We start from the raw sequence: 129,063 nt of genomic DNA on the forward strand, positions 1-129,063 counted from the left end.
ACATCCTCTTCCGAGGAGCGTTCGACCAGCTGAGGATGGGAGCCGAGCACCTGGCCCCCGCACCCTACCCGGTGTCTGGGTTCAACGGCTCTTCCTCGTATCCTGACGGGAAGATTACACTTCCTGTCACCATCGGCGAAGGCCGAGCAGCTAGGAATATCATGGCCGAATTTTTGGTCGTAGATGCTCCATCTGCATACAACGTGATCATGGGGAGACCCCTCATTCACGGCATTCAAGGAGTCGTCTCCACGTATCATCAAATCATGATATACGTTTCAGACGAGGGACGCTCCGAGAAAATAAAGGGCAGTCAAAAAGAAGCCCGCCGATGCAATCACCTCAAGCCATCCACGTCTCGCCGAGGCGACCGTGGCGATGGGGAGGAAAAGCACCGGGACCGAAACGCCAAAAAGCCGAGAGGCTCAGACGTTTCGGCTAATGAAGCCCCAGACAACGAGAAATCTGATGGGGGCCAAAAGGCTGACTCCGCCTCAGAGCCGAACGACTCTGATGGCCAGCCGCGGTCAGGAAAGTCTGCTAATATTGATAGCAGGCCGGAATTCGAGGAATCCAACTCTAAGAGCATGGAGACGGATGACCTGACCGAGTCAATAGAACTGACCGTAGGAGATCCGAACAGATGTGTTAGCATCGGGTCGTCACTGGAGCCAAACACCCGTGCGGCACTCGTCCAACTCCTACGGGCCAGTGGAGACGTGTTCGCCTTCTCAGCCGCAGAAATGCCCGGGATTGATCCGGACTTCGTCTCCCATAGGCTTAATGTCGACCCCTCCAGTCGACCCATTAAGCAGAAAAAGCGGAACTACTCCGCCGAAAAGAACCAGAACATCGCAGCTGAGGTCGATAAGCTCCTAGAGGCTGGGTTCATTGAACCCTGTCAGTATCCGGAGTGGCTGGCCAATGTTGTAATGGTTCAGAAGGCAAATGGTAACTGGAGGATGTGCGTTGACTTCACGGACCTGAATAGGGCATGTCCCAAGGACTCCTATCCGCTGCCGAGGATCGACCAACTGGTCGACTCGACAAGCGGGCATGCTCTGCTCAGTTTCATGGACGCATTCTCGGGATACCATCAGATCTTCATGCACCCCGAGGACCGAGCTAAAACAGCGTTCATAACAAGTTCCGGGTTGTACAATTACAGAATGATGCCCTTCGGATTGAAAAATGCGGGGGCAACATATCAGAGGTTGGTTGATCAGGTTTTCGCCGAGCAAAAAGGCCGAAACATGGAGGTTTATGTTGACGACTCAATCGTCAAAAGCATAAAAGAAAAAGATCATGTCACGGACCTAGCCGAAACCTTCGCCACCCTCAGAAAATACAAAATGAAGCTGAATCCGAAGAAATGTGTCTTCGGCGTGAAGTCAGGCAAGTTCCTCGGCTTCATGGTCAGCAAGAGGGGGATTGATGCAAACCCCGCCAAAGTACAAGCTGCTTTAGACCTCCCCGAGCCGAAGACAAAAAGGGATATTCAGCGTCTAGCCGGGAGAATGGCTGCCTTGTCCAGGTTCATCTCACGAGCCTCAGACAAAGGGCTCCCTTTCTTCAAGGCGCTGAAGCTCCAAAATTCAAAAGGCATTGAATGGGGAGACGAACAAAAGTCAGCCTTTCAGCAGCTCCGTGAACACCTGGCTCAACTCCCAACACTGGCAAGGCCAGTCGTAGGAGACATCCTATACTTATACGTGGCGGTCAGTCCAGCCACGGTAAGCGCGGTGCTGCTAAGGGAAGAAGAAAAAGTTCAACAGCCGATCTATTTCGTCAGCTACACCCTGACAGATGCCGAGACGCGCTACCCATTGTTAGAAAAAGTGGCTTATGCAGTGGTGGTGGCTGCTCGGAAGTTGCGACCCTATTTTGATTCTCATCAAATAGCGGTTCTAACTGATCAGCCGTTAGAGAAAGTCCTCGGCAAGGTTGAAAAATCCGGTAGACTAGCAAAGTGGGCTTTCGAGCTCACCGAGTTCAGTATCGGTTATCAGCCGAGAACAGCCATCAAGGCGCAAGCCTTGGCAGACTTCTTGGCCGAGTGCTCCTATCAGGAGACTCTGGATGCAAGGAGGAAAATCTGGACCGTCTTCACGGATGGGTCCTCCACCGTGAACGGTTCGGGGGCAGGGGTCGTCATCACCTCTCCCGAAGGCAAAACCTTCGAGTATGCACTAAAATTTTCATTCAAAGCCTCTAACAACGAGGCCGAATATGAAGCAGCCATTGCTGGCTTAGACCTGTGCATATCGTTGGAAGCCGAGCATGTCTACCTCAAGACAGATTCTCAGCTGGTCGCCAATCAGATCCGGGGGGAGTATGAGGCTAAAGAGCCTTCAATGGCAGCTTACCTCACAAGGATCAAATCGACAATTGCGAAGCTGAGATCTTTCGAAGTAGAGCTGATCCCAAGGGGTCAAAATGCTCAAGCAGACGCACTCTCCAAACTTGCAAGCTCAACTCTGACTGAGTTAAGCCGTTCTGTCTATGTGGAGGTGCGCCGAGAAAAGAGTGTAGCCGAAGCAATATCAATCTGCTGCGCTGCACTCGAGCCGAGCTGGATGGATGACATCCTGGCTTATAAACTCAGGGACGAGCTCCCCGAGGATAGGAATTCGGCCTCCAAGATAAAGCGGATCAGTTCACGATTCCTCGTCTTCGGCGGCCAACTCCTCAGAAAATCCTTCTCCGCTCCATTATTGAAATGCGTGGGTCCAACGGATGCCGACTATATTCTCCGAGAGATTCACCTCGGCATCTGCGGAAACCACATAGGAGGGAGAACCTTAGCCCACAAAGCTCTCAGGGCAGGGTATTTTTGGCCTACAATGATCTCGGATGCAAAGAACATGGTCAGAAAATGCGAGAAATGCCAAAAATTTGCACCGGTAATCCATCGGCCATGCCTAGATCTCCAGCCAATTCTTAATCCTCTTCCATTTGCACAATGGGGGTTGGATATTCTGGGACCCTTTCCCGAGGCCCCATACAAAAGAAAGTGGCTGATAGTCGGAATCGACTATTTCAGCAAATGGATTGAAGCGGAAGCTGCTTCAAGCATATCTGAGCAAACTGTCAGACAGTTCATCTGGCAGAACATAATAACTCGGTTCGGCATCCCAAAAGTTTTTGTGTTCGACCACGGCAGACAGTTTGACAACCTGCCCTTGCGCCGATACACTGATCAGTTCGGGATAAAATTGGCTTACTCCGCGGTTTGCCACCCTCAGAGTAATGGCCAAGCCGAAGCCGCAAATAAACAGATCCTTAACGCTCTCAGAAAAAGAGTAGAGGATCAAAAGTCCAAGTGGGTAGAGGAACTTCCGGGAACCCTCTGGTCACTCCGGACAACCGAGAAGGAGGCAACGGGGCATTCACCTTTTCAGCTGGTGTATGGATCCGAAGCAGTGCTTCCAGTGGAAGTGGGCTCAGAAAGCCTACGAGTGAATCTCTTCTCAGCCGAGGAAAATGAGCAGCTCATGAAAGAGTCCCTCGACTTCCTTGACGAGATTAGAGATCTAGCCCGAGAAAGGATGGCTGCACACAAGCTCAGAATGAGCAAGTCCTACAACCGAAGAGTCTATCAACGACCTCTCAGAGTTGGGGATTTAGTTTTGAGGAATGCTGCAGCTGTTCAAAAAAGTCGCATTCATGGCAAACTCTCAGCATCTTGGGAGGGACCTTATGAAATTTATCAAGAGCTTCAGCCCGGTACCTTCAGACTCAAACAAATGGATGGCACCGAGCTGAAAAACCATTGGAATGCCGATGTGCTCAAAAAATACTATGTGTAAATCCTTCGGATAGTACAATCCATGTAAGTACACTGATTTTGTTTGTAAAAAGGCCATCGAGCCAGTATTCATTCAGATTGCGTGTATTCTTTAGGTCTTTATGCTTTCTACGGTTTTTCAAAAATTCAAGGTTTCATTCGGCGCTGTCCGGGGTATTGCATAATGATGCCTTGTACCTCGGCAAGCCGTAAAACCTGCCAAAAAAGGATACAAGCCCGAAGTATTGCATAGTGATGCCTTGTACTTCGGAGAATCTGTTCCTTTGGGCAAAAAGGCCATAGACTTATCCGAAACATAGCCTAAAAAATAGGAACTGATAAAGCCCCGAAGTATTGCATAGTGATGCCTTGTACTTCGGATGAATCAGTTCCGGGTGGTAGTTGCAACTCTGAAGTATTGCATGATGATGCCTCGTACTTCAGATAAACTGCTGCCCCGGCATGGTGTTTCGGATAGTTGTTCCCTTGGATGAATTGAAGAAAGTGTCACAAGAGTACCATCTCTAGAGTGAAAACTCTCAGGTGGGAAATCAGTACTTTAAAAACAGATGTAGAAAATAAAGCAAAGTGTTCAAAGATCCTCGGCTTAGCCGAGAAAAATTATCAGCCATTCCAGAATTCAGAAGACCTCATCTTCAGATTTCTGGGGGGGCAGAGGGAAATAGAGAAATGGCACAACTGATCTAATACCCTTCAGCTCAGCCGAAGTTTGATACTTATGTCAGTTTTTTCACAAGTTGAAAACATCCGAGTACAAACGGCAAAAAGAAGTCTCAGCAGAAATGATTCTCGCTAGCCGAAGTTCTGCACTTAGCAAATATTTGAAAGATCATTCAAAGAAAGCAGTAAAGTGCGAAGACTGGTAAAGCGAAGGAAAAAATACACAAGAAAGCTGAGAAAGTGAACTTCTTTGAAATAAAAATGTTGAATTACAAAAATAGTCGGCAGCCGCCCACAAGCGGAAAGTAACAGCTGCCGAAATACGTACAGGCAAAATAAAAATATAATAAGCTGTTGTACGATAAGGCAAGCTGAAGCAAAAAAAAACAAAAGGCAAAAATTCAGAAAGCGGCAAGTCTAAAGTTGAGCGCATGATGAACCGCAAGATTCTGAAGACGACTGCCCGAGTTCCTATGCTTCAGCCTGAGGATCAGACTGGTCAGCTTCATTGGGCCCAATGGCGGTCTCAGCTCCAGCAGCAGAAGAAGCAGGCTTTGCACTCTGCCGAGCCTCCCTTTCCCTCTGCTCAGCCTCCAACTCCATCCTCTCAGCTTCTTCCTCGGCTTCCTCAGCCTTAAGGATTTCAGCTTCGATTGGAGTGGCATACTTCATGTGAGGGTCTTCGGGATCTTGGACCCATTCAGCACATTTGGACCAGTCCAGCTTCGGCTCAGCATGAAGGCAGACCCTTCGGCACACTCTGAACCCGTTTCTAAAACCCATTTCATACTCTTCTTGGGTATAGATACGGACTTTGAGTAGAGCCTCAGCATCGGCCAACTTCTTCTTCGTCTCCTCCAAGTCTTCCTCGGATCTCTTCAGCTCATCGACGAGCTTGGAGGAGGAGCCTTTCAGCTCGGTAAACTCTTGCTGAACCTGGGAAGCCTCGGCCTGAACTTGGACCATTTCTTCCTTCTTGGCAGTGAGCTGATCCTCAGCCTCTTGTAGCTTAGCTCTTTGAGCTTCAGCAGCAGCAGCAGCCCTTGAGAGTTGGACATCCCTAGCTTGGAGCATCTCTTCAGCAGCCATTCTGCTGGCTTCAAGAGATTCTAGCTGATGCTGCACCTCAGCCTGTGCAGCAGCTCCTTGGATTCGGCTCTCGATAGCAGCCTTGAACTTGGAGATGTCCACCCCCAGGTGCTCTTGGAGGAATTTTTCCCCTTCCATCAGTGGGGGAAAAACCTCCATCTCCATAGCATCACAGAAGGTTTTCAGAGCTTCGGCAGCTTTTTTACCGTACTCCTCAACCTCCTGCTGCTTCTCTTCAGCTGCTGCCTGCTTCAGCTTAGCAAGCTTTAGCTCTTCCTCGGCTACCCTTTGATCGTGCTCGGCAGCGTCCACCCTATCTTGTAGGGAATCTATCAGCTCTACAGTGAGAGTCTGATTGTGCACGAACTGAAAACAGGGGCACAAGTTAAAAAAGTAAAAAATAATAGCTGAAAGGTTGAGTTCAGAAAGAAATCAAGGCAAGGAAAATTACCTGCATCATCAGCAGTTGGTTAGACCTGGCTGGGTCAGGAACTGATCTACTGGATTCGCCCATCCCAGCAGTGGCCTTCAGCGACCAGATCCTTGCCCTGTCTACTTCGGACATGCCAGCAAAATTGCCGAAGTAGGCTGCAGCTCCTTCTCGGTTTTGACCCCATATGAGGTCCCAGATGTGATCTGGGATTGGAATTCGGGGGGCCGAGAAACCCATTTCTCCAGAATGCAGAGTCTGGAAAGAAGGGAAGGACGACGATGGAGCTTGATTAGCTTTGGTTGTCTCAGCATCGTCCTTCTCAGAGGAGTCAAGTACTATGACCTCCTCTTCTTCAGGGGTGAGGACGAAAGCCTCAACCTCTCTTGCGATATCTGCCGTGAAGCCTTCAGCACTTGACATCACGGCATCTTTATTTCCGTGCTCAGCAGCACTCTCCTTGATTTCTTCTTGGACCCCTCCCTTAGGTCCGGGAGTTCTCTGATCCACCTCCATCTCAGGAGGTGGTGGAGGGGTCTTTTGAGGAGATTGGGGTGTTGGCTGGGGAACCCTCGGCGATCCATTGCCTTCCTCAGGTTCCCTTATTGCGACGCCGATGGTCATCGGCCTCTGCTGAAAATCATGAGGGCCGATGATGGCCATCCTTCGGCGCCTTTTCAGAAGGGGCTGCTCGTCCATATCTGAATCTGAAGACTCTTGTATTTGATCTTCGGGACGAACAGGAGCTTTGCCTTCTCTGTGTCTGTTACTCTCTTCAGACTGTAACAGACAGGGGGGGAAGAAGAGTGTGAGTAAAAAAAAAAAAAAAAAAAGAAAAGAAAAGAAAAAAGTTGTCTAAAAACTCACCGAGGTCTTCAGCAAAGCCTCGTCTTCTTCAGCTGCTCTAGCTGCAGCTTCGGCTTCAGCAGCTCTGGAGGACCCTTCTCCTCCTTCACAAGCCTCAAGTACCCGTGCAACCTCTTCGGCTGTGCGGGCAGCTTCAGCTTCTTCTTCCAGCAGCTGAAACAAGGGATCCCTCTTCTTCCACCAAGGCTTCTGCCTCTGATACAGAGCAACAACCTCAATTTGGAAGTGGGAAGAGTCTAGGTGAACCTCTCGGCGCCTTGGTTCAGTGATAGGGGGAGCCCGATCAGTTACGACTCGTTCTCGGCTGACGCCAAGGCGAGCGTAATCAATGCCGACGTTGGTCTCGTCCCGTTCTGAAAAAGAAAAGGGGAGAAGTCAATTCAGTTAGTTCGGCACATCACAAGAAAGCAAAATGAAAGAAGAAAAGAGATAATTAAAAGGCCTCGGCCCCAGCCGAAGAAGATTACCATCCCTAAACTTTCGGCTGAGGCCGACAGCTGCCAGCATATTCTCTTGGAAAACATAGTGCGTATCGGGGAGCCAAGTCTCCGGGATATGCTGCATTCGGCCGCTGCCTCCCCGGTTCGGCAGCTTGCCGAAGATGTTCTGCTGATTTAGGTTCGGGTCTGGCCCGCTATCTTCGGGAGGACCTAAACTTCCCATATCAGGATCCGGCTCGGCAAGATACCGGGGAGCGCTGAAAACATAAGGATGGCTCGGCTCCGTGGGCGCCCTAACCCAAATCCATTGACCTCTCCAGTCCTTGTCTGAAGAGTCGTTCGGCCACATGGTTAGGAACGGGGGCCGAGACTCAATCCGATACCACCCAGAACCATGGCTTCCGTGCCCACTCTGAATATTTGGCACTAGCCGATGGAGCTTTCTGAAGCAGTGCAGGTTCGGCACGTATCTGAAGAATTTGCAGACCCATAAGTACGTCATTACCCTTCGGATGCTGGTGGGGGTCAGCTGGCACAGGGAAATGTTGTAATGGATCAGCAAGTCTCGAACGAATACGTCCAAAGGGAACCTCAGCCCATACTGAAGCTGTCTCGTGTACACCCCCACATACCCCGGGGGTGGACGATGGATTCTATCGGATGCTGAGGGCATTCGGCACCAATATCCATCAGCTTCAAAAATGCCATAGTGCAACTCAATTTGCTCAGCAAATCGATATTGATCGGCGTTCTCTACCCACCATGAGTAGGGACGGTTCTTTATCATGGCCGAAGCTACTTCGGCATCCTCCCACTCTGAAAACCCTGGGAGGATATCCCAAAGGACAGCGGGAACTTCATCATCCCGTCCTGAAGCTCTCACCCCCTCAGCCCTCTGAGGAGGAGCCGAAGAAATGGGAGTCGCCCTAACCCCTTCAGCAGGGTCAGACTCTGTCCTTCGTCCATTCCAGGTCCCAATCCTGTCCCTGGGATCGGGGATTAGCCTTGCTCTTCTTGGAGCACGGGCTCCACCTCTAACTCCCCTCACCATCGACGAATTTCGAAGGAAAAAGTCGAAAAAGGGGAAAGAGTGCAAAGTCGAGGAAAAATGAAATAAAATCAAAGGAATTTACCTTGATCTGAAGCAAAAGCCGCCGATTTACGAATTGGTAGTGACAGGTCTCAGCTTCTAAGCTTAATGCTCGGGGAATTTGCGAAGTTTTGATGCGGGCTCTTGAGCGTTCTTGAGAATTCTGGGTTTGTGTTGATGAGTGAGTGGGGAGAGAAGACGCGCCTCTATTTATATCTCCAGAAATGGGAATTCAAGGAGTCTGCGTTTCAATTTCTCTCAAGCACCCCACTAAGTAGCCGTTAAACACACGACCTTGCAGTTAAATCGCCCACTACCCGTCCAACTTCCGCAATTATCCACATTAACTGTTGTTATCTCATTAATCATGGGTTAATTACGGTTTAAATTCACATTTTTGGATCAACAAATCATTCACTTCCCTCCTTTTCTGATTAAATCAAACCCGACCCGTCATCCTTCCAAATCGGGTCTGGGGGGCAAGTTGTTTGGGTCCAATTTAGTCTAATTGGGCCTGGTCACTGAATGATCCAATTAAAAGCCCAAGGCTAAGGTTCAACTCTCCAAATATGCTAAAGTCAAAAATCAACATCCTCAAAGCCATGTCAAGGTCAGTCAACGGCCCAATCAGCTTGGCCCAGCCCAACTGACTTCCGGGCCCAATCCGCCTCCTTCATTAGCCAAGGTATAAAAGCCAACAATTTGGTCAATTCTTGGTAAGACAAAAAAAAGCCTCAAGCAACTAAACTCTTGCACAGCTTTCTCTCTCTAATATACTGACTTAAGCATCGGAGGGGCCTTCCTCGGCGTCCCCCCCGAGGCTAGTTTACGTGTATTTGTTGTGCAGGAAACCCTCGGCTCCTGCGTCGTTCGGACCGAGATCAAGTTCCCTCAAGATAAAAGGATCTTCCGGGATCCGATTGTTTTCATCCGAAACACTACTTACTACTAGTCTACTACAAATTTGTCCTGTGATACTGTACTGGACTTGTTATAGTTTTTCATTGGTAAATATAAATTTATTTAGGAGTACTCTTGTTATCTGGTTAAATACCATAAACTTTTTATAAAAAAAAACCATAAACTTACAAACTTATCATGTACTTTTTCCGTTTTCTTATATAGAGTAGTTAAAACACTTTTATAAAATGAAAATGTCACAATAACATACGATAAAAGAAAGGTTTTTATGGTGAAAATTATACTATTACCTTTATTTAATTAAACCTCATGACTCACTTGAAATACTCCTAATAATCTCTTAACCCCATTTTAAGTGTACTATATCATATAAGGCCTATTTTTCTTAAATATCAATCATGATAAAGTGTGTGTTGCAATTATAAAGAACGGATGAATTATGGTTACCTTTTGTTTTAAAAAAACTGCACCATTGACAAATATAAATTCTTTATATTATGCATATCATGGTGGGAAGTTTCTTAGGAAATGCGTAAGTAATACAAGGATATATATTATGCTATTGATTGATAAGATATATTTCGAATCACATGAGAAAATAGGGAAATTTGATTATTTATCAAGAGCTTTTAGGGCCATATATACTAAAATCCCCTCTTCTAATAGTATTTGACCCATGCATGTGTTGCATGCTTTAGCTTATAGCGTTGGTTATTATTTATTGTCTTATTCCAAGTGTTTTCATGTTTTTGGTTGGTAGACTAAACAATGTATCCTTAATATTGGAGGACAACCAAATTGTGTAAGTAAATTACTTAATGTATCCTTAATATTGGAGGACAACCAAATTGTGGTGTAACTAAATTACCTAGTGTTGTATGTAACGGAGGTCTTTGTGGACGACAAAGTTAAGATGAACTTGTAGACTTGTTCTAAAGAGAGGTGGTTAAGCAATATTTAATGGTTTTGGTGCATGGTGGATGTAACAAAGATACGAGGTCGATAATATAACATTTATCGTACATTTGAATTTAAATTGTCTTTGATAGATCAGAATATATGTATATAATACTTCGTATCATATTATGTTTGCTATAAAAAACAGAAAATTTTCGTTCGTTATCGTATTATGAAATTACTCTGACATTCAATTAATTAGAGTTGGTAGATAAGACGATAACAATACCATAAGGAAGCTATATAACAACTAAACAAGATTGATATCATAATATGAACAATTTCATTAGCCTATTAATATTAATTAATAAAATCTGACCTTAGTTGATCAATTAATAGTACATATATTAAAAACAAAATAATAGTCCAACTAAAAAACAAAATAAAAAACAAAATGCCTCAAATTTGGGTATTGCCTCATTTTATAATATGCCAAACATATTTTTTTTATACTAAGTACTAAAATTAGCTCCTCTGACAATCCCCTGTATTTACAATCATTTGTGGGATTAGAGTCATAAACCACCACCCTTATATATTTCTTTTTTTTCCTCTCTATTTTTTTATAAAAATAAAAAAAGACAAGAAATAAATTAAAAAAAAAAGAAAAAAAGACTAATTCCTCATCATCCTAAGGGCCAATTCTTGAAGCTCACCCATGTCATTATGGGATCTTTTCTTTCCAATAATACCCTCGGATTTCGCCGAAATTACACCACCATAGTCTTGCATTGCCATTATCATCATTCCTTGATGATCATGACCAACATTTTGTTGGTCAATTGAGTCTAATGAACTTTTTGGTGATATTGGATTATTGTTATTATTACTAGTACTATTATTATTATTCATATAACTATAATTATTGTTAATATCATTGTTGTCAACTCTTGTTGTTGTTGTTATTGTTGGGCAGCTTTGTGTTTGAAAAACTGATGTTTGAATTGTTGGATAATTGTGACAGTTATTCCCTTGTATTGCTGTTGTTGCTGTTGCTGTTGTCCATTGGTTTTCCATGTTGTTGTTTCTGTTATCTACTAAATTGTTGGCTAGTTGTGCCTTCACTTGTACAAGTTGTGCTTGTAAATATGCAACCTATTATTCCCAAAAAAACAATGAGATTCAATACATGATTACATGAATGTATATATAAAACTAAAATCCTCAAAAATTTTAACTGCGAGTATACTCATACATAACTTGGGTTTTCGAATTTCAAATCTAGTTCGTTATAGTGGTTGAGTTAGATCTTCATGTTAATTATAGTGTGACCATTATGATATTTTCATACACAAATTTATATTATATATTGAAATTACGGAGTAATTTTTTTATGTAAAATGCATGTGTAATTTTGTAGAATTATGATCAAATTTTTAGACAAAGAAATTTATTATGTAAGACTAGGGAATATGAAGGGAATTTGTTTACATATTCTGAAAATGCATTACTTTCTGAGGAAGCCCCAATTAATCAATTTGATAAACAAAATTTGTTTATCAAATGACAAAATGGTAAATAAAACAACATAAATATCAAGTCATACCAACAGTAGGACCCATATTTAATAAAAAGTTGTTGATTTATTATTTACAACTTTGTCATTTGATAAACAAATTTTGATAATCATATTGATAAACTTGTATTTTCTCTTACTTTCTACGATTATTTTAGAAATTAATACCAAAATAGATATAAGAAAACTCTAATTTCTCTTTCAAAATGTTGAATTAACATGATTATTATCAATAATTAATCATTTACTTACAAGATCTTTATTTTAAAAAAAAAAACCATATTTATATTACATTGCTACTAATAGAGATATTGTGAGAAGGAAAAAAAAAACCCATAAATTTTGGACATAAAAGAAGGAAAACAAAGTGAGAAGTTTTATACTTTACTCAAGAAAAAGAAACTAAGTATTTGTGGGTGGTATATGATGATAAACATAAATTCTTAGCTTATTATTTACCTGTTGTTGCAAAGCAAAGATGTGAGCAACACAACCGTAAACCGGGTCACGGATCCGGGCTTGGGCTTCATAAGCAATGGTAACAACAGCCTCACAACGGTCATGCACTGGGAGATGCAAAAGGAGTTTAGACACATTGCTAGCTCCAAACACTTTATGTATGGCAGCGAAACGAGCCGGTCCTTGCTCGGAACAAAAATACGGGGCGAAAATGCAATCGGATGCGCATTTTCGCCTTAAGAACTTGCATGCTCCACAAGGAGATCCTGCCCCTGCTGCCATACTCACTTGAGGAGAAGAAGAAGAAAAAGAAGCAATTTTTAAGTAAGGAAAAAAGAGAGTTTTCTAAGAAGATTTTATTTTTGAAGAGGGTTTTAAGCACACGGGTGTACTAGGAAATGGTGCAAAGATAAGGGGGTTTGGTGTGATTATGTATGAACTAGTACTACAACTACTAATTAGTAGCTTAAGAAGTGGGGTTGGGTCATAATAAGAGGGGGATATATATTAAGAAAAAGTATGGTATTACACTATTATTAGAGGGTCCCTGAATGTAGAGTTCTATGGAAACATTTGGTAATGGTTTTGTATAAATTATAATTTGTGAAACTATAGTTTTTTTTCTAAATCTTTATATCACTTTAAAAGGTTTCGTCTTAGATCAGGTTTGGTTTGAATGTGTACATCTTTTCTTATGAGACAGGATCTGGTGGGTATTTTTGAGACGTAATGTAACGATTGTCTATTATTTTATATCAGTCTTTTGAATACTGGTATTTTGAACAAACTGACAAATAATCATCGAGTTATTGATTTATGAAGTATGGTATTAATAAAACAAAGAGATAATAATATGAAGCGAGTGGAGTAATAATTAAGTAATGCATAAAATATAAAAAATGGGGTTGGACTGAGTGAGTGAGTGATTGACCGTTGAGTATACTTTGTAATAGCAAGTAGTACAATTAGTAGTATTATTAATGTGAGATAATGATGTAAGATTGGATTAATTAAATAATGGTGGTGTAGTTTAGTTTAAGGGCATGATATGGGTAGTGAATATAAAAATAGAAGTGTACTAAGTTTGATTTAGAGGCTGTTTAGTTCACCTGATTTTAGCTAATCTGATTTGATCTGATCTAAACTTATTTTTTCTGATCTGATCTGATCTGAACTTATTTTTTCTGATCTGATCTGATCTAAACTTATTTTTCCTGATCTGATCTGATCTGAACTTATTTTTTCTGATCTGATCTGATCTGAACTTATTTTTTCTGATCTGATCTGATCTGAACTTATTTTTTCTGAAATAAGTAAAAATAAGGTGAACTAAACAGGGCCTTAGAGGTCTTCTTTCACTTCAATTTTCCGCCGAACGCCGCACCTGGGAAACTGCTGTCATTTGTTTGTTTTCTGGCTATCTTCCACTTACACGTGTCACTATATCATTTTTTACCATGGTGTTTTTATTTTTATTTTTTTTATTTTTATTTTCCAATAGTAAAATAAAACTAATTGAAAAAAAAAACCCAAGTACTACTCTTTAGTTAATAATCTTTTTTTTTAAATAAGTTAATAATCTTAATATGGAGTATTTTGTAGTACATTATTTTTACTTAACTAAAATCTCAATTTAAATCTTAAATTGTACATAGATGAAAATATTATCCCAGTGTTATTTCAAAATCTTGATTAACTATTAATTTTTGTAAGAAAAGTATCATGATAAATTAGGGCTTTCTCATTTTTTAGTATGACAACTCTTGTTTGTAGGAGATTTTCAAAGTTGCATAAGTGTTTGTTTGCGCGAGTTCAGTAATGCATGTTATTGATTAATTATTACATTATATAGTAAAAGGATAAGTTATCAAAGAAATTCGAGTATGAGTCACATATAAATATATTGGATGGGGGTTTATTTCATTTCTTAGTGTTGATTACTTGAAGAACACAATTTATAATTATTGTTAGTGATGTAGTCTAAGCTGGTCCTTCAAACTTCAACAATCAAAAGAAAATTTGTGAATCTTTTGACCTTGGAATGAAGCATGTATTGGTGAAACAACTATTTATAAATTGAAAAGTTTGTGATTAAGTGCTTTGATTTCTTTCCGCTTTCTGCCCATTTCTTTTAAGCCAAAGTGGGTCATTAGTCACTAAGATTATAAAGTTACTAATTAAAATTATTAGATGTATAATGTACTCCATATTAGCAAGCTAAGAAACATTGAAATAAATAAGGAAAGTTGTCCGTAAAATAAATTACATTGGAAATAAGTGTTGCTTTTGAGCACTCACTTAAATTTGTAACCTCATTAAGCCTCATCGTCCCAATGTCTGGGAGTCAGCTACTGCTCGATGGAATTTTGAGCACCTATTTATTGCTACCATGGTTTTCCTTTATTATGCAATTACTACCACTTTACTAGACAATCAAATTAATCATCAACTCATATTCCAACTTGTTAACCAACAAGAATTAGCTCAAGTGGTAAGCAACTTGATGTCTTAAGGGAGGTCTCGAGTTTGAGCCTCACCGAATGTAGAAAACTCTTGTTGGTAGACTCATCCATCATAAGCCAAGGTGTGCAACTCGGGTCGGATCCAAGTGTAGTCGGATCAGTTGTCATGTGATCTGACATCGCAGGTGTACTGTATAAAATTTATATAATAATGTTCAGTAAAAATAATTTCAGTTCAGCAAAAATAAGATGAAGTGAACGGGGCCTTATATTCGAATCATGTGGATTGTCCTACATGAAATAACAAAAGTAAGATGACTACCATATATCAAAATCCTACTAGGTTTCCACTTGAATTTGTGTGTGATTGACATCCTAATTAACCCCATCTCAAGTCGAGAAATTTTACCCGGAAACTTAGTTGAAAATTTGTTTCTTCTATACAAAATTAGTAAACTAATTACGAAGTCATGTATAGGTCCGTTACAGAGTGCGTAAGTGTAATCTTACTTTCAACAAAAAAAAAAAAAAAAAAAGAAAAGAAAAAGAAGTGTGTTTTCTTGCCAATTAATTGTTGTTGACTAACATGGTCTCGATTTTGTTGCCTAAACAATTTGTTGTTCATAAAATACAAACTTCAATGCTAGATTTTTAGAGAACAGAAATTACATATCGTGATCTTTACTTCAGTTTCTACTAACCTCCTTATAAAGTTCGACTCTATTACTTAGAATTAAATACAGCCAAAATTTTAATTGCAACCGTCATATATTAAATACAGAATGGATGTTAACTAGTTTAATTAGAATTAAATAGTGAAGATAGTACTTAAACTCTGAGATCAAATGTCATTTACAAGTACATTATTTGTCTTTTATGACTCTCTCAACAGTAAAAATTGCCCAAAGAGTATATTGCCATTTGGCGTAATAAAAACATGTTGTTGTATATAATATACCCGTTGCACTTAAGAATTAAGATCGATCTAGTAGTAGGAATTTATGGCTTATCACATTTATTGACAAGGGATCAAGCCATATGCTACATAGTTGCCTGTCTCCAAGACCAAAAGATAGGAGAAGAAAGAACAAAAGCCAGAGTCAAAGATCTATGAAGAGAAAAGGTCCAAGTTATAGTAACACATGAATTGCACTTAATAATTATTTCGTCATCTTTAACCAAGGAATATGGCAGGAAGTATTCATGCATTAAAAACTCTAACTTCTAAAGAGTACATCATAACAAAAACTAGCACTATATATTCATATTACTAATAGATATTGTGTCATCATCTACAAGATATAAAGAATAAAGAATATAAGGTCAATAGCTCTTATTAACAACGGTACAGAACTTTCATGACGTGTTCAAACATATATTCAATTCAATACAATCAAATCTCGTCATTTACTCACATGGCACACATAAGAAACTGAATTTTAGAAAGATTTTTCATATATTGAACATACATCAACACCATAAGAAATAAACTCACAACATATACTTAAAAAAGATTAAGTATAGCTAGATTCGATTTTATGACACAACAATGCGTAAAGTTTACTGAATTGAAACTATAATTATAACAAATTTCAACCTAGCAACATCAATCAATTAATTTGAAAATATGCACATGTGTTATGCATCCTTCTCATCAATCAACGATGACATCAAGTATCATTATAGATAGAGGTGTGGCAAATTGATCATTTCAATTGGGATGTATTGATTACCTAGCTAGGGTGATAGGTCATTTGCATGGTCAAGTTTTGGGTCTTGTTTGAGTATATAGCAACTTAATTAATTATTTGAAATCGATCAGGATTGAATTTATTTAGGTAAGATTACCGTTTCTAACCTTGAATGTATTAGTAAATAATCGGATTCAAATTAGTTCTATAAGGTATCATATTAATTAGATAAAAGCCCGAAAAGATAAATTAACAATAATAATAAATAATAAAACTTTGTCATATGATCAAAGATGCATGCACTCCTACTTAGAAAAATCTAATTACAAACAACAAAAGAAACACAAGAAGTGTACGTTCAAATATAAATTAAAAGATTTGAACAACAAACATGAGTGGCCGCTTAAGCTGTAGTTAAGGGCTAATTTTTTGTATTATTATTAATATTAATATAATGCTAATAAGGAATCTTATAATCTTGGTATATTAAATAATGAAGGCTTTTTATGTGCAATAATTGGTCCAAAAACATTTGCATTAGGTTAAGGAAACATCAATGCTTGACAGTACAAATCGTAGAACAATTATGTTTATGTGAATATATTAGTGTATACTTCGAATCATATTATCAATTTTGCTTAAAATTACCCTGTTATTAACTTAACACGTGCCACACGCATGGCTCGTAGTAGATACATTTATTAAAAAAAAACATTTAAGAATGAAAAAAAAAAGTAGATTCATGGATCAACATCTCATGTAAAAAGACCAGAAACATTTTATGCTTACAAATAAGTTCATGTGATAATAATTTACAAACAAGTTTAAAGTATGTCTAAATATTTAAGAGTTCCATTTTTGGGACGGAAAGCAAGTACTAGGGAAAAATATTTTGGCCCAAAAATGTGCAAATTCTACTTTGGATAACAATGCTACACACATAAAATGAAGAAAATTGCGTATTTGACTCATTAATTAAGGTCATTGGTATACCAAAATGCATGTTACTTATACTTCCTCTGTTTTTTTTTTAATTAACACCTTTCTATTATCACGTTTGCCAACGCGTGTTTTTAATGATTAATATCTCTAATTATCAACATTGTAAAATTATAAAAAGTAGATATTAATACATTGTAACGATTCGAATAAGATCCCACATGAATATAGTTTTATCTAGAGCTGTCAATTCGGGTAAACGGGTCGGGTAATAGTGGGTCGGGTCAACTCAGCTAGGTCGGGTCAATTCGGATTAATTTCATAACCTATGCAGGTTGGGTTTGGGTTAGGTCATGCTTGAGTCGGGTCACGTCGGGTCATACTTCTTATTGGGTTTGGGTCGGGTTTAGGTTGGGTTACATTCGGGTCGGGTGAACAATAAGTCGAATTTAATTCGGGTTTTCACGGGTTAGAATTCTCGAGTTCGAGTCGGGTTCGGTTCAAGTCAATAATTTGCGGGTTAGAATCAGGTCGGGTCATTCTTGGATTTGATTCGGGTTCGTTTCAAGTCAATAATTTGCGGAGTATAATAAAGTTGGGTTATTTTTAAGTCAGGTCATTCTCGGGTTCAAGTCGGGTTTGGTTCAAGTCAATAATTTGCGGGTTATAATCAGGTTGGGTCATTTCCAAGCCGGGTCATTCTCGGATTCAAGTCGGGTTATTTTCAAGTCAATAATTTGCAGGTTACAATCAAGTCGGGTCATTTCCAAGTCAGGTCATATTCGGGTTTAACTAACTATAAATAGATAATTATCATTTTTATCAAGCTAATTATTTACTTAGACTATAATATATATGACAATAATAGGGAAATATATATATTATATAATTTAGGAAGATAATTATCTCCTTTGACCATACAACAATTATAGCCTAGACCGACATGGTCTCCTTAGACAAAATGCTTTGATCAACAATAATAAGGTGGTCTAAATTACATATAAGGTGATTTGAAATCGGGTCAGGAACAATTTGGGTTGAATTTAGGTCAGGTCAATAACAAGTCTTGTTCATTTCGAGTCGAATTAGTAATAGATCGGGTTGAATTTTTGGGTCGGGTAAGCAACAGGTACATTAAAATTAGGGTAGGGTCAATAATAAGCCGGGTTGAATTTGGGTCACGTCAATAATAAGTCGGGTTGATTTCAAGTCGGGTTTGTATGTAATAGGTTGGGTCAATTTCGGGTCGGGTCAAGAACAGGTCGGGCTGAATTCAAGTTAGGTTAGTAACAAGTCGGGTTACATTCGGGTTTCGACGGGTTAAAATGGGTTAGGGTCAATTTCGGTTCAAGTCGCGTGCGGTGCAAGTTAAATAAATTGGCTGTTGTAAACCGGTAAATCGATGCAAGTTGTAAACCGGTAAATAGGTCGTTTAACAACAAATTGGATGGCTCCACACATCCAATTGGACTCCCGTCAAGTATTAAGGACCACGGTAAAAATTTCGGCAATTTTTGTTTCCGGGCAAAAAAAAAGTCAAAAAATTCCAAAATTGAAGGCTAATATCCACGCTTTTGAGAAATTTTGGAGGTTTCGGGGCCTGGTGTTGAAAAGTCTTGAAATTCTATGGGATACATCTCAGGGTCGTATAATGCCATTTGGGACCATATATGATCATTATTTGTTGTCATAAATGTTCGTGGTAGGCTTGAATTAATGAAATCGGTACAAGTTGTACTGTAACCGGTAAATTGGTCGTTTAACAGTAAATTGGATGGTTCCACACACACAATTGGACTCCCATCGGATATTAAGGACTATGGTAAAAATTTTGGCAATTTTTATTTCCGGGCAAAAAAAAAAGTTAAAAAATTCCAAAATTGAAGGCTTATTCACGCATTTTGAGAAATTTTGGAGGTTACAGGGCCTGGTGTCGAAAAGTTTTGAAATTTTATGGGATACATCTTGGGGTCATATAATGACGTTTGGAACCATAAAAGATCATTATTTGTTGTCATAAATGTTTGTGATAAGCTTGAATTAATGAAATCGGTGCAAGTTGTATCCGGTAGATTGGCCGTTTAACAGCAAATTAGATGGTTCCACGCACCCAATTGGACTCTCGGAATGTATTAGGGGAAATGGGAAACTTTTTTTGGCATTTTTATTTCTGAGCGAAAAAAGTCAAAATATTCCAAAACTAAAGGCTAATATTCACGTTTTTTGAAAATTTTGGAGGTTTCGGGTGACTAGTGTAGAAAAGTCTTGATATTTTAGGGATACATCTAGGGGTCATATAATGCCGTTTGGAATCATATATTATCATTATATGTTGTCATAACTGTTCGTAGTATGCTTGAGTTAATGAAATCCGTGTTAGTTGTAAAACGGTAAATTGGTCGTTTAAAGGCAAATTGGATTGTTCCACCAACCCAATTGGACTCTGGGAGAATATTAGGAACCATGGTAAAAATTTCTGCAATTTTTATTTCCAGGCGAAAAAGTCAAAAAAACTACAAAATTGAAGACTAACATCTACACTTTTTGATAAATTTTGGAGGTTTCGGGGCCCAGTGTCGAAAAGTCTTGAAATTCTAGGGGATACATCTCGGGGTCATACAATGCCGTTTGGAACCATATATGATAATTATTTGTTGTCATAAATGTTCATGGTAGGCTTGAGTTAATGAAATCGGTGCAAGTTGTAAACCGGTAAATTGGTGGTTTAAAGCCAAATTGGATGGTTCCACCCACCCAATGGGACTCCCGGACGGTATTAGGCATCATGGTAAACATTTCGCCAATTTTTATTTACGGGCGAAAAAAGTCAAAAAATTACAAAATTAAAGACTAATATCCACGTTTTTTGAGAAATTTTGGAGGATTCGGGGCCCAGGATAGTGTCGAAAACTGTTGAAATTCTAGGTGATATATCTCAGGTCATCTAATGCCGTTTAGAGCCATTTTTTATCATTATAACTTGTAATAAATAAATGTACATGGTAGGCTTGATTTAATAAAATTGGTGCAAATTGTAAACCGGTAAATTGGTCGTTTAAAGGCAAATTGGATAGTTCAACCCACCCAATTGGACTTCCGGAGGGTATTAGGGACCATGGTGAAAATTTCTGCAATTTTTATTTTCGGGCCAAAAAAAGTCAAAAAATTCCAAAATTGAAGGCTTATATCCACGCTTTTAGAGAAATTTTGGAAGTTTCGATGCACGATGTCGATAAGCCTTAAGATTTTAGGGAATACATCTCGGGGTCATATAATGATGTTTGGAACCATATATGACCATTATATGTTGTCAGAAATGTTCGTTGTAGGCTTGAGTTAATGAAATCGGTGCAAGTTGTGAACCGGTAAATTGGCCGTTTAAATGCAAATTGGAAGGTTCCACCCACCCAATTGGAATACCGGAGGGTATTAGAGACCATAGTAAATATTTCGGCAATTTTTATTTACGGGCCAAAAAAAGTCAAAAAATTCATAAATTGAAGGCTATATGCACGCTATTTGTGAATTTTTGGAGTATTCGGGGCCCGGTGTCGAAAATTCTTGAAATTCTTGGGGATATATCTCGGGGTCATATAATATCATTAGGAACCATATATGATCATTATTTTTTGTAATAAATGTTCGTGGTAGGCTTGAATTAATGAAATCGGTGCAAGTTGCAAACCGATAAATTGGTCGTTTAAAGGCAAATTGGATGGTTCCACCCACCCAATTGGATTCCCGGAAGGTATTAGGGACCATGATAAACATTTTGAAATTTTTTATTTCCAGGCGAAAAGAGTAAAAAAATTCCAAATTGAAGGCTAATATCCACGCTTTTTGAGAAATTTTGAATGTTTCGGAGCCCGGTGTCGAAAAGCATTAAGATTTTAGGGGATACATTTCGGGGTAATATATAATGCCATTTGAAACCATATATGATCATTATATGTTGTCATAAATGTTCGTGGTAGGCTTGAGTTAATGAAATCGGTGCAAGTTGTAAACTGGTAAATTGGTCGTTTAAAGGCAGATTGAATGGTTCCACCCAGTCAATTGGACTCCCGGAGGGTATTAGGGATCATGGTAAATATTTCGAAAATTTTTATTTCCGGGTGAAAAAAAAGTCAAAAAATTCCAAAATTGAAGACTAATATCCACGTCTTTTGAGACATTTTGGAGGTTTCGGGTAGAGCTGTCAATTCAGGTAAACGGGTCGGGTTTGGGTCGGTAAGAATTGGTCGGGTCAACTCGGGTCGGGTCAATTCAGATTAATTCCATAACCTATGCAGGTCGGGTCAATTCGGATTAATTCCATAATCTATGCGGGCCGGGTTTGGGTTGTGTCATGCTTTAGTCGGGTAACGTCGAGACATACTTTTTATCGGGTTTGGGCCGAGTTATTAAATGGTTGGGTTACATTCGGATCGGGTGAGTAATAGGTCAGGTTTAATTCGGGTTTTCACGGGTTAAATCGGGTTAGGGTAATTCTCGGGTTCGAGTCGAGTTCGGTTCAAGTCAATAATTTGCGGGTTATAATCAGGTCGGGTCATCCTCGGGTTTTAGTCGGGTTTGGTGCAAGTCAATAATTTGTGGGTTATAATCAGGTCGGGTCATTTTCAAGTCGGGTCATTCTCAGGTTCAAGTCGGGTTCGGTTCAAGTCAATAATTTGCGGGTTATAATCAGGTCAGGTCATTTTCAATTCGGGTCATTCTCGGGTTCAGTTCAAGTCAATATTTTGCGGGTTATAATCTGGTCGGGTCATTTTCAAGTCGGGTCATTCTCGGGTTCAAGTCGGGTTCGGTTCAAGTCAATAATTTGCGGGTTATAATCAGGTTGAGTCATTTTCAAGTCGGGTCATTCTCGGATTCAAGTCGAGTTATGTTCAAATCAATAACTTGCAGGTTACAATCAGGTCGGGTCATTTCCAACTGAGGTCATATTCGGGTTCAACTAAATATAAATTGATAATTATCATTTTTATCAAGCTAATTATTTCCTTTGAGTATAATATATATGACAATATATTAGGGAACTATAGTCTATAATTTAGGAAGATAATTATCTCCTTTGACCATACAATAAATATATACTATATTTAACTCTTAAATTTGAGGATGATGCTCATTTCTTTTGCTGGCCTGTACCGACTTGGTCTCCCTAGACAAAATGCTTTGATCAACAATAATAATGTGGTCTAAATTGAATTTAAGGTGATTTGAAATTGGGTCAGGAACAATTTGGGTTGAATTTAGGTCGGGTCAATAACAAGTCGTGTTGATTTCGAGTCGGGTTAGTAACAGATCGGGTTGAATTTTTGGGTCGGGTTAGTATTAGGTCTGGTAAAATTCGGGTCAAGTCAATAACAAGTCGGGTTGATTTCGGGTTGGGTTTGTAACAGATTGGGTTAAATTCGGGTCGGGTTAACTTCAAGCCAGGTTAGTAACAAGTCGAGTTAAATTCGGGTTTTGACGGGTTAAAAAGGGTTTGGTTCAATTTTAGTTCAAATCGGGATTAGTTCAGGTCAATAATTTACGGGTTACATTCGGGTCGGGTCATCTCCAGGTCAGTTCTGGTTCAGGTCTTACAGACTCGGGTCAACTCTGGTGTAGGATTGGTTTCAGGTTGGGTCAGGTCGGGTTTAGGTCACCATTTTTTCGGGTTCAGATGAGTCGGTTAATAATTGGGTTTGAGTCGGTATTTCGAGTTGGGTGAACTTTTGACAACTCTAGTTTTATCGTATCGAAAAACTACAAAAGCGTGTCAAAGCGTATTGTGTGCATAATGTAAAAGCCAAACGGTGTCAACTAAAAAAACGAAGGAAGTATTTCATATGTCACCCTTTTTTTTGGAGTCAAAAGGACTATAGAATGAGTCACAAAGGGTGTCGGGGGATTTGATTATATAACTTATCGTTCACAGACCCTCAATCTTAACTATAAAGATAACAACACCTCATGTTACTTAAAACTAATTTTGAGAAAAATTAGATCTAATAAGTGTTATGCAATCAAGTTTGATCCATAGTGAAGTTGAGATAAGGAGTAATAAAGGTTTTCATGTAAAATGGGATAACCAAATGACGTTAGTTGATGGTTGATCTTCTCTCTGTTAGTGCAAATCTTTGGTTGATTGATAATTAATTAGATTAATCTTACCATACCTTGGGTTGCATTGGTAGCCTTTGGGCTGAAATATTGTAGAGGCCTATATAATTTGCTTGTTTTAAGAGGCCCATTCCACTAACAGGCCTGATTTAGTTAGCAATCTTAGCATTTGGGATGATTAATTTTTTTTAAACACTATTTGGGCTGATTGACCTTAATTCATGGGCTCTATACTAGTTTCAATATTGAAACTTAGATTTTTTTTTAAACACTATTTAGTTAGTAATGAGAATCGACCCCAACATCTCTTAGAAACGAGAGGGTAGCTCTAACCACTTGAACTATCTCCCACTCTCTGAAAACTTAGAAGTTAATTGCTCTTCAGCTATATTCTTATTACCTTATTAAAAATTAGTTCTATTGAACTGAACTTATTTTACAAATTATTATTATTTTAAGGTGAAGAAAATTTAGATCAGACCATGTTCTTTTGAGCTTCTAGGAAGAGCAGAACAAAGATTTACAGAGCAGATTTCAGCAGAGCAGAACAGAGTACATTACAGAGCTTAGCAGAGTTGAGCATGGAAGATTTGTTACTATGTGTATTCATTGCAATTGTTTTCTTAGGTTATTTATGGTTAACGTTCTATTAGACTATCACTTTGAATTTCTACACTATTTCCGTTACTTTAATTTAACTATAAGATGGCGACAACATCTGTTTCAAACATTGGTATTGTTTAGGGTAAAATTACCCATGACAAATGGACCAATCCGGACCTGCCACGTGTCAACCACGTGGGCCAATCAGCGTCCACCACTTGTCACCCTAAGAGGTCCAACATGGACTAATCAGGCCACGCCACGTGGCCTCCCATATGCTAAATAGGCAAAAATGGCCACCAAGGCCCAAAGTCCGAGAGAAGCCCAATTTGCCCTGGTTAACCTAAACCTAGGATTGGCACGCTTCTCAAGACTATAAATACTTAATTAATCCTCATTAAAGGGGATTCAGCAATTGATGACTCTCACCTAGAGAAGTCTAAACACATTGATCACTCCTCCCCTAGAGGAACCAGATCTCCCACCTTTACTTTCCGCATTTATCACTCCTCAAACAAGTACTAACTTGATCGTCGGAGGCGGAGCTCCTACCACAAGGAGTCTCTGTTTGTTTTGCAGGTACAGGCGCACGGATCCAGTCTCGGAATTGCAACTCTCCCGCAGGACATCAGAAAACCCCGAAACATTTTGGCACCGTCTGTGGGGAGAGTACTTCTGAGATGGCATCCACGTCTGTACCGACTCCTGAAGAGAGGCGTCCCCTAGATGACCCTCAAGTTCAGTCGGACCATGATACTGAGGAAGAATTTAAAGTTGAAGCTCACACAGCTTCAGACGGGACCCTAAGGGCCCGGCGCACCCGTCCTACCGAAAGGAGGGAACGAGAGGCTGGTCCCAGTCGGCCAGCCGGCCCACCGCCTGAGACTCAGCAGGCGGCCGAAGGATCTGCTCCTATTACTAGGACAGAACTCATGACTCTCATGAGTACTTTCAAGGGAAAGATCCAAGAGCTTGTCAATAAAAAGGCGACTGCTCCACCAAAGGAACAGTCGGCCAGATCAAACAACTCCCAGTTGAAGTTACATGCGCCTCGCATGAAACTACTGGGTACAACCGGCAATATACCAGCCTCCGAGCATCCGGCCAGGCGGCCAACTACTACAGGCGTCATACGGCCGAATGCAAAGAGTCTGACAGTCAAGCTTGTAAGCTATTTATTATTATCATATCATTATTATGATGGTAAAAAAAAAAATTTCATTATTATCAAATCATTATCATACGACCACATGCGCCTAACTTACTGATTTTGTATGGCAAAGCTCCACCTAAGAGCCTTAGGTGGCAACCTGCTACAAAGTTAATCTTAGCATTTGATATTATCAATTGTCATAAGTAGTGTCATAACTACCAGCCCACATCGCTATATACATAGCCGGCTCCCATGATGCTTGTCACGAACAGCTTCCTCGATCGGTTGTTCTACATGTCTAGGAAGCCTGCTGTTTTTCCTTTGATAAAGGCCCGACTGTGAGTGCAGTAGTGGCATGCCGACGTCGAGCCTTTGAGCTTTTAGGCGGCAACCATAAGAGCAGCCCTCATTCTCGCATAAACAGCCGACTCTATATGATGTTTTATCAAGGTACAGTCGCAAGGTTTTTGCTCAAAATATAATGCCAAGTATACTTGATACAAATGAGTTTGGTTCCAGCTTGTTCTTCCAAAAGAAAACAGCCAAAATACTCGCACATATAAAAATCTCTCGGCCTGCCGAGAGGAGTAGCGCTTGGCTCGTAGTAATATAATTGGCCATGAGAGTGAATGCTTTAACTTGTTCATGTGCTAGTCTCTTATTGTGAAAGCTGGGCATTGGCGTCTCGCCCAAGGAAGCAGGCGGCCAAATGACAGCCGGCCTAGTCCTAGCCACGAAGCATGACAAATCAGCTAGCCATGCTAATGTAGGCGACACCTAAACAGCCAGCCCAATCCGAGCCACCAAACAGCCGGATTGATCACTTCAAGAACAAGCAACTCAAAAGGCCGAGACGAATGAGTTCGTGTGTATGTAAAAAATAGGCAGCTAGGCAGCTGTATTTATGTATGGGAAGCATTGAAACCGGCTGTTTAGCCATCAAGTAAATCCAACAAACCACTTGTCTTTCATGAAAGCAGGCGGCATCCACAGCGAACGCATCAAGCAATGCGTGAGGTGATATGGCTCTTCATGTTTTATAATGAGGGCCGAGTCTTGAATCACTTTGGTCTAAATAATGCCCAACACGATCAAAACATAATTAAAACAAGCGGCAAGATGATCATACGGCATCATGTGGCCGAATAAAATTTGTAAAGTTAGCTCCATTGAGAAGAGCAGCTCGGCATCCTTACCAAAGCACCATGTAAGCTCAAAATGAGTGCCTTTTGAAATTTCATAGTATCATGGGTAAACATCAAGAATCAAACGACACATTGCTATTGTTTGTAAAGAAACAACCACCATGTGTATGCACGCAACAGCAAGTCCCTTGTTTGTCTATAGACAGCCGGCCTAGTCCTAGCAACACAGCAAGGAGGCGGCTCTAAAACACATCCGGCTTGGCTGAGTTCAGATGGTCGAAGCATTCGAGAGCAGGCGGCATCTAGGTGTCGTAGCTCAAGCTAGCAGGGGGCACTTGCAACCAAAGAAGCTAGCCATAGTAAAACATGCGGCACATGAAACACAATTATCGTGCTAAGTTCAAATATCATGCTGAGATTTGACGTTGATGCTGGGTACGAGTACATGCCAAGTAGATGCTAAGCTATCCATTCGTCCAACCAAGTGTGTATCCATGTGATTGAAGAGCCGCATGAAGTGATCATCCAAGCCAAATTTATGAGCCCAAGAGTATATAACTCAACTTGCTAAGTTAGGGAATCCTCATTGCTCTTATTTCAGCCGGCATTCTGTGCTCAGACGCTCAATAAAATCAAATAGTCGGCCACCCTTGTTAATGAAAACAGGCGGCCACAAGTGCTCTTCAAGACTCAAGCCCAGTCCCAGCTAGACTCACCTTAAACAACCGACACTTGGTTGAAAGGGCATGAGCAAAAGTGGGTCTTCATACTTTTTAAATAGGGGCCGAGTCTTATGATCATTTTTGTCTAAATAATGCCAAGCACGTAAATAGCATGCAACCGGCATCATGCGCTAGTCACCTAGCTTCAGCCGGCATTTACATTATGGCTTATTGTATTGTGATGCAATGAACAAAGTCATGATTAAACGACACCTTTGTTCACATGTAAACAGGCGGTAAGGTGGTTAACCTTCGAACTTGGCTAAGCAAGGAAAGCAAGAAAGCCACTAACCGGCAATGGAGCTAGCAATGTTACAAAGCAAGTGGCACATGCTCACTTAAAAGTCAGTGGTTAACTAAAGTGGGCAGCCCTTATTGGTTGGATATGAGAAAAACAGAGCAACCTTCGTATTTTGTTAGACAAGCCATAATAAGCATGGATGGCCGAGATCATCAAGCAAATCATCATGAAAACAACCGACAATTTCTTGCTAAGTCAGAACCTTTATTGCTCTTATTTTAGTGAACAGATGCGCAATAAAATCTAGCAACTTCTCGTGGACGCTTCAGCTTGGGTAGCCGGCACTTCGATGGCACCTTCATTGGTCCTCACAAATAGGCTAGCATGCGGCAGCTCAAACTCCAACCAGCACATCACGGCAGAACCAACCGACCTTTGAAATCATTGACAAAGTACAAGGTGGAGCATGGGCACCTATGATTAAAGCATCCGGCAGTAGCACAAGCAAGGGGCGAAAGCCGTATGTTTGATAGACTCCTTGCTGAGTAGAAAACTGAAGATGAATTAGAAACACAAGCGGCATAATAAGCCACCTGTGAATATGCAAGCTATATACAAGTGGCTCGGCCATCGACATCATACAACAGGCGGCATGCCAAATGATTATTGAAAACACCCCCTCGTATCTTGGTGCTATGAGAGAGCCAGCTCTTAATCAACCACCAAAGGAGACCGACACCATGCTTGGCCGGATGTGAAGCTTGAGCAGGCGGCATGTAAAGCGTCGTAGCTCAAGCAGCCGGCCTCAAAACCCAAAGAGTAGTCGATTGCTTGTTCATTGCAAGCATGTGTGGGGCTTGGCGCCTTGCATATCGTATAAAACCTGCCGCATGATTATTCAGGAAGTCTCATCTTATGTGTGAGTTGTCACCATAAGCACATTATCATTATTATGATTGCAAGTAAAAAAAAAAAAGGAAAAAATTGCCTAAGGTTAGTAAAACCGGCTGTTTAGGCGGCACCCTATTGAAGACCGTCTCCCTTCTGTTTAGGCGGCACCTTAATGAAGACCGTCCTCCACTTATTTGTGTGACAATCTATCAAGCAAGAGAGGCGGCATGAATAGTAGCCGACCCCCTATACAATGAAGTCTCGTAGCTATGAAAGCAGCCGACTCTCATTAATAACACCATCCATCCTTTATGGAAGGGAACTAGGTGATCCATCTGCTCTAACACTTGAAATGATATCAATACTTGATACTGATTCAAAGGGGCATGCCACTTGTACCTTTACAGTTGGCTACTCTCCATTGAGTATTTTACTCTTATCTACAGAGGGGCATGCCGCCTGTGCCTTTACAGTCGGCTACTCTCCATTGAGTATTTTACTTTTTATCTTCAAAGGGGCATGCCGCCTGTACCTTTATGGTCGGCTACTCTCCATTGGTTATTTTACTCCACCAGAGGGGCATGCCGTCTGGACATACAGTCGGCCACTCTCCATAGAAGAGGGACGACTGTTTCCAAAACAGACAACCACCCCCTTATACTTAGCTAAAAAAGATTAGGGCCTGGCCGACCCTGTGCCTAAACAGGCGGCTACCCTCCTCTTACTTAGCACCTACGTTCACCAAGAACTAACCAAGGCCACAAGCCGAATGATCAGTCCAGGCGCCAAGCCAACTGATCCAATCTTTAAACTAATACGACCTGTCCCAACATCATAGCAGGCGTCCGGCGGCATCCCTCCGGATGAAATTCGTCGCAGAGAGTAGCTCCCTTTTGGGTGGAACATTGCTCTATAAACTAATTACACGGCACCTATACGACTGTCCCCAAGGGAAACCACGTAGCCATTTTTGAGACAAGGATAACTCTATCACTAACCAAACCAGTGGTAGCAGTTGACATCTGAGTCAGATGACCGCCTGTATTACTTGGGATAAATGCAGGGGGTACCTCTTGAGTTAATAGCCAACAAACATTGGCGAATCAAAAGGTTCAGCCGGCCTCCGCCGCCTGGTACCTTTACTACTCAAGCAGGAGTGACGGCGACTGAGTAACACCAAAGTCAACTCATAGGCACTCCCTCAAACTTGGTATGGAACCTAAAAGGTTTGAGTAGACCGCCTGATTTTTGGCAAACAGGGGCACTCAAACCCCTATTCCTACTAGGTAACCACTCCTTGGGTTAATAGCCAACAAACATTGGCGAATCAAGGGGATCAGCCGGCCTCCGCCGCCTGGTACCTCTACTACTCAAGCTAGAGAGTGCGGAGACTGAGTAACTCCCATGTTAACTCATAGTCACTCTCTCAAACTTAGTATGGAGCCTAAAAGGTATGAGTCGCCCGCCTGTTTTTAGCAAACAGGGGCTCTCAACCACTACTCCTGCTAGGTTAACAACCTTTGAGTTAATAGCCAAGAAAAACTTGGCGAATCAAGGGGACTATCCGGCCCCCGCCGCCTGGTTTCCCTACCACTCAAACAAAATAGGCAGTGATTGACTAACCGCAAGGTTAACCAGTCGCCCTCCTTAGTACGGAACCTAAAAGGTATGAGGAGTCCGCCTGTTTTTTTGGTAAATAGAGGTACTCGACCACTATTCTTACTAGGTTGGCTATACTTAAAGCTTCCGTCTGTAACCCAACAGACGTAGCTACTTTGGTTGGACGTCCTGTCTGACGCCTGCTTCTATGCAGCCACCAAAGCAGACGACCAGCCATCCCCCAACGAAATAAACTAAGTACCGAACTTAGTATATTGAATCAAAAGAGGCCAATGGCCGAATAATGCTAAAACGCTTACCCCTTGTGCAATAGTTGACAGTCCACCTGATCAGGGGCTATCTGCATAGTAGGGCAAAGAATCGGCATCTGTCTAGTTCGGCGGCAATCATTATTATGATTGATTAACTTTGAAAATGTCATACCGCCCAAGGTATCAAAATTTTCTAAGTTAATCAAGTCCATCTCCCATTAGAACTAGACAAGATGTCGACCTAGCAAAGCTTCGAGGGTCTAACTTTCGAAAGGAGCAATCCCTCCTGGAAAGAGAAATAACTCCTTCCGAGGGGCAAATGTTTAGGGTAAAATTACCCATGACAAATGGACCAATCCGGACCTGCCACGTGTCCACCACGTGGGCCAATCAACGTCCACCACTTGTCACCCTAAGAGGTCCAACATGGACTAATCAGGCCACGCCACGTGGCCTCCCATATGCTAAATAGGCAAAAATGGCCACCAAGGCCCAAAGTCCGAGAGAAGCCCAATTTGCCCTGGTTAACCTAAACCTAGGATTGGCACGCTTCTCAAGACTATAAATACTTAATTAATCCTCATTAAAGGGGATTCAGCAATTGATGACTCTCACCTAGAGAAGTCTAAACACATTGATCACTCCTCCCCTAGAGGAACCAGATCTCCCACCTTTACTTTCCGCATTTATCACTCCTCAAACAAGTACTAACTTGATCGTCGGAGGCGGAGCTCCTACCACAAGGAGTCTCCATTTGTTTTGCAGGTACAGGCGCACGGATCCAGTCTCGGAATTGTAACTCTCCCGCAGGACATCAGAAAACCCCGAAACAGGTATGATTTAAATATTCCGTTTGGTTCACCGTTTGGACTAGCTAATCTAGATTTGGAGCTCATTTCTAAATGGTTAGATTCTAATTCAGGTATGGATATGATGAATATACACAATATTACAAAAGTATTATTATCTCATATAGTTATGTCATAAAGATATGTTAAATTAACGCGCTAATTAAGTCATTACCGACCTATTAATTATGTACTCTATTTAATTAATGTTTGCAGCAGTTTCATATAACATAATTTTGGAGGAGCATTATTATTGAGTATAGTATATCATACTATTCTATACGAAAGATCTTGGCCTAAAGAAGGAGCAGCTAAATGCATGGGGAAGTTCCCATGTGCCATGCATGTGCAGCCATACATGATTGGAGTTGGACAAGCATATGCATGCTTGCCTGTCGTACGTTGCAACATGTTTTATTATTGCGTAATTGATGAGGTGCTTGAGAGGATATTGACGGTGAGAATTGAATGGGTAATTTTTATTATACATATGGGTGTATATTATCATCCGTATCGTAGTATATATGTATTTTATTATCTACCATGTTTGTGTATTGTCCTAATATGATTGCTAATTCCGATCTATTTATCATTATTCAGATTGTGTAGGACATGAGACTCAGGGTTTGTAGAAGCGAATTAATTAGTTCTTGAACAAAAGAATTGAAAGTACGTTATGTATGTACCAAATTATGATATATACATATATAGTTTTTGCTTTTCAAAAAAAAAAAAAAAAAAAATAGTAAAGTGCGTTTTATTTAAATTTTTTTGGTAGTAGTTTATACTTCATATTAAAGTGTACTTTCAATTATACGAGTACAAATACATGTAGAGACCTTCATTTTTTGAAGTGAGAATTAGTCCATTAATTTTGTTTAAGCTGCAATTTAAATAAAATTATTTTATAAATTAAGGAATATCAAGTGGTATAAAGGAATAATATGCAACTAACAATGTCAAATGTGGTTATCCTTTGACTCTAAATGCTACAAAATCAGCCACTATATTATAGACAGATTGTTTTTATCTTGACCTAGGACTAAATGCTTTCACACATATACGTTATACAATATGGAATGGCTAGGCCACATTATATAAAAAATAACTATAATAAAGACGAAAATTACTACTTTTTCTCAAACTCTCAATAATAATTGATAGCTAAATCAAACATAGACATACAAAATTGAATACCAATTGTTATTTTCTTGCTATGTAAAATGCGGAATCTAATCACATGACAGTCCAATTTATGTATTTTTAATAAATAGTCCTACGTTTGTCTTTGGGACAACTATTATACAACCCAGCCACTAATTTAATTTGATCGAGCAATTATTTAATAGAGTACTAAAGTACTTAATTAAGAAATTATCAACATTATTTTGCCACGTCTATCTCTAAGTCCTTGATTACAAAATTATACTGTAATAAAGTGTAAAAAATAAACCTCTTCAATATAAAATTAAGAATTTCCATACAAATTTGGTCAACTTCAACTAAGTATATTAGTCGTCGATCTTGAATCTCAGTGATGAAATATTTGCCAGGTACTAAAATGTTATAAATATAAATATATATCTATGTATTTTCCTTTAAAAATGTTAGTACAAACCCGAATTATCTTTGATTTAGATTTAAGAGTTGATAATATTATAATTGAAGTTATATATATAATTGGTTTCCTACTCTTTCAATATCATTTCATCCAAACATTCAATCTTATACATCATCATTCAACACAAATTAAAGCTTAGCTTGATTATCTGCTATCTTCTACTTCATACCTAGCTACTTTGGTAAGCTCTTTCTTCTCTTTGTTAATTGTAAAAAATTTACATGGTCGAAACCTATTATATTATGTTCGTCTAAATTCAATTGTCATGTTGACAGTGTAATTATTTGAACCAACAATGATGTAACAATTTAGCTAAACTCAAGACGGAAATAATTGTTAGAGTCTAAATATAATTATATTTTAAATTCGCAATATTTTAGTTGTTTGATATCAATGTTTTTTCTTCTCTATCTAAGATAAGATAAACAAAGTACCAAGATTCCAAGAATACAATGGATCAGATAGATCAAGAGGCAAACAACAATTCTTCAAGTGATGGCAACACCTCATTCTTTAAGACGTTATTCAATGGCCTCAATGCAATTATAGGTAATTTAATTTAACTCTCATACAATTTATCATCATATATACAACAACATTGTTTATATTCACATACTCCAAATTAATTTGGTCTTATTTCCTAAGGTCATAGCTATGTTCTGCTATGTTAAAACCCATTGTAATCCCACTTGTAAATATCTTACTATTACTGATTGGTTTTAGTAAGAAAACTCTTGAGCTTTGTTTGTGGACGAATTTTTTGCATTATTTTACGTTTATCCTATGCTAATAAACGTTGTTCTTATGATGAGTTCATTCTATATATATTGTAGGAGTGGGACTATTGTCAATGCCATATGCCCTAGCATCAGGAGGTTGGTTGAGCTTAATCTTACTACTAGCCATCTCCGGCGCAGCAGGCTATGCAGGTGTATTAACAAAACGATGTATGGACGCGAATCCTAAGATCAAAACATACGCTGATATCGGAGAGGCAGCATTTGGAAAACTCGGAAAAACAATTGTATCAATTGTTCTATATGTAGACCTTTATTTAGTCCTAACAGGTTACTTAATCTTAGAAGGAGATAATCTACACAATCTTTTCCCTAATATGAATATTCATATGAAAGGGATTAGTATTGGTGGAAAACAAAGTTTTGTGATCATAATCGCGGTAGCCCTTCTTCCAACGGTTTGGCTAGACAATCTAAGCATTCTTGCGTACATTTCTGCTACCGGTGTTGTATCTGCTCTTTTGATTCTTGGATCAGTCTTATCAGTTGGAGTTTTCGATGGCGTCGGGTTTCACAACAAAGGTGAACTCCTAAATTGGAAAGGCGTTCCAATGGCTATGAGCTTGTACATGTTCTCTTATAGTGCTAATCCTGTTTTTCCGACCCTATACACTTCCATGAAAAAGAAACACCATTTCTCTAAGGTACATGTTCCTAAGTTATTTTATTTTAACCTTTTTTAATTTCTTAATTTTTTGTTATTAAGAAATTAATGGTTAGACATACAATAATACTCCACCTTGACAATTTTTTAGTGATTTTTATTTCACACAAAAAAACAAACATAATCATGTAATATGAGATCATGTTACATTTTCCACAACATATAATCTCATAATTAAATTGTATATTATGGGAAAAAAAATTAATGTACTTTTTTTTTTTACAAAAATTAATATTAATGGTTGAAGACATGTAATTGAAAGCATGAAATAATTCAAAACGTTGCAACAAATAAAAATTGGAGGAAGTACTAATATTTATATAATTCAAGATGCAAATAAATTTTGTATAAATGTGCTAATCATGTTGTTTAACATTTGTGTTAGGTCTTAATCATTGGATTCGCATGTGCTACTATATGTTACACTTCAATGGCAATACTTGGTTATCTAATGTTTGGTTCAGCATTACAATCACAAATAACATTGAACCTTCCAACACATACAATAAGTTCAAAAATCGCGATATATACAGCATGGATTAGTCCGTTATCAAAATATGCATTGATGATGGAGCCTGTTGCAGCTACAACTGAAAGTTGGTTCCCAAAATATCAAAAGAACAAGGGGTTCAAAATTTTATTGAGAACTATTTTGGTTGCTACACAAGTTGTTGTAGCTGTTACCATTCCTTTCTTTGGAAGTCTCATGTCACTAGTTGGAGCCTTACTAAGCGCGACAGCTTCAATCACAATTCCATGCTTATGCTACTTGAAGATTTCGAAAAAAAGTGGGAGATCGATCGAGCATATGTTCATCATGCTACTTATACTTCTAAGTTTAGTGATTGTAGCACTTGGTACTTATACATCATTGCGGAGTATAATTAAGGAAGCCATTAAACATCATAGTCACTAGGTTTTAGTACATATCCTAGGAAAAATATAGGCAATGTTTGGTTTCATTGAAGTTTCATCATAGCATCATGATACTTTATACTTGTAATTTAATTAGTGTTACAATGAAAGTAATTTATATATAGTACTAAGGGTTACATATATCATTACCCTTGAGTCAATTAGGAAATGAAATTTAGAAAGGTTGAAAGAAATAATTGAATTTTTAGAAATAAATTAAGCGGATTCATCTAGGCAAATACTGAATATACGAAGCCAATTTCAAGGCTAAAATTTTAGAAATAAATTTGCTTAGTTGTAAGTAGATAAGACGACACAATTATTATCATATCCTTAGCTTGCTACGTAAATCTAGCAACACAGCTAGCATTAAATTACAAGCACAATGTGGCACTTCTACTAACCACACTCTCATCTCAACATAATCTCTACTACCTCTAGCTAGCTAATTTAAGATATGAGCGGCACAATAACTGCCGTATATCTCTACCGACTTGCGATCATAGGCGGATCTAGGGGGTACCCGAGCCTTCGCCCCCCTATGCCCAGATTTTGATACATATAAATAAAAAATCTTGTGTAAAATATATAAGTTTTGTAGTTGGTTAGTTACTTGATGTATAGATGTGGAAAGGTTAAGGGTTCAATTTCCCTTGTTTGCACATTTCTTTTTTTATTTTTTGTGTGAATTTCTTATACTCATATTTCTTTATGTCTTTATTAATTGAAATACTTTATAACTTTGGCCCGTTCTATAATTAAGTTCTGGATCCACCCTTGCTTGCGATAAGGAAATACTAGAGCAACACACAATTAATATATTGGCAATAAACTAGTATGTATGTACTAGCTACCGACTCACGTATACCATCTAGCTAAGGTATGAGTGGCACAATTACCATCTCAACCAACTTGCATATTATCTTGGCAATTAATACGTACTACTATTACTCACGTTTTTATTTTTGTGTCTAATATTTATTTTTAAGTATTTTCAATCACACACTTGAAAAGTTGAAATAGATATTGGCTTGCACTATACTGTGCATGGCTTTAAAATAAGGCCCTAAGCTCTTTTTTTAGGACACAATAAATCAAATAAAAATCCAAGTTTAGTTGAAATATAATCAATTGAATATGAATAACAAGTTGTGTGCTAGTTTAATTCTCCTTGCCTTTGTGGTGGTGGGTGAATCAATTCCCCTCTCAAACATCATGGAGTATGATGAGCTTGCAAAAGTACTCATTGAAGGTGGTGGTAGTGGCCACGACACGGTTGGCAATCGCCTCGGTGGCCGTGTTTGCAAAAAAAAACTGCAAAGACGAAGGTGAATCTTGTGGATTTCGCGAGGGGCCTTGTTGCTCGGACACAAACTGCATTAAAGGTGTTTGCAAAAAAAACTGCAAAGACGAAGGCGATTCTTGTGGATTTGGCGATAGGCCTTGTTGCTCAGACTTAAACTGCATTAAAGGTGCTTGCAAAAGAAAATGTAACAACGAAGGCGATTCTTGTGGATTTCGCGATGGGCCTTGTTGCTCAGACTTAAAATGCATTAAAGGTGCTTGCAAAAAATACTGCAACGACGAAGGCGATTCTTGTGGATTTCGCGACGGGCCTTGTTGCTCAGGTAAGAAAAATGTTGCAAGGTAAAAAGTAAGCAAGCTACTTGCGATGCCTATAAGATATGTATGTATTGTTTGTGAACGTATATGTAATGTTCATGCCTTCTAAACATAACAGTGTTTCCATGTGTATGCATTATATTATTATTGTTGCTATCTACATGGGCCATATAGCCAATATGGGTCGTACGTACATGATTTCTAAATAAACTGAAATCTATTGTTGTGTAAGTAGGTGTACTGTTTTACTCGATAGTATTTTATTAGTGGTCTCATTTCGTATTTAGTAACGTGTCAAATATATACACTAGTAACACTACTATATTTTCTATCAAATGCAACGACCAAAATACAGCTAACGCATTGGTCAGATAAAATACCGTTACAATAGTTGAATCTAATGCGACGACTACTTCATAGCAAATGTAATAACATATTCTAACACAACGGCTACACCCTAATGCCACGCCCCTATTCACAGCCGTTGTTAGGGTTCATTATCGTGGCATTAGGGTGGTCAATGGTTATATACCACTCCAGTCAAATGCATATATATATATATATATATATATATATATATATATATATATATATATATATATATATATATATATATATATGAGGAATCCGGTGAGAATAGGTTCATATGTGAGAATTCATACTTATATGACAACTGATTTAAAATTTAGAACATGTGACTCAAATAAAATTTTTGAAAATATGAGTAATAATTTATAACATTTCTGTGAGTAATATGTTTAGAACATCTTGGATGGTTCCACCAATCCAATTGGACTCTCGGAGGGTATTAGGGACCATGGTACACATCTCAACGATTTTTATTTCTGGGGGAAAAAATGTCAAAAAATTACAAAATTGAAGTCTATAATTAACACCTTTTTAGGAAATTTTGAGGTTTCGGGGCCCAGTGGCGAAAATCCCTGAGACCCTAAGGGATACATCTCGGGGTCATATAATTCCGTTTGAAACCATATATGATCATTATATGTTGTCATAAACGTCCGTGGTAGTCTTGAGTTTAAGAAATCACTTAAGTTGTGAACGGGTAAAATGACTGTTTAAGGGCACATTAGATGATTCCACCGACCCAATTGGAATACCGGAGGATATTATGGACCATGGTAAAAATTTCGGCAATTTTTATTTTTGGGGAAAAAAAGGTCAAAAAATTACAAAATTGAAGGCTTTTATCAACAGTTTTTGAGGAAATTTTGAGGTTTCGGGGACTGGTGGCGAAAATCCTTGAGACCCTAATGGATACATCTCGGGGTCATATAATGCTGTTTGAAACCATATATGATCATTATATGTTGTCATAAACATACGTGGTAGGCTTGAGTTTACGAAATCACTGCAAATTGTGAACGGGTAAAATGACAGTTTAAGGGCATATTGGACGAATCCACCGACCCAATTTTACTCCCGGAGGATATTGGAGACCATGGTAAACATCTCGGCAATTTTTATTTCCGGGCGAAAGTAGGTAAAAAAATTACAAAATTGAAGGCTATAATCCACGATTTTTAAGGAATTTTTGATGTTTTGGGGCCTGGTGGCGAAAAGATTTGAGATCCTAGGGGATATATCTCAGGGTCTTATAATTCCATTTGAAACCATATAGATCATTATATGTTGTCATAAACGTCCGTGGTAGGCTTGAGATAACGAAATCAGTGCAAGTTGTAAACGGGTAAAATGGCCGTCTAAAGACATATTGGATGGTTCCACTAACCCAATTGGACACCCAAAGGGTATTAGGGATGGTAAACATCTTGACAATTTTTATTTTCGGGCGAAAAAAAGTCAAAAAATTACAAAATTGAAGACTGTAATCCACGCTTTTTGAGGAAATTTTGAAGTTTTAAGGCCCGGTGGCGAAAAGCCTTGAGATCTTAAGGGATTTATCTCGATGTCATAATGCTGTTTGAAACCATATATGATCATTATATGTTGTCATAAACTTCCGTGGTAGGCTTGAGTTTACGAAATCAATTCAAGTTGTGAACGGGTAAAATGATCGTTTAAGAGCATATTGGATGGTTCCACCGACCCAGTTGGACTCCCGGAGGATATTAGGGACCATGGTAAACATCTTGGCAATTTTTAATTTCGGGGGAAAAAAAGGTCAAAAAATTACAAAATTGAAGTCATCCACACTTTTTGAGGAAATTTCGAGGTTTCGGGGACCGGTGGCGAAAAGCCTTGAGACCCTAAGGGATACATCTCGGGGTCATATAATTCCGTTTGAAACCATATATGATCATTATATGTTGTCATAAACGTTCATGGTAGTCTTGAGTTTACGAAATCACTGAAGTTGTAAACGGGTAAAATGACTATTTAAGGGCATATATATTGGATGATTCCACCAACCCAATTGGAATCCCAGAGGATATTATGGACCATGGTAAACATTTCAACTATTTTTATTTTCGGGCAAAAAAAGGTCAAAAAATTACAAATGAAGGCTATAATCAACGGTTTTTAAGGAAATTTTGAGGTTTCGGGGCCTAGTGGAGAAAAGCCTTGAGACCCTAATGGATATATCTCGGGGTCATGTAATGCTGTTTGAAACCATATATGATCATTATATGTTGTCATAAACATACGTGGTAGGCTTGAGTTTACGAAATTACTACAAGTTGTGAACAGGTAAATGACCGTTTAAGGGCATATTGGACGGTTCCACCGACCCAATTTGACTCCGGAGGATATTGGAGACCATGGTAAACATCTTGGCAATTTTTATTTTCAGGGGAAAAAAGGTAAAAAAAAATTACAAAATTGAAGGCCAGTGCGTTTCTGGTGCGGCTGGCCGCACGGTGCGGCAGGGTGCCGTATAAGTAACCCTTAAAGTAACTCACCAAGTAACTCCACTTAAGTAACCCCTCTAGTAATCCCCAAAGTAACTCCCCAAGTAACCCTCAAAGTAACCTCCTAAGTAACCCCACTTTAGTAACCCCTCTAGTAACCCCCAAAGTAACCCTTTACCATACCAAGTAACCCCTGACCGGACTTAGAAACCCCCCAAGTAACCCCCAAAGTAACCCTTGACCGGACCTAGTAACCCCCCTAGTAACCTCTAACCAAGTAAGTAACCCCTAATCCTACACCACCTCAAAGCCTTAAACTCCACTACACCACCACCACCTGTCGTACTCACTACCCCACGTCACCAGCCCCAACGCCACAAAAACAATCATACAATTAACATTGACTACTATGGAAAGATATCTGCACAAAGATCTACACTTTAGAGTTCCATTTCAACAACAGAAGCTGTCAAAAAAGCCACCAGGTAGCACTATTTTAAGAAACAATCGTTAAAGTTAGGGTACATACAAGTCTTAGAGGAAGGCCTGACTCGTTGAGTGCACTATTTACATTTACTTTTTTGACCAGCAACCCACACCTAGCCCAACAACCCACACCACGCCCAGTAACTCACCACCTCCCGTACCTTTTGCCACCAACTCCGCTACCACAAACCAACCGAAATCCAACCAAAACACAACCAAACCGGAAAATAAAAAAAAAAATTAAATCTAACAAATAACTTAATTATTAATATTGGGTTCAAATTTCACTTCAAATAGGCTAAAAAGGCCAAATTTGACCATGAAAACACTAGATCTAGAGTTTTCATGGCTGAATTTGGCCTTAAAAACCTCTAAATTGTTTTCCGGCGACGGAGTACGAGGAGCTTCATGACGACCACGAGCTAGGTTGGAGCTTCAAGGAAGTCGACGTCGATCTAGGTTGGAGAAGGAAGTCAACGACGATCGTTGGAGCAGAAATATGGTGCTTCAAGGATGAGAAAATGGAGGAGAGGAGAGAGAAGAGAGGAGAGAGAGAAAAAAAAAATTTGTGGCTGGCCGTACGGTGCGGCCAACCGCATATAAACTTTGTGTTGAAGGCTATAATCCATTATTTTTAAGGAATTTTTGAGGTTTTGGGGCCTGCTGGCGAAAAGATTTGAGATCCTAGGGGATATATCTCAGGGTCTTATAGTGCCGTTTGAAACCATATAGATCATTATATGTTGTCATAAACGTCCGTGGTAGGCTTGAGATAACGAAATCAGTGCAAGTTGTAAACGGGTAAAATGCCCGTTTAAAGACATATTAGATGGTTCCACTGACCCAATTGGACACCCGCAAGGTATTAGGGACCATGGTAAACATCTCGACAATTTTTTATTTTCGAGCGAAAAAAGTCAAAAAATTACAAAATTGAAGGCTTTAATCCACGTTTTTTGAGGAAATTTTGAGGTTTTAAGGCCTAGTGGCGAAAAGCCTTGAGATCCTAAGGGATAAATTTCTAGGTCATATAATGTTGTTTGAAACCATATATGATCATTATATGTTGTCATAAACGTCCGTGGTAGGCTTGAGTTTACGTAATCGGTGCAAGTTGCGAACGGGTAAAGTGACCGTTTCAGGACATAATGGATGGTTCCACCGGCCCAATTGAACTCCCGGAGGGTATTAGAGACCATGGTAAACATTAGGCAATTTTTATTTCCGGGAAAAAAAAGGTCAAAAAAATACAAAATTGAAGGCTATTATCAACGCTTTTTGAGGAAATCTTGAGGTTTTGGGGCCGGTGGCGAAAAGCCTTGAGATCTTAAGGGATTTATCTTGGGATTTGTTAAACGTCGCCCGCAAATCTCCACATAAAGCCCACAAATATTTTTACTTTGACTCTTTTGCCCTTTTTCTAATTTTTACCGAAACCGTAATTCACTCTCACGAAGAATGTGGAGCGGGAGTGGATCGCCGAGGGACACCGAAGAGCCGTCATCGTCGCCGGAAAGCGAGATAATCCGGGGGAAAAATTACGAAAAGTAGGGGTGGCGTCTGGTCAGGACGCTGCCACCATGGCTTTGGCGTCCTGGCCAGACGCCGCCACCATGGTAGTGGCGTCCTGGCCAGACGCCGCCACCATGGCAGTGGCGTCCTGGCCAGACGCCGCCACCATGGTAGTGGCGTCCTGGCCAGACGCCGCCACCATGGTAGTGGCGTCCTGGCCAGACGCCGCCACCATGGTAGGGGCGTCCTGGCCAGACGCCGCCACCATGGTAGTGGCGTCCTGGCCAGACGCCGCCACCATGGCTGTGACGTCCTGGCCAGACGCCGCCACCATGGCTGCGGCGTCCTTGCCAGACGCCGCCACCATGGCTGTGGCGTCCTGGCCAGACGCCACCCCTACTTTTTGTAATTTTTTTTTTTTTTTTTTTTTTGTAATTTGTTATTTATTTATTTATTTTTTTTTTTTTGTAATTTTATTTAAACTTTTTGTAATTTTTTTTAAATTTTATTTAAAGTTTTTGTTTTTTTTAATTAAACATTAACACAAAAAATTATGATTTAAAAAAAAATATATACATTAGAAATAAAAACATTAACACATAAAAAAAAATATTAAATATTAACAAAAGAATTCTAATTTTCCAAAAAAAAAAAAATATTAGACAAACAAAAAAAAAAAAAAAGTGGTAGGGCGCCTGGCCAGGACGCCCAGCCCCTGGTGGTGGCGTCTGCTCCGGCCGCCGGGACCAGGGGGCTGGCGTCTGACCTGGACGCCCAGCCACGGCGGTGGCGCCTCTGGAAAACGCCACAACCGTGGCTAGGCGTCCAGGTTAGACGCCAGCCCCCTGGTTCCGGCGGCCGGAGCAGACGCCACCACCAGGGGCTGGGCGTCCTGGCCAGGCGCCCCACCTCTTCTGGTTTTTTTTTAAATTTTTTTTTTAAAAAAAAACCCTGCCACAGTGAGCCGTCCTTCCCTCCGCCGCTGTGGCCGCCAAGTCCTTGCCTTGCCGCCTCAACATTGCCGTATTTTCGGGTGATTAGAGTGTGGGTATGGGTTAGATTTTTTTATTTTAGGTTTAGGGCAATAAGGTAAATTCAATATAGATTTGTGGGCTTTATGTGGAGATTTGCGGGCGATGTTTAGCAATCCACTTTATCTTGGGGTCATATAATGCTGTTTGAAACCATATATGATCATTATATGTTGTCATAAACGTCCGTGGTAGGCTTGAGTTTACGAAATCAATTTAAGTTGTGAACGGGTAAAATGATCGTTTAAGAGCATATTGGATGGTTCCACCGACCCAATTGGACTCCCGGAGGATATTAGGGACCATGGTAAATGTTTCGGGGTTTTCTGATGTCCTGCGGGAGAGTTACAATTCCGAGACTGGAACCGGACGCCTGTACCTGCAAAACAAACGGATGCTCCGGATGATTGGAGATCCGCCTCCGACAGTCAAGTTAGTGCTTGATTAAGGAGTAATTAATGCGGAAATTAAAGTGATTGGGTCTCTCTAGGTGAGAGTGTTTAATGTGTGTAATCTGCGTAATCTCCCTTAATGAGGATTAAGGGAGGTATTTATAACCTCGGGAAACGTGCCAATCTAGGTTTAGGTTAACCTTGGGCTGATTGGGCTTCCCTCGGAAGTTGGGCCTAGGTGACCGGCTTCTCCATTAGGCATGGAGTATGCCACGTGTCATGACATAATAAGTCCAGGGTGGACGAATAAGCGTGTGCCACGTGGCAAGCCCTGAGAGGTCTAACCGGGGGACACTTGGCAGGACCTGATTGGCCCACGTGGCGCATTCCGATTGGTGGGAGCAAAATCCCCTAATCATTTGCCCCTCACAGGTGGCACGTGACTGGTCACGTGTTACCTGTGATAGGTGTCGCCCTGTAACAGGCGACGGCCTGCTACAGGTGTCACTCGGCGAGAGGCCGAGAGATTCTCCCGCCAAAATTTTGAATTCTGGAAGTGGCCCTTCGCCTTCTCACTTCACCTATATAAAGGAGTGTTGACTTCGGTCATTTTCACACTTGAAAACTTTGTGAGAGAACATTCGGACCCCTGAACTTGCTCTGACATTTTGGACCCTTTCTGCCTACCGCTTGCTCTGACAAGCCGACTGCAATGGATTTTCAGAACTTCATCAATCGTCACTCGTTCAGGTAACCGTCGGTTCTCTTACTCTTAATTTTCTCTTTACTTTATTCTTTTTTGAAATGGCATCACTGAAACACACGACACGACCTAGGTTAGTGATCAGCCGGTCACCGGGGACGGCTGAATCTAGGACTAGGAGTGTCGCCTGCCCTTTTCTAGACCCATCTTTGCCCTTTATACAAAGTCCGAATGTATCTGTGTCTATGCAGAGGATGATGGCCAGAACAAAAAAGACTGCCAGGATCTCAAACTCAGACGGCTCCTCCCACAGGGTGCCGATTAGTGAAACATCTGACCAGGCGCCAGATGTGGAAGTGAAACAAAGCGGCTTGAAAGCCGACAGTTCTGAGGGAGGAGTCAAAGTGACCCCTTCCCATTTTACAGTTGACAATTCTACATTCTCTCCTGCTCCTTTTAAAGGAGAGGAGGCGGGCCCCTCCGGGAGAGGGGAGGAGTCATCCTCTTCGGACTCGTCAGAGGACGATTCCGAGTCTAGCTCTTCTGGCCATGCTTCTCTGGACACAGAAGAGAAAAACAGTCGCCTACAAGAGGCGAAGCTTTCTCACGCAGTTGAGAAGGGGGACGATTGGGCGGAGCCATCCGCCTCTCACTGAGAGCAAAATACCCCCTACTACTGCACGGTACCTCGGGGCCGGATCATGGCCATGCAAGAGAAAGTGGAGAGCTTTATCGCAAACCACACAATGGACCCCGACTTTTTAGTGTTCGTGCCGGATCCAGAAGACACAGTCGTCTGGCCGGCTGGTACCAGTTATGATGGCGCCTGCTTTGGCTGCTACGAGGCGGCCATCAAGGCTGGGCTGCGCTTCCCACTACATCCGGCTGTTCAGCGGATCTTGGATGGGTATGAGTTGGGGTTATGGCAGTTAGCCCCGAACTCCTAGGTCAACGTACTCGGCTATGTGGCCGGGTGCGAACTGCACGGGGTGGAGCCAAACTTCGAGGCTTTCGCCCACATGAACTACCTCAGTCGGACCCCTAAGGCAGGCGGTACCGTCTGGTATCAATTGACGAGCTACAGGGGCTACCTCATGACGAGAGGTAAAGCAAACAAATGGAAGGACTGGCGCAACACCTTCCTTATCATTGAGAGTTCAGACACAGAGCTGAACAAGTGCTTCAACAGGTGGAACAGGAATCCTCCCCTTCTTGCAGGCGGCCGCAGCATGCCGCCTGTTCCCCCCAAGGCTAAGAAAGTAGAGTCGAAGGTGAACTCTACTTCAGGGGTACGAGAGCAAGTACCCCTGCACTGCGTCCCGAGCTTCAAATGGCTCTACGACAAGTACTTTTTGGCCGCCTGTGGCCTCAGAAATCGGTGCTCAAGAGGTAGCCGGCCTGTCGAATACTCTGTTGTTCCGTGCATTTCTTGTTATGACTTTTATTAACTTTGCTATTTATTTTTGCAGCGGACGCCATGAGCAAAATTACCGCCTCCAAGACTGCGGCGGCCATGTTGCGGGCCTCCATCATGCAACAGTCTTCAGCCGACTCCCCCAACAAGGGGGCACCCTTGGTGGGCTTCGAACCTTTCACCCTCTTTTTGGAGTTGGTTTATGCATATACTGACTCTTTTCTTCTTTTTTTAGACGGGCGCTCCAAGAGCTTCTTCTTCCCAACAGCCGGACCCCAAGGCCTGGAGGACGACTGTTGCGAGCTCTCCTGGTTCTGCCAGGAAACATGCGGCGGCTGAGAAACAGCCGGCCACTTCTTCTAAAACTCCAGCTGGGCCACCTAGAAGTATGAAATTGTCCTTGTAAATTTTAGACTTGCTCCCTCCTTTACTAGGTCTAATCCGTTTGTTTATGCTTGATGCAGCCGGCCCTCAAGAGCCTGACTTGGTCGAAGTGGCCAAGTCTATGATCAAGGTCGTACGTCCAGCTGAAAGGGAGGCGGTCAGGGGTGTCGGCACCCTTGACCTAGACGGGATTGCAGGGGTCCTTGCTGAGGTATACTTAGCATATTTTTGAGTATTTGAATTCCAGGACGCTTGTTTTCTTTTTTGTTTGGAAACTGACGCCTGTTCCCCTTTTTACTTAGGCCCTGCTCCGAGTGAACGGCCTTTGCAAGCCGCTTGACCAGAAGAACAAAGAGGTAAAGGCTGCAAAAGCTATGGCCGCCTCTGACTGTGATAAAGCAATGTTTCAAATTGCCCAAAATGAAGTTCTGACAATTGATATTCTTTATTATCAGGCGCAGGCTACCGCCGCTATCCGGGCTCAGTTAGAGGCGGCCTAGAAGAGGAATAGCGAGCTGGAGGCGACCATCAACAACCTCAAGACCGAGCAGAGACCTCTTCGCCAAAAGATGTCCTCATACAAAACCTTGGAGAAATCCTTGGCGAGCGTAAAGGAACGCCTGGTGACCCAGGAGAAGAGTCTTACTCAGGAGCTCTCGGAAAAGGCCGAGCAAGAAAAGAAAGAGCTGGTCCGGGAGATGATGGAAGACTCTGCTCAAATCCAGCGCATGACTTGGGGCCGCCTCTTCCCCAATGCCGACTTTGCCTCCTGGGAAAAAACGTACCGCCAGTGTTCTGATAGATATAATCAAGAGATCCTGGCGGCTGCTGAGGAAGAGGCGTTGGAGGAGGAGGAGCAGCCGGTAGTGGCGCTTGTGCCTCTTGGGGGTAATGCATCGAAGAAGGATGCAGCTGAAGCCGAGTCCAGCAAAAAGAGTGCTGACCAGGCGGCAGCTGCTAATATTGAAGATCTGCCCCCTTCATAAGCTTTATGTCTTCTTTCCCCGGCCTGCGTGCCGTTTGTTTGTATTTACCCAGCCAGGGGGCCGGGGCTCTGAATATTTTGCCGGTCTTTAATGACCGGCTTCCTTTTAATGAATATTTTTGTTTTGCTTCAAATTTGTTTAAGTATTGAATATTCTGATATCCAATTGTACACTATACCGACTGTTTTACATGGCCGATAGTTGCAGACAAGTACAGATAGTTAGTCACGCCGCTTATGCCCCTGGACGACTGGTTGTCTGTTTCCAGGCTAGACGATCAGTCGGCCATTTATCCAATCGGTATTCGAACCATTTTAAAGACTGGATCCCCTTTAGGCAGGCGGTCCTGTCATTTGTAAAATTAACCAAGTAGGAAAGTGATTTCCTACTTGTCATGTTTTTAGGCTAGAGACTTTAGGCCGTCTAGGCCGACTGTTCCCCGCCATATTTAATCTAGTGTGAACAGGTGCTGTATGAACACCTTTTTAGTTTCATACTAAATTTTTAAGGAGTGACCAAGTAAACATGATTGTTACCTAGTCGCCAAGTAACTGAGTAGTAGAGGTATCAAGCGGTGGGTACCGGTTGTTCCCCTTTATTCGCCAATGTTTGTTGGCTTTTCACTTTATTGATTGCCGCCGAAATAGAAAGATGCCGATTCTTTGCCCCACTATGCAGATAGCCCCTGATCAGGTGGACTGTCAACTATTGCACAAGGGTAAGCATTTAGCATTATTCGGCCGTTGGCCTCTTTTGATTCAATATACTAAGTTCGGTACTTAGTTTATTTCGTTGGGGGATGGCTGGTCGTCTGCTTTGGTGGCTGCATAGAAGCAGGCGTCAAACAGGACGTCCAACCAAAGTAGCTACGTCTGTTGGGTTACAGACGGCAGCTTTAAGTATAGCCAACCTAGTAAGAATAGTGGTTGAGTACCTCTGTTTACCAAAAAACAGGCGGACTCCTCATACCTTTTAGGTTCCGTACTAAGGAGGGCGACTGGTTAACCTTGAGGTTAGTCAATCACTGCCTATTTTGTTTGAGTGGTAGGGAAACCAGGCGGCGGGGGCCGGATAGTCCCCTTGATTCGCCAAGTTTTTCTTGGCTATTAACTCAAAGGTTGTTAACCTAGCAGGAGTAGTGGTTGAGAGCCCCTGTTTGCTAAAAACAGGCGGGCGACTCATACTTTTTAGGCTCCATACTAAGTTTGAGAGAGTGACTATGAGTTAACATGGGAGTTACTCAGTCTCCGCACTCTCTAGCTTGAGTAGTAGAGGTACCAGGCGGCGGAGGCCGGCTGATCCCCTTGATTCGCCAATGTTTGTTGGCTATTAACCCAAGGAGTGGTTACCTAGTAGGAATAGGGGTTTGAGTGCCCCTGTTTGCCAAAAATCAGGCGGTCTACTCAAACCTTTTAGGTTCCATACCAAGTTTGAGGGAGTGCCTATGAGTTGACTTTGGTGTTACTCAGTCGTCGTCACTCCTGCTTGAGTAGTAAAGGTACCAGGCGGCGGAGGCCGGCTGAACCTTTTGATTCGCCAATGTTTGTTGGCTATTAACTCAAGAGGTACCCCCTGCATTTATCCCAAGTAATACAGGCGGTCATCTGACTCAGATGTCAACTGCTACCACTGGTTTGGTCAGTGATAGAGTTATCCTTGTCTCAAAAATGGCTACGTGGTTTCCCTTGGGGACAGTCGTATAGGTGCCGTGTAATTAGTTTATAGAGCAATGTTCCACCCAAAAGGGAGCTACTCTCTGCGACGAATTTCATCCGGAGGGATGCCGCCGGACGCCTGCTATGATGTTGGGACAGGTCGTATTAGTTTAAAGATTGGATCAGTTGGCTTGGCGCCTGGACTGATCATTCGGCTTGTGGCCTTGGTTAGTTCTTGGTGAACGTAGGTGCTAAGTAAGAGGAGGGTAGCCGCCTGTTTAGGCATAGGGTCGGCCAGTCCCTGATCATTTTTAGCTAAGTATAAGGGGGTGGTTGTGTGCTTTGGAACCAGTCGGCCCTCTTCTATGGAGAGTAGCCGACTATATGTCCAGATGGCATGCCCCTCTAGTGATAGAGTAAAATAATCAAAGCAGAGAGTAGCCGACTATAGAGGTACCGCTGCTATACTCAATGGAGAGTAGCCGACTGTAAAGGTACATCGGCATGCCCCTCTGATGATATAGTGATATAATCAATGGAGAGTAGCCGACTGTAAAGGTACAGGCGGCCTGCCCCTCTGATAATAGAGTAAAATACTAAATGGAGAGTAGGCGCCTGTAAATGTATAGGCGGCCTGCCCCTCTGAATCAATATCAAGTATTGAAATAATTTCAAGTGTTGGAGTAGATAGATCACTAAGCTCCCTTCCATGGAGGATTGGTGACTCTACTTTCTTCGAATGGGGACAGGTGGTCGTGCTAAACTTGTTTTAATGTGGTTTGCGACCTTGCTGTTCGGCCCACACATTTTCCGCCAGTCTTTAGCCCCTTAGTGAAATTAATGAGGGTCGACTGCTTTCATAGCTTCGAGACTTCGCCGTATAGGGGGCCGACTACTATTCATGCCGCCTCTCTTGCTTGATAGATTGTCACACAAATAAGTGGAGGACGGTCTTCAGTAAGGTGCCGCCTAAACATAAGGGAGACGGTCTTCAATAGGGTGTCGCCTAAACAGCCGGTTTTACTAACCTTAGGCAAATTTTATTTATTTATTTATTTTTTTTTTTAACTTGCAATCATAATAATGATAATGTGCTTATGGTGACAACTCACACATAAGATGAGACTTCCTGAACAATCATGCGGCAGGTTTTATACGATATGCAAGGCGTCAAGCCCCACACATGCTTGCAATGAACAAGCAATCGACTACTCTTTGGGTTTTGAGGCCGGCTGCTTGAGCTACGACGCTTTACATGCCGCCTGCTCAAGCTTCACATCCGGCCAAGGATGGTGCCGGTCTCCTTTGGTGGTTGATCAAAGAGAGCTGGCTCTCTCATGGCACCAAGATACGAGGGGGTGTTTTCAATAATCATTTGGCATGCCGCCTGTTGTATGATGTCGATTGCCGAGCCACTTGTATATAGCTTGCATATTCACAGGTGGCTTATTATGCCGCTTGTGTTTCTAATTCATCTTCAGTTTTCCACTCAGCAAGGAGTCTATCAAACATACGGCTTTCGCCCCTTGCTTGTGCTACTGCCGGATGCTTTAATCATAGGTGCCCATGCTCTACCTTGTACTTTGTCAATGATTTCAAAGGCCGGCTGGTTCTGCCGTCCTTCTCTTTTGTCGGACCTTTTCTCGTCTGACTGTTTTACCGTACTACAAAGATCAGTCGCTTGTATATAGGCTTCCGCTTCAATCAAGGCCTCTTGAAGAGTCGCCACCCTCTTTCGGACCAAATCAAATTTGAAGGTCGACCCGTCTTTGAGACCTCTGAAAAAGTCAGTATAGGCTACTTCATCCGGTAACCCTTGAATCTGTATTCTCATCAGGTTAAATCGCCTGATGTAAGAACGAAGCCCCTCCTTCTCGCCCTGCTGAATTGTTCCTAAATCAAGGGTCGTCTTCTTCGCAGGGATGTTCATGGCGAAGTTGGAGGTGAATAAGTAAGCAAGCGTCTTGAAGTTATTTACACAACCAGTCGGCAGGTTGCCGAACCATTGTTGTGCGATTCCTTTGAGATTCGCTGGGAAACACTTGCACCAAGTGGGATCATCCAACCCTTGAAGGTACATCAGGTTGGTGAATGCCATCAGATGGTCTTCTGGGTTAGTAGTGCCGTCATAGGCGCCTACTAATACATTTTTCACTTTGGCCGGCTGAGCGGCTTCAGTAATTTCCTTGGAGAAGGCCGACGGCTGTTCACCAAGTCTAAGCAACCGTAGCTGCCAGTCCATAGGTTGGACATTTTTTGCTGCATGTCCACCAAACGGAGGTGGCTGTAAAAAATACTGTTGTTGCGGTACAAACGGTAAGTTTGTTACCGCTTGGTCGCTATGAAAGCCGGACTGACGGGAGATGCCGCCTGACTGACTCTCATGATACGACTGAGTATGCCTCATCGAGGTATTTCGCAGACTGTCTTGGAAGTTTGAAGTAGAGGTCGACTCTGACAATCGGTCACTCTTCTTCTGCTCTAGCAGTAGCCGAGCGTCTGTGTATGTTTTCCTCGACCCGTCCGCCTGAATATGACGAACAGGTTTCCTATTTCTTGGAGTAGGAAAACGGTATTTTGTGAAATCAAGGGCAGGTGGCTCCCACTTCCTAGATTTAGGATGAGGGGTCGCCTCTCGCCCTTGAACTGGCTTCCTCTTCCGTGAAGTGGAGGGTTTCTTAGCCGACTGCTCCTTGTCTAGAGCAGGCGGCTTCTTGTTGATCAACTCTTGAATTTCTCCCTTGAAGTCCCTCATGAAGGTCATGAGTTCGTTCCTTGTGATGGGAGCAGACCCATCAGTCGGCTGCTGCCGAACAGGCGGTGCGCCTGCTGGCTCGCTTCCAGTTTGAAGATGTTCCCGTTCCCTCCTTTCGGTATGATGGGTACGTCGGGCCCTTAGGGTCCCGTCTGAAGCCGTGTGAGCTTCAACTTCAAATTCATTCTCAGTATCGTGGTCCGACTGAACTAGAGGATCGTCCAGGGGACGTCTCTCTTCAGGAGCCGGTACAAACGTGGGTGCCATCTCAGAAGTACTCTCCCCACAGACGGCGCCAAAATGTTTCGGGATTTTTTGATGTCCTGCGGGAGAGTTACAATTCCGAGACTGGAACCGGACGCCTGTACCTGCAAAACAAACGGATGCTCCGGATGATTGGAGATCCGCCTCCGACGGTCAAGTTAGTACTTGATTAAGGAGTAATTAATGCGGAAATTAAAGTGATTGGGTCTCTCTAGGTGAGAGTGTTTAATGTGTGTAATCTGCGTAATCTCCCTTAATGAGGATTAAGGGAGGTATTTATAACCTCGGGAAACGTGCCAATCTAGGTTTAGGTTAACCTTGGGCTGATTGGGCTTCCCTCGGAAGTTGGGCCTAGGTGACCGGCTTCTCCATTAGGCATGGAGTATGCCACGTGTCATGACATAATAAGTCCAGGGTGGACGAATAAGCGTGTGCCACGTGGCAAGCCCTGAGAGGTCCAACCGGGGGACACTTGGCAGGACCTGACTGGCCCACGTGGCGCATTCCGATTGGTGGGAGCAAAATCCCCTAATCAATAAACATCTTGGCAATTTTTATTTCCGGGAGAAAAAAGGTCAAATAAAAAATTACAAAATTGAAGTCTAATCCACACTTTTTGAGGAAATTTTGAGGCTTCGGGGCATAGTGGCGAAAAGCCTTGAGACCCTAAGGGATACATCTGAGGGAAATATAATTCCGTTTGAAACCATATGTGATGATTATATATTGTCATAAACGTCCGTGGTAGTCTTGAGTTTACAAAATCACTTAAGTTGTGAGCGGGTAAAATGACTGTTTAAGGGAATATTGGATGGTTCGACCGACCCAATTGGACCCTCGGAGAGTATTAGGGACCATGGTAAACATCTCGGCAATTTTTATTTCCAGGCTAAAAAAGGTCAAAAAATTATAAAATTGAAGGCTATAATTCACGCTTTTTAAGGAGCTTTTGAGGTTTTGGGGACCGGTGATGAAAAGCCTTGAGATCGTAAGGGATAAATCTTTAGGTCATATAATGCTCTTTGAAACCATATATGATCATTATATGTTTTCATAAACGTCTGTGGTAGGTTTGAGTTTACGAAATCGGTGCAAGTTGCGAACGGGTAAAATGACCGTTTCATGACATTTTGTGTTAGGTCTTAATCATTGGATTCACATGTGCTACTATATGTTACACTTCAATGGCAATACTTACTGGTTATCTAATGTTTGGTTCAGCATTACAATCCCAAATAACTTTGAACCTTCCAACACATACCGTAAGTTCAAAAATCACGATATATACAGCATGGATAAGTCCGTTATCAAAATATGCATTGATGATGGAGCCTGTTGCAGCTACAACTGAAAGTTGGTTTCCAAAATATCAAAAGAACAAGGGGTTCAAAATTTTATTGAGAACTATTTTGGTTGCTACACAAGTTGTTGTAGATGTTACCATTCCTTTCTTTGGAAATCTTATGTCACTAGTTGGAGCCTTATTAATTACTAAGCGCGACAGCTTCAATCACAATTCCATGCTTATGCTACTTGAAGATTTCGAAAAAAATAGTGGGAGATCGATCGAGCACATGTTCATCATGCTACTTATACTTCTAAGTTTACTTATACATCATTGCGGAGTATAATTAAGGAAGCCACTAAACATCATCGTCACTAGGTTTTAGTATATATCCTTGGATAAATATAGACAATATTTGATTAATAGCATCATGATACTTGTAATTTATTTAGTGTCACAATGAAAGTAATAATTTGAATTAAATTGTTTGACAATAAACTAGAAAAATGATAATTACTTCATACCTTTATATCGTTTGTATTCTATACTACAAAAGTTTGAACTGGTTGTATAATATTTCATCGACATTACTAACTTTCATCTAAACTTATTTTTGTCAAAATCATTGGAAAAAGAGTGAACAGATTCAATTGGGTTTTAGATTTACAGTATCCTTGATATGCGAAAAATTAAAGGTAATGATTTTGCCTTTTGATTTGTTCTGCGGGGAGGTGTCAACAACAGACCTGACCCGACCCAATCCGAAAACCGACCCAAAAAATATCCGATTCAGATTTGGACTCGCGTGACCATAATAATTTAGTAGGATTTAACTTTAAAAATTGACCGATCTGACCTCATCACACCCGATCCGATCATCCAAATTGACACCTCTATTCTGCGTAAATCATGTGTTTTCGATTTCTAGCATCTTCCTTTCAATTCAATTGAGAAAGAAATCACACACTTATATAAATTAGATACATAATTATTACTCCGTACCTCATTCTATAATTGTGGTAAGGTATACAAAAATTGATCTTTTTTTTACGTCTTTTTATTTATAATTTCAATCATTAATACATTTTAATAATCAATTAAGAAAATGAGTAGTATTTTAATAAAAAATCGAGATAAATACAACAATTTTAGATGTCACACATCAATAATCTTATATTCATTTTTTTAATAAACTATTAACTCCTCATATCCACTTTACTTTAACACAAATGTTTATTAACTCAATTCCCAAAGAAGATAAAAAAACCTCAACATACATCACTTACATTTTCTTTTTTGAAAACACATATTTTATTATATTTAAGTCAATTAAACTACTTAGAACTATGTTAACATTGTGCTAGGGAAGTGTTTAGCTCTCCATCAGTTCCTCCCTCAGAGCTTGCCTGACTAAGAACTACTTAGAACTACAATACCAAAAACTTCCCTAGCTAAGCCTCAAGCAATTGCCACCTACTTGGGAGTAAATGCTAGGAAGAAAAGTTAAGGTTTTCAATAAAATAAAACCTAATCTTTCCCAACCAACTTGATTAGACTACTACTCACTTCGTTTTAATTGTGTATCTAATATATGTGTCTCTAATATTATAATTATTTTCAATCACACACTTGTAAATATATTCTATCACACGTACACTTGTAATTAAGTTGTAATATAGATATTATTGGCTTGTGCATGGCTATAAAATCAGGCCCTAAACTCTTTTACGACACAATAACCAAACACAATAAATCAAACATCTATCCAAGTTTAATATAGTTGCGTTGAAATCAATTGAATATGAATAACAAGTTTTGTGCTTGTTTGATTCTCCTTGCCTTTGTGGTTGTGAGTGAATCAGCTCCCCTCTCAAACATCATGGAGTTTGATGAGCTTGCAAAAATACTCATTGAAGGTGGTGCTAGTGGCCGCGACACAGTTGATGATGATGGCAATCGCCTTAATGCTACTTATACTTCTAAGTTTAGTGATTGTAGCACTTGGTACTTATACATCATTGCGGAGTATAAGTAAGGAAGCCATTATATTAAACATCACCGTCACTAGGTTTTAGTATATATTTACTAGGAAAAAATATAGTCAAAATGGTTTCATTGAAGGTTCATCATAGATTCATAGCATCATGATATTTTATACTTAAAATTTATTTAGTGTGTCACAATGAGAGTAATTTGAATTAAATTGTTTAACAATAAACTTGAACAATGATAATTACTCTATACCTTTACTGCTTTACATTGTTTGCATTCTAAACTAACAAAGGTAGAGTGTGCTGTTAGACATCAATTTCATTTGATCATTTTGATCTAATTAAGCTAACTAAAAATTTTATTAACAACGTTAGGTTGGAAGACTCAAATTAAAAGTGGCTCTGTTGAATTCAAATAGTTAGTGAATTGAGATTATATTAACTTGGACCTTTTGTGAAAAACTAGCTTATATACATCAAATTTTGTAAAAAACTACCTTATAAAAAAATTGTTGTAAGAAACTACCTTATAAAACTAAATGTTGTAAGTTGCTACCATTTGATTAATTTAACAATGAAAGAGAATGGGAATTAGGGGTTATAAGAGGGCTATGGAGAAATTGGGTGAAAAAAAAATAATTGAAAAGGGATCATTAAACGTCCCTTATTCAATACAATAATCTGGTAAAAGGTAGCTTTTCACAACATTAATTATTTAATATGGTAGTTTTTTACGACATATATTGTTAATAAGTTAGTTTCTTGCAATATGTTTTTAATAACGTGGTTTTTTTTACAAAAACGGACTTGTATATGGTATTTCTTCACAAAAAGTCCTTTTTACTTAAATTCAAGGAAAGGCTAAAGAGATCGTCGGATGGGGACGTCCACTTGGTGATGGTCATTGCTTCACAAATCACAAGTTCACATTTCCAAATTTTGTACTAGTATTTGATTTGATAATGATAACCATCAGAAACAATCAATTAACTTCCTTATCAGTACTTTACCATCAGCAATAAAAATTAATGCTCAAGCAATAGTCGTTATTAGGTCACAAAAGGCTATTTGAAACCACATACACTCATTAATTGGTCACATAAATACTCGTGGTAGCCTAAGCTAGGTCAATAAGAGTATAAGACGCACATGTTTTACTAATAAATTGATAATTAAGAGACAAAGTGAATGATACCAATCATCTAACTGACCTCCCTAATGAGTCTCGTGTGGTCTATGGAAAGCAACCCATCCTTTTTTATTTTCGGGCCAAAATGTCCAAAATTCTGCAAAACTTAAAGCTATAATCTACTCGTTTGAACCAATTATTTCGGGAAAATTTTCCAACTTTAAAGGGAATGTGAGGGTTGTTTTTTATTCAATTTGGCGTTGTTCTATGGTATTTTCACTTATCAACGTAAGATTTATGAACATTATATGCTATCTTATTGTATATCCTATCCTAGAGAATAGGATATCTTAGAGCGATTCTTAGGTTATTTGTGATTCTATTAGACTATCACGTTAAAAATCGTTGTAAAAAGGGTGAACAGTACAGAATACATAGGGCTTTAGATCGATTTACATGTTCCTTGAAATGCTAAAAATTAAAGGTAATGATTTTGATATGTTCTGCGTGAATCATGTGTTTTCAATTTCTAGCATCTTCCTTCATTTAGTTGAGAAATAAATCACACACTAATGACTTATCTTGATTAGACACACAGTGATTTTCATGTTCTATTGTGGGTAGGTATCAATTAATCTTTTTTTTTTTCTTAGATTTTTTTTTATGTTGGTCTTTAAATGTATGATTTCAGTCACTAATATATTTAATCATTAATAAATAAGAATTGATAAAAAAAAATCTTGATAAGAGTAGTATTATCCTATTCCTATCTTTTTTTTTCTCCTTTTAAAAACTTTAAAATTACTCTAATGAATAGTATTTGGATATTTATACCTTTAAAATGTATTTACGTATTTGTCCTAATTAATATTAATTGTTTTTTCATTATTATATTAAAAAATAATGTGCGGACATTTATACCCATAAAAAAATTTTATTTACATATATTTCCATCGTTAATGCTGCCAACAATTAAATTTGTGACATAAGGTCAAACTGAAAGAGCTCTTCGGACATGGTAAGCTATGACACGCGAGTTCACTGGCCTAATCTTATAAAAAGTTTAACAAAACTCTTATGAATGGCGCATGAACATTTATATCCCTATAAACAAAACTTACATATTATTCTTTACTATAGTTTTCAAAATAGTAAACTATTAACCACACAATCTTTTATCATCTTATATTATTACATCTTATTATAATAAAGTTAACTAAATCACCAAAATCATGTGCCATTCAAAGTGTAACACATAAAACACAGAGGGAGTATCGATCGACTTATCGTGGGCAGCCACACATTTATATAATTGAAGTTAATAATTGGAAAGAACTGTAGAAGTATTGAATTCTTGGCTTAGGCATGGCTATAAAATTAGGCCCAACTTTCGCCTTATACAACACATTATTCAAACACACTTCTCAGATCACATATATATCTAAGCTCTAGCTAGTTAAAATCAACTCAATATGGATAAGAAGTTATGTGCTAGTTTAGTTCTACTAGTCATTATTGCCTTTGTGATGGTGGGTGAATCATCACCACTTCCTCTCTCAGACATCGTCGAGCTTGAGCTAGAGCTTGACCAAGTTCTTAAAGGTAATAGCCATGGGGCGGTTGATGATGGTGGCAATAATAACCTCAAATGCGCGGCTGGTGGGGAGCCTTGCGGTTGGGGAACCTTCTGTTGCAAGAATTACGGGTGTTTGGGAGGTGTTTGTACACAAACTTGCAACTTCAAGGGTGAAACGTGTGGATTCGGTAAGGGTTTTTGCTGTGGTGCAGCTGTGCACTGTGTTGGCGGTGTTTGTACTTGAAAATGTACGAGTTGCAACAACGATTTCCTATCTACCTGCATTAGTAGCAGTGAATGTCGTTTTAACAAATTATAACGTTTGATGATCTTCATATCTATACCTATATATATCTATATGTATTGTTGTAGATTGGAGACGTGATTTCTATATAAAATAAAATGTATTCCGTACTTCATATTAGTCTGTGGGTACAGTGTTTTGATTCCAAAGTGTTCCTAGTATGAACATATACTACACCGGTATCAAAAGTTGTGAGCAATTTTTAAAATCTATATTAATTACTCCTAAAATTCGACTCACTTGGTTTTATCATGATCTCCAAAACACAATATAATTATAATCATTAAAATTTTCACTTATGAATAACCAAATAAATTAGCTAAAATTTTCACTTAACCAATTAGCTAATGATATAAAATGTTGTTCAACCATTTTTTCATCTTAACTACACTACGTATAATTTATGCAACTAAAGGCTATATACATATATACTTTGTAGGGAGTATTATTTTTAATCCAATCATTGGTCTCGTCTTATGATAGTTACTCCATACCTATATTCATTCATGTTGATGGGTTAAATTTTTGTGTTAGGTCTTAATCATCAGATTCGCTTATTGTGCTACAATATGTGACACTTAAACGGCGATACTTAGTTACGGAGTATCTAATGTTTGGTTCAGCATTACAATCTCAAATAACATTGAACCTTAGCTTCCAAGTTCCAACACACACTATAAGTTCAAAATTCGCGATATATACAGCATGTATAAGTCCGTTATCAAAATATGTATTGATGAAGGAGCTTGTTGCTTTCTATTATATTAAAGCCAATTAAATTACTTAATATCGGTCAAGTGTAACACTTTAGAAATTCGGCGGGAGATTGACCTACTTACATTTTTAGAAATAAATTTTATAACAATTATTGGGCCGTTGTGAGGGTGCCCCATATTCTCATGGTGAGAAACAAATTTTGTTTCTCACATGCATTTTCGTAAATAAATCAACAATTTTATTCAACTGTGAAGCCTACAATAATGAAAAAGTTGTTGATTTATTCAAGAAAATGCCCTCATGAGAAACAGGGATCCCGTTGTGCATGTCTATAAAATTAGGCCCTAAACCCTTTTACGACACAATAAATCAAACACTGAAATCAATTCAATTTGAATAAAATTAAGTTGTGTGCTAGTTTAATAATTCTCCTTGCCTTTGTAATGGTGGGTGAATCGGTTCCGCTCTCAAACATCATGGAGTTTGATGAGCTTGCAAAAGTACTGATTGAAGGTGGTGGTGTAGAAACTATAAAGAGAGAGATGAGAAATACATATTTGATTAATCTGATTGCAATTTTAACACACTTGAACAAAACATCACTGCCTTGCCTTCTATAGGCCAATATCACGTACAAACAAAGCTGAAAAATATGCCAACTAATTACTTAATAATAGGAGCATGACTCCACTAACAAACCCACTATATCTCCTAATATTTCTCATGCAATTGACTAATAAACAAATTGACCCACTAACATACTCCTAAAGCCTTTAGGCATGACCAAGTACACGTAACTACTACTCCTAATAATAAGGCATAACTATTTTGAAGCAATACACCAACAGTAGTGGCCGTGACACAATTGATGAAGAAGGCAATCGCCTCAGTGGCTATGTTTGCAAAAAAATCTTGCAGAGCCCTTGGTGAATCTTGTGGGTTTGGCATAGGGTTCTGTTCCTCGGACTCAAGCTGCTATGATGTACTTGCACAAGATTTTGCAAAGCCATAGGTGAAGCTTGTGGGTTTGGCACAGGGTTCTGTTGCTCAGGCGTACATTGCGTTGATGGTGCTTGCAAAAAAACGTGCATAGACGAAGGTCAACCTTGTGGATTTGGCGTTAGCGTAGGGATATGTTGCTCAGGCACATCTTGTGCCTGACCAATCTGTTGCAAGACTCAAGATTCAAGCTATATATATATATATATATATATATATATATATATATATATATATATATATATATTAGCAATGCGATGGGTATTGGGTAATGTATGTTCAACAAAACCTTTTATCTCACTACATATCTTTTTTCTTTTTTTTTTTTTTTTTTTTGACGGGAAGCACAGGCAATATTATTAAACATCAATTTGGCTTAAATCAGCCAAAACTAGTTCAGATACATCATGAGGATATTCCTCCAACCAAACTGTAAAATCAAAATAAGTAGTACATAACTTGGCTAAGCTATGTGCCACCTTATTGCCTGAGCGCTTCACAAAAGAGAAAGAACATGCCTGGCACGAGCGAGCTAACATAAGAATATCATTGACAATCCTCCCAAAAGCGTTGGTGGTGACTGTTGCCTTCGACAGGTGAGAGTAGAGTTTGAAGCAATCTGTCTCCAAACAAACACTCGAGAAACCCGACTCCATCGTGACTTGCAATGCGTGCCTCATAGCCATTGCTTCAATGACATCAACCTCAAAACGTCCTTCCATCTTCATACACATAGCAACAACAACATCACCCATATGGTCACCCATCACCCCACCAAACCCCACAGCAGCAGGAGGAATAATGGCAGCGTCAGTGTTCACCTTGATGACCCCAGTTGAAGGGGGTTTCCAGGTGGTTTCAAGGATCGTGCGAAGGAAGTCAGTAATTTCAGCCCTCATGCTATCTCACTACATATTTATATGCATGTATTGTTGTGAACGTACTAATAGAGAATATCCATAAAATATTCTCATATATTTTGTATAAGATTATCTTTGATATCTGTACATATCTTATAGTTACCTAATATGTTATGTTCATGACTTCTAAATAAATTAGTGTTTCTATGTGTATGCATTATTGTACTATTGTTATATGGCCAATATATATGGATCCGTATATATATGATTTCTAAATAAAATAAAATCTATAGTTGTGTAAATCTCTAAGTGGGTGTTTTACATACTATTATCGGGTGTGTTAATTTATTATGGTAAATGAACATCTCTCATGAACTCTACCGTTGCCCTCAATTTCTATAATTATGTACTACTTCTCCGTAGCTTCCAACACTACTGAAATTCGGTCAAATTGCGACCGTTTTTCTACTACCGTCTTGAATGCAGTCGTAAAATTGCGACCATTTTTGCCGGTTTAAACCGTTGCAAGGTTATTTCAACATTTTAAAAATAATTCGAAATTTAAAAAATCTTTTGGACCAGTTGGCAGTCGCAAAAGCGTTTTTTTTTTTTTTAAAAAAATCCTGCATAAAAGGTCACTCAATTCACCCTAACCCTAAATTACTCACGCCGCGCTCTCTTTCTTCTCTCTCCTCTCTTCTTTTTCCTTTCTCTTTCCTCCTCCATCTTTACCGCCTCTCCGATCTCCTCCCTTTATTCTCTTTTAGTTCATCATTCTTTCTATGTTCTTGTTCGGATTATCGCAAAAAATCAGACAAAGTTTAAAAATTAGATAAAAAATCGCACGCGAAGAATCTATAGGAAATTCGATCACCGACACCAACCTTCAACCGTCACAACCATGACCTCCATGGTCATACGCATAAGTCCACTGCCACGATCTCCGCCGTCACAAGCTCATGGTTGAACAAGTTAATAGTTTTAAGGTCAAATTCGGCCGTAAAATTTGAAGTCAATTTGGGGTTTGAGGTATGTTATTGTGTTTATACATTTTTTGTTTGATTTTTTCTTGGAATTTGGTTTGATTTTTAGTTCGAATTTGGTTTGATTTTTTGTTCAAATTCCATGTTCGGATGTTGATTTTTTTTTGTTTGATTTTTGTTCATTTTGGGTTAGATTTTTGTTTTGATTATTTTGTTGATTTTGTTAATTTTGGGTTTAATTTTTGTGGCTAATTTTGTGGTGTAATTAATAGGTTATATTTTTTGTGGTTTAAAAACGGGGGTTTAATTTCTGTGGGTAATTTTGTGGATTTTTTTATTTTATTTTATTTTGTGGTGTAATTTCTAGGTTATATTTTTTGTGGTTTAAAAACGGGTTAGGCTTTTTATGGTTTAATTTATGGGTTATATTTGTGGGTTTTTGTTTTTTGTTAATTTTGTGGGGTTTTTTTCGGAGTGGCCTCGAGCGAAGCGGGAGACCCAAACAAAAGTACTGAGAGCGGGACAATCTATTCCGAAGTTTTTTTGTTAGTTTTCTGGTTTTTTGGGTTAAGGTTGGTGGTGGTGGTGGGTAGAGGTGGTTTAGGGTAGGAGGTTGGTGGAAGTGTGTAATCCCCCGTATTTTTAAATAATTTATAAATGAAATTTAATTTTATTTATAATAATTATTTGTATTTTTCCGGAATTTAATTTCAAAAATTTCAAATTATTAATTTTGGTTGAATATTATTATAGGACAAACTATTTTATGAACCTATATTCTACAATTTATACCAATACAAATTAAGCCTACTCCATTTCATTCATTTGGCCCATTATTTTATGACGCCCAATCTTCCTACTTATCATACAACTCTCTCTCCTATAAATACCCCATTAATCCCTAAAATTTTTCCCACACAAAATTTTAGTATTTTTTTCTTTCTCCTTTATTTTATTTCTTTTCCTTTTCATTTTTTTCCTTTCTTTTTCTTTCTTTCCTTTTTCCTCCTTCCTACGTGAGCAAAGCTCACTGCCGCCCAGCCACCTCCGTCGCACCACCTGCCTTAATTTGGGGCTTTTGTTCCTATTGGATTTCTATTGTTTAATCAAGCATTAAAAACATATTTTAAAGGAAGTTTTAAGGAGTTTTAATCTAATTATATTGCTGGAAATTTGTCTAAGTATTAATCCTCTTCTTCTGAATCTGTATCTCCCCAAGCAGCTAGCATGGCTTTCTTCACATTGTCCTTGGTGAAGTAAGGCTTATAGACTTTTGACTCTTTGGATTGCTCTTTGCCTTTTGTCTTTCCTTTCTCTCCATCCTGTACAGGGCAATCCTTAATGAAGTGATCTTTTGACCCACACCTGAAGCACATTGTGTTTCTGGAACTTATGAACTTCTTGTTCCTGTCGAACTTCTTATTATTCATCATCTTTTTAAATTTCCTCACTAGCATAGCCATCTCTTCCTCATCAACTTCCGATTCTTCTGAATCTAAAGCCTTAAGTGCAAGGCTTTTACTTCTGGAACTTTCAGTATTGGAACTCAGATGAAGTTCATGTGTCGTCAATGATCCAGCTAGTTGTTCCATATTAAACTTGGTGAAATCCTTAGCTTCCTGCATAGCAGTAACCTTGGATCTCTAGCGTTCATCTTGTGGTAGACTTCTTAGGATCTTCCTTGCCTGTTCATCAATAGGAATATGCCTGCCAAGGGAGTTTAGTTCATTAATAATATCATTGAATCTGGTAAACATCTCTTCTATGGTTTCTTTAGATTGCATTTCATACCTAGACATCAATAAATCTATTTTAGAACGTTTTACCTCATTAGTACCTTCATGATACGGTTATGTTCATGGGGTCCAAGTCCACAGTGCAAATACTTTATTGCTAAAGCATTCAGTTCAAGTTTCTGATAATCTTCTTTGTCATAATCAGAAATAGATTTAGAAACTACCTCATGTTTGTCATTAGTTGCAGTTATTTCAAAATCACTAGTTTAAATAACACGCCAAACCTGGTAATTTTCAGCCTTGATAAAGATCTCCATCCTGTTCTTCCAGTAGGCATAGAACTTACCATTGAATATAGGTGGACGTTGGGTTGAGTACCCTTCTTCAAGTTTCTCCTTGTAATTCATCTCTCCAGGAACTTACTCAGCAAAGTTATCTGCTTGCAAATGAGAACCTTGCTCTGATACCAATTGTTAGTTGAGACAAACACTACAAGAGGGGGGTGAATTTTAGGTGAGTTCCTAGTGACTACTTTTTCAAATATAACATAGAATAAAATAGGAACTTGCAATGCACACAGGATTTTACGAAGAAACCTTCTAGTGCCCAACTAGAAGTAAAACCTCGACCCTACCTTAGGGATTTCGAACACAAACAATTTCACTATAATAGGGCAAACACCAAGTTACAACCTATTATAATCAAAACTCTACTCACAAGTTCCTGACAGAACTTGCTACAGAATAGGATTCTATTCTACCCAGTCTAAGTCCCATACTTAGAATCTCTCTCGTACTCCCTAAGCACAGATCTTCCCAACTTCTCAACAGAAGCTCTCTCTCTCTGTATGCAATGATAACAAAAACACTCTCATCCAAATAACCCAAACCAATTACAAGTAAAGACACCTAGTATATGATAGGAAAGCTATGCATGAAACCCGAAACTAATATGACAAGATGATAAGCTTGGCAAACTTACACAATTAAAGCTCTGTAAATTCTTCACGCATAAAACTCACAAAAAACCTAAACTCCTTTTTCCTCTACTATTTATACAAGTATCACTTGTATAGCAAGTAGGTTTTCTTAAAGATAAATAAGTTAAACTTAACTTATCTTTATACACGGTTTTTATGTAAATCATTAGAAGAAAATCTTTTCCGAAAAATAAGATAGAAAGATTGAGTTAAAAAGCATAATATCTTTTTAACAAACTGATTTTAAGAAATAAACAATTAAAGAAAATCTTTTTCGAATTCTATCTTTTATCTTTTCCGATTTTAATTTATTTGTCAAGCTAACTTGCCACGCTTCTAATAGACTGCATGCATATCCTACTTAACATATTTAACAATGAATCTAGAAGATAAAATCTTAACTAAGTCATTGTTGCGCTGTGCTCCTGTACATGTAGGTTTACTTGAGCTCCACGCTTACTAAGGTCCTCCAAAGATCTTAGCCAGCCATCTTCAAGTTCCTGTATAGGAACGTTCCTGTTAGGGAACTCAGTTCCTGTGAGGGAACACTTTTTCTGTTTCGAATAACCTTGTGATTATTGGTTGTTTTCTAGGAGGTGATTATTCCCTAGTAGACTTTTAAGTGGTTAAAAGTGACACGGGGATTGTTTATATGAGGTACGTACATGTCTACTTCGTTATAAGTAGTATCATGTTTAGGTACCAAAAGGAATGAACTTAGTTTTTTGTTTAGGGAACTCTTGAATGGAAATTGTTTGGTTATACATTTAATTAATTCATGTGCTTATATTTATGAGGCATGTTTTGGTGAATTAATTATGTTTGTATGAAATTTTGGTTGCAAACATGTTGAATTATATTGGATTAATTGTTTGTATGGAATGTTGATACAAGCAAATTTTTATTGGATTGGTTTGTTAACCACATTTGGATTATTAAATGATTGAAATTTAATGGTTTAAGTGGAATGAATTTATTAATTATTCCATAAGGATATTATTTATTTGTTTATTTATTCATTACTTAATCGTGATTTGTTAGTATGTTGAGTAAAGGTGGATTAAGCCGAAATGGCTAGGTGAGTTGGCTATGTTCAACAATTTTGGATAATTTGGAAGTTTAATGGAATTAAAGGTCAATTTATTATGTGATCACCATTGTCCTAAATAAGATTAAAAGTGAATTGATGTATGATTGTTATGTATGGTATACTTGAATGAGTTGGCTATTAATTAAAATTGTACGATTATTGTGGGAAAATTACTTTGCAACTCCGCCGGTGTGGGAGGACGGGGATTTTTGTGAATTTGGGTTTTATGATAGTCGAGGGGGGGTGCGACAACCAAGACAATCCGCACCACAGCCCAGCCACATCCAGGCCGTGGCACGGCCTGCCCAACAGTCCTCCACCCACCGAGCTCCTACTGCCAGGCCGGTGGAATTTTCAACACAGGCCACTGCCTGGCCCGCTGGAATTTCAGCGGCAGCTGGCCACAGCAAGGGTAGGCAGTAGCAGGCCAGCACGCTGGAAATCCAGTTGTCGCTGCAAGGACAGCAGTCAACAGGGCTGCTCGAGCCAGCCAGCGCTAGACAGTCAGCGTCCCAGCTTGGCTTGGCTGGGCAGCACATGCTGGCCATCGGTGCAGATCAGCCCCCACCTCAGTCAACGGTGGTCTGGCAGCCGGTGGCGGCCGATGATAATTTTTTTTCAAAATTCCGGTAATTTGAATGATTCCGAGCTTCTGCTACTTTTGTTGAACATGAAACTACCGACGAAAATATTTTTATTGCGCCGAATTATTTGAGGGGGAGTTCGACGGAAAATTTGGTTCGTGGTCATCGTGAAAAACGACCTCCTTCGTGGCATCGGAACTATGTTACTCATACTCTCATAACTGAAAATATAGACCCCGCTACATCAGTTGACGACCCTACTCGATCACATTCCTCCCCTTTCCCTATAGCTTGTCATATTGAATATAATCGTTTTTCTATGAGACACAGGTGTTTTTTGGCTACGATGATTACTAAGGGAAAGGAGTCGTCTTCATTCAAAGAGGCGGTTAAATACGTCGGTTGGCGTAAAGCTATGCAAGATGAGATTGATGCTCTCGAATGCAATGTCACATGGACCGTTGAGGATCTTCCTCCCGGCAAAAGAGAAATTGGTAGTGGCTGGGTTTACAAAATTAAGTACACCGACAGATCAAAGGTGGAACGTCTCAAGGCTCGTTTGGTTGTTCATGGCAACCGTCAAGTGGAAGGTGTTAATTATAATGAGACGTTCGCTCCTGTTGCAAAGATGGGTACGGAACGTATTCTATTAGTTGTTGCTGTGTCATTAAATTAGGAGTTACATCAGATGGATGTTCATAATGCTTTTCTTCATGGTGATTTTGATGAAGAAGTATTTATGCAGTTCCCTCCAGGGTACGGTACTCCGTCACCTGGCAAAGTTTGCAGGTTGCGAAAATCTTTATATGGCTTGAAACAAGCCCCGAAATAGTGGTTTTCCAAGTTGTCCAGTGCTCTGCGAGATTTTGGGTTTAAAAACTCATACGCTGATTACTCTTTGTTTAGCTATGTGCAAGGCAGTGTATCTTTGCATGTTCTTGTCTATGTCGATGATTTGATTATTGCAGGATCTTCTCATGATGCTATTGTTCGGTTTAACTCCTATTTGTGAAAATGCATCTATATGAAGGATTTGGGTTTGCTTAAGTATTTCTTAGGCATTGAGGTTGCTCGGAGTCCGGAGGGTATCTTTCTTTCTCAACGAAAGTATGCTCTGGATATTTTGACTGAGGCAGGAATGTTGGTTTGTAAACCCATTGATACTCCGATGGAGCAGAATCATCGTCTTGCACATGCTTCCGGTGACCTGTTTGCTCAACCGAAACAGTATCGTCGTTTGGTTGGTCATTTGGTTTATTTGTTAGTTACTCGACAAGAGTTGAGTTATTCAATGCATGTGTTGGCTCAGTTTTTGAGCATTCCATATGTTTCCCATTGGGATGTGGCTATTCGTGTCTTGCGCTACCTTAAGGGTAGTCCAGGACAAGGTATTTTGTTGCGAACTATGCAGGATTTATGCTTGATGGCGTTTTGTGATGTGATTGGGCAGCCTGTCCGTTGACTCGGCGTTCATTGTCTGGTTATTTTGTTTTCTTAAGTCGTTCTCCTGTTTCTTAAAAGACTAAGAAACAACCTATTGTAGCCACATCCTCGTCTGAAGCCGAATACAGATATATGGCTCTCACTACTCGTGAGTTGAAATGGTTGAAATAGTTGTTGTTTGTTCTTGGTGTTAAGCATTCAAAGCCTATGCAGTTGTTTTGTGATAATCAGTCGGCTTTGCATATAACTAAGAATCCGGTATTTCATGAACGTACGAAGTATATTGAGGTAGATTATCACTTTGTTCGTGATGAGTTGATAAACGGTAATAAATTTACCTCCTATGTTTCGACAGGTCATCTGTTGGCAGATATTTTGGCCAAGGTTCTTGGATGAGTACAGTTTGGTTTTCTATTACACAAGTTGGGCATTCACGATTTGCATGCTCCAACTTGAGGGGGAGTATTAGACTTGGTTTGGTTTATTTGATATATTTATATTAATATTGTATTTATGTTAAGTTTATCTTTTAGGAGTTTTAGGCTAATTAGGTTTCCTAATGTGTTGTGTATATATATGTGATTAATATGAATACAAAAGCTAAGCCGTTTTCTCCACATTATTCTTGAGTTTCACAAAAGTCAATTAAACTACTTAGAACTATGTTAATAATGTGCTAGGGAAGTGTTTGGCTCTCCATTTATCAGTTCCTCCCTCAGAGCTTGCCTGACTAAGAAATACAATATATACCAAAAAATTCCTTAGCTAATCCTCAAGCAATCGCCACCCACTATATACTTGGGAGTAAATGCTAGGAATTGAAGCAAAGTTAAGGTTTTCAATAAAACCTTATCTTTCCCAACCAACTTGATTGGACTACTACTCACTACGTTTTAAATGTGTAACGAATATATGTGTGTCTAATATTATGAGTATATTCAATCACACTTGTAAATATTTTCAATCACACGTACACTTGTAATAAAGTTGTACGTAGATATTATTGGGTTGTGCATGGCTATAAAATTAGGCCCTAAACTCTTTTACGACACAATAAATCAAATATCCAAGTTGAAATCAATTCAATATGAATAACAAGTTGTGTGCTAGTTTAATTATTCTCCTTGCCTTTGTGATGGTGAGTGAATCACTTCCCATCTCAAACATCGTGGAGTTTGATGAGCTTGCAAAAGTTCTTATTAAAGGCGATGGCAATCGCCTCAGTGACAGTGTTTGCAAAAAATTGTGCAAAGACGAAGGTGAATCTTGTTGGTTTGGCAGGGGGGCTTGTTGCTCAGACAAACACTGCATTGATGGTGTTTGCGTAAAATATTGCAAAGACGAAGGTGAATCTTGTGGGTTTGGCAAGGGGGGATGTTGCTCGGACTTACATTGCATTGATGGTGCTTGCATAAAATACTGCAAAGACGAAGGTGAATCTTGTTGGTTTGGCAAGGGGGGCTGTTGCTCGGACTTACATTGCATTAATGGTGCTTGCATAAAATACTGCAGAGCCGAATATGATTCTTGTGGGTTTGGCAAGGGGGCATGTTGCTCAGACTTAAACTGTGTTTAACTAAAATGTATCAACAATCGATCTCTTGCAAGACTGAAGGTAAAACAAGCTAGTTGCGATGCCTGTATATCTATATGATATGTATGCATGTATTGTTGTGAACGTATATGTAATGTTCGTGACTTCTAAATAAAACAGTGTTTCTATGTGTATGCATTATATTGTTGCTATATATGTGGCCAATATGGGTCGTATGTGATTTCTAAATAAAATAAAATATGTTGTTGTGTAGGTAAATGTACTTTTACTCCAGTGTGTTAATTTATTATGGTTAATGAACATCTCTCAATTGTAAGACATGTGACACGTTTGAGCATATGATCCCCTTTAGTGAACTATTCATGGCCTTTGATTAGTAAACTCTTTCGGTATTTATTATACATATTTTTATCTATATCAACCAGTTTTGTATAGAGCCACACCACATGACCACCTGTACAAAAAAAAAAAAAAAAAAAAAAAAAAAAAAAAACCTGTATTATGATGACCAAATAGCATATATAACGTTGATCGAGTAACCCCCATAACATTAATGAAGTAACACCAATGATGGCTCCATCCCCAACATCCCCTTTTTTTAAAAAAAAATATTAAAAAAATTAAGAAATTAAAGATTAGGGCTTTGTAATAGAAGCTAGATTTATTCATTATGTGCTATCTTATGATAGATCCTTTCCTAGATAGAGAACAGGTTATCATATAGAACGATTTTTTTCTCTCTTTGAGTGTTTGTCGTCAAAAGAAAAAAAAATCTTTATTTGGAGTCTCTCGAGTCGGATTGAATATGTGTGATATATTTTCCGTATTGATCTTACTAATATCTTTAACATAAATAAATATAAATATATTATTCTCCTAATTTAATAAGATCAATACGGAAAATATATCACACATATATTTTCCGATGTGTGTGGCCGGTCACACGGTGTGGCCAGCTAACACACACGTAACCCCCTGATTAAGTAACCCTTGACTGACTTAGTGTCACAGTCACTTTTGGGTCAACCTAGGCAAGGTCGTCGACCACCCCGCATAGGCGCGTAAGGCCTTCGGGTTTTCACTTGCTCACACGAGCAAGTGTGCGCTCGATTCGGGAAAAACGAGCCAAGTGAGGCCAGAGTAGCTCACTACCATGTCTAAGGCATGTGAGGTTATCAGGGATGACCTCCGAGTGCTTAGACCATGGTGCTAGCAGAGCATTGGTTAGCTAGGCCTTGGGCTTAAGGCTAGCACGCGCACGCGCGCACTAAAAAGATCCTCGGAGTGTGGATGAGCAAAACTCCATAACAACCTTTGATACTTATTGAGGGGACTTATTAAGGACCCTAATAGATCATACATGGCCGTAAGGCCAAGGTTGGGTTCAAGGATCGGGCTTGAGAGCCCATTATTGTGTTACTGTTAGTTGGGTGTTCACTAGTATTTCATGGACATATCAAAATAAAGCTCTTTAGGGGGCGAATGCTCACTCAAGGGTCAGGGGCTGACTCAAGGGTGGCCTTAGGGATAGGGGCCTTGGGCATCGTCTTGGACATAGGATGGCCTATGGGGACTATAGCACACTTGGATGGCTATGGTGGACACTCGATAGGACAAGCCGAATCGGTGGTCCCGACGACTAGGGCAGGTGCGGGGAGACTAACAAGGGCTTGGGACTTAGTACGGGCATACTAGCTAATGATGCGTGGTTTGGCTAAGGGATGCTCTTGGGATCATGTAAAGGTGTCTCAATGGTCCACTACTATGGTAGAGACCATAGTGGCTCCAGCATGGATGAACAAGTGCGGTCCGTGCTGACGATGACCATGGGTCCTTCGAGGGAACCATGGGCTTGCATGTCCAGGTGCTGGATGTTGAGGAAAGGTCCTAACTTGATAATTGGTATAACCAAAGCCTTCCTTTGTGGGTTATTTATAGTAGGGACTCCTTGACGGTTATGCTTAGCTATCGTGGTGGCATGCGGTTGCCTTGAATATAGGGATTGGCTGAGTAGTGGGGCTAGGGTAGCGGTTGAAGTAACCACCCACGTTGCATTACTCTCCCTAAATTGCCGGGGAGATTATCACTACTAGAAAACAGCTCATTTCCGACGAAAAATTTAATTTCCATCGGAAACACCCTAAAATCCGTTGGAAAATGGGTTTCCGACATAATTCCGTCGGAAGTGGTTGTCGGAAAATGGTTGGTAAGAAAAAAAGACTCTTTCGACGAAAAATTCCGTCGAAAACATTGTTCCGACGAAATTTCCGACGGAATATATTCGTCGGAAAAAAAATTCCGGCACCGACACTTTTCGTCGTAAATCTCCGAAATTTGCGAGGGAAATTCCGTCGAAAAATAATTTAAAAAAAGCCTCCCACCTCCCATCCACCCCCCACAACCAGCCAAGACCACCAGTTACCATCCCCCACCACCATCCCCGACCACTGGCCCCCCTAACCCACGCCACCAGCCCACACCTAAAGGCACTACAACAAAATAAAGCAAAGGTAACAGTGAAAAACCATTGCCTAATATAAAAAAAGTGTTGCCTTATAGCAAAGGCAACAAATATGAGGCGTAGTATATGCCCCCGTTGTCTATTCATAAGACAACACATTTTTATTCAAATGCAACAATTTTGAAAACCAAGGTAAAATGATACATAAGGCAACACTTTTACAAAGACAACAAATGAAAAATGTTGCCATCTAAGGAGACTATTCAAAAATGTTTCTAAATGTTGCCACTCCCAAGCATTTAGTAGGTTGTAGGGCTCGAACTTGTGACTTTGTGACTTCACCACCAACTCCACCAAACTTATATATATATTCTTGAATCCACCCTTTAATCCATATTCTTTTTTATGGCTTTTAATCAGGCTAAATTGAGGTTTAAAAAAGAATTCGAATAATAACTGTTCATTAGATAATGGCAATTGCCAAGTTCCATTTTATAAAATTAATTAATTTCTCCTCTCCGCATGCGAATTTTGCGAATGCTAGTTCGATTTTCTATTTGCCTTTTGCGCATATTTAAATAGAGTTGCTTGAATATTTTGCAATATGTATCATTTCAAAACAAAGAAGAAAGATTGAAGAGAAGTAAGGGGGAAAAAAAAAAGTGAAGAAACAAAGCAGAAACTGAAACAGAAAACTAATAAGATCATAATTTAATTTAATATCAACGGTTCACATTAGTCAATTGAAATAAACGGTTATAAATTGTGGCCATTTAAAAGTGATCCATTTTATACCTAACATTCCATAAAATAGTATCACAAAAATCATACTTCATTTCATAATAATTAATTATAATCCGTTGTTTTAATCCTTATCTATGTTATTGTAAGAATTGGTGTATTATCAATGCCGTATGACCTAGCATTAGGAGGATGGTTAAGCTTAATCTTGCTTTTCGGCATCTCCGGCGCAGCGTGTTACATCGGCCTATTAACAGAACGGTGTATGGACGCGAATCCTAGGATCAAAACATACGCTGAAATCGGAGAATTTGCGTATGGAAAAATAGGCAAAAGAGTGTTATCAATATCAGGTTACTTAATTGTAGAAGGTGATAATTTTCATGGGATTAATATTGGTGGAAAACAAAGTTTTATTATGATTATTGCCGTTGCATTTTACCAACAGTGTTATCTAAGTGTTATTGCGTACGTTTCGGCCACGGGTGAAATTTCGGGTTTTGTAATCCTTGCATCTGTTTCATGAGTTGGTTTATTTGATAGTGTACTGTTGGATTTCATTGTAGAGGTGAATTAATCAATTGGAGAGGAATTTTAACAGCTATGAGATTGTACATGTTTTCTTAATGCACGAATATGATTTTTCCAACCTTACACGTTTCCATCAAGAATAAACGTCATTTCTCCAAGGTAATTTTTTAATTTAGACTGCGTTTTATTTATCTGAACTTATTAAAACTTATTTTTACTGTATATTAATAGCTATTTTATTTTTATTTTTTGTGTGTGTATAAGGTCTTACTCATTGGATTTTTCGATGCAACCATTATATGCTATGCTATAATGGCTATACTTGGTTATCTAATTAACAACGTACGAGGTACGACATAGGCACCTACTCTCTTTATTTTTTGTAAGTAGCATTGTTACATTGTTGCCCCACCCCAACAATTATTACAAGCACAGTATATGTGGCACTTCTGCTAACCACACTCTCATCTCAACATAATATCTACGTACTATCTCTAGTTGGACAATGGACCTCTCTTTAAACTTGCGAAAAGGAAATTACTCACGTTTTTATATGTGTGTCTAATATACGTGTATCTAATATTATAAGAATTATCAACCATACACTTGTAAATGGATTAGACACAGTTATTGGGTTGTGCATGGCTATAAAATTAGGCCCTAAACTCTTCTACGACACAAAAAATCAAACATTGAAATCAATTCAATATGAATAGCAAAAAGTTGTGTGCTAGTTTAATTCTCCTTACCTTTGTGATGGTGGGTGAATCAATTCCCCTCTCAAACATCATGGAGTGTGGCCGCGACACGGTTGATGAGGAAGGCAATCACCTAGTGGCATTGTTTGCAAAAAATCTTGCAGATCCCTTGGTGAAGAATGTGGGTTTTCCAAGGGTTCTGTTGCTCGGACTCAAACTTCTATGATGGTACTTGCAAAAAAACGTGCAAAGCCAAAGGTGAAGAATGTGGGATTTTCAAGGGGATCTGTTGCTCGGACTTAAATTGCATTGATGGTGCTTGCAAACAAACGTGCAAAGCCAAAGGTGAAGAATGTGGGATTTTCAAGGGGATCTGTTGCTCGGACTTAAATTGCATTGATGGTGCTTGCAAACAAACGTGCATAGACGAAGGTCAAGCTTGTGGATTTACCGTAGGGATATGTTGCTCAGGCACTAGCTGTACTACCTGACCAATCTGTTGCAAGACTCAAGATTCAAGGTCAACAAAACCTTTTATCTCACTACATATCTATATGCATGTATTGTTGTGAACGTATATGTTATGTTCATGACTTCTAAATAAATGTGTTTCTATGTGTATGCATTATTGTATTGTTGCTATATGGCCAATATATATGGGTCCGTATATGATTTCTAAATAAAATAAAATCTATTGTTGTGTAAATCTCTAAGCGGGTATTTTACATACTATTATCAGGTGTGTTAATTTATTATGGTTAATGAACATCTCACATAAACTCTATCGTTGCCCTCAATTTCTATAATTACTACTTCTCCGCAGCTTCCAACACTACTAAAATTCGGTCAAATTGCGACCGTTTTTCTACGACCGTCATGAAAACTGTTGCAAAATATGAAATTTGCGACCGTCTTGAACGCAGTCGCAAAATTGCGACTGTTTTTTTCCGGTTTAAAGCATCACAAGGTTATTTCAACATTTTAAAAATAATTCAAAATAAAAAAAAACCTTTTGCGACCATTTTGGCGGTCGCAAGAGCTTTTTTTTAAAAAAAAAAAAAACATGTATAAAAGGTCACCCAATTCACCCTAACCCTAAATTACTCACGTCGCGCTCTCTCTCTTCTCTCTCCTCTCTTCTTTTTCCTTTCTCTTTCCTCCTCCTCCATCTTTACCGCCTCTCTGATCCTCCTCCCTTTGTTTTCCTTTAGTTCATCATTCTTTCTATGTTCTTGTTAGCAAAAAATCGGACAAATTTTAAAAATTAGATAAAAATCGCACAAGAAGAATCTATAGGAAATTCGGTTCCGACACCAACCTTCCACCTTCACCACCATGTCCTCCACCGTCACAAGCACGAGTCCACTGCCACGATCTCCACCGTCACAAGCTCATTGTTGAACGAGTTAACAGTATTAAGGTCAAATTCGACCGTGAAAAGGTTAGATCTAGACTTTTCATGGTCGAATTTGGCCTTATTAAACCAAATTCGAGGAGAAATTTAAAGTCAATTCGAGGTTTGAGGTATGTTATCGTGTTTATACATTTTTTGTTTGATTTTTTCTTTGAATTTGGTTTGATTTTTAGTTCTAATTTGGATAGTTTTTTTGTTCAAATATCCATGTTCGAATATTGATTTATTTTTTTTGTTTGAATTTTGTTCATTTTGGGTTTGATTTTCATTTTGATTATTTTGTTGAGTTTTGAGTTTGATTTTTGTTAATTTTGGATTTAATTTTTGTGGTTTGTTTTTGATGGGTAATTTTGTGGATTTTTTTTAAATTTTATTTTGTGGTGTAATTTCTGGGTTATATTTTTTGTGGTTTAAAAACGGGTTATACTTTTTATGGTTTAATTTATGGGTTATATTTATGGGTTTTTGTTTTTTGTTAATTTTGTGGGGTTTTTTTTGTTAATTTTCTTGTTTTTTGGATTATATGATCATTTATCAACTTGCACCGATTTCATTGTATATAGTACAAAGACAAGCCTTGATAACTTCTTCGCATTGGCAAGCCATGTCGCGCGCATCGCGCGAGTTGACCACCCTAGTTAAAGGAAAATTGGATGGTTCCACCCACCAAATTGGACTCCCAAAGAGTATTAGAGAACATGGTAAACATTTCGGTAAATTTAATTTCCATGCGAAAAAGGTCAAAAAATTCCAAAATTGAAGGCTAATGTCCACACTTTTTAAGAAATTTTTGAGGATTCAGGGCCCGGTGTCGAAAAGTCTTGAAATTCTAGGGAATATATCTATGGGTCATATAATGCCGTTTGGAACCATATATGATCTGTATATGTTTTCTTAAATGTTCTTGTTAGGCTTGAATTTATGAAATCGGTGCAAGTTGTAAATCTGTAAATTGGCCGTTTAAAGGCAAATTGGATGGTTTCACCCACCCAATTAGACTCACGGAGGGTATTAGGGACCATTGTAAACATTTCGGCAATTTTTATTTTCGGGCGAAAAAAGTCAAAAATATTCCAAAATTCAAGGCTTATATCCACGTTTTTTGAGAAATTTTGAAGGTTTTAGGACTTGGTGTCGAAAAGTCTTGAAACTCTAGGGGATATATCTCTGGGTCATATAATGTCGTTTGGAACCATATATGATCATTATTTGTTGTCATAAATGTTCGTAGTAGGATTGAGTTAATGAAAAGGTACAAGTTATAAACCAGTAAATTGGTCGTTTAAATGCAAATTGGATAGTTCCACCCACCCAATTGAACTCCCGGAGGGTATTAGGACCATGGTTAACAATTCGATAAGTTTTATTTTTGGGCGAAAAAAGTCAAAAAATTTTAAAATTGAAGACTAATATCCACGCTTTTTGAGAAATTTTGGATGTTTCGGGGCCCGGTGTAGAAAAGGCTTGAGATTTTAGGGGACACATCTCAGGGTCATATAATGCGTTTGGAACCATATATGATCATTATATGTTGTCATAAATGTTCGTGGTAGGCTTGAGTTAATGAAATCGATGCAAGTTGTAAACCAGTAAATTGGTCGTTTAAAGACAAACTGGATGGTTACAACCAGCCAATTTGACTCCCGGAGGGTATTAGGGATCATAGTAAACATTTCGGCAATTATAATTTCCGGACGAAAAAAAGTCAAAAGAATTCCAAAATTAAAGGCTAATATCCACGCTTTAATTTATGCGGATTCGGGGCTCGGTTTCGATAAGCTTTGAGATTTTAGGGGATACATTTAGGGGTCATATAATACTGTTTTAAACCATAAATGATCATTATATGTTGTCATAAATGATCATGGTAGGCTTGATTTAATGAAATCGGTGCAAGTTGTAAACCGGTAAATTCCCTATTTGAATGAAAATTGGATGGTTCCACCCACCTAATTGGAATCCTAGAGGGTATTAGGAACCATGGTAAACATTTCAGAAATTTTTATTTACAGGCGAAAAAAAGTAAAAAAAAATTTACGCTTTTTGAGAAATTTTGGAGTTTTCGAGGCCCGGTGTCGAAAATCTTTGAGATTTTAGGAGATACATCTCGGGGTCATATAATTCCGTATGGAACCATATATGATAATTATATGTTGTCATAAATGTTCGTGGTAGGCTCGAATTGATGAAATCGGTGCAAGTTGTAAACCGGTAAATTGGTCGTTTAAAGGTGAATTGGATGGTTCCACCCAGCCAATTGGACTCCCGGAGGGTATTAGGGACTATGTAAACATTTCGGAAATTTTTTTTACGGGCGAAAAAAAGTCAAAAAATTCCAAAATGAAAGGCTAATATCCACGCTTTTAGAGAAATTTTGGATCGTTTCGAGGCCCGTTGTTGAAATGAAATGAGATTTTAGGTAGGGATGTCAATGGGGCGGGATGGGTCTCGGTTTGGAGGGTGGTGAGGTGGGTATGGGGATGAAAACCATACCATCCATAGGTGATGGGATGGGGTGGATTTTAGGTTGTGCTCGTCCCATCCCCGTACCGCCCCGCCCCACCCGCCCCACTTCGTACCCGCCCTATCCCCACCTCATACCCACATCTATATATCATTTAAAACAAAATTATATACTTTTATACTATTTTATAAAAATTTTATGTAAAATAATATATTAATTATAATACTTTGTAATACACTTATATTATAAAAAAAAATGTGTAGTATAAAGAATGATTTTTTTAATATAATCTATATTAATTATGTAGGATTGTGTATTTAAAAGGTGGAGGTTAGGTGGGTCTTGGGTACGGTGGGGATTAGTCGGGTCATTGACGGGGATTTGGTGGGGGTGGATATCCAACTGGGGGTGGGACCATGATGGTTTTGGAATTTGTACTCGCTGGGGCGGGGATGGGATGAATTTTAGACTCGCTGCGAAGATGAGGATAGGGATGAAAATGTTAGGTGGGGATGGGGATGGGAATGCCAACATCCGCCCCGCCCTGCCCCGGCCCGCTCCATTGATATCCCTAATTTTAGAGGATACATCTCGGGGTCATATAAAGCCATTTGGAACCATAAATGATCATTATATGTTGTCATAAATGTTCCTAGTAGTCTTGAGTTAATTAAATCAGTGAAAGTTATAAACAAGTAATTAATTGGCTGTTTAAAGGCAAATTGGATGGTTCAACCCACCCAATTGGACTCCCGGAGGGTATTAGGGACCATTGTAAAAATTTCGGCAATTTTTATTTCCGTTCGAAAAAAGGTCAATAAATTCAAAAATTGAAAGCTAATATCTACGTTTTTTGAGAAATTTTGGAGGTTAAGGGTCTCGGTGTCGAAAAGGCTTCAGATTTAAGGGGATACATCTCGGGGTCATATAATGTCGTTTGAAACCATATATGATCATTATATGTTGTCATAAATGTTCGTGGTAGGCTTGAATTAAAGAAATCGGTGCAAATTGTAAATCGATAAATTGGTCGTTTAAAGGAAAATTGGATGGTTCCACTCACCCAATTGAACTCCCAGGGGGTATTAGGGACTGCGGTAAGCATTTTGGCAATTTTTTATCGGGGCGAAAAAATGTCAAAAATCCAAATTGGAAGGTTTAATATCCACACTTTTTGAGAAACTTTGGAGGTTTTAGGGGCCGGTGTCGAAAAGTCTTGAAATTCTAGGGGATATTTCTCGAGGTCATATAATTCTGTTTGGAACCGTATATATATGATCATTATTTGTTGTCATAAATGTTCGTGGTAAGCTTGAGTTAATGAAATCACTGCAAGTTGTAAACCGGTAAATTGGTCGTTTAAAGACAAATTGGATGATTCCAACCACCCAATTGGACTCCCGGAAGATAATAAAGACCGTGGTAATAATTTTGGCAATTTTTATTTTTGTGCAAAAAAAAGTCAATAAATTCCAAAATTGAAATCCACACTTTTTAAGAAATTTGCGATGTTTGGAGTCCCAATGTCGAAAAGTTTTGAGATTTTAGGGGATACACCTCGTGGTCATATAATGCAGTTTGGAATCATAAATGATCATTATATGTTGTCATAAATGTTCGTGGTAGGCTTGAGTTAATTAAATCGGTGCAAGTTGTAAACCGGTAAATTGGTCGTTTAAAGGCAAATTGGATGGTTTCGCCCACTCAATTGGACTTCCGGAGGGTATTGTGATCATGGTAAACATTTCAGAAATTTTTATTTCCGGGCGAAAAAGTCAAAAAATTCCAAAATTGAAGGCTAATATCCACGCTTTTTGAGAAATTTTGGAGGTTTCGGGGCCCAGTGTCGAAAAAGGTTGAAATTTTAGGGATACATCTCAGGGTCATATAATGCCGTTTGGAGCCATATATGATCATTATATTTTGTCATAAACGTTCGTCGTAGGCTTGAATTAATGAAAACGATGCAAGTTGTAAATCTGTAAATTGGCCGTTTAAAGGCAAATTGGATGGTTCCATCCACCCAATTGAACTCTATGAGGGTAATATAGACCATTTTAAACATTTCTGCAATTTTAATTTTCGGGCGAAAAAAGGTCCAAAAATTCCAAAATTGAAGGCTAATGTCCACACTTTTTGAGAAATTTTGGAGGTTTCGGGACCCGGTGTCGAAAAGTCTTGAAATTCTAAAGGATACATCTCTGGGTCATATAATGCCGTTTGGAACCATATATGATCATTATTTGTTGTCATAAATGTTCGTGGTAGGCTTGACTTCATGAAATCGGTACAAGTTGTAAACCTGTAAATTGGTAGTTTAAAGGCAAATTGGATGGTTCCACCCACCCAATTGGACTCCCAGAGGGTATTAGGGACCATGGTAAATATTTTGGCAATTTTTATTTCCTAGCAAAAAAAGTCAAAAAATTCCAAAATTGAAGGCGAATATCAATGCTTTTTGAGAAATTTTGGAGGTTTCAAGGCCCAGTGTCGAAAAGTCTTGAAATTCTAGGTGATATATCTCTGGGTCATATAGTGCCATTTGGAATTATATATGATCATTATTTGTTGTCATAAATGTTCGTGGTCGACTTGAATTAATGAAATCGGTGTAATTTCTAAACCGATAAATAGGTCGTTTAAAGGCAAATTGGATGGTTACATCCACCCAATTGGACTCTCGAAGGGTATTAGGGAACATGTTAAAAATTTTGGTAATTTTAATTTCCGGGCGAAAAAAGTACAAAAATTTCCAAAATTGAAAGGCTAATGTCCTCACTTTTTGAGAAATTTTTGAGGATTCAGTCGAAAAGTCTTGAAATTCTAGGGGATATATATCTGGTTCATATAATGCCATTTGGAACCATATATGATCATTATTTGTTTTCATAAATGTTCGTGTAGGCTTGAGTTAATGAAACGGTACAAGTTGTAAACGTGTAAATTGGTTGTTTAAAGCCAATTTGGATGGTTCCACCCACCCAATTGGGCTCCCGGAGGGTATTTGGGACCATGGTAAGCATTTCGACAAGTTTTATTTCCAGACAAAAAAAGTCAAAAAATTCCAAAATTGAAGGCTTAATATCCACGCTTTTTGAGAAATTTTGGAGGTTTCGGGGCCCGGTATCGAAAAAGGTTGAAATTTTAGGGATACATCTCAGGGTCATATAATGCCGTTTGGAGCCATATATGATCATTATATGTTGTCATAAACGTTCGTCGTAGGCTTGACCTAATGAAAACGGTGCAAGTTGTAAATCTATAAATTGGTCGTTTAAAGGAAAATTGGATGGTTCCAGCCACTCAATTGGACTCCCGGAGGGTATTAGGGGTCATGGTAAACATTTTGGCAATTTTTATTCTCGGTTGAAAAAAAGTCAAAAAATTAAAATTCCAAAATCGAAGGCTAATATCCACGCTTTTTGGGAAATTTTGGAGGTTTCGGGTAGAGCTGCCAATTTGGGTAAACGGGGCGGGTTTGGGTCGATAAGAGTGTGTCGGGTCAACTTGGATCGGTTCAATTCGGATAATTTCATAACCTATGTGGGTCGGGTTTGGGTTGGGTTATGCTTGAGTCGGGTCAAGTCAGGTCATATTTATTATCGGGTTTAGGTCAAGTTTAGGTTGGGTTAATAACAGGTCAGGTTTTATTCGAGTTTTCACGGTTTAAAACAGGTTAGGGTAATTCTCGGGTTTAAGTCGGATTCGGTTCTAGTCAATAATTTTTGGGTTAGAATCAGGATAGGAAATTTTTCGGGTTTGAGTCGGGTTTGGTTCAAGTCAATAATTTGCGGGTTATTATTAGGTCGGGTCATTTTCAAGTCGGGTAATTCTCGGCTTCAAGTCGGGTTCGGTTCTAGTCAATAATTTGTGGGTTATAATCAGGTTGGGTCATTTCCAAGTCGGGTCATTCTCGGATTCAAGTCGAGTTATGTTCAAGTCAATAATTTGCAGGTTACAATCAGGTCGGGTCATTTCCAAGTCAGGTCATATTCGAGTTCAACTAACTATAAATAGATAGATAATTATCATTTTTATCAAGCTAATTATTTCCTTTGATTATAATATATATATGGCAATATACTACCACTTTGTTTCTATAGTAGTCATCTTTAATTGGACTCCCAGAAGATATTAGGGACCATGGTAAACATTTCGGCAATTTTTATATCCACGCTTTTTGGGAAATTTCGAATGTTTCAGGGCCCGGTATCGAAAAATTTTGAGACTTTAGGGGATACCTATCAGGATCATATAATGCTGTTTGGAACCATATATGATAATTATATGCTGTCATAAATGTTCGTGGTAGGCTTGAGTTAATGAAATCGATGCAAGTTGTAAACCGGTAAATTGGTAGTTTAAAGGCAAAGTGGATGGTTCCACCCAGCCAATTTGACTCCCAGAGGGTATTAGGGACCATGGTAAACATTTCGGTAATTTTTATTCCCGGGTGAAAATAAGTCGAAAAATTCCAAAATTGAAGCCTAATATCCACGCTTTTTGAGAAATTTTGGAGGTTTCGGATAAAGCTGTCATTTCGGTTAAATAGGTCGAATTTGGGTCGATAAGAGTGGGTCGGGTCAACTCTGGTCGGTTCAATTCAGATTAATTCCATAACCTATGCGGGTCGGGTTTGGGTTAGGTCATTCTTGAGTCGGGTCACGTCGGGTCATACTTATTATCGGGTTTAGGTCGGGTTACATTCGGGTCGGGTGAACTATTGGTCAGGTTTAATTCGGGTTTTCACAGGTTAAAACAGGTTTGGGTAATTCTCGAGTTCGGTTCGAGATCGGTTCTAGTCAATAATTTGAGGGTTAGAATCTGGACGGGTCATTTTCGGGTTTGAGTCGGGTTAGGTTCAAGTCAATAATTTGCGGGTTATAATTAGGTCGGGTCATTTTCAACTTGGGTCTTTCCCAGCTTCAAGTCGGGTTCGGTTCTAGTCAATAATTTGCGGGTTATAATCGTGTTGGGTCATTTCCAAGTCAGGTCATTCTCGGATTCAAGTCGGGTTATGTTCAAGTCAATAATTTGCAGGTTACAATCAGGTCTGGTCATTTCCAAGTTAGGTCATATTTGGGTTCAACTAACTATAAATAGATAATTATCATTTTTATCAAGCTAATTATTTCCTTTGACTATAATATATATGACAATAATAGGGAACTACCATTGTCAATTTTCAGGCAACGAGATACGTAGTAGCAAAATGTAAAGAATTACAGTAATTAAATGACATTTTGGTATGAACTAGACATGTATATAGAAATTAAGCAACCTAATTATGAAACAATAACCACAGGTTGTTTATGTAATCGATTAAGCAACCGAAAGTATTTAAGAGATGAAGTCAATGTAGAAGTGGTTTGGAGAATTACATTAGGGGAAGAGTAAAGAACCAATTATTGAAACATAAATTTATTAAGAAGAGGATATTTTTGTCTTTTTAAATTTACATATTTTTAATTTTTTCGGTATTTAGGTTATTTTGTACTGCATTTAATATTTGTGTAAATTAATATTGATTGAGAAAATTCTATTAAAACTCCACATGTTAATTTAGATGTTTCTATTGTAGTCATCCTTAGAACCACTTGATGACTACCTCAATATTTCATTTTTATTGGCTGATTTTTTATTTTTTTTGTTTGTCAAACTTTTTAAAAATGATTTTTTTTTCTTTTTAATGTTTTTGTAATTAGAAATTATTTATGATAAATTTTTTAAGTAAATTGAAAATTCTGATGAGAATGATATATATCCTATCCTCGAGCATATGATATCATAGAACGATCCTCCACATTCTGCCGTCAAAAAGTAAAAAAAAAATCCGCTGTTTGGTTCTCCTCTAACCCTAGTAGCCATTCATGGAGGTAGAGGCAAACATTAGACCATTAAATGAAGGCTCCACTTCATTCTTCAAGACGGTATTCAACGGCCTCAATGTTATCATAGGTAAATTTTACTCGTCATTATACACTCGAATGTATCTTGTACACCTCACTTGAAATTTCAATAAATTTTACTCATGCGTATAATAGACACGCTAAAAAGTGTTACAAAACTCACATTAGTCATAGAACAATTATCTTTTGTTTTAATCATTTTTTTTTTTCTTGAATTAGGAATTGGTGTATTATCAATGCCGTATGCCCTAGCATCAGGAGGATGGTTAAGCTTAATCTTGCTTTTCGGCATCTCCGGCGCAGCGTGCTACGCCGGCCTATTAACAAAACGATGTATGGACGCGAATCCTAGGATCAAAACATACGCCGAAATCGGAGAATTTGCGTTTGGAAAAATAGGCAAAAGAGTGTTATCAATAATACTATACATTGATCTTTATTTAGCATTAACAGGTTACTTAATTGTAGAAGGTGATAATTTACATGATTTATTCCCTAAAGTCAAGACTAATTTTCATGGGATTAATATTGGTGGAAAACAAAGTTTTATTATGATTATTGCCGTTGCATTTTTACCAACAGTTTGGTTAGAAGATCTAAGTGTTCTTGCGTACGTTTCGGCCACGGGTGTAATTTCGGGTTTTGTAATTCTTGCATCTGTTTTATGGGTTGGTTTATTTGATGGTGTTGGATTTCATAGTAGAGGTGAATTAATCAATTGGAAAGGGATTCCTACAGCTATGAGTTTGTACATGTTTTCTTATAGCGCGAACCCTGTTTTTCCTACCTTATACGCTTCCATCAAGAAGAAACGTCATTTCTCCAAGGTACTTTTTTTATTTAGGTTGTGTTTTATTTATCTGAACTTATTAAAACTTATTTTTATTGCATATTAATCGATTTGTGTGTGTATGTGTATAAGGTCTTACTCATTGGATTTTTCGGTGCAACCATATGCTATGCTACAATGGCTATACTTGGTTATATGATGTTTGGTTCAGCATTACAATCTCAAATAACATTAAACCTTCCAACGCAGAAGCTAAGCTCAAAAATCGCGTTGTATACAACATGGATAAGTCCATTATCGAGGTATGCATTGATGATGGAGCCTGTTGCAGCTACTACTGAGAGTTGGTTTCCAAAACATCAGAAGAAAAAGGGGTTCAAAATTGTACTAAGAACTATCTTGGTTGTTTCACAAGCGATCATAGCGATGTCAATTCCATTTTTCGGAAGTCTCATGTCTCTAGTTGGAGCCTTAATAGGTGCGACAGCTTCGATCACAATTCCATGTTTATGCTACCTTAAGATTTCGAGTAAAAATCTGAGGAGATCGAATGAGCGGGTGGTCATCATGTTGCTTGCAGTTCTAAGTATAGTAATTGTTGTAGTTGGTACTTATACATCCATGAAAAATATTATCAAGGAGATCATGGTTAGACAGCATTAGGTTATTTAGTTTTAATGTTTTATCATGAACACTTCAGATTGTAAAAGTATACATTTTAAGTTATTATATCTATCTTGTATTAAACAGATAGGTCGACGTCTTCATTTTTTAGGGCACGACTTTACCTGCATGGTTACTAATCAAGCAAACGTTGCTGAGTACTCAGGAACATAAGAGCAATGTCACAAAATAGTAACGAACTAGGATAAGATTTGAGCTAATCGTCGTTTTAGTACATTTATAAGAACTATGAACAGAAGAGGATCTCCAAGAAGCCCCAAAATGAGATCTTCAACTGAAGAAGGTAGCAAAATACTAAAATCAGTTCAAATCTACACGGTTGGGCATCAAAAGACAAAAAAACTAAAACTGTACACAGCTGTGGCAAGTCGATCCTCAGTAACTCATTATCTCTTGTAGCGAAACCTAACCTTCAGCAAATATTGCATCTTAACCTGTAAACAGTCAAAATGCATAAATCAGTATCTCATTAGCACAATGTCAGTTTGCTGAAGGTTACAACACCCGAGGTAGAGGTCAGATGATTATTGTGATATTAGCCCAACAAGATAATAATCGAGTCAGTCAATCATATTAAATTAAGCAGCAAACACCCCAACATTCATGTGCATATTCCAACTAGAAAACATCATATTTATCATGTGCCTAAGCTTATATTAGCATGGTCCACAGCTAATTGACAGTCTGACTTTAAAGTCAATTAGAAAACAAAACATATACTATTTTGCATGAATTCATCTTAAGAAGTTGTTTGACAGATATATTTAATCCTTTCGATAACACCCCCCCCCCCCCAAAAAAAAAAAAACAAGGGACAAAATTTCGCATCATGTAAACTATCGATGGTCATATACTGTTCATTCAACCAAAAAGGTCCTGCTCTTAAAAAAAAAAAGAGATGTTAAGAGAAGATAAGCATAAAGGTGTAGGGCATAGAGCAGTTAATCATAGTGCATCAAAATCATTTTTTCAAATCGATCTGATACGGACAGTACTGCTAAGGTGGAGCATAAAGAAGCTGAATATTAGAAAATGCAATAGAAACAAAGAGTTCTGATGATATCTTTTCAAAAGCAAACAAATTATTTGAAACTTGGTATGGTGGTATTCCTTGGAGCTATTTAAAATAAGAAGAAAAAAGGGACTTACTTGAGCAGCGTCATAAACAATATACTCATTGTACATCAGGTCAGATGTTTTATCTTTAGAATCCACTGGTTTCCCACAAGGCACAACTACCTCATCCCGCCATTTTGCAAATCCAGCCTCATCAGGCACTTTCTTACCAAGTCCTTTGGTAGAGTGCTTCCCTCTTGGAGGTTTGTCCATGTACTTTAATACATAACAATGAAATTAGGAAAAAGCTCGACCATGAAGGGTCATACATATACAGAAATTAGAAAAGCTTCAAGAGAAGAAACAGATGAAATTATGACAACATTATCAAGGAATGTCTGTAAATCATTTTGAAACATAAACCCATCTCTTTAGGATTTGCAAGAGTACATAAACATAGCTTCATAACATCATGTCTACCAAATTTTTTTGTACACTTCTTTTGTTCCATACAGGGGAAAGATACATACCCCGATACCCTTATTACTCAAGATGCAATAAAAATAACTTTAAATAGTCTCACCTGGGCTTTTTTGAGTTCATGAACCTTCCCAAGAGCTACTTCACTCAATAGCATCAAGCCCACTGGATTTTTCTTGTCAGTGAAGCAATACTGTGCACTCTTGCTGACAAGGTCAGCAAAGTAAACCCCTTTGCCAAACTGCAAGATAAATTAATTTGAACTCAGTCAGGGAAATATAGCTGGGGAATTCTAGCTAAACTTGCTCATCAATCTGCAATAAGTTTGCATGAGATGACATGGAATGAATAAGTGGCAGGACTAACCATGTAACCAGTAGCTGGAGCCTCAGGAGGAGCAATTCTGAGTCCTTGGCTAAGGATCCCAACAAAATTTGTCAATCGGGAACCTGAGAATATTTATGCATCACAACATAGATTAGCCCCCACATAAAGCATATTACCAACGCTTTAGCATGAAACTAAGTACAGGAAATCATATTACCATGCCAAAGGAGCATTCTGTTGCCAAGCTTCTCACGCTTAGGTGCAAACTTATCAAGCTCTCCTTCCCTCTCAAGTGAGAAAACTTCTTCGAGTTCAAGGCTCCATTCCTAATGTATTCCGGAAAATATAAATAACTATATAAAAGTTGGTTTGAAATTCTTGAAGAGCAATATAAACATTGACCCACCGTATGTGTAGGGGCATGAGTAGTGAGAAGATACTTCTCAATTAATTGATAATCTTCACTATCATGTGACAAGGGTACCATATCACACTGAAGCTTCTTATACTTGGTGTCAAGAGGTTCATCACTGTCTGCATCAAAGCCCACCAATCTGGAGGCTATTTCAATGTCCTGAAGTGCTTCTAGCATTTTGACCTAGCATGGAGATTGAGGAAGATTTTTTTTTATCAAACAAAAAAAGCAAAAGAAGACAATTACACGTACCAAACAAATAGTGTATCAGCTTAGTTTCTCTACCAAAACTAAATTTAGCAACAAAGAAATTTATAGACTTGGGGCCCTTAATTTTTCAACAACAGAGGGCTGTTAGGCTTCGCAGATATATGCCTGGATAACAGAAAAAAAAAATCTCTTCCCTGCACTTAAGTATGTTGATATTGTTGAACAATTTATCTCACAACAAAACCCTAATACAAACACTCCAACAAATAGACAGATCCACAATGAGAGAGGGGAAAAAAAGCATTAGAGTGTGGCATACCTTTGACTTGAAATCATCTTCATCTCTAATTACATGAGGATGAATAGAAGGAATCATAGTGAAAAAGCGATTACTGGCATCAACAATCAAGCTCTCTTTAACAGAAGGTTGAAGACCCGTGTTTTCCAACAAATTTTGTATCTGTGTCAAGGCCTCAAAACCTGACAGATCAAAGATGATAATAGTCACGGACAAAAGAACCTTATCTTGATCAAAGTTGACAAAAAACTATACAGTAGTGCCAATGCAATAACACCTTGTTGGATATTGCTCTTGCTCAGTTTTCCAAGCGGCATCTCAGACAGGTTGATCTCAAACTCCAACATAGCAGCTCTACAAAATACATATGAACTTAAGTAAATCCTTAAGGGAGGAAAAGAAACAGAACACAACTATTTAGGATCACAATTCAACCTATAAGTTTCCACATTAAAAAGCATCTTAATCAACTCTTTTAATGCAGGGGCTAGTTTGCTGTTACTATCATCCAGATTCTTCTTTGGAGCCTGCTTATTGACCCCATAATCCTGAGACATGACAAGAAAAAAAAACACTATAACAGCCGGCAACACACTATGGATATAAGAAGATAATAGAGATAGAGCAGAGTAATAGTACAATATCTAATGGAAAAAATCGTCCAGGATGCTTCCGGAAGTTCTTTTTATGCACCCAAGCTTCCCAAGGATTCCCAGTTTTCTCCAGAAATAGCCGTTTGAATTCTTCAATTGCATCTGATTTCGAAATTTCCTCAATTTTGCTACTTCCAATTTTCTCATTTCCAACTCGACCCCACTTCCGAAATACATGGCACTCTTGACCTTTATCATCTTGTATAATTTGAAGAATATAATAACTTTTTCAGAGCACAAACAAACACCAAAAAAAAAAGGTTAGATTAGCTGCAGCATATGAAGAAAAACTTTGGTTAAAAGGCAAAGCAATGCTGAAATCAATATCAAAGATTAAGATTACAAGACATAATGTTAAATCCAATAAGTCATATTTGATCATCAACATTGAGGTCAACAACTCAACATGTAAAGACTAAAGAGCATTAGAGCACTAGGAAAAATAAATAATAAGCACAGTCAACTGCGTAGTGTGATAACAGAAATAGCTAGTAACAACTGCAAAGTGTGTCAACTGTTTAGCAAAAGCATGAAGACAAAGGAAACTCCCGAAGTGGGGATTCTTCTGAAGGCAATAGTACTCTGCCTAGATATAAGAAAATTCATATTTTACCAACCTGTTAATTCCGGATGACAGGTCAGACAGGCTTAGAGTAGTGTTATAGATGCTGGGACCTTCCTCCAAGATGTGACCAGAATCTTGCAGACCAGAAGCTTCATGAACAGCACTTCGCCCTTTAACTTTGACAGTAACCATGCTAGAAGACTCTCCAGTGGCTTCCATTTTGTACAGATTAAATGGAAGCTTCTTCTGCTTTTGGATGCAGTTAACCAGATACTCTTCTCTAACAATTGGGATTTTCATCCTCCTGCCAATACATTATCCAACAGTGACGCAATTAATCAAGATATGCAATTAGCAAAAAGGAGTGGCAATCTGTAACTGTTCTGCGTACCTTGCTTTCTTCAGCTCGGCATGTTGATCACTAAGCCCGCCACCCACAACCAAACAATTTGTATCTGCGATATAAACAGTAAGTGCCCCAAAACTTTCTGCAGGACTAAGAATAATTAAAATTTTATCAACTAAAACATCCAATCAGATAAAAATGGTGCAAAACCTTTCTTGATTTTGGCATGGACCTGGCCTCCAGCCCCTTCGATTTTGCTTCTAAAATCTTCCTGTATCACATTGTCAGCCATTCAGTGTGGACAAAATCAAGAACATGAATCACAGTAGCAAGCTAAAACATGGGTGTGTAAAAAATAAAAAAACACTCCCAATCCGTAAATTATAAATGGGAGGAGAATATACCACAGTTTCTTTAGGTAATCCAGCAATAGCAACTCTAAGATCCTCCAACTTTTCATCTTTAAAAGACTTGAGTTGTCCATTAGCACTATGATTTCCATCAGACGTGTTGGAAGCTGAAGGCGGTAGTATCCTAACAGGTTTAGCTGCCTTTTGTAACTTAAACCACTGTTCAAAGTAGATTAAAAAATTGTTAAAATCTCATAAAGTCATAATTGATCATGGACCAAACTTTGAACAACATACCTTAAGAAGATATTGATTATCTGTCTCTTCTGGTAATTTCCACTTCCCTTTGATTCTTTCAGGTTGATTAGTAGAGTAGGAACATTTGCTCCACTCTGAGATAAAGCCGTGGCACTTATACATGCCTCCAGAAAAGGAAAGATGACCAGAACACATAGGACATCTTTCGAGCGCTCCAAACATCATGCCATCAGCACTAAATGAAAATTAGGGACAAAAAAAAAAAAAAAAACACGCGTTTAAAACTCGTGCAACACACACACACACACACACATACTTACTACTATCCACATTTTATTTTTATTTACAACACCAGATGTAACATTTAATACACAGCAACCAATATGAAGTTTATTATTATTATTGAATTCCAATAAGTTACGGTCACATTTCCTAAACATTACTCTAAAATGACTATGAAAAAAAAAAAAAAAAACTGTACAGCTGTGCCTCGCCACATCACCAACAATTACCCACTCAGCTAGCAAGGCATGTCTAAGATCTTTTTAAAAAGTACATGCATTTTATTCAAAAACTTTGCCTCAAGAACTACTAATCATGCATTTGAGAACTAAATCAAAACAGATAATAATCTTATCAACTACCACAGGTTTAAAAAGGAACTTACCAACGGTCCCTCAAGTCAAGCTCTGAGCCCGATGTACTTTGTTCATTGGCTTGAAGCATCTGTCGCAACTCCACAGTTGAAACATGTTTCTTCAAATCATCTTTCAGATCCCATAACGCTCTGGTCTGAACCTCCAATCTACTTTCCAAAGCAGCATCCCCACTGTCCAAAGCTTTAGTTAGAGAGCCACACTGACGGATCATCATATCAGCATCAGTTTTCACAATTTTGGCATCCTGATCACTGCCACCAGCATTTTTCCGCTTAGCCCCATCTCTGGTTTTTGAATCTTTTAAAAACTTCTCACTACTTCCTAGACCTACAGGCAATAATCACAAGAAAAGACAAGATTTAACAGCAGTGGCACACTATCAATATAGTACACGGAAAACAAAAAAAGAAACGAAATATAGAATAACTGAATAATGAAGAACTAGTACCACTCTCTGCAGAAGGAGCTTTTCCCTTAGCAGCAACTTGGACTGAAGCTTGATCACTCGATGAAAGGCTTTGCCATCCAGATAATTTGTCAGGAAAGGTGGAAGGATATGACTCCAGGAAACAAGTGGCATGATACCATGACAAACCTCTAGAAGCTTGGCCATCAATCTTGGCAGATATTCGAACCTGCTTGAATGTTAGAAAATACTGAGGAAAATCATTTCACAATCAAAACTAATCCCTTCTACTAACCAATTTGAAAAATATTATCATAATATCATTAGTATCACTAACTCAAATATAAGTTGTTTCTACTTTCCAACATGTATATGCATAATTCAATCTATTTTGAGATGTTTAAAAGAGCTCAATTATATTTGTTAAAGACTTAAGTTGATCCCAAAACAAGTCAGGATTCACTCTCAAGTAATGCACAAGCATCTCATCAACAATCCTATTAAGGTTTGCATGCATACATACACTGGATGTGCGTACTTATTTTTTGTATATACATGTATATAAGGCCACTGTCTATGATGAGAAGTTCAAAATTAAATGGAAGCAAGAAAAAATCGACCCTTCCACAACGATAGATAAAGAGCACAAGAATCTTTTAAAAGTTAGACCAGCTAGTTCTGGAATGTAATACTCGCCTGTCCTTTAATTATCTTTTGGCTACAGCCCTTGCATGTCGCACGAGAAGTTTGGGACATTTCAATACCATATGCTGCAGGAGCAGACGCAGGAGCAGCAGCAGCAGCAACAGTGTTACTATCCAGTCCATTGCTATCTACATACTTTCTGATTTTCTGCTGATCTTCCCATCTAAGAGATTCAATGCCTTCGATTTCATCAATGCTGAAAAAGAAAGAAGGGTGCTAAACTCAATCACACCTTCAGCAATCAATCTAAAAAAAACAAGGTTGTTCCAATTATAGCCATATTTTCCAATCAATTAATTTTTATAAGCACTTACGATTTAATCTGATTCGCTTTCTTCATTATGCAGGTGGCATGGTGCCACATCTGGTGAAGAAGAACAGTCAACTTAGAACACTTTTATAAAATGAAAAGGAAAAGACATCCGCTTAACATTTGAAAGCCGGATCATTAAAAAAAACACACACACACATATAGCACGTGATGGTAAGTATGTAACAGCATTAAAGAGAATAGCAGTTGAAGTTGGTTTCAATCAGCAATAATGCACAAACATCTCATACTTCACATATATAAGAAACTGATATTCAGAAAGTAGATTAGAGTATAATGTTGAAAAATAAAGTTTTCTTTATGAGAGTTGGAAATGATGAAAATATAATCAGTTCAAACCATCTCAGTTGGAAGTAGATCTTTGTCATCAGAAAATACGTGCATGTCAACAAAGAAGTCCAAAGAAGCACAAAAAGTAGCACCACACACCGCAGCAATTTTTAGTAGTTCAGAGATTGACAAGCAAGCTAGCTGACCATATGAAACAGAACTAATACTCTAACAGAATCAGCAACAAATAAAGCTTTTTATCACACACCTCAGACCACCTTTGCCTACCTTTCTTAGCCACAAAGGTGATTGCCACACTTCAGTATGATGAGGTGATGAGTGGTGGTAGAATTTTGGAAATGTGAACCCCCAAGTTTACACCTTAAAAGGATCATATTATAGCAGCACATGAAAATTCTAACTTTTTAACACTTAAACTATAGGCCTGGAGCTATGAACTCCTAAGTCCACGTCCTGCAACTAGTACTCCCTCCATCCGGAAAGGCCGGAATCAATGGTCATGTTTATGGTGTAATATGAACTCATAATGTGACAACTAAATCTAGGCACATAGAGTATAAAAGTAATCTATAACTACAATACAATTTTTTTATTTTTTTTTTAATTTTTTGTTAGTACAACACAAATTAATAGTCATGATTTCTTCTCTCTCACTCCTGTGTTTGCATGTAAAACACCATGATGAATTCAAGCAAGAAAAAATCAACTTATTAACACATGATGTTCTAGTTCAAAAATTCAATTCAATCATCTCATTTATAATTTATAAGACTATATCACTAATAACAATGCAAAAATCAATCACAATACAGTTCAATCACTAACCTGAAAACTAGAACATTACAATGAGTCCACAATTACCCACTTAATTCAATTTCAATAATTCCGAAAAAAATAATTCCAGAAACCCTTTTCCCATTTATTTTTTTCCAAATGAGTATCAAAATTTACAAGAATTCACCTCGAATTTGGAATTTAACCCTCAAAAATTGGGGCCAAAATAACACAAACCCAGAAAGAGAAACGACCAAAAAAAAAAGCGTGATGAATTATGAAAATTAAGAGAGAAAAGGTAAGGAAATTACAGGCATGAAACCATCAAAATGTGGAGATTGAACCATTTTGCCAAAACGAAGAATTTCTTTAGCAATGTTGTTCTTGCAAGTTCTACAAGCAGCCCTCGCTGATTTCGCATACTCTGCTTTCCATGGCTTCTCTGGGGCCGCCATTTTCTCTCTCCTTACTTTCTTCTTTCTCTCCTTTTTCTGCTAAAAATGGCGCTGTTTTTTTTTTTTAATAATCGAAAAGGAAGAATAAAGAGGAGTATGAAATTTTTTGAGGGTATTTTTATTTAATTTTTTGAGAGTGGAGTAAGGTCACTCAACATAAACTGGTTTTACCATAATTATGATCAGCATCGAATGTACTCTAATTTTCCACACGAGAACGAATTTCTCCAGTAAAAAAAAAAAAGAACCTAGAAAAGGGTTGATTTTGAACTATTGTGCAGACGGTACTTAACCTTGTTCGGTAATTGTTTTATTTTTACAGGTCGATTCAGTTTTTGGTGTCATATTCAGATAAACGAATTTGAAAATCTTTGTCATTCTAGGTTGTACGGGGTAAACATTTTTTCCGATTATTTGCAAAAAAAATTGAATTTATTAAACAACTTAAACACAAAGTTACCAAGTATGAGTATAAATAAATGTGCTAAATTGCTTGTTTTAAAAACAGCTTTAGTGAATTTCCAAACAAGAAAAAAAAAATCGTGAATTTAATCATCTAAACAAAATAACTCCTTTTTAGGTGCACCTGAGTGTAAGATAAATGTCAAATCCTTCAAGACTTCACCTTCTCTCAATATGTTGTGATACTAAATCATTTTTAAGGAATCACTCTTAGATGTCAGCCCCTTTTCTATGGAGAAACATCAACACCTTTTAAGGAAAATTTGGAGCACAAAAGTCCCTTTAAAAGTGCAGCACTGAAATGGTGTGATACTGGGATATCAAAATGTATGATTAAGCGTTCGATGATCAGTTGGCAAATATGGAATTGGAGAAATCTTTGGTTGTTTGATAAAAGGAGAATTGCCCATTATTTACTTGTAATTAAGCAATATATCTCCTAGGTAAATTGGAACTAAACCATGAAAGAGATGAATGTCCTAGCCAGCCATCAGAACATTAAGATTCGCATTAAGATTAAGATGAACAAATTTTTGTGGGAACTGAAAGAGCATCCTGCGAGCACACGCCCACACAAAAGATTCACAAGAATTATAGCTAACACAAAAATCAGTGTTCTACAATTTTCTGTTGGTTTGATATCCAGGTCAAGAACAACCCTTTTCTTAGTGTCAAAATAATTTATATCTTGTATATCACCAAGTATATAGTATGATAAACCTCAAGGAGGGTAAAAAAATGCTTCTGACATAGAAGGTTAGCCTTCCAATGATTAAGCAGCTTCCCCAACAACAGGAATTTGCATGAAGAGGTACTGCAATCACAAAAATCCAAGAATCAGAAGCTCTATACCTGGCAGATTAGATCTTAAAGACACGTCTACAAATAGTAGTGTATGTACCTCGAAAGATTTGCCAGATTTTTCAAACTCAAGCATGCTGAGAGCGACCTCACAACTCTGTGAGACTATAGGCTCAGGGTCCTTGGAGAATTCCTCAAGAAGTGATATACTTTTTTCATCTGGAAACCAGGCAAATGAATATAGTGAATTAGTGATCAAGAATACACCCAATTTAGGCGAATTGAACAAAATAGCACATAGTAAGTCAATGCAGCTTCCTGACTAACTGGAACGCGTTGCAGGGCAAGTGGAGGGGCAAAATTCTTCAAGTCATTCAAGTTCTCATACTAACCAGTAGTTAACCAGACCAAAAAACAACACCCTAAGGCCTAAATTGGCTAGTTTTCAAAGCTTCAATTTAAAAGCACAAACTCTTCAATAAATTTATATTGTCATGAACCTCATGATATCATATAAAGTGTTTTCAAATTCCTTACATTAATCTTAAGAATTTATTAGCATACCTGCAATTGAGCCAAGAGCTTCGGCAGCTTCATGTCTAACCATTGGGTGCTCAGCAACATCTTTTAGAACCCTAATGAGGGCAGTTGATGCAACTTTATTTTGCATTTGGCCAAGCACATAAGCGACCTGTCTTCAAGAAAAGCATACATCATCCAGTGTTAAAGGAGATACCCACACATAGGATTAGCAAAAATAGTCCTTGTACTCATAAAACATGCATACATAATACAAAATTACAAATGGCAGCTAGTTTATTTGAGTACCAACAACCACTTAAGCATACAGTTGATGCTTAAGAAATCATCAGTCTGAGTTTGCAAATCTATGTTCAAGAAATATTTATCTAGGGCATTGACAGATGTGAATAATTAATCACTCAAAGTATCTGAAAAATGACATGCTGAGCGCCAAGTACTGCTAGAGTGTTTTAAATCATCAGGCTGAGTTTGCAAATTTGTTCAAGAAAACTTTCAATAGGGCTATTGACTGATGTGTATAAATAAGAAAAGTAACCACTCAAAGTATCTGACAAATGACATCCTGAACCCAAACTACTGCTACGGTATATAACTAACCTCGTGGCGCAATAGAGCACTTTTAGCTGCCAGGGAATCAACAATTGCAGAGATAGCCTCATCTCCCCCATCATTGCGTAGAGCAAATAAGGCGGCATATCGCTCGTACATACCCTTTCCTTCATCTAAGAGCAAATCCCTTGAAGATGGAAACAGCACAATAAACATTAAGATTAGCAATCATCCTTGCCCTAAAGCAACCACTATTATAAATTACACAAACCTTAGTTCAGACACAGAAGAGCAAGAAGATGGGGCAGCTGGGTCAACTGACAAATATGGAGATGGACCTTTATCTTCAGACTTATTATTTTTCATTTCCTCAATCCTATGCAGTGCCAATTCACATGTTTCTCTAACCTCTGGAGCTGGATCAGAGACCAAGCTTTTTTTTAAGAGAGGAACATTCATCTCTAGGCCTATAGCTCCGAGAGCCTCAGCAGCCTAAATAAAATGGACCAAAGTACAGATAGGATCAGAAATTGACGGGTGACATTCTAGAAAAAGGACAAGTCAATCCTTAACAGTACACTCACTTCATGACGAACAATTGGATGTAAAGAAAAGTCATTGAGAATGGATTCTAAGGCAGGAATAGCATCCGCATCTTGCATTTGGCCCAATGCAAATGCTGCTTCGTGTGCCAACAAATTTGAAGCATCTCTTGTAGCTGCAAAATGGAAGTCGCACAAGATAAATTAGTCCACTAAAATACAATGATGCATGTATTTGCCAAAGCATGTAAATGGTGTGTAATAAATGGTTAAGGGTGGGCAGTGTAGGAACATGTAAATAAGAACAGCAATTTAGGCATATTACCACTTTGTAATAGCAAGTTAAGAGTACCAGAAGATCAACAATGCACCCCCAACACACACACACCCCGGCCTCTTTGCCAGTGATATGAGGGATATAAGTCAATTCATCAAGAGAGCTAAGCCAACTATTTCACTTGCACCCTTTAGCAGATTGTAAATAAAAAAATAAAATAAAAATAAAAAATAAATAAAAAAAAAAAAAAGGCACACATTTATGGACACATATCTTTCTATAATCACTCCTATAATAGTTCTTGAATTGCTCATAGATTTAATCAGTTAAGCTTAACAAAGTTGAAATTCAAATCTACCCTATGAGGTCAGTACTCCCAGTCCTCTAATCCTCTCCATATACAAGTCATGAACCATTCACTAAACATGTAAAGAACCTTAAGTTACGGTCCAGAAGCTCAAAAGCTTATCTTAGTGTATAGTAGACAATCTAGACATAATGAACTTTCAAGATATCACCTCAGCTCTTTTACGCTCATACTTTGCTACCTATAGTGGTATCCTAAATCATTAATTGCTTGCTAGATATTGTTGTGCCTAAATTTTTACTGCAGGTTCAGATTTCTGCAGGTTGCTAGGTTGCAGGTCACAGGTTGCTAGGTTACACGTTACAGATTGTTACGTGTAACCTAGCAACCTGGTTCCATGTATTAAACAAAATCAAACAAAGATATTTCCAAGGAATATTCTAAGAGAATCCAAGTTTGAACGAAGTCAAAGTTGTTATAAGCTTTCCTACAATCAAGGAGGAGATATTTCCTACCAGGAATCAGTCAATTGGAAATGTTAAATGCATCTACACCACAAATCAATCCACATTCGTTGAAGACCCAATCAAGGAGTCAAACTACTTCTCCTATTTTCATGGAGGACACTCCCACTATTCTCCAACTAACCAGCAGCAAAGAACAAGTCAAAAGGCAATGGATAAGCACAAAGAGAACATGACATGAATCTCGGAGCTGAACCTGGCAGCTAACTCCTACTTTCAAGGAATCATCAAAGAAGTTGTTACAAGACTTCAAAAGACTCCCCTATTATAAATAGGATGGAAGACCATGGTAAAAACGGAAGATACGAGCCCTAGGCAACATATTTCATAATCATTAGCAATTAGTATTAAATTACATATTCATTTTTAATCACAAAACAACCTGTATTGTACCTGTAATTCATTCTCAAACTAGTAGATTGGTGGACTCAACGCCACCCGCAGTTTTTACCCTTACCCTTATTCCTAGGGTTTTCTGCGTCATCATCTTGTGTCTCATCTTCCCTTTCCCCTTTGTTCATCTTTCGTAGGTTATTCACCCCCATTCTTTGAACCTACGCTATCATTCATATCCTTATTAATCTAGCTGTTGACCGACCTATAGAACCTGGTCGAATCTAGCGAGCAGATTTTGGCCAAAACAGATATCAGAACTAGTTGGAAGGTAAATACAATTCATGCAAAGCTAACACTAACATGAGTGTGCTTATAAACAAATTATATGACCTTACAAGACTACATCATAGAAATGCCCATGCTACCGAAGAAGCGAAGAGTGCCGGACATCATACAGGAGGGGTTTAAACTGCATAGCCTGACTGACATGTGAGGGTTCTAAAGGCAACTTAGATCATCTATAGGATCGATTATGTTATTGTTAGATTGGTCCCAGTTCAATGAATACTGAATCATATACAGTAAATTCTTATCAAACCTATGTTTCAACTCTTAGTCAGTAGGCATTACAACAAGATGGCATGATCACGAACTAGGAACAACGCCAGCGAGTAGGCTAACATTACAATGCAGAGTAATTCTTCAAAAGCAGAATTACAAAAGGTCGGGAATACACAACACGGCTTTTAACTAAGGAGGAGATAATAAGTTAAGCAATTCCAATAATATAACTTCTGTAGTTTTCCAATCTTTGGGCAGTTGTTCAATAGGGTTGCATCAAACCCCGGGCATTTCCAAACTAGGTTTACTGCAATTTAGCTAATACAGGGATAAAATGTGTACACTTAAAATGTGTACACTTAATAAGTTAATTATTGGTTTCGACTTTCGAACCACCAAACAAGCTCTCAATTCCCCCTTGCTCATAGTATACAGCAGAAATCATCTACATCTAGTTCAGTGAAACATGTATGTCCCAATAGGCCAATACTATGCCTAAAATCTTGATAGAATGTAAATGTTCCAACCACTACTTAGTTTTGATACTACTTAACTATAAGCAACATACTAAATGCATCATAAAATAAATTAATCCAGGAAACAACCCAACATAATTTGTCACTACAATTGCACAAAAATAAAATCCCAAAAAATAAAACTTGTTCACTAATTCCTATATCAAATATTACGGAGTACTTAGAAAAAAATCCATGAAATTTGTATGAATTTAATCCAACAAAATCCAAATTCAATTCCCATAAATAAATTTAGGAAAAGGAAGAAAAGTACCTAGAATAAGAGCATCACGAGGAAGGTGGCCTTTAAGATTTCGGAGAGAGAAAAGAGCCCTGAAACGTTCAGAAATGGGTTGAGATTGATCCACAAGCCTCTCGCATAGAAATTTTACAGTTTCTTCTGAAGCTTCAAATGAACCCATTTGATTTAATTCACAAAAAAAAAAAAAAAAAAAAAAAAAAAAAAAAAAAAAAAAACCCTTATTTTTTGAGCAATTAAAACGAAAACCCAGAAAATTATATGATAGTCAAATTTTTGCAGAGAAACGAGAAGAAGGAGAGGAGAATCAGATTCCACCTCTTCTCTTGCTCTTGGTCTTGTTTCTCTTTCTTTGAAAGAAAGGAAAGGTGGGAGCTTTCAAAACCCAGCGAAAAGGGAGGGTTTTACTTTGTTGGGTGATGTTCTTAATTTGTTGACTTTGAGGGGTAAAAAGGTCATTTTGTTATCGTGCTATCGAATCACCCTAATCCAAAATAGACCGACTAGACTCGATTAAATTTTGCCGTCAATATTTTTTTCTTTTTGGTATTAGAGAGCCACAAGAGCGGAGATGAAAATCAATCCCAGAATTTCCTGAAATAGGAAGGAAGCTCTAAAAACTTGAACTAGACTCGATTAAATTAACATATCATGAATTTAGATGACTCAAAAACTAATACTCGCATAACACAAAATTGAATATGGTTAAAATTGATGTATTTTTAATAATTAACTTATTGACAATAAACACCAAGTAATCCGACTAAATTCAAACATAAGTAAGTTTCGACGTATGAAAATAGTTTTTGGGTAATCAAAGTGGACTACAAAGCCATCTCTCACATATGAGGTCAAGCATGAGCAATCAAACCGCGTGCTAGCTTATGTCATGTGGTATTCATGCCTTTGTTTGTGACATTAATCAACTTATCAACTATAGTAAATTTATGTATTACAACACGTGATCTAAATGTATCATAAAATAATGTTTAGTTAGCTAAAGTCCTATCATGTGGGCTAAGTAGTGCACATATTTTGTTGTAGTCTTGTAGGCAGAGGTGATCTTTGATTGTGTTAGGACATTTGGTTATGCTATATAACCTATGTTGACATGCATGAGCAACTTTGCAAGTTCTTTCTTTAATCAATATCCATATGTACATTTTTTATTAGGTTTTTAGTTAGATGCATTTTGAAGATGGATTTATCAATCATTGTATTCATAATAGAATAGGAAGTGGGTGTGAAAAAATTTCAAAATAAAAAGGAAGTTTTCACCTAGCTAGTGTGCATAAGAGAAGTGTTTTTTCATGTTTTTTGTGCAAAAAACTAGGTTGGAGGATTCAATAACCAAATCACCAAAAAGACTCTATAATAACTAATTACTCACCGATCACTATAGTATTAGCGCCACCACTAGTTCCCCCATTCCCCTTAACTCCTTTGATCTACTAGTGCATTTTCGAGTAGAGCGAGCTAAGCATGGGCCAAATTGACATGGAAATGATCCGACACATTTATAGGCAAGGATTTATAGGCAAGGAATGTACATTGCCATCATTCAAAGCGTGGCATGAACACGACGATTGACTCGTTGACCTGTCACAATATGACTCAATATGACATCACACATAGTTCAAATCATGCATAAACTTTATTCATAAAAGATCAACATAAACCCAACACAAGACAACAAATATTTTGAATGACCCATTCCAAACACAACATGATGAAACGCGAGCCTACACAACCCGCACCCATATCTACTTTCCAGCCAATGCAATTGTGGATTGTTCACCTACAATTAGAAGTAAAGAGCAATCTAGTAACTTCCAATTCTACCCCTTGTTTTCTTTCCTTTTATTTTTTGGTGTGCATTTGTTTACCTTTTATTTTTTGGTGTGCATTTGTTTAATGGATAAACAGAGTATCAATCGAAAAAGGAGAATTCTCAGGTTCAGGTAAATGACTCATCATCACTCTTTCTTTTCCCTCAATTTCCTCTTCAAAAATAAACTTGCGTTTTCTTAAGATCCCAATTTTCTCTCTCCTCCATTTCTAATCAAACTCTTCTCTGATTATTTCGGTAAACCCTAAATCTGACCCCCAATTCTATTAATTAATTTCTAATTTAAATGTTTCGCTACTACTTCACCAATTTATGTTCTTAATTACGTTTTTTTTCGTTTTCTTTTTCAGATCACTGGAAGCTTGATCACTTGTAAACTGCGTTAATTGATTTACCATGAATCCGAGGAGGTTTGCATCCTTAATTTCTTGATTTTTGATGTTGTTTTTGGTTCAATTGATTCATACGATTGCTTGTTTTCCAGTTTCCCTAATTTTATCTGCATTTCTATAGTATGATCAGTGAATAATTGATTTTATTGTTAAATTTTTGATAGTACTCGATTCTTTATTGGTGGCGATGCTTTGAATTACAGTGTGATTTATAACTCTTAATTGCGGCCTTATATGTGTCAATGTGTCATCAATTGTGTAGCAATGCTGCAAACTTTAATACCGCGAAAGTTTCTTAATCGAGGCGTTGTTTTGATTTATAAGCTATTAGAAGGGGTGAGATTCTGTCATTTATTAGATATGATTGCAAGTGATAGAGTTAACAATGTGCAATTAACCTTCTACTGGAAGCTGTATATGTAAAAAGAAGCATATTCTGTATCCGAGCTGTTGTTTTGTTTGCCTTATGGACCTGTATGTTCGTGTGATGGCGTGTGTGAAAGCTTTTTTTAGTTTGTTTCTTACGGAAAATGAGGTGATCCTTTCTGCGATAGAGTTGCCCATTAATGGATTGCTAAATGTGTTGCTAGCTCAGAGTAAAGGGAAAAGATTCTGCATCTAATATCTTGCTCATATCGGTGCATTTTGTTTGAAATATATCAAGGTCTTAGAATGTAGAGGACTAGATACTAGTAGATGTAACTAGATGTAGCATCCAATTGTTGTGCTGTTTTAAAGTTGGCCCGAAGAATTTTTATGCTTGGGGAGTTTGAGTTACTTCTAGACATTAATACATACTTCTATGAACTATTGCGATGTAAAAGTTACCAAGAAATCTTTGTAACATTGCTGCCTTTTTGTCTAGATGTTGATATCCTTACTTTGTAGCAGAATGATTTTCACTGTTTATGGTGATTTACATCTACATCTAAAGCTTCCTATGGTTTTTTGTTTGTATGCAGGGATTATAGAGGGTCAAGAACTTCTGCTTTTGATGGCATTGAGGAGGGAGGTATCAGGGCCTCATCCTCGTATTCCTCTCATGAAATTGATGAACATGACAATGATACAGCACTTGATGGGTTGCAAGATAGAGTTAATCTTCTGAAAAGAGTAAGTTATTGTTTCCTTGGTTTACAAATGTGTACCTTTTTTATTAACTCTAGGGGCTACGGCTACCTTTATCAATGTCCCAATTACTATGTCATATTTTCCTCCCGCCTAATCCACTGTTAATTGCATATGGGTTCAAGTTTTAGTTAGTACTCAAGGTCTGAGAATCAGAGAATTGGTTTTCTTTGAAGTAAGGATTTGCTTGGTAATAGCGTAGCAGTTTGGTTGCCTTAATGTTCTTTGGTCTTCAAACTTCTGGCCTGAATTTGTGTATGTCCATGTAATAACCTTGTGAACACTAGAAATTACAGTGTCATTAAATTTTTTTTGGCTTAGAAAATTTGTTAGATTAAGCCAGCTAATCTTGACTAGCTTGAGGTGAGACAGCATCAGCATGTGTCGCACAGCTAATGTGAAAGGGTAGTGTCCATCTCCAGTTTTCTAAGCGTGCTATAAGGGTGAAATACATGTGCTGGCATTGATAGATATCTTAAGTCTAGAACCTGGGCATCAAAAAGGAATCTGGTTTTGGGTAAATGCAAAATACTATGTTGCAAATGCAGTTTGAGTGGCAAGGAATTGATGACTGCTTCACTTATCATTGATCATTGGAGAAGCGGATGCAAATATGCAATTATTCCACATATTTTCAGGAGGGATGCCTTTAGTTTGCAAACGATTACTAGAGAGAGTGCTTCTAGTATTGTGTTATTCGCAAGTTCAAAAATAATTAAGTTTTTCTAGAATTATGTTAAAACTGCTATAATTGTTTACTGTCACCCTACTTAAGAGGCAAATGAAATATTATATCAAGGGGTTACTTCTACTTGTCTGCAAACACTGCGTACGTAAATTCAAGGGCTCGGTGGATTATTCTTTTGTGTCCTTGTTATGCATTCATATTGTACCTAAAATAATGGGGTCAAATCATGCTACTTAATTAATATAAGCATGAATTCTTAGAATACAAGAGCAAAAGGTATATGCTGTGTATCCCAATTCCCAAGTGATACACTTGTGTTATGTGTGGATTTGAATAATGACCAAAAACTAATTTATTGAATGATATTGCGCTATATATATGTTGCAGTTAAGTGGTGACATAAATGAAGAAGTTGATGCTCATAACCGGATGTTGGACAGAATGGTATGTTTGTGACAGTCACTAGCCCCATATCTTAAATGGTTATATTTTTTTCATTTTGCTATCATTGTGAGATTTTACTTGAGACTTATATTAAATACTCGTTTAGGGCAACGAAATGGATGCATCTCGAGGATTTTTGTCAGGAACTGTGGATCGGTTTAAGCAGGTAAATTTGATTGGCTATGCATACTCCCCCATACGCTGATAATTCATTTCTTAGTCAGCTGCTACTATGTGCTGATAAAGTTTCCCATTCTCAGGCATTTGAGACCAAATCAAGCAGACGAATGTTCACTCTTGTGGCCTCATTTGTGGTTCTTTTCCTTATTATCTACTATCTTACTAGATAATCCAAATAGCTAAAATTGATACTCCGTACAACTCCAGGCTTTTTATCTGAAGTGGGTCGCTGCCTCAAGTCTTTTCTTTCTCAGTTGCCGTGTTTTCTAATTTCTATATGAAATTGGTACAGCAGATTGTAAAAAAAATTGCAAAGCCATAAGAAGGGTACTTGAATGTATGAAGTTGTTTGTAACTTGTAACTCTGCTTCGTTTGAGTGTGATATCAGATATTTTTAGTTGAATGTATGTTTCTGGCCTTTGTTCAGCTGTGAACATTCTTCTCGTGTGGAATTAACTGTACATGCGTCTTTAACTACTCCGTGTAACATCTCACGATGCTTCACATGCTTGGCCAAGAGATGTTAGAGCTTTTTTTTTTTTTTTACAAAGTTTACATTTGCTATGAGTACTAACCTAGGGCCCTTGTGTTAGATTCCTCGAAGGAATGTCACCATAGGCGTCTTATCAAGGTTTCTCGACTGCGAAAGAGGACAAGTAGATATATATGACTACATACTACGGCAAAACATCCAACTATGAGTGATAGAATAATACAGAGTAGCCTTTTCATTTTGGCTTGAAAATTCACTTACAAAAATCATTTCCAAGAACTTTTAGTTTTACATTTGTGAAAGTTTTGTACTAGTGGTTTTTTCATCAGCTCATCAGTGATTGTAATACGTAGTATAAAAGGATGGTGAGACGAATGAATGAAAAGGAGTTTGCTGCACCATGTTCACCCTCCCCCGAGCTAACAATCATCTCTTTAAAGCGCCATAATCAGCTACTGGGAGTCCGATTAGCTTCAATGGTTTACGAAAAATAAAACAAAAGAAAATGCACCAACAGGGAATCGAACCCAGGTCTGTACCGTGGCAGGGTACCATTCTACTACTAGACCACTGGTGCTTGATTGAAAGATATGGGAAGCTTTACATAATTATTTCTAGTTTTCTATGGTGTCTGTTTAAGTGAGCTTGTTTCCTAATTATAGATTAATAAGATTATAATGTGAAAATTCCTTTTAAGAAAAATTAAAAAATAGATTGATTGAAGAAAAAGTGAAGGAAATGGAAAAAATGACAGTTATACATTTTCACATCAATTAACAATACTGTGAACTTGGAAAGTACTCTGAGTTATGGTCCTTACAGTTATTTAATTTTTTTTTTACTTATTTATTTATTTGATATAGAAGATTTATTCACCAGAGTACCAAACTTATTCTCGAGTCACAACTATAATGGTATATAAATATAAAATGCAACGTTCATTTACAATTATGCACATGATAGTATACTTTGAATGTTTGAAAATATTTGATAAAAAATTGCAATTCAAACATTAAGAATTTTACAAAATAATAAAGAAAAGAAAGTGAAGTAATATTTAATAATTAATAATAGCATATGAAATGATATACGAAGTATACATTAGTGACTCCGTCCTCAAGTAGATCGAATACAGTAATACACTACTTTATTAGTGACTCCTCAAGTAATAGACTACACTATTAATTTTAATTGTAAACATAACTATTATTAATATAATTTATATCGTAGGTACATTTTGAAGTCTCCATAAATGATGTTTACATTCCTTGACTGCTTCATTATCTATTAATCTAGTTCCATTACAAGAACTACGTAACTAACTCTCTTTTATTCCCGCTCCAAAAATACAAAAAGCTAAAAACAAAAATTAATTAGTACTTATATCATACTACTTCATATATTAATCAATATTTGGTTACATAGAATCATGAAGCATAAGATAATATTACGTGCTAATCATTCTTCAATCTACAGATCGATAGGGGTTCGATTCTCATCTCCAAGGAGTTAAAATTTCACCCCGACCCTAGCCTTCTCATAGTGGTCCCATTAAGATATATTAGGGCGGTGAGATTGTAGCATCTTATTAGCTAGTTGGCTTAGTTTAATTACCATGAATAGTGACCAAGACGAAGTTCAAGATCCAACTCTTCTGCCCCTTGACTATGATCATGATCTTGAATCCTCTTCCCTAGCATATGACCCGAACCGCCTCGCAAGGTTGGACTATGATCTCCAAGAAACCGATGAACACGACCCTCAAAACTCGAGCTATTCCCATTATTAAGGTGACTAGAGGAGTAGAATAATTTTGTATTAGCAACATTATCAACATGATAATCATCCTCTAATAATATTTCTTTGTTGCTAAAAATAGCATTATTATTATTAATAATTATATTATTAGTAGGCTCTTTAGTAGGGCTAGGTTTGTTGGTAGTAGTAGGGTTAGCTCTATCTTTTCTATGAATATTCATATGACCTCCTAAAGCTTGAGCTGTGGTGAACCCTCTTTGGCAAAACACACAATCATAGGATCTTATGCTTCCACCACTATCCATATGATCATGCTCGTCGTGATCCGTTCGATCTTGATGATGATGGTGATGATAATCAATTTCTTGGAGGTTGAAGAAGAAGCTCATGAATATTTTTGTATGATCTTATATCAAAAGTTTAGATCATCAAAACATAGAGAATATATATAAATATTTATTTCATGGCAAAGAAGCTTACTATAAGCCTTGATATATATAAGGTCTTGTGCATGACATAAAATATTAGGAGTTGATGTAGATGGGAGATAAGGACAAGTTGATTGTGATTTATTAAATTTATTAGAAAGAAGCTAAGGTTAAAGATGAAAGTATAGGTCAAAAAACAGAACACTATTTCCCTTTAATTTTTTTCCCTTGAATTCTTAGTTCTTTTCTAAATTTCAACCTTACCAGTTGAAATGACGACATTTGTATTCAATAGATAATACGAGTAGTACTCTAATAGTCTTATACAGTAAAATCACGACAACTAACTGGTCTAACTCAATTAATTGTATAAGATAATAATAAGTATAGTATCTACGACATTTTTAGTGAATTTATGTCATACGCTTATTAATGAGGAATTGGTAAATTACAACAATGATTTTTAGTTAGAGAAATCAAATTACATAAATGACAATATGAGTCGTATGATAATAGATACATACTATTTAGAAAGAAAAATAATGTTCCTCATTTTTTGCCCCATCTAAATATTTTCTAGAAAATATCTCCGGCCTTTATATAAAATTTGATTTTGACCGTACATATCTTTGATTTCGTATTTTAAACAACTTTTCTTTTTTTTTTTTTATAATAAAGTCTTTCCATTTGATAGATTTTGATAATCAATTGTCTCTTTTCTTTCACCACTTATAAGATTTAATATAATTAATTTATTTTCTTCTCTTTTGGTGCAACTAGATTCAACTAATATAATATTTGAGCAAATATTACTGGAGGCTAGTTTCTTTTATGGTGCACTCTTTATTGCATTAAGACTACTACTATAAGTTTTGAGTTTGTGGTTCGACAAACTTTGTCTCTTAGCTTGAAATTGACCAAATGCTCATTTGAGCTAGTGTAAATCTAAGTCATTTTATAAAAATTTGCCTAAATCAAAGTTTTATTATCACACTTTACAACTAACTACTTTTGGCAAAGCTCATGCATACGTATATATAATCCATTTAGAAGCAAAAGTCATGCATTTTTAAGTTGAAAATGTCTTTCTCTTTCTCTTTATTATTTATTTTAATGTAATTTATTGCAAATAGGTAGGAGTACCACTTTTAAGACGGTGGTATGTGATTTTTTTGTTTATAAAAAAATGGAATTGTATAAGTTATGGGGAATAATATCATCCCATAATCTTCTTTTAACCTTTTTTTGTTAATGGCAGAGCTTGAAAATTTAAATCGTTTATAAGTCAAGGTTCGAGCCTCTAAACTGTAAAGATTAGAAATAAATAAATAAATTGACCTAAATTATATATAAGAACAATTTTATATGGCTAGTTTCAAATCTAATTAACTTGTTCTCTTCACCTTAAAAAAAATCATATTAAGTAAAAATAATTTCAGTTCAGTTAAATAAGTTCAGTTCAGTAAAAATTAATTTCAGTTCAGTAAAAATAATTTCAGTTCAATAAAAATAAGTTCAGTTCAGTAAAATTCAGTTTTCTTAAAGAAGAATTATTATAAAAAATCAGTAAAATAATTTCAGTTCAACAAAAATAATTTCAGTTCAGTAAAATTAATTTAAGTTCAATAAAAATAATTTAAGTTCAACAAATATAATTTTGTTTCAGTAAAAATAATTCCAGTTCAGCAAAAATAAGGTGAAGAGAACAGGGCCTTAATGGTAAAAAATTATTGTTTTTCAATTTAGTAATGCTTGGTATTTACAATTTTTTAGGTCCCAAAGGCTTAAATCTTAGCTTATTAGAATGTTAAAAATTGAGTTTTCTTACCCATTCACATGTACCCGAGAGCTTATTGATTTGAATTATGTTGGATGGAGTATTATTGATCGACTAAATCGACGTTTCTTTCACTTTGATTGGAGATCTTCACTCTTAATCAAATCATTCTTATTGTGATATACTACCTAGTAGTGTATATATAACTAAGAGCTAGACCATATAAGAATAAATAAAATGGTTCATCTTCGATGTCATGTCAAATTGACACCAAAAGCTAACTTCTTTTAGCTATCTACCAAGACAAATTAGAAACTATTACTTACATCTATTCCTGAGTGTATATATGTCACTGTATTGAAGTCTCATCGGATAGTACTCCTATTGTCCTTATGTTAGTTTTGATATTGATAATTCATCAAAAGATATGTAGATACCATATATGGAAATATATATATGATTCAATAATGCTCTTTTTAAAATCGCAAATAAACAAAAATTGATATTCTGGTTCCTAAGTATTCTTAACATTGATCTCATGTATATTTACCTTTTATTTAAGGCTACACACATATTAAGTGGATAAGTTACGAGTAAATCAATCAACTTGAAACAGAAAAATTATATATAGTTAACCAATGGAACGTCGTACATCTATAAAGATTAGTACCATGTAATATACATATATAGAGAACTCGTAGTGATCCAGCATAAGTAGTATGTTGGACATACAATTTTTTTTTCTATAATTCTTCAAATCATGGCGTTACTTACATACATAATAATAAATGAGCTAGATAGTTATAAGAGCTTTCCAATTGAAAATGAAAGGAGAAGCAAATAAACATTATGTTGTTTGTATTATGTAACTTGTCTAAACTATGATTAATGTTGCTTTCTACACGTCTGACTACAAACATATATATACTATAAACTTTTGGACATCCAATCAACATATATATATAATATAAGTTATAAATTTATTTATAAATATATCATGCATATATAATGTTGATCTTACAAGCGTGACAAATCTCACAATAACTAATTCTTGCATGCTTCTAAGCTTTATTGTTAGCTTCTTCTTAATGTCAATAAACGATAATGAAAAACAAGAAAACATCAAATAACATAAAAACATGATGGCCATCTTGTTATATGCATGAGGTGTTCCTTCTTCCCTTTTATTCATACAATGATGTTACAATTGATAATATTGATTCATCTTTTGAAAGCTTATTTGCTTAAAATCTAATAAAATTTATGTTAATTATATATATACAACTACAAGTATATTTTTATGAAAAACTATCTTATATACATCAAAATTTGTAAAAAACCGCCTTATAAAAAAACTGTTGTAAGAAACTACCTTATAAAAACTAAAAGTTGTAAATTGCTACCATGTGCTTTATTCAACAATGAATGAGAAGGGGAATTAAGGGTTATAAGCATGCTATGAAAATATTGGGTGGAAAAAGGAGAAAAAATAATTGAAAATAGGTCATTAAACATCTCTTATTTAATGCAATAATTTGGCAAAAGATAGTTTTTTACAACATTAATTATTTTATAAGGTAGTTTCTTACAACATTTGTTGTTTAATACGGAGTAGGTAATTTCTTACAATATTTATTTTAATAAAGTAGTTTTTCACAAAAATTGATATGTATTTATACTTAATCGATCTTAGCTTCTTTTTATTTTTTTTATTAATAGTACGTGATAGACTACCTATTCTATATAACAACTTGAAGTACTATCTATAATAGAAAACAAATTAATACCCTTTAACGAGCACTGTAAACTATTACTTTGTGTAAAGGATCACAATATGGCTTGAATTGAGTGGAAATTGATCAATTTAGAAATATATTCTATTTACTTGATTTTTTTTATTATTCAGAGCTAAACTAATGAACATATTAACTTAATTAAAACTAATTTTTAATTTATATGTAAATTGAATTATCCTTATTAATCTAGATTTATTTTTTCCTGCATCTATATATTTTATTTGGATCGCGGTCCGAAACTTCCAAAATTTCTCAAAAAACGTGGATATTAGCCTTCAATTTTGGAATTTTTTTGACTTTTTTCACCAGGAAATAAAAATTGCCGAAATGTTTATCATGGTCCCTAATATCCTCCGGGAGTCCAATTGGTTGGGTGGAACCATCCAATTTGCCTTTGAATGACCAATTTACCGGTTTACAACTTGCACCGATTTCATTAACTCAAGCTTACAACGAACATTTATGACAACATATAATGATCATATATAGATACAAACGACATTATATGACCCCGGATGTATCCCCTAAAATCTCAATGCTTTTCGACACCGGGCCCCGAAACATTCAAAATTTCTCAAAAAGCGTGGATAATTAGCCTTCAATTTTGGAATATTTTGACTTTTTTCACTCGGATATTAAAATTTCCAAAATGTTTACCATGGTCCCAAATACCCTCCGGGAGTACAATTGGGTGGGTGGAACCATCCAATTTGCCTTTAAACTACCAATTTACCAGTTTACAACTTACATCGATTTCATTATTTCAAGCCTACCACGAACATTTATGACAACAAATAATGATCATATATGGTTCCAAACGACATTATATGACCTCGAGATGTATTTCCTAAAATTTCAAAACCTTTTGACACCGGGCCTCGAAGACTACAAAAATTCTCAAAAAGCGTGGATATAGCCTTCAATTTTTGAATTTTTTGACTTTTTTTCGTCCGCAAATAAAAATTTCCAAAATGTTTACATGGTCTCTAATACCCTTTGGGAGTCCAATTGGGTGGGTGTAACCATCCAATTTGCCTTTAAACGGTCAATTTACCGGTTTACAACTTGCGCCGATTTCATTAACTCAAGCCTACCACAAACATTCATGACAACATATAATGATCATTTATGATTCCAAACGGCATTATATGACCCCGAGATGTATTCCCTAAAATCTCATTTCTTTTCGACACCAGCCCCGAAACCTTCAAATTTCTAAAAAAGCACGGATATTAGCCTTCAATTTTGGAACTTTTTGACTTTTTTTCGCCCGAAAATAAAAATTGCCGAAATGTTTACCATGGTCCCTAATACCCTCCTGGAGCCCAATTGGGTAGGTGGAACTATCCAATTTGCCTTTATACGACCAATTTACCGATTTACAATGCAACTTGCACCGATTTCATTAATTCAAGCCTACCACGAACATTTATGACAACATATAATGATCATATATGGTTCCAAACGGAATTATATGACCCCGAGATGTATCCCCTAAAATCTTAAGGCTTTTCGACAACGGGCCCCGAAACCTCTAAAATTTCCTCAAAAAGCATGGATGTTAGCCTTCAATTTTGGAAATTTTTTACTTTTTTCGCTCGGAAATAAAAATTGACGAAATATTTACCATGGTCCCTAATACCCTCCGGGAGTCCCATTGGGTGGGTGGAACCATCCAATTTGCCTTTAAATGACAAATTTACCCATTTACAACTTGCACCGATTTCATTAACTCAAGTCTACCACGAACATTTATGACAACAAAAAATGATCATATATGGTTCCAAACAGAATTATATGACCCCGAGATGTATCCCCTAAAATTTCAAGACTTTTCGACACCGGGCCCCGAAACCTCTAAAATTTCTCAAAAAGCGTGGATATTAGTCTTCAATTTTGGAATTTTGACATTTTTTCGCCTGGAAATAAAAATTGCCGAAATGTTTACCATGGTCCCCAATATCCTCCGGGAGTCCAATTGGGTTGGTGGAACCATCCAATTTGCCTTTAAACGACCAATTTAATTACCGATTTATAACTTGCACGAATTTCATTAACTCAAGCATACTACGAACATTTATGACAACATATGATGATTATATATGGTAAAACGACATTATATGACCCCGAGGTGTATCCCTTAAAATATTAACACTTTTCTACACCGGGCCTCGAAACCTCCAAAATTTCTCAAAAAGCGTTAATATTAGCCTTCAATTTTGAAATTTTTTGATTATTTTTTTTTTTCGCTCGGAAATAAAAATTTCCAAAATGTTTACCATGGTCCCTAATACCTCTGGGAGTCCAATTGGGTGGGTGGAACCATCCAATTTGCCTTTAAACGACCAATTTACCGGTTTACAACTTGCAATGATTTCATTAATTCAAGCCTACCACAAACATTTATGACAACAAATAATGATCATATATGGTTCCAAACGGCATTATATGACCCTAAAATTTATCCCATATAATTTCTAGACTTTTCGACACCGGGCCTCGAAACCTCCAAAATTTCTCAAAAAACGTGGATATTAGCCTTTAATTTTGGAATTTTTTGACTTTTTTTCACCCAGAAATAAAAATTGCCGAAATGTTTACCATGGTTCCTAATACCCTTTGGGAGTCCAATTGGGTGTGTGGAACCATTCAATTTTCTTTCAAACGGCCAATTTAGCGGTTTACAATTTGTAACGATTTACCGGTTTACAACGGCCAATTTAATTAACTTGCACCGAACCCGATTTGAACTGAAATCGACCCAAAACCATTTTAACCCGTCAAAACCCGAATTTTACCCAACTTGTTACTAACCTGACCTGAATTCAACCCGATTTGTTCCTAACCCGACCCGAATTTAACCCAACCTGTTACAAACCCGACCCGAAATCAACCCGACTTGTTATTGACCTGACCCAAATTCAACCCGACATGTTATTGACCTGACCCGAATTTTACCTACCTATTACTTACCCAACCTAAAAATTCAACCCGATATGTTACTAACCCGGCTCGAAATTAACATGACTTAGCTTGTTATTGACCCGACCTAAATTCAACCCAAATTGTTCCTGATCCGATTTCAAATCACCTTAAATGCAATTTAGACCACCTTATTATTGTTGATCAAAGAATTTTATCTTGGGAGACCAAGTCGATCCAGGCTAGCAAAAGAAAGGAGCATCATCCTCAAATTTAAGAGTTAAATATAGTATATATTTGTTGTATAGTCAAAGGAGAAAATTATCTTCCTAAATTATAGACTATAGTTCCCTAGTATATTGCCATATACGAAGTATATTATAGTCAAAGGAAATAATTAGCTTGATAAAAATAATAATTATCTATTTATAGTTAGTTGAACCCGAATATGACCTGACTTGGAAATGACTCGACCTGATTGTAACCTGCAAATTATTGACTTGGACATAATCCGACTTGAATCCGAGAATGAACCGACTTGGAAATGACCCAACCTGATTATAACCCGCAAATTATTGACTTGAACCGAACCCAACTTGAACCCGAGAATGACCCGATCTGATTATAATTAACCTGCAAATTATTGACTTGAACCGAACCCGACTCAAACCCGAGAATGACCCGACCTGATTCTAACCCGCAAATTATTGACTTAAACCGAACTTGACTCGAACCTGAGAATTACCCTAACCCGTTTAACCCGAATTAAACCCGACCTATTGTTCACCCGACCCGAATGTAACCCGACTTGTTATTAACCCGACCTAAACCCGACCCAAACTCGATAAGAAGTATGACCCGACGTGACCCGACTCAAGCATGACCCAACCCAAACCCGATCCGCATAGGTTATGGAATTAAGCTGAATTGACCCGACCCGAGTTGGCCCGACCCACTCTTACCCAACCCAAACCCAACTCGTTTACCCGAATCGACAGCTCTACGCGGACTTAGTACCCTTACATAATTTGAACTTATTAAAAGTGAAATGTTTGAAATTAAGGTGAGTAGACTATGGACCTGAAACCCTTCCTAACATGCCTTAGGTGGCATACCTAATCGATTAGAAAATGAGTAAATTAAAGTAACACTAGTTACAAAGGTTAGCTACATAAATAGAATTTCAATACAAGTATAATTTGTTAAGAACCTTTAGAATTTAGAAGTTCATGAATTGACAATTCACAAACATAAGATTCAGAAATGTTATAGTCAACTCAAATCCAAAATCTGAGGCAAAAATTAGGATAACCGTCACAATTATCAAACATATTAACTAATAAATGACCTAGAAAATTTGGCACCGTTGACAAAAATACAAATTAAATCCAATGTATCTGTTACATATTATAGCTTCTACTAATTCAATCATAGAGTTAAAATTAAATACATACATGCTCAATTAATTACATTTTCAAATAATCAAATGACGTACGTGTTAAGCTGATTCAAGGAAAACGAACACAAAAACCCTTAAAAATGAAGATGAATACAAATTAGTAAGTGAAGAATGACACCTTTGGTCCACCAATGAAAATGACAGCACTACATAAATCTAATGCATGCGTTATTAAATTTATCTTAGGATAAATTAATTTAGGTGTATATAATATGATACATTTTATAAAATTAATAAAGAATTCCTTTATTTAAATTAGAAAATTACTAGTTATATTCATCCAAATGGGAAAAAAACATATATAATTAGCTAAGATTAATGTTTTGGCATAATATGGATGTTGTATTAATTAGTTGGACTAATTGTAAAGGTGGACGACAAAGAGTAGTTCGAAAGAAATAAAGCATGCCCGAGTATTATTAGTGTTAATTATTGAATTATATTGTGTTTATAATATGTTTCGGCAAAAAATGAGCTAACCGGGCCTTGGAGGGGTGTCTGAGAACCTCGAATTTGGGCCTTGAATGGACCTGCAAAATGAACCCCGAGCCCCGGGGGTTGAACCCGGGGCGGAGCCTCCGACGCCCAAGTTAGTTGCCAAACAATGCATATTTTGAGAGGAGTTTAGGGGAGAGAGTGGAGGAGTATGGTCATCTTAGATGAGAAGAGTGACCTCCTTTTACCTTATGCCCTTTGAGGGGTATTTTTATGAGTACATAAGTGGGTTTATGAGCCCTAAAATTACATATGTGGGCCGTTGAAGGCCATATTGATGTATTTGATTTATTTGGGGCCTTTTATACCTTTTTTATGCCCTTTGGGCTTATATGGGTAGAGTTACCCAAGACTAAAATGGGTATGACCATTTTAGTACCCAAACAATTAGCCCTCGAGACCCAATTCTATTTGAAAAAATGAGTTGGGTTTTGTTTCAATTTCCCAAATAATTCGTTCATAGAAATTGAGTCGAAGGACTTTATTTGTTCAGGTTTATGCAAGGCAACACTCTTGATCCGAGGATTGTAAGAGTTATTACTCTTGATCCGAGGACTGAAAGTGTTCATCCGAGGCAACACTCTTGATGCAAGGATTGAAAGAGTTAATTACTCTTGATCCGAGGATTGAAAGAGTTCATCCGAGGCAACACTCTTGATCCAAGGTTTGATCCGAGGACTGAAAGAGTTCATTCGAGGCAACACACTCTTGATCCAAGGATTGAAAGAGTTAATTACTCTTGATCCGAGGAATGAAAGAGTTCATACGAGGCAACACTCTTGATCCAAGGATTGAAAGATCTAATTACTCTTGATCCCAGGAATGAAAGAGTTCATACGAGGCAACACTCTTGATCCAAGGATTGAAAGAGTTAATTGCTCTTGATCCGAGGACTGAAAGAGTTCATCTGAGGCAACACTCTTGATCCAAGGATTGAAAGAGTTAATTACTCTTGATCCGAGGACTGAAAGAGTTCATCCGAGGCAACACTCTTGATCCAAGGTTTGATCCGAGGACTGAAAGAGTTCATCCGAGGCAACACTCTTGATCCAAGGTTTGATCCGAGGACTGAAAGAGTTCATCCGAGGCAACACTCTTGATCCAAGGATTGAAAGAGTTAATTACTCTTGATCCGAGGACTGAAAGAGTTTATCTGAGGCAACACTCTTGATCCAAGGATTGAAAGAGCTAATTACTCTTGATCCGAGGATAGAAAGAGTTTATTACTGTTGATCCGGGGATAGAAAGAGTTTTACTCTTAATCCGAGGATAGAAAGAGTTTATTACTCTTGATCCGGGGATAGAAAGAGTTTTACTCTTGATCCGAGGATAGAAAGAGTTTACCCTTGATCCGAGGATAGAAAGAGTTTATTACTCTTGATCCGGGGATAGAAAGAGTTTACTCTTGATCCGAAGATAGAAAGAGTTTTACTCTTAATCCGAGGATAAAAAGAGTTTATTACTATTGATCCGGGGATAGAAAGAGTTTTACTCTTGATCCGAGGATAGAAAGAGTTTATTACTCTTGACCCGAGAACAGAAAGAGTTTACTCTTGATCCGAAGATAGAAAGATTTTTACTCTTAATCCGAGGATAAAAAGAGTTGATTACTCTTGATCCGGGGATAGAAAGAGTTTACTCTTGATCCTAGGATAAAAAGAGTTTACAACCATCTTCGGCAGCACCCTCGGCTCGTATGGTTGTGAGCTTCGGCTGGGAGCTCGAATCTCGGCGAAGGTAAACCTCGGCTGGGCTCGGCTTCGGCTATGGCTAGCCTCGGCCAGGAGATAAGAGGTGAGCTTCGGCTCGGCAATGGTTACCGACCTTAACTTGGGAGCGGTAAACTGTACCACCCTTGGTTTCTGCTGAATCACCTTCGACTCGCCCAGAACGCCTTCGGCTTGGGCTGAAACTCCTTCGGTCTCGGCTGAAAAGCCTTAGGCTTGGCTGAAACACCGGTCTCGGCTCGGCTGGCTTGCCCAGAACACCTTCGGCTTGGGCTGAAACACCTTCGGATAGCCTCGGCTCGATGAGCTTCGGATTCCTTTTGCTTATCCGAGCTATTTGCTTCGGATTTTTAGATTGGTGATAGTTTGAGCTTTTTAAGCTTCAACAATGGTAGACAACCTCATATCTTCTTCGGCTGCTACTTTAGATGTGATGTGAAGAGATTTGACTCACTTCACAATACTAGCCTTGACCCCCATTGACCTCGGCATGTGTTTCCTAGGATGAAATGGTGAGTCGTTCTAGTGGTGGAGTTGTGAGCCTTGAAGCTTGTGATGAAGACAATGGCAATTTCCTTCGGCAAGCATTGAATTTACATAAACTTGATTGATTTTTTATGTATGTTTCATGCCACCTGCTACCTCTTCAACTTGGTGGTGTTAATGAAAGGCTTGCTTTTGTGAGCTTTCCATTAGAGCCACGTAGATCTAGCTTTTATTCTTCTTCAAGAATAATTAAGGTTTGACCATATTCATGGAATATTTCCCAATTTTTTTGTAAAGGCACGAAGTACCTTGTTAGTAGTGGTTAGATTGGCGACAAATCAAAATGTTTATCTATCATCTCCACCATTCGCAAGAATGATTACCCCTTTTGACAGGAGTAATAATTTTGGGTTAAATTTGCTAGAAATTTTGACCATTTTTCGTGATAGAACACAGTAGCCATGAATTAGTGGATTTTCATGGGTAGTAGTACTCGTCTCCCCACAGACGGCGCCAAATTATTTCGGCAAAAAATGAGCTAACCGGGCCTTGGAGGGGTGTCTGAGAACCTCGAATTTGGGCCTTGAATGGACCTGCAAAATGAACCCCGAGCCCCGGGGGTTGAACCCGGGGCGGAGCCTCCGACGCCCAAGTTAGTTGCCAAACAATGCATATTTTGAGAGGAGTTTAGGGGAGAGAGTGGAGGAGTATGGTCATCTTAGATGATAAGAGTGACCTCCTTTTACCTTATTCCCTTTGAAGGGTATTTTTATGAGTACATAAGTGGGTTTATGAGCCCTTAAATTACATATGTGGGCCGTTGAAGGCCATATTGATGTATTTGACTTATTTGGGGCCTTTTACACCTTTTTTATGCCCTTTGGGCTTATATGGGTAGAGTTACCCAAGACTAAAATGGGTATGACCATTTTAGTACCCAAACATAATATATTGATTAAGAGAATTAGGAAAAAGGGATGACTTCTACTAGTTATGGACAATTAGGAAAGACATGATAGACAACTACTAGAGTGATGCAACCATGTAACACGCCCCTTACCAAATGTATTTGTCTTCTTTTTATTTTGATTATTCTACTTTTTACTGTTAATTTAAAAAAGAAGATTATCATACTATACTTTCTAAAGCATGAGAAGATCGAAACGGCATGGATAAGAAGTAAGTTTTTTTTTTATTTTCCTTTTTTTTTGTTGCATGATTCGGAGATGTAGTTTTATTATGACTGTATTTAAGAATGTGACTGAGATATCTAAAAAAATTAGGTATACTGTCTAGGTGTACTTATTTTATGGTCCACCCATGTGTGTGATTAATGTAGTAGATGTGTTATTATTGAATTAAGGATAAAAAAATGATAATACCAACATTATTACAAAATTAAAATAAATTAGGAACCTCGAGTAACAACCTAAGATCTTTGCAAAGTATTTAAAAAAAATTAGGGTATAACATGTGATATTATCTCTCTCACAATATTAATTTTTAGCTCGCCCTCATCTATCTATTCTACTCCCTCCAAGAGTACTAAGGATGTTAAGAGTGCAAAGAGGAGGAAATAAGTGCAATTTTGTAGAATAGGTTAAAACTATACTATGGAGTATATGAAGAATTGTAGAGTATGTTTTAATCTTGTTAAAATTAATAATCATGATATGAAAGTGTAACCTACAAAAAATGGATGAAAATATAAACTAATAATAAAACAAAGTAAACAAGAAAGAAAATAACATGAGAGTGAAAACTTCAAAATGAATTTTTTTGAGAATTATAGGTGGGAAAATTGTTTTATTTTGAATAGATATAATTTTTTTGATTTGTAAAAGAGAAACCCAAAGCCTCCTCACCTCAAGTTAGTGTTTTGTGCTGTCTATACGTTTTATGGGCTAAAAAATATGGGTCAAGTTTGGGCCTCTTTTATTTGCCAACCCACTACGAAAATGACATGAGCCAATTTCATTTCCCAGAGATTTTGCCTTTTTGCCAAAAAAATATGAGTGACAAATTAATTGCCAACAATCATATTTCCATTTATGGACAGGATATATACGTAGTATCACACAATAATAAGGTAAAGTGTTGACCCATCACCATTACCCCATTGTTGTGTACGTTTGTATTTTTTTAGTCTAGTAACACGACGATTAAAATTAACTGAATATAATGTACCTTATCGTTAAAAAACAGATGAATATGAAAGACGAGATGTCATATAAGGATGAATTTTTGAAAATGTATCCATGAGAAGGGTCGATTATTATATTTAACTTTTTTTTTTAAAAAAAAAATTCTTTGAAATCTTTTTTTAAAAATAATATTGATGGATGTATATATACATGCATAATGTGAAGGAAAGATAGAGGAGGAAGAAAAGGAATGATGAGAATGACGCGCGCCGACTAATAGTGTGTAATTTTAAGGGAAAGAAGACATTCACATTCACTCACTCTAGCTTCCTTTATGCCATCCCCTCTTCTTTCACTAAAATATAGCCTTTATTTACTTCCTTTCCAAACAAAACTTGTACTCCTTTTTCACCCACTCACTCCTTTTATACTTCTTTCACTTTTACTCAATACAAAGTGATATATAGGAGTACCAAATAATTACTACTCCCTCCGTCACTATTAGTTATCATATTGTCACAGCCACGTACTCATCATTAAGGATATGATCTGGTGTAACAAAAGATATCATGGACTCTTTGTAATAGTTCTTGAGTCAATTTCTATTCAATCTAGCTAGCTATCTCGAACGCTTAACTCATGTTTCCAAGGTATGGATGTTGTTGCCTAGCCAAGGCACATATGCTGCCAAGGCACGAGGCATAAAACACCTCATCCTTTAAAAAATTATATACTACCTTCGTTAACTTTTATTTATAACATTGGAATATTTTATATCTCACAAATAATATCCCTAAAGTTGCAAATAAAAGTTAACGGAGGTAGTATATATATTTCTATTATATTAAACGACGAAGCTAGCAGCCTAGCATTGAGGTTGAGGGAGTGGAGTAGTGGATCACTCCATCTCTATCTCCAATGATGAGAAAATGCATAAGTGCATGCGATGTTAAAGGTGTGCTTTGTTTTTTTTTGGTTGATGAGACGCTTGTAGTGTTCCAAGTGCTCTTTATTTGTTAGGTTAAAACTTCTAGGTGTTCAAGCATTAGCTCCTACTCTTAGGTTGTACACAAGTAGTTCCTCTGTTCTTTTTTACTTGACCCGCTTTGACTTTTATACTATTCACCACTCCTCCTTTGACCGTCTTTTATGAATAATTTGTAAGGAAAAACACGTTCATGTTGGATATTTTTGAATTCGTCTCAAGAACTACTATCATAATATATAACTTTTATAATTTTTACTTATGGAGAATTAAAGTTATTAATCGTTGAAGTTTTGCATTGACAAGCGTGAGAAAAGAAACAGGTCAAGTAAAAAAGAACAGAGGAAGTACATTACTTTAGCTTGCTTTTGGCATTGCGAAGTTTAACTTCAAGTTTCTTTTTCTTTTTAGCTATTAAAACTTATTTGTGAGATAAAATATTCCTTTGTTGCGAGTAATATGAAACGGAGGTTGTATAAATTAAATTACGTAGGTATATACTTAGAAGAGATTTATCATTACGCCATATTGCACAATATGTAACTTTTCTTACTAAATTATACGTTCACCAACACATAAACCTAGATACTTGGTTCGTTCATACTTGTAATAAACATAGTATCCTATTATCTCTCATAGTCTCATTGTACTAAGAACAAGAGAGAAAAAGATGAAGAAGAGAGTGTTTGCTAAAAATAGTAACAACTTAGCTAATTTACAAGTGTGTCAAATATAGAAAGGCCATCATGCCACTGATCTGACATTCAGAGACATCTAGGGAACATGCGAAATTATATATATTTTTTTACATAAAAATTTCTACTGTAAATATTTTTAGTGTTATTTCAATCTAAAATATAAATATAAATTGTATAATTGGTCCTTTTTATTTTGTTCTTTAGCAAAACGGTCGTGTATATCTATCAGAAAATTAAATTTACGTAGTCTTTCAGATGTTGGGAAGCTCAATAATATCTGTCCCATGAAATCATTCGTTTGACGAAGCATAAAAGTATACTAAGCTGCAGTTTATAGTGTACTTGTTTTAGTTGACAGGTTTTACTATACTATGAATTGAATCATGTTGTACGTACATGTTGTATTAATGAATTGCATGATACAAATGTATAGTATTGTATGTTCCTCTTAATGTTTCTTTTTTATTACCTTTATTAAAACGGTGATTAACATTAAAGAATCTACAACTTTAATCAAACGAATTAATTAAGCTTAGCTTATTGAGAAAAAGTTCATGTAGCTGACCGATTAGAAACATGGACGTAGGTATTAATATTGAGTTATTGACATGTAAATATATATTGGTAATTATTAACACGAAAGTGTGCTAAAATGGACATAAAAGTGTGTTGATTGATCGAGATAGCTTTGATGGAGATGACACTTGGATGCCATTTTTAGCATACATCATTGATATTTAATAGCCAACAAATTAAACCAAACTCTTTTTATATCAATTCAAGCTATATGTATTGATGGAGATGATACATTAGGGGGAAATTATAAATACATGATTATTAGTTGGTTTAATTAGTCTTTTTTCCCTATATTAAATTGGTTTAATATAATTATAGATATCAAAAGTTTAAAAAATACAAGTATAAGTTATATAATTATTAGACTTATTAAAAGAGTTAAAACATGGCAATATGACATTTCATGTAAAAAGAAAAATGGGTTCATTACATACATGACATACTAATAAATTGAATATTAACCTTGAATACGAACGTTGAAAATCAAAGTTCTAATTAAGTCAATATATGTATAACACTCATAATTAGGTCAGAGGTATGCCAACATACAATGTAAGATATAGAGATTAAAATTTGAAAAAAAAAATATTAAAAAAAAAATGTATCATACTATCATTGATCTACTTTGTACTTGATTTAAGTAGTGACTTATATTTAGTTAAAGAAGCCATAAAACAATACTATTATAGGAAATTCGATTTTAATTCTGGATGGAGAGGCCGATATATCAATTATATCTTATGGAGTATATCATACTTTGTACATGAAATCGATATACTAGCATCAACAAGACAACAACACCATGGTTAGCTACGATGATCTATATATAAATCTTATAAGCCATTGATACATGAATATATATCACTCCAAAACAATAGATATAAGCTAAGGCACATGAACAGTATAAGAAGTATTGTATCACGAATATATGCTTGATCACATTTCCCAATGAAAGTGATGAAGTAAGCTAGATTTTGCCACCAACGAATACTTTCATTTAAGTTATGTTCATGTGCATCATTTCTTCATACAATTATGACTTCTGATTTCCAGTCATATAGTACCTTTTGTCTATACACTTACTTACACACACGAGCCAGAAGATAAATAGATAATTAATTAATTAATTTACAGACTTACATAGATAAATAGATAATTACTTAACTAATTAATTATTTTACAAATTTACATAGATAAATAGATAGTTGTAAAGATCAAACTTCAATTCAACTAATACTAGAATTGGATATTATATTCTTTCAAAATAATAAAATTGGATATTATATTATAAAACATTAACATGAATAACCAAATAAATAATGAGTCTTAATTCTCATATCACAAGCTACTAGTATATGTAACATCATGAAATTAATAGTAATCAAAAGAGTTTATACTGTTACATAGTTTATGTTTGGGTCCAATTTAGTCCAATTGGGCCTGGTCACTGAATGATCCAATTAAAAGCCCAAGATTAAGGTTCAACTCTCCAAATGTGCTAAAGTCAAAAATCAACATCCTCAAAGCCATGTCAAGGTCAGTCAACGGCCCAATCAGCTTGGCCCAGCCCAACTGACTTCCGGGCCCAATCCGCCTCCTTCATTAGCCAAGGTATAAAAGCCAACAATTTGGTCAATTCTTGGTAAGACAATAAAGCCTCAAGCAACTAAACTCTTGCACAGCTTTCTCTCTCTAATATACTGACTTAAGCATCGGAGGGGCCTTCCTCGGCGTCCCCCCCGAGGCTAGTTTACGTGTATTTGTTGTGCAGGAAACCCTCGGCTCCTGCGTCGTTCGGACCGAGACCAAGTTCCCTCAAGATAAAAGGATCTTCCGAGATTCGATTGTTTTCATCCGAAACAATTTGGCGCCGTCTGTGGGGAACGCTACTAAATTTCGCGTCAGTCATCAAACACTCCGGCAGTCGCCATGACTAAGAGTGGAAAGAGTTCCAAGAAGGCTAAGAAGGGAGGAGGCCGGATTACGGTGAGGGAACGCCAGCCGGTTTATCCCTCCCCGGAGCAAGCCTCTTCCGAATCGGAGGCCCCCATTTCTCCGGAAAGGGAAGCCTCAAGAGGTCCTAGCCTCCAGGAGGAGAACACCTCGCACCACACTCGGCAGCCGGGGCCATCCCCGAGACCGAGTGGCTCAGGTGCGAGGAACTCCCCGCCGCGCCATAGCGTGCAATCCAGGTCACATCCGCGGGAGACTCCTCCCTCCGGACCCTCCACCGAGGAAGTGGCCAGAGCAGTGGCCATCTGCATGGAGTTCCTTAAAGCTCAAGGGGCTCCAATCCAGATGCCTGATGATCACCAGCCGAGAAACCTGAAAAGGAGGATCGGTCAGGATGATGGTGGACAAGTTCCACCACATAGAGAGCTCGGCCAGAGGTGGCGAGGGGACACCCTAAACTCCGGTAAGGAGAGGAGGAGGAACCCTCAACCCTCTGACCACTCTGAAGCTCAGAATTCCATGGGGCCCTCCAAGGACCCGGAATTCGCCCGCCAAAGCGTTCACGAACGCTTGGGTTCGAGGGAGGTGAGTGTGCATAGCCGCCTCACCTTCCCAGAGGATACCGGGCCCCACCCAACCTTGTCTCAGCCGGGGACGAAAACCACTTCCACCTCTGAGAGAGGAGGGAGCGAGGTCCCTGAGGCTGGGTACAAGGGGAAGGCGGTCATGGTTCCATCGAACTCGCCCTTCCAGAAGTGGATTCTGGAAGAGCATGTGCCAACGGTCAAAATCCCGGCACATATTACTTACGATGGTACCTCAGATCCTAAGGATCACATTGCCTCTTACGAGGGGCACATGTATCTGAACCCGAGGTCTGAGGCTACCTGGTGTAAATACTTTCCTACGACCCTCAAAGGTGTTGCCCAATCCTGGATCACCAAAGGGCTCAAGGAAGGCTCCATAACCGGTTGGAACGACCTCTCCAACAAGTTCAAGAGCAAATTCTCTACGGCCAACCGCCGAGAGAAGACCACTGCAGAGCTAATGAGTCTGCAGCAGGCGGAGGACGAGAGCCTCCGCGACTATCTGACTCGCTTCAGCAACGAGTCATCCGGAATCACAAGCCTGGATCAAGGCCTGGCCGTGTTCGCGCTACGGAACGGCCTCCAAGCTGGAAAGTTCCTGGACTTCATGGTCATGCATCCCCCGCAGACCCTGGAGGAAGCCTTGGAAGCATCGGATAGGTTCATCCGAGCCGAGGAGTGGAACAGATCCAGGTCTCAGTCTCGTCCGAGAATTGAGAAGCCGAAAGGGCAGCAGCCCGAAGTCTCGGCGCAGAGGAAAGGGAAGGCTAAGGCCTCAGAACCGTCCTCTGCTGCCGAGCCGAAGAAGGAAAGACACTTTCCCTACACGGGAAGGTACGATTCATACACTCCACTCTCCCTTCCCCGTGCTAAGATTTTCAGCACGACGAAGGACGAGGGGAGATTCAAAAAACCTCGTCCGTTGCCTCCCTGGCATCAGACGAGGGGAAAGGACCAGTGGTGTGAGTTCCATGACTCACCCGGACATCGCACCGAGGACTGCGTCCAGCTGAAGGACCAGATTGAGGATCTGGTCCGCAAGGGGTACCTGAGCCAATACCTCGCGGACAGGCGCGAGGAGAAAAAAGCTGAAAAAGATTCTCGGCAGGACCTCAACTTCGCTCGGAAGAAGGATAAGGGACCTCAGGGCAAGGAGTCCCTCGACATCCTGGTTATTTCCGGGGGAATCTCGCGAGGCACAGCCAAACGCCAACTGAGGGGTCTAACCCATCAGATTCATCAGGCTGAGCTTCGGCAGTCCCAGTCACCGGCGCCGAACATCCTGTTCACAGCCGAAGACTGTGAGGGGGTGGTATACCCCCACGATGACCCACTAGTAATCATTCTGGGCATCGCCAACCGCAACGTCTGGCGGACCCTCGTCGACGGCGGTAGCGGGGCGAACATCCTCTTCCGAGGAGCGTTCGACCAGCTGAGGATGGGAGCCGAGCACCTGGCCCCCGCACCCTACCCGGTGTCTGGATTCAACGGCTCTTCCTCGTATCCTGACGGGAAGATTACACTTCCTGTCACCATCGGCGAAGGCCGAGCAGCTAGGAATATCATGGCCGAATTTTTGGTCGTAGATGCTCCATCTGCATACAACGTGATCATGGGGAGACCCCTCATTCACGGCATTCAAGGAGTCGTCTCCACGTATCATCAAATCATGATATACGTTTCAGACGAGGGACGCTCCGAGAAAATAAAGGGCAGTCAAAAAGAAGCCCGCCGATGCAATCACCTCAAGCCATCCACGTCTCGCCGAGGCGACCGTGGCGATGGGGAGGAAAAGCACCGGGACCGAAATGCCAAAAAGCCGAGAGGCTCAGACGTTTCGGCTAATGAAGCCCCAGACAACGAGAAATCTGATGGGGGCCAAAGGGCTGACTCCGCCTCAGAGCCGAACGACTCTGATGGCCAGCCGCGGTCAGGAAAGTCTGCTAATATTGATAGCAGGCCGGAATTCGAGGAATCCAACTCTAAGAGCATGGAGACGGATGACCTGACCGAGTCAATAGAACTGACCGTAGGAGATCCGAACAGATGTGTTAGCATCGGGTCGTCACTAGAGCCAAACACCCGTGCGGCACTCGTCCAACTCCTACGGGCCAGTGGAGACGTGTTCGCCTTCTCAGCCGCAGAAATGCCCGGGATTGATCCGGACTTCGTCTCCCATAGGCTTAATGTCGACCCCTCCAGTCGACCCATTAAGCAGAAAAAGCGGAACTACTCCGCCGAAAAGAACCAGAACATCGCAGCTGAGGTCGATAAGCTCCTAGATGCTGGGTTCATTGAACCCTGTCAGTATCCGGAGTGGCTGGCCAATGTTGTAATGGTTCAGAAGGCAAATGGTAACTGGAGGATGTGCGTTGACTTCACGGACCTGAATAGGGCATGTCCCAAGGACTCCTATCCGCTGCCGAGGATCGACCAACTGGTCGACTCGACAAGCGGGCATGCTCTGCTCAGTTTCATGGACGCATTCTCGGGATACCATAATAACTCGGTTCGGCATCCCAAAAGTTTTTGTGTTCGACCACGGCAGACAGTTTGACAACCTGCCCTTGCGCCGATACACTGATCAATTCGGGATAAAATTGGCTTACTCCGCGGTTTGCCACCCTCAGAGTAATGGCCAAGCCGAAGCCGCAAATAAACAGATCCTTAACGCTCTCAGAAAAAGAGTAGAGGATCAAAAGTCCAAGTGGGTAGAGGAACTTCCGGGAACCCTCTGGTCACTCCGGACAACCGAGAAGGAGGCAACGGGGCATTCACCTTTTCAGCTGGTGTATGGATCCGAAGCAGTGCTTCCAGTGGAAGTGGGCTCAGAAAGCCTACGAGTGAATCTCTTCTCAGCCGAGGAAAATGAGCAGCTCATGAAAGAGTCCCTCGACTTCCTTGACGAGATTAGAGATCTAGCCCGAGAAAGGATGGCTGCACACAAGCTCAGAATGAGCAAGTCCTACAACCGAAGAGTCTATCAACGACCTCTCAGAGTTGGGGATTTAGTTTTGAGGAATGCTGCAGCTGTTCAAAAAAATCGCATTCATGGCAAGCTCTCAGCATCTTGGGAGGGACCTTATGAAATTTATCAAGAGCTTCAGCCCGGTACCTTCAGACTCAAACAAATGGATGGCACCGAGCTGAAAAACCATTGGAATGCCGATGTGCTCAAAAAATACTATGTGTAAATCCTTCGGATAGTACAATCTATGTAAGTACACTGATTTTGTTTACAAAAAGGCCATCGAGCCAGTATTCATTCAGATTGCGTGTATTCTTTAAGTCTTTATGCTTTCTACGGTTTTTCAAAAATTCAAGGTTTCATTCGGCGCTGTCCGGGGTATTGCATAATGATGCCTTGTACCTCGGCAAGCCGTAAAACCTGCCAAAAAAGGATACAAGCCCGAAGTATTGCATAGTGATGCCTTGTACTTCGGAGAAGCTGTTCCTTTGGGCAAAAAGGCCATAGACTTATCCGAAACATAGCCTAAAAAATAGGAACTGATAAAGCCCCGAAGTATTGCATAGTGATGCCTTGTACTTCGGATGAATCAGTTCCGGGTGGTAGTTGCAACTCTGAAGTATTGCATGATGATGCCTCGTACTTCAGATAAACTGCTGCCCCGGCATGGTGTTTCGGATAGTTGTTCCCTTGGATGAATTGAAGAAAGTGTCACAAGAGTACCATCTCTAGAGTGAAAACTCTCAGGTGGGAAATCAGTACTTTAAAAACAGATGTAGAAAATAAAGCAAAGTGTTCAAAGATCCTCGGCTTAGCCGAGAAAAATTATCAGCCATTCCAGAATTCAGAAGACCTCATCTTCAGATTTCTGGGGGGCAGAGGGAAATAGAGAAATGGCACAACTGATCTAATACCCTTCAGCTCAGCCGAAGTTTGATACTTATGTCAGTTTTTTCACAAGTTGAAAACATCCGAGTACAAACGGCAAAAAGAAGTCTCAGCAGAAATGATTCTCGCTAGCCGAAGTTCTGCACTTAGCAAATATTTGAAAGATCATTCAAAGAAAGCAGTAAAGTGCGAAGACTGGTAAAGCGAAGAGAAAAAAATACACGAGAAAGCTGAGAAAGTGAACTTCTTTGAAATAAAAATGTTGAATTACAAAAATAGTTGGCAGCCGCCCACAAGCGGAAAGTAACAGCTGCCGAAATACGTACAGGCAAAATAAAAATATAATAAGCTGTTGTACGATAAGGCAAGCTGAAGCAAAAAAAAAACAAAAGGCAAAAATTCAGAAAGCGGCAAGTCTAAAGTTGAGCGCATGATGAACCGCAAGATTCTGAAGACGACTGCCCGAGTTCCTATGCTTCAGCCTGAGGATCAGACTGATCAGCTTCATTGGGCCCAATGGTGGTCTCAGCTCCAGCAGCAGAAGAAGCAGGCTTTGCACTCTGCCGAGCCTCCCTTTCCCTCTGCTCAGCCTCCAACTCCATCCTCTCAGCTTCTTCCTCGGCTTCCTCAGCCTTAAGGATTTCAGCTTCGATTGGAGTGGCATACTTCATGTGAGGGTCTTCGGGATCTTGGACCCATTCAGCACATTTGGACCAGTCCAGCTTCGGCTCAGCATGAAGGCAGACCCTTCGGCACACTCTGAACCCGTTTCTAAAACCCATTTCATACTCTTCTTGGGTATAGATACGGACTTTGAGTAGAGCCTCAGCATCGGCCAACTTCTTCTTCGTCTCCTCCAAGTCTTCCTCGGATCTCTTCAGCTCATCGACGAGCTTGGAGGAGGAGCCTTTCAGCTCGGTAAACTCTTGCTGAACCTGGGAAGCCTCGGCCTGAACTTGGACCATTTCTTCCTTCTTGGCAGTGAGCTGATCCTCAGCCTCTTGTAGCTTAGCTCTTTGAGCTTCAGCAGCAGCAGCAGCCCTTGAGAGTTGGACATCCCTAGCTTGGAGCATCTCTTCAGCAGCCATTCTGCTGGCTTCAAGAGATTCTAGCTGATGCTGCACTTCAGCCTGTGCAGCAGCTCCTTGGATTCGGCTCTCGATAGCAGCCTTGAACTTGGAGATGTCCACCCCCAGGTGCTCTTGGAGGAATTTTTCCCCTTCCATCAGTGGGGGAAAAACCTCCATCTCCATAGCATCACAGAAGGTTTTCAGAGCTTCGGCAGCTTTTTTACCGTACTCCTCAACCTCCTGCTGCTTCTCTTCAGCTGCTGCTTGCTTCAGCTTAGCAAGCTTAACTTCCTCTTCAGCCACCTTCCTTTCGTGCACAGCAGCGTCTACCCTATCTTGTAGGGTATCAATCAGCTCTACAGTGAGAGTCTGATTGTGCACGAACTGAAAACAGGGGCACAAGTTAAAAAAGTAAAAAATAATAGCTGAAAGGTTGAGTTCAGAAAGAAATCAAGGCAAGGAGAATTACCTGCATCATCAGCAGTTGGTTGGACCTGGCAGGGTCAGGAACTGATCTGCTGGATTCGCCCATCCCAGCAGTGGCCTTCAGCGACCAAATCCTTGCCCTATCTACTTCGGACAGGCCAGCAAAATCGCCGAAGTAGGCTGCAGCACCTTCTCGGTTCTGACCCCATATGAGGTCCCAGATGTGGTCTGGGACTGGAATTCGGGGGGCCGAGAAACCCATTTCTCCAGACTGCAGCGTCTGGAAGGAAGGGAAGGATGACGATGGAGCCTCTTTAGCTTTGGGTGGCTCAACGTCCTCCTCCTTCTCAGAAGAGTCAATTATTGTGACCTCTTCTTCTTCAGGTGTGAGGACGAAGGCCCCAACCTCTCTGGCAATGTCCGCCGTGAAACCCTCAGCACTGGGCATCACGGCGTCTCCATCCTTGTCCTCGGCGGCACTCTCTCGAGCTTCTTCCAGAACCTCTCCCTTAGGTTCGGGAGTCCTCTGATCCACCTCCATCTCAGGAGGTGGCGGAGGGGTCTTTTGAGGAGATTGGGGTGTTGGCTGGGGAACCCTCGGCGATCCATTGCCTTCCTCA

The 129,063-nt window shown here is 38.5% G+C and overlaps 9 protein-coding genes across 10 annotated transcripts; 5 read left to right on the plus strand and 4 right to left on the minus strand.

The window, feature by feature from the left end:
* Nucleotides 1–10,877: 10,877 nt before the first annotated feature.
* Nucleotides 10,878–12,903, minus strand: LOC110732939 (LOB domain-containing protein 16-like). Its single transcript, XM_021912924.1, has 3 exons — nt 12,238–12,903; nt 11,120–11,357; nt 10,878–11,011 (listed from the first exon to the last, which is right to left on the minus strand). The coding sequence occupies exons 1-3, from the start codon at nt 12,517–12,519 to the stop codon at nt 10,878–10,880; spliced, it is 654 nt and encodes a 217-aa protein (XP_021768616.1). The 5' UTR covers nt 12,520–12,903.
* A 19,674-nt stretch (nt 12,904–32,577) lies between these two features.
* LOC110733146 (amino acid transporter AVT1I-like) lies at nt 32,578–35,137 on the plus strand. The gene is made up of 4 exons (XM_021913169.1): nt 32,578–32,713; nt 32,949–33,081; nt 33,366–33,973; nt 34,379–35,137. The coding sequence occupies exons 2-4, from the start codon at nt 32,985–32,987 to the stop codon at nt 34,907–34,909; spliced, it is 1,236 nt and encodes a 411-aa protein (XP_021768861.1). The 5' UTR covers nt 32,578–32,713; nt 32,949–32,984; the 3' UTR covers nt 34,910–35,137.
* Nucleotides 35,138–59,307: 24,170 nt separating this feature from the next.
* On the minus strand, nt 59,308–59,847 carry LOC110732940. Its single transcript, XM_021912926.1, has one exon. It carries the CDS (start codon nt 59,845–59,847, stop codon nt 59,308–59,310), a length of 540 nt encoding a protein of 179 aa, XP_021768618.1.
* Nucleotides 59,848–65,526: 5,679 nt separating this feature from the next.
* Nucleotides 65,527–65,856, plus strand: LOC110732941 (uncharacterized mitochondrial protein AtMg00820-like). Its single transcript, XM_021912927.1, has one exon. The coding sequence runs from the start codon at nt 65,527–65,529 to the stop codon at nt 65,854–65,856; it is 330 nt and encodes a 109-aa protein (XP_021768619.1).
* Nucleotides 65,857–65,868: 12 nt separating this feature from the next.
* Nucleotides 65,869–66,642, plus strand: LOC110732942 (uncharacterized mitochondrial protein AtMg00810-like). Its single transcript, XM_021912928.1, has 3 exons — nt 65,869–65,969; nt 66,087–66,168; nt 66,211–66,642. Exons 1-3 carry the CDS (start codon nt 65,869–65,871, stop codon nt 66,640–66,642), a joined length of 615 nt encoding a protein of 204 aa, XP_021768620.1.
* Nucleotides 66,643–82,174: 15,532 nt separating this feature from the next.
* On the plus strand, nt 82,175–84,023 carry LOC110732943 (amino acid transporter AVT1I-like). Its single transcript, XM_021912929.1, has 4 exons — nt 82,175–82,445; nt 82,616–83,223; nt 83,319–83,834; nt 83,937–84,023. Exons 1-4 carry the CDS (start codon nt 82,358–82,360, stop codon nt 84,021–84,023), a joined length of 1,299 nt encoding a protein of 432 aa, XP_021768621.1. The 5' UTR covers nt 82,175–82,357.
* A 16-nt stretch (nt 84,024–84,039) lies between these two features.
* On the minus strand, nt 84,040–93,068 carry LOC110733147 (poly [ADP-ribose] polymerase 1-like). The gene is made up of 20 exons (XM_021913170.1): nt 92,306–93,068; nt 90,913–90,962; nt 90,590–90,794; nt 89,936–90,122; nt 89,496–89,814; nt 88,868–89,063; nt 88,625–88,789; nt 88,431–88,491; nt 88,266–88,329; nt 87,927–88,178; nt 87,296–87,533; nt 87,092–87,204; nt 86,934–87,010; nt 86,678–86,838; nt 86,140–86,331; nt 85,951–86,059; nt 85,773–85,855; nt 85,510–85,647; nt 85,020–85,202; nt 84,040–84,304 (listed from the first exon to the last, which is right to left on the minus strand). Exons 1-20 carry the CDS (start codon nt 92,447–92,449, stop codon nt 84,257–84,259), a joined length of 2,985 nt encoding a protein of 994 aa, XP_021768862.1. The 5' UTR covers nt 92,450–93,068; the 3' UTR covers nt 84,040–84,256.
* A 314-nt stretch (nt 93,069–93,382) lies between these two features.
* Nucleotides 93,383–98,528, minus strand: LOC110733148 (deoxyhypusine hydroxylase-like). Its single transcript, XM_021913171.1, has 7 exons — nt 98,141–98,528; nt 95,389–95,522; nt 95,076–95,296; nt 94,853–94,991; nt 94,277–94,403; nt 93,813–93,931; nt 93,383–93,725 (listed from the first exon to the last, which is right to left on the minus strand). Exons 1-7 carry the CDS (start codon nt 98,286–98,288, stop codon nt 93,684–93,686), a joined length of 930 nt encoding a protein of 309 aa, XP_021768863.1. The 5' UTR covers nt 98,289–98,528; the 3' UTR covers nt 93,383–93,683.
* Nucleotides 98,529–99,997: 1,469 nt separating this feature from the next.
* Nucleotides 99,998–103,281, plus strand: LOC110733149 (bet1-like SNARE 1-1). Of its 2 annotated transcripts, none has more exons than XM_021913173.1 (6): nt 99,998–100,086; nt 100,325–100,384; nt 101,329–101,479; nt 102,570–102,626; nt 102,733–102,792; nt 102,887–103,281. In XM_021913173.1, the coding sequence occupies exons 2-6, from the start codon at nt 100,371–100,373 to the stop codon at nt 102,974–102,976; spliced, it is 372 nt and encodes a 123-aa protein (XP_021768865.1). In that variant the 5' UTR covers nt 99,998–100,086; nt 100,325–100,370; the 3' UTR covers nt 102,977–103,281. The 2 variants fall into 2 exon arrangements, with proteins under 2 accessions (XP_021768865.1, XP_021768864.1); XM_021913172.1 differs by having other exon boundaries at nt 100,075–100,211.
* Nucleotides 103,282–129,063: the final 25,782 nt, after the last annotated feature.

The sequence above is a fragment of the Chenopodium quinoa genome, unplaced genomic scaffold (assembly GCF_001683475.1).
Source record: "Chenopodium quinoa cultivar QQ74 unplaced genomic scaffold, ASM168347v1, whole genome shotgun sequence".
NCBI classification, from domain to species: Eukaryota; Viridiplantae; Streptophyta; class Magnoliopsida; order Caryophyllales; family Amaranthaceae; genus Chenopodium; species Chenopodium quinoa.

Coding starts and splice junctions, on each gene's coding strand:
- LOC110733147 (XM_021913170.1), bottom strand. CDS start 92,449: ATGGCGGCCCCAGAGAAGCCATGGAAAGCAGAGTATGCGAAATCAGCG. Junction 86,839..86,933: donor CAAGAGCAATATCCAACAAG/GTGTTATTGCAT, acceptor TTGATCTGTCAG/GTTTTGAGGCCTTGACACAG. Junction 85,856..85,950: donor CAGAATGCTCCTTTGGCATG/GTAATATGATTT, acceptor AAATATTCTCAG/GTTCCCGATTGACAAATTTT.
- LOC110733149 (XM_021913173.1), top strand. Junction 101,480..102,569: donor GAGTTAATCTTCTGAAAAGA/GTAAGTTATTGT, acceptor TATATGTTGCAG/TTAAGTGGTGACATAAATGA. Junction 102,627..102,732: donor ACCGGATGTTGGACAGAATG/GTATGTTTGTGA, acceptor ATACTCGTTTAG/GGCAACGAAATGGATGCATC.
- LOC110732943 (XM_021912929.1), top strand. CDS start 82,358: ATGGAGGTAGAGGCAAACATTAGACCATTAAATGAAGGCTCCACTTCA. Junction 82,446..82,615: donor CGGCCTCAATGTTATCATAG/GTAAATTTTACT, acceptor TTCTTGAATTAG/GAATTGGTGTATTATCAATG. Junction 83,224..83,318: donor AGAAACGTCATTTCTCCAAG/GTACTTTTTTTA, acceptor TATGTGTATAAG/GTCTTACTCATTGGATTTTT.
- LOC110732940 (XM_021912926.1), bottom strand. CDS start 59,847: ATGAGGGCTGAAATTACTGACTTCCTTCGCACGATCCTTGAAACCACC.
- LOC110732939 (XM_021912924.1), bottom strand. CDS start 12,519: ATGGCAGCAGGGGCAGGATCTCCTTGTGGAGCATGCAAGTTCTTAAGG. Junction 11,358..12,237: donor TCTTTGCTTTGCAACAACAG/GTAAATAATAAG, acceptor TGGGAATAATAG/GTTGCATATTTACAAGCACA. Junction 11,012..11,119: donor TGATATTAACAATAATTATA/GTTATATGAATA, acceptor ATGATCATCAAG/GAATGATGATAATGGCAATG.
- LOC110733146 (XM_021913169.1), top strand. CDS start 32,985: ATGGATCAGATAGATCAAGAGGCAAACAACAATTCTTCAAGTGATGGC. Junction 33,082..33,365: donor TGGCCTCAATGCAATTATAG/GTAATTTAATTT, acceptor TATATATTGTAG/GAGTGGGACTATTGTCAATG. Junction 33,974..34,378: donor AGAAACACCATTTCTCTAAG/GTACATGTTCCT, acceptor CATTTGTGTTAG/GTCTTAATCATTGGATTCGC.
- LOC110732942 (XM_021912928.1), top strand. CDS start 65,869: ATGGATGTTCATAATGCTTTTCTTCATGGTGATTTTGATGAAGAAGTA. Junction 65,970..66,086: donor TCACCTGGCAAAGTTTGCAG/GTTGCGAAAATC, acceptor CTCTTTGTTTAG/CTATGTGCAAGGCAGTGTAT. Junction 66,169..66,210: donor GATCTTCTCATGATGCTATT/GTTCGGTTTAAC, acceptor ATCTATATGAAG/GATTTGGGTTTGCTTAAGTA.
- LOC110733148 (XM_021913171.1), bottom strand. CDS start 98,288: ATGGGTTCATTTGAAGCTTCAGAAGAAACTGTAAAATTTCTATGCGAG. Junction 95,523..98,140: donor TCGTGATGCTCTTATTCTAG/GTACTTTTCTTC, acceptor TCCATTTTGCAG/CTACAAGAGATGCTTCAAAT. Junction 93,932..94,276: donor AGCTCTTGGCTCAATTGCAG/GTATGCTAATAA, acceptor CCTGGTTTCCAG/ATGAAAAAAGTATATCACTT.
- LOC110732941 (XM_021912927.1), top strand. CDS start 65,527: ATGATTACTAAGGGAAAGGAGTCGTCTTCATTCAAAGAGGCGGTTAAA.